General features: G+C 42.7%; 3 protein-coding genes and 1 long non-coding RNA gene across 7 annotated transcripts; 3 read left to right on the top strand and 1 right to left on the bottom strand.

Moving 5' to 3' along the window:
• The first annotated feature begins 21,898 nt into the window (after window positions 1-21,898).
• On the top strand, window positions 21,899-41,481 carry LOC307038556 (uncharacterized protein). Its single transcript, XM_079680049.1, has 5 exons — window positions 21,899-22,156; window positions 22,873-22,975; window positions 23,237-23,362; window positions 23,761-23,860; window positions 41,425-41,481. Exons 1-5 carry the CDS (start codon window positions 22,070-22,072, stop codon window positions 41,459-41,461), a joined length of 453 nt encoding a protein of 150 aa, XP_079536175.1. The 5' UTR covers window positions 21,899-22,069; the 3' UTR covers window positions 41,462-41,481.
• Window positions 41,482-53,458: 11,977 nt separating this feature from the next.
• ldlrad2 (low density lipoprotein receptor class A domain containing 2) lies at window positions 53,459-124,268 on the bottom strand. 4 transcript variants are annotated; one of them, XM_079680045.1, is made up of 5 exons: window positions 124,107-124,268; window positions 120,498-120,983; window positions 88,697-88,846; window positions 88,367-88,507; window positions 53,459-54,721 (listed from the first exon to the last, which is right to left on the bottom strand). In XM_079680045.1, exons 1-5 carry the CDS (start codon window positions 124,210-124,212, stop codon window positions 54,423-54,425), a joined length of 1,182 nt encoding a protein of 393 aa, XP_079536171.1. In that variant the 5' UTR covers window positions 124,213-124,268; the 3' UTR covers window positions 53,459-54,422. The 4 variants fall into 4 exon arrangements, with proteins under 4 accessions (XP_079536171.1, XP_079536172.1, XP_079536173.1 ...); XM_079680046.1 differs by having other exon boundaries at window positions 122,146-124,229; XM_079680047.1 differs by having other exon boundaries at window positions 120,498-122,383; window positions 124,107-124,199.
• Window positions 92,999-94,702, top strand: LOC307038555. Its single transcript, XR_013808027.1, has 3 exons — window positions 92,999-93,896; window positions 94,304-94,381; window positions 94,600-94,702. It is a non-coding gene; the product is annotated as an uncharacterized lncRNA (long non-coding RNA).
• A 4,380-nt stretch (window positions 124,269-128,648) lies between the features above and the next one.
• LOC307041744 (uncharacterized protein) lies at window positions 128,649-133,391 on the top strand. Its single transcript, XM_079685253.1, has 5 exons — window positions 128,649-129,815; window positions 130,549-131,130; window positions 131,239-131,382; window positions 132,010-132,265; window positions 132,392-133,391. Exons 1-5 carry the CDS (start codon window positions 129,066-129,068, stop codon window positions 133,051-133,053), a joined length of 2,394 nt encoding a protein of 797 aa, XP_079541379.1. The 5' UTR covers window positions 128,649-129,065; the 3' UTR covers window positions 133,054-133,391.
• The last annotated feature ends 10,788 nt before the right edge of the window (window positions 133,392-144,179 follow it).

Below are 144,179 nucleotides of genomic sequence, written 5' to 3'. Positions count from 1 at the left end.
AGACTGTCTCCCCCCTTCCTGAGGAAGAAAAAACATTATATCTAAAGCTAGATAACACAAGCTATGTATTGACAGTATGAATACAACAAAAACAGTATGCATGTTGATGCAAACGACGATGTTCAGTAAACGATCAATCAAAATAGAAGGATCCAATGTATTTTTAAATGGAGTAGAAATATAACTAGTCTCCCAGTTCAAGTATCTTGAACAGAGAGTGTCATATTGGACTCGAACTTAACTTTTTAAGAACCATATCAAGAAAGTATCCAATACCATTAAATTCAACTTGCAACATTTTAAACAAATTAGACCTTTTCTTAACTGTCAATGCTGCAAAGTCATACCTCCACTGTATGATTCTATCCCACATTGAATACTGTTTTACAAACTGGTCGTTTGCTTGTGCCACACACCTGAAACCCATAGAACAGCTGTTCAAGAGAGCTATCCAGGTGTTTGACAGAAAGCCACAGTCATACCACCACTGTACCATCCTTGAAAATCACAATTTCTTGAGTTTTGAGAATTTTAAGTCTTTTAAAAGTATGTGTTTTTTTAAAATAATATTTACATGGGCTGGCCCCCCTCCCCTTGGGGGAATTCATCCACAGAAAACACACTGGACGCAGCACTAGGTCAGAAACCAGAGGAGACTGTGAAGTCCACCACAGACGGACCACCTTTGGACAAAATGTCCTCTCCATTAAAGGCAGCTCATTGTGGAATAGCCCCCCATCTGAGATACGGGATTGTCCCACTCTCAATAGTTTTAAAGGTCAATTTAAAGAATGGTTGAGCAACAAACAGACGTGTAATCACCGCTAAATAAATACACTTTAACACAGGGGTATCTCGTCTTGCACTTTTATGTAGCGCTTTTATCTTATCTTGCACTTTATATATCATAGCTGCTACATTGTACTGCCATGTGGTAAATGCTTGTATGCTGCTCATGCTCTTTCTGCATATCATGTATTTATTTTTGTTGTATATATAAATGTCATGTTCTTATATCCTTTATGTGACGGGACTACAGATGGAAATTAGCTCAAAGCTAAAATCCGGCTCATTTACACTTGTAAGCATTATTTTTGTTTTAAAGTGTTCATCAATGTGCACTACGGTGGCCCTGAAGAAAATTAAACATTAAAATATGTTATCGATGTCCCCATTCCCAGTTTTGTTTGGGAATAATTTCGATGTTTACTATGTTTTGGTAGCTCTTAACAAAACTGAACTTTTGTGTATGACAACTTTACAACTGTTATAAAGTTAAGTACTTTTTCTGAACAGATTTTCTTTAAGACTGTGACTCTTAACACACTATCCCCCCGAGAGCCAGACATACTAATCCCCTTTTCAACGCCCCCCTGCAGCAGCTCAGGTGTGAAACCCCCATACAGAATGTCAATCACTGTGTAAAACTTTTATTTTCTTAAAAGACTGTGACTCTAAAAGGCAAGTTTGTGATTTTAACACTGTTTCGATTAAACAATGCAGTCTTTATAACTTGACTTGAATAACATTACTTTTTTAAATATATGTTTTTTAGATGCTTTACTTTGATTTTTTTCGTGTTATTTTAACACAACATTACTTTTTTCATATTTTTCAACATACTGTGATATTTTGTTTTTGTCTTTCTCTCCTTTTTCCATATATATTTTTCATCGCGCTCTGACTATTTCCCGTAAAATCGTGACACACTATTACTTATTCTTAAATTTGACCTCTTGCTGCTTGGTTGAAAATGACAGATGAAAAATCACTTTTAAAAAAAGAGTCAAACAGCAAGGGACATTATACTGGTGAAAAAACTCTCGATATTTTTGTTTTTGTCTTTCTCTCCTTTTTCCATTATATTTTTGAAAAACTACATAGTGGTTTTTAGCAAAATACAACATGCAACTAATACATTATACAATATTAAGACTTTTTGCGATATTTTCAACACAATATACTTGTACCTTTTTTTTTTGTGGTTGTAGGGCTTCAAGATATTTTGCATGTCATGCATAAACACGGTGTCATCTTTTCTTGAAACTGACGTGCTGTCCATTTTACAAAACAAGTTATTTTTCTGCTTCTTCATCCTGTGAATTTTCCTCCCCCGTCCCTCTTCCTTCAGCCAGCACAACAAGAATCAAGGTGGATCTGTGAAATGAAACACCTCTTCCCAAAGCGTGACTTCCCTATTGAGAGCATAGGGCAGTAGGGTCTAAACCGATTGGCCAGATATACTAACATACAGAACGTACAGTATGTTTGAAAAAGACTAACCATTTATCCAGTTCAAGCTGTCTTTAAGATGTGACATTGCGCTCTGAATATTTCCCGTAAAATGGTGACAAACTATTACTTATTCTTAAATTTGACCTCTTGCTGCTTGGTTGAAAATGATAGATGAAAAACAACTTTTTAAAAATAGACTCAAACAGCGAGGGACTGGTGAAAAAACTCTCAATTCTACAGATGACTCCCCCCATTCAACCCAATAAGTCCTTCCCTCCACTCAGCAAAGTATCTAAAACTAAGGACCCCCACTAAGAAGACAGTTTGAAAACTAGCCATGGATCTGAGAAAAACCAAGTCTCCCCCCGCGAGTTGTAGCAAGGAACAAACTCTTGGACTACCATCATCACCACCATTCTGGACACCCGAATCTTGCAGTACTACTGCTGCTTATTTTTCTCCTTGGGCCAAGACGTCTCTGTTTATGGACACAGTGAAATCAGTGTTGGTTGATATTGTGGAGGGGTGATACATTGGTACAGAGAAGAAATATGCAACGGATGCCGAGTCAGTCACCCAGAGGCAACACGATTGTCTAAATGACATGCCCGATTTTTTCTTCAGAAACAATTACAACGCGTTAATGAAAAGACTCTGGCTCACCGACTTCATGACTGAGATCGACCAGACTCTTATTGATAAAGAAATGTTCACGGATGATTGGAGGATCCAAGGCGCTTCGGAGGCTTTTCTGCACAATCTCAAAAATTGCAGACGCCTCAAGGAGAGACTTGAAAAGATCCATGCCGAGTTGGATGGAGAAAAAAACAGAGTGAATAGTGACCCCCGTGTAAACAGAATGGCTGAAGTTTGTAAACTACAAAACATTTTGGATATCGTTCGTTCTGGCAGTACTATTCCTGGTCATTGGGAAACGATTGTAAACGAAACATTTAAAGTGGTCCTGGAATCTTCATTTTCCGAAACATTCTGTAACATTACCGAAGAAATGAAACAAACATCAAAAGTGTATCATGTGCTCTCATTGTATGCTCTGTTTGTAGATGTAATGCATCTTTGTGTCAAAAACAGCATGAATATTTTGACTGAAGTGAAAAAACTCCATCATGATATTTCCAGTAATCTGGGGAATTCTAAGCTTGAGACGGTCCTGGGGATGCTACAATCAGTATAACTATTGATTTTGTGTGTGAAAAAATTAAAATGTAAATAGGAAATTTTAAAAAAATAAATAAAACAAGTTTTTTTACATTTTAAAAACTGTTGTCTTCATTATAGCAAGGGGAGCGTGTCTGATACATGCGCATTACAGTCCTTCACATGCACTGTTGTCTTCATTATAACAAGGGGAGGGTAACAGGGAAGATGTATGATACATGTGTATTGAAACGTGCGTATTATACCCCCACAGAAACACAGAAACACGGAAACACAGAAACACAGAAACACAGAAAACACTGAAACACTGAAAAACACAGAAACACTGAAACACCGACACACAGAAACACGGAAACACAGAGACACAGAACCACAGAAACACGGAAACACAGAAACACAAAAACACAGAAAAACACAGAAACACAAAAACACAAAAAGACTGAAACACTGAAACACAGAAACACAGAAAACACAGAAACACAGAAAGACAAAAACACAAAAACACTGAAACACTGAAACACAGAAACACAAAAACACAGAAACACAGAAACACAAAAACACAAAAACACAGAAACACAAAAACACAGATACACAGAAAACACAGAAACACAAAAACACAAAAACACAGAAACACTGAAACACTGACACACAGAAACACCAAAAACTATGAAAACACAACAAAAAAAAACAGGCTTGTGTGCTAGTATGGTTTTTGAATAAACACATCAGTATTTTAAAAAGTCGATGGGAGGCTGATACAATTTGACTTTTTAAAATGAAACAAAGATACAGGGGGGCAAAGTACAAACACTGTTTTTCTGACTTAATTAATCCTGGCAGGTTTATGTAAAGTATAAGTGTCTTGTTCAGATAAATCTTTAACTGCAGACACTTATACTTTACATAAACCTGCCAGGATTAATTGAGTCATTCTGTCATAGTATTGTTAACTGACTACAAGGGGAGTTCTCATATACGTTACGGCATGTTTACGACAGTTACAGTAAGTGGGAGTGGCGCGAGAGGTAGTCTAGGTTGGGATTGATGAACCACCGGAGGAGGCAATAAAGCGTGCTGTTAAATAACCAACTGTTCCGTTGTCTATTAATATCCAAGATATTACATGGTGTCAGAAGTGGTCGGGATGGCAAAGTTTCAACCACCAGAGAGTTTTTGTTTCGAGAAACCCGCCGAATGGTCAGACTGGAAGAAACGGTTTACACGGTACAGGACAGCTACTAAGTTGGACAAAGAAGAAGGTCCAGTTCAAGTAAGCACGCTGGTGTATGCGCTCGGGAAGGAAGCAGAGAACATTCTCAGCTCTTTTACCTACGGGGAAGAGGAAAATGAGTCGCAGTATGATGTTGTACTGGCGAAATTTGACGCATATTTCATCCCGAGACGCAACGTTATACATGAACGGGCATGTTTCAACCAGAGAATGCAGCGCGCGGGAGAGCGCGCAGAGACATTCATCTGCGCACTATATGAGCTGTCGGAACATTGCAACTTCGGAACGGCTCGTGAGGAAAATATAAGAGACAGAATCGTGGTGGGAATTCTAGACAAGGATCTGTCTCAGAGGCTACAGCTGATCCCTAACCTCACTCTGGAGATGACGGTACAAAAGGCGCGTCAATAAGAGGAGGTAAAAGCTCAAGTTAACCAGCAAGGGGAGCGGGCTTACGCCGTGCAGGAAGTAGCACAACGGCATAGCAGAGGTGCAACACAGAAGTGGCGGCACCCACAGAGAGAGAGGCACCAGGAGAGAGAGAGTGAGAATGACCACAGGAAGTGCTGGCGGTGCGGCAAAATGCCACACAGCCAGCAGGCTGACTGCCCAGCCAGGAGGTCTACTTGCAATAATTGTGGGAAAAGTGGACACTGGGAAAGGGTGTGCAAGAGCAAGCAGGTGAGAGAAGTGACTGAGGGTGAGGGATCAGAAGATGGACAGTATTATTATCTGGGCTCAGTTAATAGCATGTCTCACAATGATAATGAATGGACAGTCACATTAGAGATTGGCAGCTCACCTGTAGAATTTAAAATAGATACTGGAGCCGATTGTAATATCATAAGCGAAACTGTGTACAAAACACTGGAGCCAAAAAGGGCTCTACAGAGGCCAAGGAAGGTGCTGAGTGGTCCCGGGGGTGGATTGAACTGTTTAGGGCAGTTTATAACTCAGACCAGCTACAAGGGAAAGACATACACATGCAAGCTCTATGTCATTAGAGGGCAGAGTGTGAATAACCTACTCAGCTCAGCTATGGGGTTAGTAAAGCGAGTGGGCGAGGTCAACACCAGTGAACAGGAGTTAGGCCTACTGAAAACCCAGCCTGTGAAGATAGCTCTAAAGGACAATACCCAGCCCTATGCAGTATGCACAGCACGCCGGGTCCCCATACCGCCCCTGGGTGCAGTGAAAGAGGAGTTGGAGAGGATGGAAGCCAACGAAATCATTGAAGCCGTGACTGACCCAACAGAGTGGTGCGCACCCATGGTGCCAGTCCAGAAAAAGTCTGGAAAAGCACGCATCTGTGTGGACTTAAAGAAGCTTAATAAGGCTGTCAAAAGGGAGAGATTCATCTTGCCGACATCAGAGGGGATGATAGCTCAGCTCAGCGGCTCCACAGTCTTCTCATCACTTGACGCAGCGTCAGGGTTCTGGCAGATCCCACTGGACAAAGACAGCCAGAGGTTGACCACCTTCATCACGCCGTACGGAAGGTACGGTTTTAAACGTCTTCCCTTTGGGATAAGCAGCGCACCTGAGATATTTCAGAGGAAGATGATGGAGACGCTGGAAGGGCTGGATGGCGTTGCCATCTACATGGACGACATCATCATCCATGGCAGCAACACCAGCGAACATGATGAGCGGCTGCAGAAGGTTCTGGATCGGCTGGAGTCTGCAGGCCTGAAGCTGAACAATGAGAAGTCTGTGCTGAGAAAGGAGGAGCTGCACTTCCTGGGTCAGGTGATCAACAAAGATGGTGTACGACCCGACCCAGCCAAAGTGTCTGCAGTCAGCAAACTTGAACCACCAGAAAACGTGCAGGAACTAAAGAGAGCACTCGGCATGATCAACTACCTGGGGAAATATATTCCAGACCTCGCCACAGTGGGCCAGCCACTATATGCACTGTTAAAAGCAGACTCAGTGTGGATGTGGGGTCCGGCGCAACAAGCAGCCTTTGAGCGAGTTAAAGAGCTCCTCACAACGTCACCTACCCTGGTGTACTATGATGTTAACAGGAGCACAGTGGTCTCAGCAGACGCAAGCAGTTATGGGATAGGCGGTGTCCTGCTGCAGCTCCATGGCGAGGACTGGAGACCGGTAGCATACTGCTCAAGGCGACTGAGCGACGCTGAAACCAGGTACGCTCAGATAGAGAAAAGGTGCCTGGCGAGCGTGTGGGCGTGTGAGAGGTTTCAGATGTATCTCTACGGCCTACCAGCATTCAAACTGATTACAGATCACAAACCCCTCATCCCACTGATGAACTCCAGGGATCTCGACAATGTGCCACTCCGCTGCCAGCGACTCCTCATGCGGTTGATGAGGTTCAACCCAGAGGCTGAGTATGCGCCGGGGAAAACCCTGGTGGTGGCAGACACACTGTCCAGGAGCCCACAGGAAGACAAGGGGCTCAGTAGAGACACAGACGTGGAGTGTTACGTAGCAACTGTGATGAGCAGCATTCCAGCATCGCCGAAAAAGATAGACAGCATCCGCGCGGAGACGGCAGCGGACGAGCAGCTCCAAGAAGTGATCAGGTACATACAAGAGGGGTGGCCTGAACACCTAGCACACATAAACACCTGTGTTAGGGAGTACTTTCCCGTTAGGAACGAACTGTCTATGCATGATGGGGTAGTGACCAGAGGGAGTAGAATAGTGATACCAGGGAGATTGAGGTCAGAGATACTAGAACGCATACATGAGGGCCATCAAGGTCTTAACAAGTGCAGAGACAGGGCCAACACTTCGGTTTGGTGGCCTGGCATAGCCACAAAGATCACACACAAAGTCGAGAACTGCATGTACTGTCGTGAGCAGAGGAGAGCACAGAACAGAGAGCCTCTCCTGTCAACACCTCTCCCAGACAGGCCGTGGAAGAGAATTGGCATAGATGTATGTGAACATGAGAGAGAGAATTACCTAGTCATAGCTGACTACTACTCTAGATACCTGGAGATACTCCACATGCCTACCACGACTAGTGCACATGTGATCTTGAAGCTGAGAGCCACGTTTGCCCAGCACGGAATACCGGAGGAGGTTGTCAGTGACAACGGACCGCAGTTCAGCAGCGATGTCTTCAGAGGCTTTGCCTGTGACATGGACTTTAAGCACACAACCTCTAGTCCCCACAACCTACAAGGAAACGGTTAGGCTGAACGTGCAGTTCAAACGGCAAAGGGGATTCTGAGACAAAAGGACCCCCTACTTGCTTTAATGGTTTACCGTTCTTCTCCACACAGCAGTACGGGTGTCAGTCCGGCAGAGCTCCTAATGGGCAGGAAAATCAGGACAACGCTGCCCACTCTGGCCAAGAACCTGCAACCAAGGTGGCCGAGCAGACATCACATCAGAGCTCGAGATGCTGCGGACAAGAGCAAACGGGCCTTCTACTATAACAAGCGCCATGGCGTGAGAGAGCTCACACCACTGCAGCGAGGAGACCATGTTCTCACCAGACTGGACAATCAAAAGACCTGGTCCACACCTGCAGTAGTGGCAGGTGAGAGTGTTACACAGAGGTCTTATCTCATCGAGACGGAGCAGGGTGCTCTGTACAGACGTAACCGTCGACATCTCCAAGCGGTGCCCGTAGCGGGGCCTCCAGCGAACGACGACACAAATCCCAGGAATAACACACCAGACATTCAGATGAGCCCAGAACATGGCTCGCCTGGTCCAACAAGGAACACTGATGGACTGATCCAAACCAGGTCTGGTAGACCTGTTAAACCTGTCCAGTGACTTGACCTATAAGGGGACAGTTCAATAATTAAAAAAAAGGGTGTTGATATTGACAAAAAAAGAGGGAAAAAGGGGATATGTCATAGTTATTGATGTGTTGATATTGTTAAAGAAAAGATATCTAAGTTATTGATATGTGTTGAATTGTTAAAGAAAAGATATCTAAGTTATTGATATGTGTTGATATTGTTAAAAGGAAAAAGGGAGATGTCATAGTATTGTTAACTGACTACAAGGGGAGTTGTCATATACGTTACGGCATGTTTACGACAGTTACAGTAAGTGGGAGTGGCGCGAGAGGTAGTCTAGGTTGGGATTGATGAACCACCGGAGGAGGCAATAAAGCGTGCTGTTAAACAACCAACTGTTCCGTTGTCTGTTAATATCCAAGATATTACAGCATGTGTCACACGTACCAATCAGTCTCTCGATGTCTTTATTTATTCCCGGCCAGAAAACACTGTCTCTCGTCTTTTGCATTTTTCAACACCCAGATGACCTTCATGTATTCTTTGTAGTACTTCCTGTCTCAATGCGCGTGGAATGACAATCCTGTGTTGTTTCAGTAATAATCCATCAACGACACTCAGTTCACCTCTGATGTGGTAGAAGAGCGGACAGGAACCTACAGGCCATCCATTTAGCATATTTGCAATGACACACTGCAGCTCTGTGTCTTTTGCTGTTTCTTCAGCTATCTGTCTGGACTTTGTGTCTGATACAGGAAGAGCAGCAGACACCATGTTCACATGACTTTTCACATCCTCTTCAGTTGTACTCACATAATCCACTGTAGGTGCTCGTGAGAGAGCGTCAGCAAGTATCAGGTGCTTTCCAGGTGTGTAGATCAGCTCAAAGTCATATCTCTGCATCTTCATCATGAGACGCTGTATCCTTGGTGTCATTTCACTTAAATTCTTTTTAATGATGGATACAAGTGGACGATGATCTGTCTCTACTGTGAATGAAGGTAGGCCATAAACGTAGCTGTGGAACTTCTCCAAGCCATAAACCAGTCCCAGACATTCTTTTTCTATTTGAGCATATCTGCACTCAGTCTGTGTCATTGACCTGGAAGCATAGGCCACGGGTTTCCAATGCTCACCTTCAACTTGTAGGAGCACTGCGCCTATTCCATCCTTTGAAGCATCTGTTGAAACTTTAATCTTCTTTGTTGGGTCAAAGAATGTCAATACAGGTGCAGTTGTGAGCGTCTGTCTGAGTGTTTTCCACTCTTGCTCATGTTTGACTGTCCATTTAAACTAATTTTCTTTGTGCAGGAGCTCACGGATGCAAGATGTCTTTGCAGATAGGTTTGGAATAAATTTACCTATGAAGTTGACCACCCCCATAATGCGAAGTACACCTGTCTTGTCTGTGGGCCTTAGCATATCCTGTATGGCTCTGATCTTTTCTTGGTCAGCTTGTACACCTTGTGCAGAGAGCTTGTCTCCGAGAAAGACAACTTCTTGAACTCCAAACTCGCATTTGCTCTTGTTAAGCTTGAGTCCATACTTGTGTATGCGCTCCAGCACCTTTTTCAGCCTCTCATTGTGTTCTTGTAGTGTAGAGCCCCACACAATGATGTTGTCAACATATGCTCGAACACCATCCAGTCCCTCAATGATGTGCTCCATCGCTCTATGAAATATTTCGGATGCTGAGATGATCCCAAAGGGCAGTCTGAGGAAGCAATATCTGCCGAATGGTGTATTAAAGGTGCAATATTTGGTGCTGCTTTCATCCAGTTTCAGCTGCCAAAAGCCTTGAGACGCATCAAGCTTTGTGAAGAAGCTGGCACCTGCCATTTCACTTGTGATTTCCTCACGCTTGGATATCTGATAATGTTCACGCTTGATGTTTTCATTAAGATCTTTTGGGTCCATGCACACTCTTAAATCACCACTTTTCTTCTTTACACAGACCATCGAGTTAACCCAGTCTGTTGGCTCCTCAATTTTTTTTATCACTCCGAGCATTGTCATTCTGTCGAGCTCTTTCTTTAAGCGATCTCTGAGTGGCGCTGGAACTCTTCTTGCAGCATGCACAACTGGCTGTGCATTTTCTTTGAGCTGGATTTTGTATGTGAAGGGCAACACACCAAAACCCTTAAACACATCTGCATAACTCTGTACTATACAATCAATAGAGTCATTTGGTGTACTCACAGTTGTGTTGATGCAATACACTCTCTTGACAAGTTCCAAATCTTCACATGCTTTATCACTCAGCAGTGAATCAAGTCCATCAGCGACAACAGAGAAAAGTAGGTGGTGGTTACCTTTTGAGGTTACCTTTAATATGCACACTCCCAAACTGTTGATTTTCTGTCCATTATAATCTTTTAGTGCCTGTGTTCTTTTTCTAATTTGTGGCTTATCTTTCATTGCCTTGATGTCAGACAGGCTCATCAGGTTTGCTTTTGCACCAGTATTCAGTTTCATAGTTATTATTGTCCCGTTAATCATCAGTGGAGCTATCCATTTGTCTTTTCTGATTGAATTAACCTCTTTTTGCTCAGTTTCACAGTTCACCATGCCAACAAAAAATGTCTCACTCAAATAATCGTCTTCCACTATGTTTACAGACTTTCCTTTCTACCTCTCATTTCCTTTTGAGAAGCACTGCTTTGCAAAATGGTTATGGCCCTGGCAATTAGAGCATTGCTTACCAAATGCCGGACACTTTCGTGGTTTGTGCTTCGAGCCGCAGCGCTTACAGCTGAATGTCCCTTCTTCCAACCGCTGTGTAGGCCGAGTCTGTGTGCGCCATTTGCCTTGGCTGGGGACCGCACCAACTGCTGCGCCATCACTCACGTTAGCCGCTCCCGCCATCTAGCTGAAAGTCCTGACGTGCATTTGGGACAGCTCGCTTGCATGGCAGATTTTTTTAGCTGCTTCACATGTCAGCTCCGTTTCCCTTAGCAGCCTTTCTCTGACCTTTTTATCCTCCACGCCAAAAACGATCTGGTCCCGTATCATGGAGTCCCTCAGCGTAGCAAAGTTGCATGACTGTGCTTTTAACTTCAGGTCAGTCAGAAAGCTATCAAAAGGCTCATGTTTCTGCATACATGAACGAATACATCTCTATCGTATGTTTCGTTCTTTCTGGGAGAGCAGTGGGCATCAGATTTCTCGAGCATTTTATCCAGTTTGTCTTTATCAGCCTGCTCTTCATACACAAATGTATTGTACACTTCTATCGCCTGTGGGCCTGCTATAGTTAGCAGTAGCACTACCTTCCTAGCATCCGGCTTAGTTTCCAGTCCTATGGCCGTGATGTAAAGCTGGAACTGCTGCTTGAAGGTCCGCCAGTTGCTGTCGACATTTCCCGAAAGTTTTAGCGTCTCCGGTGGCTTTAATGAATCCATGTCGCTTGTCACAACTCCTCACTTAATGTGTTTTTATTTTACTTCATAATTTACTCCTGGTACCATGTTTTGTTTGTTGGTCTATTAATGAACTGACTCGTGCTCCATGCTTAAGTGTTAGCCACGTTTTTAATGAAGCTCTTGTTCGGGTCCCTTAACGTACATCTGTATTCAAACATAGGTCACAACTATGTGGCGACACCTTGTGGTAGGAGTGTGTATCTATCTAATCAACACAAGAACATGACATTTATATATACAGCAAAAATAAATACATGATATGCAGAAAGAGCATGAGCAGCATACAAGCATTTACCACATGGCAGTACAATGTAGCAGCTATGATATATAAAGTGCAAGATAAGATAAAAGCGCTAGATAAAGGTGCAAGAGGAGATACCCCTGTCTTAAAGTGTATTTATTTAGTGATAATTACACGTCTGTTTGTTGCTCAACCATTCTTTAAGTTGACTTTTAAAACTATTGAGAGTGGGACAATCCCGTATCTCAGTTGGGGGGCTATTCCACAATGAGCTGCCTTTAATGAAGAGGACATTTTGTCCAAAGGTGGTCCGTCTGTGGTGGACTTCACAGTCTCCTCTGGTTTCTGACCTAGCACCTAAACATCACCAGTGTGTTTTCTGTGGATGAATTCCCCTAAGGGGAGGGGGGCCAGCTCATGTAAATATTATTTAAAAAAAACACATACTTTTAAAAGACTTAAAATTCTCAAAACTCAAGAAATTGTGATTTTCAAGGATGGTACAGTGGTGGTATGACTGTGGCTTTCTGTCAAACACCTGGATAGCTCTCTTGAACAGCTGTTCTATGGGTTTCAGGTGTGTGGCACAAGCAAACGACCAGTTTGTAAAACAGTATTCAATGTGGGATAGAATCATACAGTGGAGGTATGACTTTGCAGAATTGACAGTTAAGAAAAGGTCTAATTTGTTTAAAATGTTGCAAGTTTAATTTAATGGTATTGGATACTTTCTTGATATGGTTCTTAAAAAGTTAAGTTCGAGTCCAATATGATACTCCCTGTTCAAGATACTTGAAATGGGAGACTAGTTCTATATCTGCTCCATTTAAAAATACATTGGATCCTTCTACTTTGATTGATCGTTTACTGAACATCGTCGTTTGCATCAACATGCATACTGTTTTTGTTGTATTCATACTGTCAATACGTAGATTGTGTTATCTAGCTTTAGATAGAATGTTTTTTCTTCCTCTTTGCATAATTTGCATCCACAATCCTTTGCCAGTCGGTGTTTCCACAGTCCTTGCGGTTTTCCAATTGTTCAACTACTTGGGAGCTACTGTAAGCTATTTGTATTTGCATTTTAGCACATTACTTCCTGCAGTGATTCAGAAAGTATTGTGTTTGGGCTTTTACTGTGAAAGGGAGAACACTACTAAGAGCCAGAAATAATTTCATAGAGAAAGCGAGTCTTATAGGGAGCCAATTTAAATGCTTATGTCGTCTTTATTCTAGATCCATTACAAATTTGTGCAATCAACTACTTCATTATGATAAGTTGTCTACAGCCACTTTAAATGCAATCAAATGTATATTTCTAAGTGCTTAAGACTTATAAAATCATTACGTACAAATGACTGTATATTGAATATATTTCTGTACCCAGTGTTGAACAGGACCCAAACTTTTGAGAGATGAAAAAGGACAAATCTGCTTTAATTAACTGCCAAGTAGTCAAGTCTGCATTTGTGTCTGTTCATTTGTAAAACGTGGACAGTTTTTTGGCTGCTCTGACTGAACTTTTTCAATGCTGTGATTTGAGTCTGGAGATAGACTTGGGGGCGATGTTGAAAAAATATGAAAAAAGTAACGTTGTGTTAAAATAACATGAAAGAAATCAAAGTAAAGCATCTAAAAACCATATATTTAAAAAAGTAATGTTAGTCAAGTCAAGTTATCAAGACTGCATTGTTTCATCGAAACAGTGTAATATGAAGTACTTTGTAAGGAATTCGGTTTCTCTTTAATGGCCTAGGCGGATTTTGGCTTTTTTCTCTTGCCAAGATACTTTTAGACACACTTTGAGGTATGAAACACCTTACAACTAGAAGCCTGATGGCTGGCTTACGCTGCAAACTTCATCACCTTTTAACAAGAGAGTAAGTATATAAAACGTTATTTTGTATATTTTACACATCAGCAGAAACAGAGAGATGGCAGGAAGGGGGGAGACAGTCTCCCCCACTGAAGAGTTTATCGCCGGCCACTAGAGGGCAGTGTCACTGCTGTCGCTGCCCGGTTATGCCGTGCTCTGACCCGGAAGTGCCGAGCGGCCATTTTAGTTCAAACATTGTTCATGCACTCCGCCTCGAGTTGAGACGTTCGTCCACTCATTCATGTAAGACTGTTTCCACTATTATATTATACCATATATTATACTATATATATATTATACTATTATACTACTATACTCTGTTTCGTGGTATATATTTGTGTTGATTGAATTGCATGGATGTAATACTTTGTCAGCTTATCTTGCTGCATTATTCTGTTTTAGGGTGTCGTCATCCTTGTCAATAAATCACCGAAACTGACATTGAGGAGTGTGTTTCTTCATGACGACACCATGGTCGTTGTTGGATGCCCTGTCCCCGGCTGCGAGTTCAAATCCGATGACTTGTCTGAAGCACTCGTCATTGCTATATTGACGATTCATGGATGTAGCCACCAGCACGCAGCGCCTGTCATGGCCGCGCCAGCCCAGGCCCCAGCCCCTCACGGCCCGAGACTCGATCGGCCCAAAGTTGATGTGGGCGTGTCGATAGAGGAATGGAACGTGTTCATCCGCCGTTGGAATGTATTCCGCGCCGGCTCAGGCATAGGGGACGCACAGGCCCCCTTCCAGCTGTTTCAGTGCGCTGGGCCTGTACTTGGAGACAGCCTGTTGAAAGCCGTCCCCGACGCCGCTTCCGGACCCTTGCCAGACCTGATCACCGTCATGCGTTCCCTAGCTGTCATCCCAGTTGCTACATGCGTCCTGCGCACCGAACTACTTCAGTTACGCCAGGAACGCGACGAGACATTCCGCGCATTCGCTGCCAGAGTGCGGGGTAAAGCAGAGACATGCGCATATAATGCGGTATGCGAGTGTGGTAAGGACGTGGACTATACCGACCACATTATCCGCGATGTGCTGCTCAATGGCATCTATGACTCGGACATACGCCGCGAGACGCTAGGGACAACTGACGTCCTGGTCAAGCCAGTTAATGACGTGATTGCACTCGTCGGGAACAAAGAGATGGCCCGTAACGCTCTCCCGTCGTCCTCCCTATCAGCCATGTCGTCATTCCGGCGCTTGAAGACGACTCCACAGGCGAGCCCCGCCCCGAGCCCCGCGGACGGGGCTAAACGTGCCTCGTGTCCGGAATGTAAGAACGTCTTTAACGTCTTCACGGAGGGGCCTCGCGGGAGGAATCCTAAGCCTCACCAGGTGTGCATCGGCTGCTACAGGGCCCGCCGACAACAGAGGCGTCAACAGCCGTCATCCGACAGTCAACAGGCCGCCATGGGGTCGGAGCTGGTATCCCAGGTCTCGTCGGTGCAAGCTGGAGCCCGCCCTGGCCGACGTCGCGGGAGCCTTCGCCGACGCCGCGCCCCTACGTCGCACGGCTGTGTCGACAGGCCTTCACCTATCATACTCGAGCACCACATCTTCTCCAAGGGCGAATGGAGGCGAGCCAGGCTGAAAGACCACCCCCGGGCGTTAATCACCATCTCGATGGACATGCCAGTCGGGCCGAGGGATGGCACCAGCAACCGGGGCTCGGCCGACGGAGCTCGAATATCCGCCGTCGCAGACACTGGCGCGCAGTCGGACCTTTGGTCTCTGGAGGAGTTCCTGGCCTGCGGTTTCGCGCGGGACGACCTGCGACCCGTCAGCCTCAGCCTGTTGGCCGCCAACCGCTCCCCTATAGCCATCGAGGGAGCGTTCTTCGCTAGGCTCTCGACGACCTGCAGCGGGGGCCGTACTACATCCTGCCGTTCCATGGTATATGTGAGCAGCTCAGTCCGGGCCATGTACCTCTCCTACGAGTCGTTGCTCAACCTCGGCCTCTTGCCCATTAACTTCCCGTCGGACGACGTTGCAAGGGGGCCCAAGGACAGGTGTAGCCCTGACACGGCTGACACGCCAGTCCAGCCCCTGTCCATCAATGCGACGAGGTCAACCAACGGCGGCTGCGTGGGGCCAAGTGACCCCGGGGACGCCCAATGCTCATGTCCTCAGCGCACGGTCCCCCCGGCGCGCCCCGCAGCACTGCCGTTCCCTTGTACGCCAGAGAACAATAACCGGATGAAAGGTTGGCTACTCGGGAGATATGCCTCGTCGACATTCAATACTTGCCCCCATCGGGCACTACCATGCATGGAGGGGCCGCCTATCGAGATGCACGTGGACCCCGCAGCTACGCCTAAGGCATGCCACACCGCGGCTACGGTGCCTCTACACTGGCAGCGGAGGGTTCACGATGACCTCCTGCGGGACGAAGCCCTTGGGGTCATTGAACGCGTGCCGTACGGCGAGCCGGTGACGTGGTGCCATCGTATGGTAGTCACTCGGAAGCACGACGGTTCCCCCCGCAGGACCGTGGACCTCTCCCCCCTCAACAAGTTCTGCCAACGTGAGACCTTCGCCACTGAGTCCCCGTTCCACCTCGCACGCCGCGTCCCGAAGGGCACCTGGAAGACCGTCACGGACGCCTGGAACGGCTACCACAGTGTTCCCCTGCGTGAGTCGGATCGCCACCTCACTACCTTCATCACGCCCTTCGGCCGTTGGCGCTACACCAGGGCACCACAGGGTTTCCTGTCGTCAGGGGATGGCTACAACCGTCGGTTTGACGCCGTCCTCTCGGACTATGAACGCAAGGAACGTTGTGTGGATGACACCATCCACTATGACACCGACCTGGAGCAACACTGGTGGAGGACCATCGACTTCCTGACGCGTGTCGGCCGATCGGGGATCGTGCTGAATCCGGACAAGCTTCAGTTCGCGGAGAGGTGCGTCGACTTCGCTGGCTTCAGGGTGTCGGAATCTACCATCGAACCGCTCCCAAAATACTTGGACGCCATCCGGGACTTCCCCACCCCAGGCTCCACGACGGACATCAGGAGTTGGTTCGGCCTTGTCAACCAGGTGGCTAACTACGCCCAGTTGCGTGACACGATGGCTCCATTTAAGCCGTTCCTCAGCCCACGCTGTGCGTTCCTATGGTCCCCCGTTCTGGAGGAGGCCTTCCAGACGTCCAAGCAAGCCATAATGGAGGCCATCCGCGAGGGCGTGGAGATCTACGACATGCAGAAGCGTACCTGCCTCCGCCCTGACTGGTCCATGCGTGGCATTGGCTACTTCCTGCTCCAGCAACATTGTCACTGTGCCTCGGGCATACCGGACTGCTGTCCAGGAGGGTGGAGGGTCACCCTCGCGGGCTCGCGTTTCCTGTCCCCTGCGGAGCAGCGCTATGCAGCCGTCGAGGGAGAGGCCCTAGCTGTGGCATGGGGCCTGGAACAGACGCGGTACTTCACGCAGGGGTCCGACAACCTCGTCGTGGTCACCGACCATAAGCCGTTGGTGAAAATCTTTGGCGACCGTACGCTGGATGAGATCACAAACTCGCGTCTGTTTAGACTGAAGCAGCGCACCCTCCCATGGCGCTTCGACATTGTGCATCTGCCTGGCAAGAGCAACTATGCCGCTGATGCCACGTCGAGGCATCCTTCCCCCTCGGGTTCAGCGAACGGCCTCTCATTGGGGCTGCCGAGCGGGCCTGACGCCATGGAGTCAGCACTCATGGCCTCCATCCGCGACGACGCACGGGAGCTCGGAGCCGTCTCTTGGCCCCTCCTCGCACGGGAAACAGCGGCTGATGGATGCCTCGGCCACCTCCTCCAACTCATCGAGCAAGAGGGTGGGATTGACGTTAACGACCCTGCCCTGGCGAGTCTGTCATCGGTCTGTGAGTCCGTCTACGCCCAGGACGGCGTCCTGCTCTATCGGGACCGCGTCGTGGTTCCCCCATCCCTCCGTGGGAGGGTCCTTCGGCATCTCCATGCCGCTCACCAGGGGACCTCAGCCATGGGGCAGCATGCCCGAGCCATAGTTTACTGGCCCGGGATGTCCGGGGACATTCAGGCCACCAGGGACGGGTGTGCAGACTGCAACCGCAATGCTCCGTCACAGGCGGCTACACCCCCCCGGCCGTCCCCACCCCCGTCCACGCCATTCGAGGCGGTGTTTGCTGACTTCTTCGACTATGGGGGCCGTCACTACCTAGTTGTCGGGGATCGGCTCTCGGGCTGGGTAGAGGTCCTGAGCTCTACGGCGGGTACTGCCCTGGCGGGCTCAGCTGGCCTGGTCCAACACCTCCGGTCGTTCTTCGCCACCTTCGGCGTACCGGAGGAGCTCTCGAGCGACGGTGGTCCGGAATTCAAGGCGAGCCACACCGAGGACTTCCTCCGCTTATGGCACGTCGAACACCGTGTGTCTTCCGTTAGCTTTCCGCAGTCGAATGGGAGGGCGGAGGTTGCGGTTAAGACTGCTAAGCGCCTCTTGATGTCCAACACCGGCCCGTCGGGCAGCCTTGATCAGGACCGCTTCCTGCGCGCTATGCTGCAGTTGCGTAACACGCCTGACCCCGACTGCGACCTCTCGCCAGCACAGATCATCTTCGGCCGCCCACTTCGTGGCTCGCTCTCCTTCGTGAACCGCCTCGAGAAGTTCTCGAACCCGCATATCCGCCTGCTATGGCGCGAGGCATGGGCGGCGAAGGAGGACGCCCTTCGGACCCGTATGTCCCGTACCACCGAGTCTCTGGGGACTCACTCGAGACCGCTCCGCCCATTGGCACTCGGCGAAAGGGTATTCCTCCAGAACCAGCAAGGCCCGAGCCCCCACAAATGGGACAGGTCGGGGATCGTGGTGGAGTCGCCGGGCCACGACCAGTATCGGGTCAGGGTTGACGGTTCGGGACGTCTGACACTGCGCAACCGGCGGTTCCTCCGTGCCTACACGCCGGCCACACCCTGCGCCCGCGAGCGGTCGGCTGCGCCGTCGCCGCCGCCCGCTGCCCTGGGTCATCAGCCCCCACCTATCCACCCGGGCTGGGCGACGCCCCAGGGGATTGCTCAGCGGCCGGCTGTCGGGCCCCGCGACTCGGCTATTGGCGCTTCCCCACCGACGCCTGCTGATGGGGCGTCCTCTGACCTCGCTGTTCCTACGGGTGCCTTCCTGGGTGCACCGCTCCCGGTGCCGCAGTCGCCGCCGACGCTGCCCCAGCCGACTCGGCCGGGCCGCTTGAGGAGGCCGCCTGCACGTTACGAGCCCGAGTCTGGCAGCTGGATACGGGATGTAGACCGTTAACCTATTCCGGCCCATAGCTTTCCGGTCTGGGGGGGATGAAGAGTTTATCGCCGGCCACTAGAGGGCAGTGTCACTGCTGTCGCTGCCCGGTTATGCCGTGCTCTGACCCGGAAGTGCCGAGCGGCCATTTTAGTTCAAACATTGTTCATGCACTCCGCCTCGAGTTGAGACGTTCGTCCACTCATTCATGTAAGACTGTTTCCACTATTATATTATACCATATATTATACTATATATATATTATACTATTATACTACTATACTCTGTTTCGTGGTATATATTTGTGTTGATTGAATTGCATGGATGTAATACTTTGTCAGCTTATCTTGCTGCATTATTCTGTTTTAGGGTGTCGTCATCCTTGTCAATAAATCACCGAAACTGACATTGAGGAGTGTGTTTCTTCACCCACCTTTACAGACACTGTGTTTTAGAGAGAACAAATACAAGTGTAAGGTAACTGTTTTTAAATTCCATCTCCCCTCTGTCTAGTGATAAGATGGCAGGAAGGGGGGAGGAGGGGGCAGGGCCAGGCTCACACAGTCACCCACACACACACACACACACACACACACACACACACACACACACACACACACACACACACACACACACACACACACCCCTTCACAGACACTGTGTGAGACTCCATCCCATCCACTAAAGTACTTCATCATTAGTTAACAGTCTCCCCACAACTTAAAAACTCTTATGAATCATAGTGCTAATACACAATAAATACAATAAATACACAGAGGTTGTTTAACACACAACATACAACATTTAATAATTATATGAAGTACTTACCAGAGTTTTTCAGTATCAGATCCAGGTCAGGAAAACGCAGAGAAGAAATGCCAGGGTGGTTCATCATCACCTTTCTCTTGCTGTAGAAACTAGATATCCTTGTAAACCCTTAGCCAGGTCAATGGCTCAAAAACATTACAACCATCAGTCTAATCCTTGCAATGTAGACAGAGACTCCCTCATAGCTAGTAAACTAATTAACACAAATCATATTAAAACCTTAATCTAATTTAGATAGGACAATAAAGTTTGTATGGTGATTTTAGTATAGTAGAGAGGGGCAGCATTTGCCTGCATCACCGCAGAAGGAAGGAGGCTTTGAGACGAGAGTAGATGTTAGCTTAGATTCCCGTTAGAAAGGGGCTGTCTGATGAAGAAGGAAAGTGGTAACATACATCAATACTATTTTTAATTATTATGTTTATGGTGGGCTTTTCTTTAGGGGCTAAAATAAGATTTGATGTAGCCCCGGTCCACAGCAGGGGTTAGGGGAGACCGTCACACACACACACACACACACACAAACACACACACACACACACACACACACACACACACACACACACACACACGCACACGCACACGCACACTTGGGGGCGGGCCCACCTGTCACTTTTTATGCATTCTAATGTGATTGAAACAGCATTTATTTTTATTTTTTATTATACACCATAAGGCGCAAAAGTGGGGGCTTTTCACACCTCTGAATACACATCACCCCCTCCTATCGACGGATCTCACACCTACTTGAGATATCACAACTACTTGGAATATCACACCTCGAACAAAGGGAGGCGGGACTTAGCTCATTTGAATAATTGGGGGAGGTGTGACCTGTCACTTTTTTATGCATACTAATGAGACGAATGTGGCATGAATATAACTACTCACCTCATTTGTGATTTGTCATCGCTGACTTTCTCAATGGGAGAAGTGACATTTTTTGTTTTGAACAAGGGCAGTGATTTGTGGCTCATAGGATGTCAATCCTAAAACATTGGTGAAGAGTGCTGTCAGTCAGGGAGCAGCGAGTAATACTTTTTATTGAGTTCATGTGTGAAAAGCTTGATTCACATTTGTATGCTGATCCAAACATACTAAGCACACAGATTGCTACTTTCTGAACGTTAGGGAACTGCTGTTTTATTTTATTTGTATCACTCCAAAACTTCGCTGGCCCGTTAGTGCGCTGCTCTTGTGCCATTACGGATGAATGCATGTTCCCCTCGTTGATGCAGGGGACCACTTCCTTTGCTCTGGTTGATACGTCCCCCTCTATTGCAACAGTGAAGAGGTCTCTGGCACAGTGGCGAAACTACCAGGGTGGCATGGGGTGGCAGCCGGGGTCTGCCACCCCACCTGCCACCCCAGTCAAAAAATACCAACTGATGATTTATTGGATAATTATTATTAATATCGTTTTAAGATCAAAACAAATTCAAAACAATCCAAAATCGGTGTCAAACTGCAGAATGTCAAATTTGAAAAAGAAACTTGTTGGTGCACACCCCTGTCAGATGGAGTCTGTTCACAGGTGGGTAACGTCAAAGTGTAATGTGATTTCGAAACGTTTATAATTCCTCATAGATGGAAGGCGCTGTACAAAATAAACTATTATTATTATTATTAGAGATATGGTACTAGTAACTGGTAGTTTCTGGATGAATATGCTGTGTTGTTATCGATTTCAGAATTAACTACCGAGTGATGAGGCTAGATAGCTATTATGTGGCTAACCCCTAGCTACGTTTTACCTCATGTCACGGTTAGCCACAAGATAGCTTTTGAAGCCAGTTCGGTAACTAGCTAGCTGGCGCTAGCTAACTGAATAACGTTGATAACTAGCCAGCTACTGGCAAGCCTTTGACATTTTGAACTGAAACCAAGTGATGTTGGTGGCATTTCATATCATTGTAGTTCTATGAAACGTTCTTAACAAGTTTGCTATTTGGCGTTAGCTAGTATGCTAGTGGTGGCTAAGGCTAGCAGAATTTCTGTGTGTAGCATCAGAAAGGCGAACCTTAACGTTACATGTAAACTTTAATGTATGTTTAACATAAAAACTTTAATTTATGTTTGAATATGACTTGTTTCAATTATAGGAAGGCCATGTCGTCAACCACAAAGAGGAAGGGTGACATCAGGAGCTTCATCCTCACAAAGAAGCAGGTTAGTGATGTGAGGGAGCATGAGGGTCCAAGTGCAGACAGCCTCTGCCACTCGAAGCTTGAGGCTAGAGCGGGAAGGTTAGTTAGCTAGTTCAGCTGGTCCTCGTGGTATTGTAGCCCAGTGCTATATTTTCCTTTTATTTTCTTTATGTTACAAAAAAGCTGGCTAACTATTAAGGTGGCATAGCAGAGGTTGCTTATTTAAAGGAGTAAAGCATTTTGGTAATGCAAAATATGCATTAGGTAGGTAATTTCATTGATGCAGAGAGAAACCTTTTATTTGAAATATTTTATTTGACTGTAATTTCATTTAATATTTACATAGTAAACACTTTCTACTTTTATATAAAAGGGGGATATTTGTGATTTCATTGCATTTACTATAAGAGTAATGAAAGGTATTTTAAATTTGCTTAATTTAGGTTAAAATAAGGGATACACTACTACACTACAAAACTTAACATAAAATCGTATAGATTACCACATAGTTTGTGTGGTCAGTTAAAAGAACTTAGGAAGTGTCCCAGTTAACAATTTAGTTAATTACATTGCTACAGTATTTCTATTTTCAGGATTTCCACTTTTTGTCACAGCCCAGTAAATGTGATCTTATATTTCAATATACCACCACAAGTAGTGATATTTTAAACGAAGCTACAGTGCAGTAACATTAGGGCTAATGTATTATGTTAATGGCCTACTTTTTGTGTAAAATAGGCTACAGATCAGAAAAGAGCAGGAGAGAGCGAGCCCGAGGCAGAATCTGCCAATGCAGAGAGCCAGTTCATTGAGATGGAGGTGGAAAAGATCTGCGTAGCTGGTCAGTATGTTTTTGTTGTTGTGTTATGGTCCAGTTGTGTTCACTCCTTACGTTTGAGAAACTCCACTGCCGTTGGTGTGTGAATGGGTAAATGAGAAGCCATTGTAAAGTGATTTGGGTACTGTTAAATGCAAATAAAGTGCTATAAGTGTGACATTGACCATCAGGGTTATTATTATTATTATTATTATTATTATTGCTACCTATAGTATCTTATTTTATTTTATTTTTCTCCTACACAACAAAAAAATACCCCAACAGAGACCTTGGAGTGCCTTGATCCAGAGCCAGAGCCTGAGCCAGAGCCAGAAAGTGTCAATGATGACTGTGCAGAGAGACAGTCTGAGACAGAAGTGGAAGATTGTGCAGCTACAGCTGGTCCTCATGGTATGTTTTTTGGTGGGTGGGGGGTTCCATTCAAGTGTTAGCTCCTTACGTTTGAAAAAAAGCTACCACAATTGGTGTGAATGTGTGTGAGAATGGCTTAATGAGAGGCCATTGTAAAGTGTGTTGGGTACCGTTAGTTGCAAATGAAGTCCCATATGTGCAGTCCATTTACCATTTGGATCAAATACATATATCAGCACAGAATTAGTGACATTTTATCAAAGCCACAGTACAGTAAATGCCATGTATGATTTGAATCAATGTAGATCAATCAATGTATCAATGAATCAATGTAGTTAATCAATGTATCAATGAATCAATGTAGTTAAATACATCTTGGGGCTTATCAGGGTAGTTATTATAGAGTAACTTTCCCTCCTTATTTTATCTTTTTCCAGACATTTCCAAACACAGAGGGGATGGGCCGACACAACCATCGCTGGAGAGCTTTCCCAAGACGATGCAAGGTTGTGCAAGGAGAAGTTTCCATGCTGACTGGTACAAAATGCATAACTGGGTGGAATACTCACAGTCAAAAGACGCAGCATATTGCTTTGCTTGTAGACACTTTTCTTTACCTAATGCCTCTAGGACTGTGTTTACCTCTATGAATGGTTATTCTAACTGGAAGAAAGCTACATTTAAGGACAGTGGATTTTGTTCACATGCTAAATCAGAGAGCCATGTTAATGCTATGTTTGCATGGACAGAGAATAAGAAAATGCTAGACAGAAACTCATCAATGTTAGGAATGATGGAAGAGGAGTCAAGTAAAAAAGTAATCGAAAACCAGAAATATATACGCACACTTGGTGAAGTCCTGTTGTTAACTGCCACTCAAAACATTTCCCAGCGTGGTCACCGGGAATCATCCGAGGCGGACAATAGAGGAAATTTCCTAGAATTGTTGGATCTCCTGAGCAAGCATGATCCGTTTTAAAAAAAACGAATGGAAAATCAAGCAAAAAATGCAAAATACACAAGTAGCCTGATACAAAATGAAATACTGCAGTGTTTAGCAGATATGGTTAAAGAGGAGATTATCAAAGAGGTTAAAGAGAGTGCACAATTTTCTGTTCTTGTTGATGAAACAAAAGATGTAAAGAAAATGGAGCAGATGTCTTTTGTTCTTCGGTACTATTATAATGGTGTAGTTCAGGAGAGTTTTCTAGAGTTTCAAGAGGCAGATAAACTGGATGCTGCCAGTTTAACAGAGAAGATCATTGGCTGTTTAGAGAAGTATGGGCTGGAATATAAAAAAAACCTAGTTGGGCAAGGCTATGATGGTGCTTCAACTATGAGTGGGAAGCATGCTGGTGTCCAAGCCAGAATAAGAGAAGTAGCCAAGCATGCATTCTACGTTCATTGCAGTGCCCACTGCTTAAACCTAGTGATGGTAGACAGTGTGAAATCTGTTCCTGATGCAAGAAATTTCTTTTCATTGTTAGAGCGACTGTATATTTTTATGTCAGGATCTTATGTCCATCCTAAATGGTTGGATGTGCAGAGAGAGATGTATGATGGTCAAGTAAGGGAACTCTCACGTCTCAGCGAGACTCGATGGGCCAGCAGACATACAGCTTGTCGCAATGTCATGGATAGGTTGCCTGCTGTAATGCAAGTACTGGAAGATATTTCAGAGGAGGACAATCCGGACAGAGCGGTTGAAGCAAGAGGTCTACTAGTTCAGATCGATCTAAATTTTATTGGATGTCTTGTACTATTTAGAAAGGTACTAAAGGACACACACTTTTTGTCAGAGATGCTTCAGTCAACACAGATTGACCTTACTAAAGCTGTAGAGTTAATTGCGACCCTCAGACAGACTCTGGAAGACTATCGCAGTGAGACATACTTTGATGAGCTGTGGAATGAGGTACTAGCCACCTGTGAAAAGTCTGACATTTCAACGACTCACACCTTTAAAAGGGCAAGGCAAATAACACAAAGACTTCAAGGTAGTGTTATCATGTCAACATTAGGACAACACACAGAATCGGACAGTAAGAGGTCTTTTATCACCAAGGTATTTTATCCCATCATTGATTGTATGGTTGGTGAAATGAGAAGACGATTCTCTAGCGTAAACTGTGACATCATGCAGGGTGTCCAGGCCCTAAATCCATCCAGCAGCAGCTTTTTAAATGAGGAGGCAGTTTTTCTATTAGCAAATGCATATGGGTCAAATGTAGAGGATCTGAAACATGAACTGCACCAGACTAGAAGGTTGTTAGATCGACAAGCAACACATGGAAAAAGTCCGTCCAGTTTAATAGAATTTTTTTAATTTTTTGGAACCATACAAGGAGGTATTCTTTGAGATGTTCAGGTTATGTAAAATAGCTGTGGTATTGCCTGTTACCAGTGCAGCATGTGAGAGGAGTTTTTCAGCTCTTAAACTGATCAAGAATCACCTGCGTTCTACCATGACTGAGAACAGACTAGCAAGTATAGCAATTCTCAGTATTGAGTCTAAACGTGCGAAAGATTTAAATTTGGATGAGTTTGTGAAGAGATTTGCTGCACAGCATAGCAATCGTCGCATACAGCTTCTGTAGCAATCAGATGATATATGTAACGGAGTCAAAAAACATTCTAATCTGCTTTGTATTTTTTTGGTTGCATTTACAATGTGAAATTTCATCAATAACTGATAATGTAAATACTTGTATATATTTTGTGACTTTAACACACACAGAAATTGTTCTCACAAACCTGTCTAACCTATTCTGTACACATGCACTCACAAAACACTTTGGCAGGCAGGCCTTTGAGGGAGGGCTTTGCTTCTAGGATAATGCTGGAATTTTGTAAAGTGCTGGGAAGTCCTCAAATTTCTAAATCATTCCTATGGCTTGATTTTGCTTTCAAAGTGCCTCAGATTGATTAGATTGAATTAACAATGTTCAACATTTTTGACCCGGGGGATATGCCCCGGATACCCCCCCAGAAGGCTTGCTTGGGATGAGCAACATTTCTGCTGCTACAATAATCCCAAGGGAAACACTGTTTTAATGTACTAAAAAGTGGAATGCTCATGTATGTAGACCAAATATTGAATTTATCACACTTGGGTGTTGAAAAAACTGTTGTATATGGGTGCATATAAAGTACAAAGTAAGGTGGGCTTCCTAAAAAAATTGCCACCCTACAATATATGCCTGCCACCCCTCTGCCACCCCATGTATAAATCTCTAGAATCGCCACTACTCTGGCAAAGCCCATCACCTCTGTGGGCAGAGCAAGTCCATCCAATCGACCGGCAAAGTTCTCTTTCAACCTCGCAATGAAATCTGTCATCACATCCGTGATTTGTGCCTGGGATGTGATGTGTTTGAGGAGCTTCGGAAAATGCAGCATCCGACCCGTATTCAAGTCGGTCGCGAAAAGATCCAGCTTGACTTGGAATGCGCGCATCTGCTCCACAAGATCAATGACCGTTTTGTCTCTGTTTACGCTTCAGAGTTGAGAGAGACATGTTTTAGAGTTGCTATCATAGGACCACCGTTACTAGCACCACTAGATGCACTTTAAAAAAACGTGCTGTGTTGTGGTTTGGTGGTTTCTATGCAACGCGGAGTGTTGTATTCATGGTCTGTACTAGTGTAGGAATTTTGCCACACGGGAGGCTGGGCCACTCGGGAGCTGGTTCTGGGCCGCATCTGGCCCGCGGGCCGCCATTTGAATAGGCCTGCTCTAGATGATAGGAAAGGAGGTTTCAAACTTCATTTTAACCAGTGTTGGGCAAGTTACTTTTAAAAAGTAACTAGTAATAGTTATAGTTACTGCTCTCAAAAAACTAGTTACTTTATTAGTTAGTAAATTATGAAAGTAACTAGTAACAAGTTACTTTACTTTAAAAATAATAACAATAAAAATACAACTTTTTGTAGTGGAACAATAAAACACAAAATGTATGTTTACATATTTTGACAGGCATCTTCATTGTAGCCTCAAAAAATCAAGTGGACTATGCTTTTTGTCCTGCACACAGTTTACATTTGACCGTAATATGTTTTGCGTCCTTTATCCTCACAAATTGAAAATAGTGGTTATATCTCCAAGTTGTAAACAGACCCGGCGGCAGACATACGTCTCTGGGCGGGCATTTGATTTACCAGGGCGGGCCCACCCCGAAACTTACATTTCCCTGGAAATCTGAATTGTCAACGGGGGGGGTAGCTTGTTGGTAACGTAACTGATGTATTCTAATCTGGGGCTGAGTTGCCATATTCCTTTCATGAACCACTTCCTGATATCCATTGTTGCAGATAAATATAAATGATAATAGCCAAACTAACTTAGAAAGAGTAAACTGACAGGCTGCTGTGCCGCATCTCACTCAAAAACCCACACGACTCAACCCAGCGAAAAACCAGTCTCGCGCGCAGCCTTTCATTCAGAATTTCATTCAAAATTTCATAGCAAAATAAAAAAATTATATTAAACTAATCTTTCAACATAGTGTAACGTCCACCCGGACGTGTCGGAATGACGAGTGAAGCGTTCTCAAGTTAAACAGGTTTATTAACAACCAACGGCTCTCATCCGTCCTTTCTCACTCTCTCTCCTCTCGCGCCAACCTCTCACTCACCTCCACGCGCCCACACAGACACACACACACCAAACCCTCTGCTCCCCAACCCCGCCCCTACCTGCTCTCCTCACAGAAGCCTGACACAAACAGTTAACAGAACACTTGAACAATAAATGCAGATCGCTACATTGCCCCCCCCTTACTAAGTCCCTCGCCCCGAGGGAATGCATAAAAAGTCTCTGAGGTGGCCCGGGGCTCTTCTTGGTCTCTGAGGCCGCCTTGGAGTGAACACAGGCGGCTGCGCTTGCCGGCTTGGAACATCCTGTCCCGGAACAGGGGGTGAGTTTGGGGGTGGGGGTGAATGTGGGGGGTCAGCAGGGGACACAGTCAGTGAATCGGGGGAAGTGACTGTCTGGTTTCTCCTAGACGATGCTGGGGGTCTAGGCCGCGGATGTGCATCGCCTCTGTATGGGGCCAGCCGGTCCCTGTGGAGGGCCACCCGTCTCCCTCTAGGCGGCAGCTGGACCCTATAGACCACCTCTCCCAGCTTTTCCAGCACCTCACAAGGGCCCACCCAGTGACAGTCCAACTTAGGGCACCGGCCCTTCTTTCTTCTTGGACTATACACCCACACCAGGTCCCCGGCCTTGAAGTCCCCCCCTCTAGCCCTCGTGTCATAGTTTATTTTCTGTCTCATGCCCGCCTTCTGCAGCTGATCGCGGGCAAAGGCATGTGCTGACTCCATTCTATCCTGGAGCCTCCTGGCATATTCCGGTCCCGGAGGAACCGCTGGTGTGTCGGGGGGTCGGCCAAAAGCCATTTCTGCTGGTGTCCGCAGCTCTCGCCCCAGCATGAGCAGGGCCGGTGTGCATGAGGTGGACTCCTGCACAGCCGATCTGTAGGCCCAAAGAACAAGAGGGAGGTGCATGTCCCAATCACGCTGATGCTCCGCGGTGAGGATAGCGAGTTGTTTTCCCAGAGTCCTATTGAACCGTTCGACCAGTCCGTCACTCTGCGGGTGCAGAGGAGTAGTCCGCGTCTTTTGCATGCCCAGCCGGTCACACATAGCGGCGAACACCCTCGACTCAAAGTTTCTTCCTTGGTCGCTGTGAATGACCTCGGCCGCTCCAAATCTGGCAAACATGCCCTCCACCAGGGCACCTTCAACGGTCACCGCCTCCTGGTCTGGTATAGCATACGCCTCTGGCCATTTTGTAAAATAGTCCATGGCGGCCAGGACGTAACGGTTCCCCTTCTCTGTGCACGGGAATGGGCCCATTATGTCCACCGCCACCCTCTCCATCGGGGCCCCCACCGCTAGCTGCTGAAGCTGGGCACGTGACTGATCAGTGGGACCTTTGTACGCCGTACAAAGGTCGCAGCGGCGGCAGAAGTCCTCAACATCTCTCCTGAGCTGGCCCCAGTAACAGCTTTGGCGGAGTCGACGCAAGGTTTTGGAGACCCCAAAGTGTCCTGCCCCAGTAGTTCCATGGGAGGCCTTAAGCACTTCTTCCCTCAGCGCCCTGGGGACCACCACCTGCCACCTCTCCTCCCCCGTTGCAGGCTCTTTCCAGGCTCTCTGCAGCACTCCATCCTTCGTCCGGAGAGCCTCAAACTTTGCAACCAGTCCTTTGGTGGCAAGCGAGCACCCAGCAACTTCATTCCACAGTGGCTTTTGTCCTGACTCCACCCACCTCAGCACTGGCTGTAGGTCAGCATCCTCTTCCTGCCGCGCTCTCCATTCGGGTGAGTCGATGATCCGTGCACCTCTGCAGACCGGCTCGGCTGGTTTATGCCTGTGGTCTCGCTCCTCCTCTGCACAGAGCTCCTTTTCTTGGTCCTCTCTCTTTTCACAGTACCGACAGCCGCTGGGAGCACAGGGGCGCCGGGACAGGGCGTCAGCGTTGGTATGGCGAACCCCCGCCCTGTGCTCCACTGTGAAGACGTACGGCGCCAGTCCTTCTAGCCAGCGTGCAATCTGTCCCTCGGGCTCCTTGAAGGACATCAGCCACTGGAGGGCTGCGTGGTCAGTCCTCACTGTGAAGGACAGGCCACACAGGTAGTACCTGAAATGGCTGATTGCTCTCACAATTGCCAGCAACTCTCTGCGTGTCACACAATAGCGCCGTTCAGCTTTGTTGAAGGTTTTGCTGAAATACGCCACCACTTTTTCCCCCCCAGGCCCCACCTGGCTCAACACCGCCCCCATCCCGACGTCACTGGCGTCCGTATCCAGGACGAACGGTAGGCTGAGGTCTGGGGGAGTGAGGATGGGAGACTCCGTCAAGGCCTTCTTTAAAGAGCTGAAGGCCAGCTCACACTCTGGAGTCCAAGCAAAATCACAGTCTTTCTGTTGCAGGCGGAACAGGGGTGCAGCTATGCAAGAGAAGCCACGCACGAACCGCCTGTAGTACGACGCTAACCCAATGAAGCTCTTCAGCTCCCGCAGATTGATGGGGGCTGGCCAGTCCTTTACTGCCCGCACCTTCTCCTCCAGCGTGCTGATGCCCTCTCCTCCGACTCGGTGCCCCAGGAACTCCAACTCTCTCCTCAAGAAACAGCACTTGTCGGGGTGGAGCTTCAACCCCGCTGCTGCTATCCTCTGTAGAACCCGCCGCAGGGCTCCTAAAGCCGCCTGGAAGGAGCTACCATGGACCAGGATATCGTCCAGGTAGACCAGGCACTCCTGTCGGGGAATGTCAGCGAGCACCCTTTCCATCAGCCGCTCAAACGTGGCCGGAGCGTTGCACAGGCCGAAGGAGAGGACTCGAAACTGCCACAGCCCCCTCCCAGTGCAAAAAGCTGTCTTTGGTCTGGCTTCTGGGCTGAGGGGAACTTGCCAATACCCGCTGCGCAGGTCTAAAGAGGAGAACCAGGATGAGCCAGACACCAAGTCCAAACACTCATCTATGCGGGGCAGCGGGTATGAGTCTTTCTTGGTCACACTGTTCAGCGGTCTGTAGTCCACACAAAACCTCATCTTTGAACTCTTCTTCTTATTGACCATCACAACCCCCGAGGCCCAGGGGCTGTCAGAGGGCTCAATAATGCCAGCTGACAGCATCTCATCAATAGCGCTGTCTGCTGCTGTCTGATGGGCCAGGGGAAGGCGGCGGGGGCGTGTCTTGACGGGCCGTGCGTCGCCCGTGTCGATATCGTGCTGCACCAGGTGTGTCAGGCCCACTTCCTCTTCTGTCAGAGCAAAAATGTCCTTAAACTCCCACAGCACTTGCCACAGTTCCTCCCGCTGCTCGGGTTTTAAGTCATCACAGCTGCGTTTCCACACCTCCTTCACTGCCGCCCGTCTGTCCCCCTTTAGAGCTGCAGGTTGTTGTTCCGGGGCCGGGGGCCGTACATCAACTGGAGTACGGGGTGTGGGGTTGGGGCTGGGGTTAGCATTGATGACAGGGGGCATGGCTGCAGGGGGGGGGGTTTGGGGTGGGGGAAGTGTTTCAGTCACTCTTGATGTAGGTGGGTGTGGTGTCGTGGCAAGTGTGGGGTGCACCATTTCAACTGTGGGACCCCCTGGAAAGGCCAGCGTGTTCCTCCCCAGGTCTAGCACACAGCGTGCAACCCGCAGAAAGTCAAGTCCTAATATGCAGGAGTCCTGTACTGCCGCAACCCACACCTTAACAGACACTGACAGCCCCCCCACCTGTATAACCACCACCCCTCTCCCAAGCATAGGGGCTAGCTCACCGGTTACTGTTCGCAGTTTCACCAGAGTGGGTGTCAACCGTGTCCCCGCTGGGACCACGTCCGGTCTCATCAGTGTCGCTGTGGAGCCGGTGTCAACAAGGGCCGTCCATGGGGCCCCTGCCAGGGTGACGGGGACATGGCAGAAATCCCCCGCGTGAGTCCAGCCCACCACCCTCACAGACTCTGCGATGTCGTTTGCTTCTGGGGGAAGCGGAGCCCCGCTCCCCCCTCCGTGCAGCTGGGCTCTGTCCACTGGAGACCAGGCAGGATGGGACCCAACGGCGGGGGTCTGTGACGTCCCATTTACACAGACCCGGGGGCGTTTCCCTGAATATCAGCATTCATGGGGCACCTTGTGCTAATATGGCCGACCTGGCCGCACCCCCAACACACCAGAGGACCCCGACGAGGACGGTTGCTGCCCTGCGGCGATTGCAGTGCCATAGCACGGATTAGCTCAGTCAACTCAGCCGACCATGCTGGTTTCTCTTGTCCTGGCTCCTCCTGTCTCACCGTTCTCACAACCGGGCCGCCTCCCGTGTGCGTGCTCTCTGCCGCCCCTCCTACAACCTCTCTCTCCAACGCCACCTCCAGTGCTTCCTGCAGAGAGCGGGGATGTGCCAGTTGTGTCTGGACGCGCAGCTCCCTGGGGGTTATGGCCCGGATAAACTGGTCCCTAGCCAGCTCGCTCTGCACCTCAGGGGACATGTGGCTGTATGCCCTTCTCGCCAGGGTTTCAATGTCATTAGCCAATATGCGGAGCGGCTCACCCGGCTGTCTCTGTCTGCTTGACAGCTCCGAACGCAGCACCCCAGGCTGGCTGCATTGTCCAAACCGCCGCTTCAGAGCCCCAACCAAGGCCCCATAGTCAGTTCTTTCAGCCGGGCTGAGCAGTAGCAAACAGGATAAAGCTTCATCTGTAATACACAGGGCCAGCTGGAGCGCCTTATTGTCCTCAGACCAGCCCACAGCCCGTGATAACAGTTCAAATTGGGCATGGAAGGCTTCCCAGTCGGCTTTACCGTTGTATTTCGGTGTTTTAACTTGGAGCCGGGCGCCGCCGTCATTGTTTACAACCGGCGCCGCGCCACTCCCGGGGGAGGTCCCTGCGCCGACGTGCCGCTTCCCGCCGGCCGAGTCGAAACCGGCAACAGCATTTAATTCACGCCATAAATTGTCTTCTGAGTCACGCCATAAGCCATCCATCTCCTCCTTGACTTTCGGACGAGCTCCGGTCCGGTTCATCTGTGCTTCCATTATTTACCGGCCGATGAAGCAGAGCTAACGTTAGCCGAGTCAGTGCTAGCTGCGGCTACCGGCGATTAGCGGATAAAACTCTGTTTTTTTGTTGTTGTTTTTTTTACTTCTGACACCAATGTAACGTCCACCCGGACGTGTCGGAATGACGAGTGAAGCGTTCTCAAGTTAAACAGGTTTATTAACAACCAACGGCTCTCATCCGTCCTTTCTCACTCTCTCTCCTCTCGCGCCAACCTCTCACTCACCTCCACGCGCCCACACAGACACACACACACCAAACCCTCTGCTCCCCAACCCCGCCCCTACCTGCTCTCCTCACAGAAGCCTGACACAAACAGTTAACAGAACACTTGAACAATAAATGCAGATCGCTACAATAGTTTAAAACAAAAATAAATATTAGGACAAAGCCCGACAAATAACAACAATAAACATAATAATAAAACAATTAAAATGTTTTATTCAGCTCTGATTAAAACAACGGGCCCAAATCGTGGATGGCCCCATGGGGCCCGCCCACGACTCCGGGTCTGGTTGTAAATGCGCTGCTGCTCTCGCTGATACTTGCATCTGCCATTGTGTGTGTCTGTGCTGGTGGTGGGCGTTGCCGTGTATGTGTGTGTGTTAGCAAGTGTTTGTGTGTCTGTGTATTTTCCCCATAAGGCAAGACCCGCCCAACTCTGTCTCTGATTGGCTTAGCCTGAAATGTTACCCCGCGTTAACCAATCATCACTCCTCTCTGGTCACTTTCACTTTTCCATGGTACTGTGAGAGGACATCACTGTATTCGCCTGTAAGTTACATCCGCAGGGAGATTCAGTTCAGTTGGATCACATAATGTAACGCAGTAACGCACCCATTTAAATCACAGTAACTATAACGGCGTTACTGAATGGGAATAGGTAACTAGTAACGTTATTAGTTACCGCAAAAGGTAGTTAGTTTGTAACGCGTTAGTCCCAACACTGTTTATAACCTCCTTTAGCTTAGGAACCACTGGACCTCCCTCACCGAAAGGAGAGGAGAAAATGCTGCCCCACAATGCCTTGCAGCCGCAGCATTTGACGTCACACAACAGTCGGCCATTCACGGAAACAACCGATTATGACCGAGAAATGATATCATGAAAGTTACGGTGCTTATTAACTGAGGCAATATGGTTGAGACCATTCGGGCTTATGCTAGAAGAGGGGTGCAAGGAATAGTCTAAGAAAGTAGTGGGGGAGTTTTATACACTAAAGAAATGGAAATTCTCTAGCGTTATAATACCAGCGTGGCCGCGGTCAGATCAAAATGCCTCCGAATGCAATTTAAATAGAGTCAGACCTTATATATACAGTCTATGAGTCAGACCTACAGTAGGCTTGGGCGGTATGACGGTATTACGGTATACCAGGGTATTTCGAAATCCCGTCGGTATGATTTTCAATACCGTGACGTCACAGACTGTGTGCCAAATCACAGATGCGTTTCATTCTATAGAGCTCCTGCGGATGATGTCACATATGCTGGTCACGTGACGAGAAACGAAGGGGGCAGCCATTTTGGCAGTAATCGCGTCAGTAAATTCATTGGCAGGCACTGGCAGACTGTCGAGGATGGTGGATAACTGCTGTGCACCAGGTTGCACAAATAGGCGTGGGAAGAAGAAAGGTGTATCTTATTATCGCATTCCAAAAGACGCGGAGAGGAGGGAAAAGTGGATCGCAGCGATTAAAAGAGCCAGGAGCCGTCTGAACAAGACTGAAAGATGGGACCCCCCGGCCGTTTGCTTTCGCTTATGCAGTGATCACTTCATATCAGGTGGGTGAAGGAATACAGTACAATGCTACAAAAAGTTTTCAAAAAGCAAAAATACAAACTAGTTTCAGACGCACTGCAGTAGCTATCCAAGCTAATAAACAAACATGCTAACGTGACACTGCCGTAGCTAGACAAGCTAATAAACAAACAATGCTAACGTGACACTGCCTATCAAACTGGAATAATTTAATACTTACCCTTGCAGTGATGATGCCGAAGTTTTTGGATGTAAGACTCCACAGTTGAATGTTTTTTACGAAGCCGGACTGACACCATTTGTAAGCCTCCAAGCTTTTGTAAGCTCTGAGGGAGTCTCCTGAGTACACTGATGGAAAGCTTACAAGATAGCTGTGGATGTCCGCGTAGCGCAAGTCGGGTACATCATCTTCAGAGCAGGAGGTTATGCTCTTGAAAAGCACACCGGGTGCATTATATGGGTCGCTTATATTTAATCTTTCTAATTTTGTACTATAAAGCCGAATTTCACTTGAATTAAAATGAGATGTATACTCGCACGGTAGGAAAACGCTGGCGCCGGTCGTCATGTTTACTGCCAAAATGGTGGCTGATAACCAAAAGTCACGTGACCGCAGGAGCTCTATTACACTGAAACAGAGTTTTGACAGGGACGACATTGGTTGTAATGCACAGCACGCGCCAGCAGAGGGCAGGGGAGGGCAGTCCGTCTTTCCCGCTCTCAGAGCTCAGCACACGCAGAGCTCAGCACACGCAGAGCTGGTTGTCTACACAAAGGAGGACGCAATCGATACGGGGGAAAACCCGCTTCAGTGGTGGAAAGTAAATGAGACACGCTTAGCGTTGCTGTCCATGGTGGCCCGCAAATACCTCTGCATATGTGCGTCAAGTGCAGCGTCTGAGCGTATTTTCAGCACCGCAAGGAACACGGTGACACCACAACGCGCACAAATAAAGCCAGACAAAGTAAATATGCTTGTCTTTTTAGCAAATAACCTAGATTGAGGTCCGCGGGATAGATGCGCCAAATGTGAAATTGATTTGCCTTTTCATATTCGGCTACAAACCATATGCCTGCTTGTAGGTTTACATTTGTTGTTGAAGTTATTCAGCCTTTTTATCAGGCGGCGGCCGACGGGCCAAGTTAAGCTGTCCTTATAGCCTAAATTATTTCCAGTTGTAGCCTAGTTTATTCCCCTTATTTTTCATTCTCTGTTGAGAACATTTATGTCATTGATTTATTGTTTTCATATTAGGCTACAAACCGCCCTATTTATAGGCTAAGGGGATTTCATTTTTAATTAGGGCCTAAGTTTAAGTTACTCTGCCTTTTTATTTGTATAATTAGGCGGGCCCTATTTTTCTATCTTGCTTGTTCAGCCAAAAGTGCCATTTGTACTATTTTGCCCTTATTAATAGGCAAGTAATTTTCATTCTCCGTTGAGAACATTTGAACATGTGTGTGCATGTGTGTAAATAAAGTTATCTGAAACATATAGAAGTTGCAACTGTGTTTTATTGATCGAAAAATTGTACGAATTTATTACAACGGGGAAAAAATTCAAATGAAACAAATTTATTACAACAGGGATGATTTAAGACCTATATTATGTACACTGTGCATTAGCCTACCATATACGATATGGCATATCCAATATCTTTTTTTGTTATTCTTTATGTATGATGATATATTGTTAACTTAGCTCACAATGGAAACAACGTCGGACATCTACAAACGCGTCCTGTATCCGATCTCAAAATGGGCCATTTGCACAATGTGTCATGTATGCAGCCCTTGTTTCGCACTTGCGTGCACGTCGCGGCACTTTGCGAGCGTCTACCGGCTCGGGCTGCATTTTATACCGAACATATAATATACTGTTCGAAACATCTATTTGCCGCCGTTCGAACGCCACCTCACTCAAGTCGACCCAAGTCATACCATCATATACCGTATACCACAGTATGATGTCAGCAAGGTATGACGGTATGAAAAAAATGATACCGCCCAAGCCTAACCTACAGCCAATCAGAGCAACGAAACGTTGGGTCTGTGTCATGCATTACTGATCAGATCAGTCGGAACCGACATTCAGTATCCCCATTGGATCTTCAACGTGTACTATCATACGTTCACAGTGATCCCTTTTTATTTACTATAAGACAAATGTGCAGTTTTATTTCATACAGTTCCATTCTGATTGAGACCTCACCAGGGGGCTCCTGTTACAAATACCTAGGAAGGGGCGGCGCCAGGGGGTAGCTTGCAGTTGCTATAGCAACTCCAACAATTGGCCTAGCAACGGCTTAGCAACCCCATTGTTTTGTTATGAAAATATATCTTTATACATATTCTTGCGAGATCTATCAGGGGTCGTTGTAATGCTGCGTTCACACCGGACGCGATGCGAATCGCTCGAGTTTCACCGCGGCTGCCAGCTGTGTTTACTCGCATCATTCAAACAAGACGCGCTGGCTCGGGAGCTACAACTACAACAAAATGAACATATTTCACCGTGATTAAATTGTAATACACGTTTCTAAATGATGCCGAAGTAACAACATACTGATACCGATTAGTAAAAACCAACAATTAATGCTTGACAAGTCTGCAGACAAGACGGCAGGCGAAAAACCTAAAATGCTTGTTTTCTGAATGGAGATTGGGTCGACCAGGCTAAGCTAACGTTGTATATATGCTCATTCCACACTCATAACAACGGCCTACAGACACAAATAAACCAGCGACTGAAGTTCGCCATGACACAGACAGTCTGTGGGTTGTACTTGTTTAACTTTTGTCCAGTTTCTGAACAGATATGAGGAGCTGTGATCTCTGTTTGCTAACTGCTAACAGCTAACGGCTGATGTTTTCTGGTTGAACAACAGTGACGGTGTCGGTACCAGATGTGTTCGGGGTACCATATGTGTTCGGGGTCTGTCTCTTACCAGTGACGTCACGACGTACGACGTCACGACGTAATGACGTCACGCATTGTGGTTGGCTGTACGGTAATTTACCCACACTGTCTAGAGCAGGGGTCGGCAACCCCTGGCACGCGTGCCAGCATTGGCACGAGGCACCGTAACCAGTGGCACACTAGGAATAAGTGGAATAAGTGTGCAAAATATTTAAATTGTATTTTCGGATCCTGAACGAGACCGCCGCAAGAGCGCGTCTCCCGTTACCTGCAGAAGGAAGCCATGCACGCAACGCAGCCCCGCTCTCTTTACTCCAGGTGACTTTCTGCCGCTTTCCTCCGTGGTGCAGTGCTGATCGTTTCAACACGGAGGAAAGCACTTCACAAATTGCAGTACCCATAAGGAGCTGTACAAATGCCGCAGTTTTTGCGTGGCTGTGCATTTAGTTGAAAGCCCAGTGGCGATCTGCTCATCTCTCATCGAAATAATATGCTACAAAGGGGGCGGACTGGCCATATGTGTGTTGAACTTTCCTGTTGTCTCCCAGAGCGTAGTCGAGGAGGGCAGAAGCAACAAGCTTCAGGTTCAATAACCCACTTTAGCTTAAATGACTGGAGAGAGGTGAGCTCTTCTTGGGAGGCCGTTGCATTTATTTAGCTGTTCTTCTGTTTCACAAAATACATCACAGACCTCTGTTTTTTGCTTTCCCGTTTCACTTCCAGAAACATGCTCGCTCACTGTCGCTCTACCATCCACAAACACATGCACAAGCCACACCCCTCTCTCTCTATCTTTCTCTCTTAAAGGGACAGCGATCTCATCTCACTCTGCATGACCCGACGCGACCCTAATATCATAACATGTGTGCTCTGGAGAATCACAGAACGGACGATCGTCCTTATTATTATGCCGTTTAAACCAATTACTTAAAGTTGTTTGTTAAATTCGGCATCGTGTATGTTGCGACACTGCTTCCCCGCAGCAAGGCTCCCCCGCCCTCCTGCGGATAGTTGACGAGCGTTAAGCTCCTCAACCCCCTCCCCCCCCCTGTTGATAATTCTCGATAGTTGGCACGCTGATAACAATTTTTTTTTTAAATGGCACTTCATATCAAAAAGGTTGCCGACCCCTGCTATAGACACATGCATTTCCTAACACTCGGTCTACCTATGTTGTAAAATCTATTATCTCTTCGATGTACACACGGCATCTATTGCACGTCTGTCTGTCCTGGGAGATGGATCCCTCCTCTGTTGCTCTCTCCGAGGTTTCTCCCATTTTTCCCTTTAAACTGTGGGTTTTCTCTGGAAGTTTTTCCTTTTCCTTTCCTACGATGTGAGGGTCTAAGGACAGAGGGTGTCGTTTTCTTCTCATACTGATATTCTGAACAAACTGCTGCTGTATTAGCTGTAAAATGTCTTTACTGTCGGGTATTTTTATTATTTGTACAGCACTTTGGCTCCACCAAAAATCGTTTATAAATGTGCTATACAAATAAAACTTGATTTGATTGATTTGATTTGAAAGGGTGTGCGCCAAGGTTCCATATTAGGACCAATAATCTCACCATATACTGTATGTAAATAATCTCTAATAATTTTTCAAATGCTGCTTTCCATTTTTAGGCAGATGATACTGTTATTTATTGTTCATCCTCTTCTATAGAGCAAAGTCTTGATTTCCTCCAGTCTGCCTTTGATGTTATTCCATCCCATTTATCTCAACTCAAGTTAGTATTAAATGCAGACAACTCCAAACTCATGATATTCTCAAATGGCAAAAAGTTAACTTCTTTTCTCCCCAACATTTGTACTGTTCAAGGGACTGACATTGACATTGAAAGGGTCACTACATACACATATCTAGGTTTTATTATTGATCAGAACTTATCTTTCAAGTCACACACTGAAAATGTTGTTTTAAAATTAGGTTTCTCCTTTCAGACAAGGAAACATTTGATCTCTGCAACGTTTTTACCAGTATTGGATTCTGGTGATCTGCTTTACATGAATGCCTCTGACCAGTGCCTAAAGAGTTTGGATACTGTGGACCATTGTGTATTATGTTTTATTACATATATATATATATATATATATATTGTGAGTTTGGAATAAATATGCACTTTATGAAAATTATTAGTTGGTTACTGTTAGTAAAAAACAGTAAGGTTAATACTGGATGTTTGTTACACTTAGATATGTTTTCTGTAACACTTGTAAAATAATTATTCTCCAGTTTATGCATTTGAGTGACTTGCAGTTAATGCTCGACATTCAATTCAAAACCTTTATTTATCCAGGTAAAATCCCATTGAGATCAATGATCTATTTTTCAAGGGAGACCTGCAGCAGTAGGTTCCACATGAAGACATAAAAACATAAACAACAGAACAACAAAAGGACATCATACAGCAAAAATTACAGGGATTACAATTCACATATCTATTGAAGGATTATTTGAATTATTTGAAGGATTAAAGTAACGTGTTATGGCAGGAAAGTTCAATCTGGTATATTCATTTTAATGTCACCTTATATAGAATGTGTGTTAAACTTGTGATTTCTGCATTGAGTGACTTCTGCCTAGCAGATACCAAGAAGAGGCCCCTAGGGTCTCTCTGTTAATTATCAATAGTCCTTGCAATTAACAGGGGAATTCCCGGATACATTTTCAGATATAAGGCAGTTAAAGTCTTGTAGAATTAATGTTTATCTCCTACACATCCTGCAGGCCTTGAGACTTGGGTCGCCCAGCAGTAAACAAGATAAACGTCCTTTTGAGCTTATCAATACAATTTATTCATTCCTAGTAAGTTGACTTTGGGGTGAAGGGAAGTTCAGGGAAGCCATTAAGCCACAAGAACAATTAAACTTCTGTTAATCAACCAAAACTCATGACTTTCAGGGGACAAGACATTCGGACCTATAACAAGGGTCACTTCATAGAGAATATGTGTGTGTATTCCTTACTGTGATCATATGTCCTGTATAATCATTTATCAACTATTCCTGTATTGGTGTTTTATTTGATTCCTCTGTTTTTATTCTTTCATATGTGGGTACTGGAGGGCTACAAACATTGTGGAGAAATTAACTTAAACATGTTTTATTACTCTATAGGAAATGGAAGCAGCTTTTATGACAGGGACGAGAGAGCTGGGGGAGGGGACATTCTTCTTGAGATTTTCAGCATGTCAAATGATCAGAGAAATCTACTTGTTTTAAATAGATGTGTGTGGTTGATTACTTTGTATTAATAATAACAGTATTTTTAAAGGAAGCTGGAAATATGCAATGTGAAACCTTTTATTTGAAATAAAGATTCTGCAGGGAATATTCTTAAAGAACAATAGCTCAAGTGTCTGGAAGAGCTGCAGGCTAAATGAGTGTGCGGTACTTTTTAAGTGCTTGAGATCAGAGCTGATGTTTTCCTCTTGTTATTATTGTTTGAGGTTAAGGTAACTCACATGTGTTATTTGTATAATCCAACTATAAAAAACTATATCTTAAAACTATCTTTATAAAATGCCAAAAGTATGTGAAACTTGCAAGGAGGGGTTTGTTATCTCGAATGTAAGGGCTCTTGCTCGCGCTGATTGGCTGTCTTTTCTAAGTGGAGGACCCCTCGGGGGGGGGGGGGGGGGGGGGCAGCCGCATAGCTCCTCCTGGGGTTTTGGATATAAGCCTATGTTTTCTTTAGACCAGTCTCTTCTTTTCTTCAAACTGACCAGATCCGTGAGATTGGAGGAAGAGCAGGAAGTACTTCCTTTGTATTTGTATTGTTACTTTTTATCATTAAAACAAGATTATTGTTTAACTTGCATTCTGGTGTTTCTTAATCCCTTCCTTTTTACGAATTTACCCAGTTTACCAAACGACACGCGGAGACGAGGTTGGTTTTAAACATCCTCCAAATCTCCAACACTATCCACATGTACAGGTACCAACAGCATCTGACTGTGGAGCATCCAACCAAGCTTTAAAAACATGTAGTGGTACTAGCTTGGCAATTTTACATTCTTTTTGCAGACTGTTCCAAGTTAGTGGAGCTGCACATCTAAAAGCTTTCTTCCCTAAGACAGTCCTAGCACTTGGCACATTTAATAGAACCACAGCATGAGATCTCAGGCAATAAGTACTTTCAATTGGCCGAGAGATCAGGGAGCAGATATAAGTTGATAATTTATCCAACATGGCTTTGTAAATGAAAATGTACCAGTGACTGAGCCTCAGTACAGTAAGTGATGGAAAAACCGCCTTGGTTTACAGTGTACAGTGATGCGTAAGTGCTTTACAGTTTTTCACAAATCTCAGTGCACTGTGATAGTAAAACCTTATTGTGGTGTAATTATATATCCAAAGCAGTCAGAAGTCAGAAAATCATTAGTGATGTTTAACCACTCAGAAGACAGCCCATCAAAATGAACACATTGAGACCTTTCAGAGAGGTAGTTCATCTTCTACATATAATAACGGACAAAGTAAAGAATGAAGTGTAGGCTATGTTTAAATGTTCGGAATTTGACCGTGTATGATGGTCCTCTTGAGTTGCCGTACAGCCAATGGCGTACAGCCATTGCTCCGTTTTCATGTTTTTTTAACATGTTTTTCACAAACATTTTCACACGCTAGGAGCATAGGAATAATTCAATTCCGTTCTTCATAATCTGTAGATTGGATTTGCCCCCGAGCACCCCTGGGTAAATTACCGTACAGCCAACCACAATGCGTACAATGCGTGACGTCATTGGTAAGAGACGGCCCCCGAACACATATGGTACCCCGAACACATCTGGTACCGACAACGGCCAGAGATGGGGTCGTTACTAAAAATATATATATATATATTACACTACTTCGTTACTCTCTACATAAAGTAACTTGTTACTTTACTCGTTACTTTACTCGCCGAGCACGTACGAACTGCGCATGCGTGAGTGGCAATAACTCTCCTTACCACTAGGCAGCGGTAGTGTGTATTCGTCATTCAAAACAGGCAACAACCGGAAGACAGAGAAGAAGAACAGACTACGTAATATAAACAAACAACAAATAGCGTGTGCGTTAGCTTCACCTTAGCATGTGTTCTTTGCAGGTGTTTGTTGAGGTTTGACGAGGTGTTTACAGCAGTGGATAACAGCTTCTGGCCTGGACACAGTTTGCACCTCACCGTCACATTCCTGTCTATTCTTCGGACGAACTCAAAATAATGGGCATACCTCCACCCCTCGAAAGTTATCGCTGACTCAGCCATGTTTATGCAGCAGTGCACATGGAGATGTGGACGTGCAAGTCGCGCAGATTACGTACATATAAACCTGAGGCGGAAACCCCTCTTGTCTGTCAGTGTGATTGACTGATTGTTAGTAAGTAACGAAGTAAGGCGTGTCGGGGCAATGTTAGTAACTGTAGTGTGATTACTGAATTATAAAAGTAGCGCGTTACACTACTCCGTTACCGACAAAAGTAATATTATTACAGTAACGCGTTACTTTGTAACGCGTTACACCCAACTCTGGTGACGCCAGGCTGAGATACTCACCACTGCTTTTTGTTTGTGTGTGTGTGTGTGTGTGTGTGTGTGTGTGTGTGTGTGTGTGTGTGTGTGTGTGTGTGTGTGTGTGTGTGTGTGTGTGTGTGTGTGTGTGTGTGTGTGTGTGTGTGTGTGTGTGTGTGTGTGTGTGTGTGTGTGTGTGTGTGTGTGTGTGTGTGTGCGTGTGTCTGTTTGCGGTGTGGTGATGAGGTTAAATGCCACAGCATGCCAGTTGAAACAGTGAACGATCGCTATTGTGCACTTGTACGCTCAGGGTGTAATGGTATTATACAAAAATATTGTAGGAGTGTTCAAATTCTGCTTTTACAAACTTATTTTGGTTGTGCTTACCTTGCAAAGTATTGTTATAAGGTTCAAAGGAATGTTCTTAATGTAAATATTAAGGATAATATTGTAGCGTGTCCAAGTTAATAGTTATGTCAGTTATCAGATGTGCACAGTTTAGTACATTTGTAAAGTTATTTAGGCAATGTTGTTGGTGGGAGTTAGGGAGCGACCGCGCCTTCCATGTGTGTGTGGGCGTTTTCCGGTGTGTGTTGAGGGAGTACGAGACGGTAGGAGTTGTTTTCGAGTGTGGGGAAAAGTCATAATGAGTGTTATACTATTGATTGGTTCTGTAAGGCGTGGCTGTGGCCGTCAATACCAGAAAATAAAACGAACGTTTTCGACATTGAAGGCTCGAGTGATCTGTGATCTTGAATAGCCAACCCAGTCTCATGGCATTTCGTGTTCACCAACACGATTTTTTATCTATTGATTCGTGTTCACCAACACGATGTTCCCCTTTTTATCGTGTTGCACAGCACGATTTTAAAAGCAAGGTATTTCCATTGGTAGTCTCACGGCATTACGTGTTATAGGAAGACCGGAAGCTGTGTGGTTCATAAAAACATGTACTTACTCAATATCAAGCCACAATTATTGCTTTTATTTTAAGTTGTATAATTTCTGACTTTTGTTGCCGTCCGTGAGGAAAATAAATGGGGCTGAGAGCCTCAGGATACTGAAATCTGTATTTTTATTTTTTTTTTCCTTCTTATTTGTTATTCTTTTCAAAATAACACAATGTTATTTACTCAACAATAACACATAATTATCCTTGTTTTTATTTATTTGTTTATTTCCATAATCTCGGGCTTTTTTGACGTCCGTCAGGAACTGAATTTCAAAATAAAAATAACCGGAAACAGACGTAGGCCTCTAGGAGTTTAGGATGGCCGAAGACACTCAACTACCCATAATCCCCAGCTATCGTTTAGGACTACAGTCCCCGTGATTAATCTTCAAGCTCTGGGATTGGATGTTGGAGTGGCAGTGCGCCAAGGTTACGCCTAGCGTCAAACAGCTGTTTGAAATGGAACGAAACCACGCCAGACTATCCAAAACTGGAATCGAACGCCCCCCCAGAACTACACATGCTGGCTATTGTGTTTCGCAAAATGTTCTATGGGACGTCTCTACTGAAGGTTTTCCTTTTTCCCACAATTAGAAGTTGCCATGACATTGGTGTTACCAAATGTAAAACATATAATTAATACATGGGTGACAATCGCTTGTGTCCATAATGCGCATCATTAATATATGCCCACATGACAGCTCATTGTTACTTTGTAATTCTACTCCACAACAATACAGAGGTTAACCTGGTATTTTTACTCCACTACAATTATTTGAGTTACTTTGCAGATTCTGATTAATGATGTGAAATATAAACAATCCTTAAATCAGACTTTAGATACACCTGAGTAAAATTCAGGGAAGGTGATTGTCAAGTGCCAACAATCAGGAGAGATATTTGATAGTTGGTGCTTGAGAAGACTAAACATTTATCTGCAATTGACATGAATGGAAACGAGTAATAAAGTATATTCATTACTCGTTATTCTCTACTAATAGTTAATTAAAGACTGTATATTATGGCTATTTTGCACATCCCTTTCAAGATTTTCAAAGGTTTGACATATCATATAGACAACTACGGTGTATGCAATGAATGAAAATCTTGGGTCACAGGTTCCTCAACAGCGCATTACAAGACATCTATCAATATGTGTGTATACCTCCACCATTAAACTGTCATATTCTGCACATCTCTAATTTCTTAATTCGTTTTTCTGTTTTGCACCTCCTCCTATTAATATCTTTGTACATCCTGTACTAAAGTGTTTTATTGTAGAGATCACTTATAGTATCTTCTTGATTTTTTATATTCTATACTTCTATCATTGACCTTCTACTTTCCCCCTATGAAAGTATGTACTCTTAATATTTTTGTAATCAAATATAACACATAAAAACAATAATGCAATAACGTGCTTTAACCACTAGGCGGTGCACACAAGGTACAAACAGCCATAATAACTTTGTATTATTAGTGTAGGACACTTATGTATGTACAACATCTGAAGATGTGTAGTTTTATTCATGCTTTCACATAATTTTACAGCATATTGCTATACTATTTCAGACTCAGTATTTACATCCTTATATTCAAAGAAAATCAGTAATATCTTTAAAAACTACAAGTCCTTTTATATCAGCTGTGCACTGTTATGGTGTAAATATAACCTATCTATGAATTAGATCAAATTTACAAGTCAGCCGAATTAGTGTTGATACTGAAAGGAGACGTATTGTGTGAAGAGAAATTGAAGATGTTGTTTAATTGTTGATATATTTATGATCCACGTCAAGTATTCAGTTTCGGCGGCATTTCTTCCAGTTTTTCCAAAAATCTTCTCATCAGGGCTCTATAAATAGAGAACTACGGCAGATCTGTAATATGTAATGCAGCCGAACCGTGTATTACAATGCCGTTATGTGATGACTTTCAAAGAGAAAAGCAAGAACACTCGGAATTAAGTATCATTTTATTCTTTTGAAATGTTTTTCCGATTTCATATGATATAAACACCAAATCCCAACATGCATTGCGGCTAAAACATCCAATCGGTGAGCTTAAACCATAGCTGAGGATTTGGGTAACCGCTCGAAATGCCTACGTCTGTTTCCGGTTATTTTTATTTTGAAATTCAGTTCCTGACGGACGTCAAAAAAGCCCAAGATTATGGAATTAAACAAATAAATAAAAACAAGGATAATTGTGTGTTATTGGTGAGTAAATAACAGTGTGTTATTTTGAAAAGAATAACAAATTAGAAGGAAAAAAAGATTTTAAAAATACAGATTTCAGTATTCTGAGGCTCTGAGCCCCATTTATTTTCCTCACAGACGGCAGCAAAAGTCAGAAATTATACGATTTAAAATAAAAGCAATAATTGTGGCTTGATATTGAGTAAGAACATGTTTTTATGAACCACACATCTTCCGGTCTTCCTATAACACGTAATGCCGTGAGACTACCAATAGAAATACAATGCTTTTAAAATCGTGCTGTGCAACATGAAAAAAAGGGGAAAATCGTGTTGGTGAACACGAATCAATAGATAAAAAATCGTGTTTGTGAACACGAAATGCCATGAGACTGGGTTGGAACGCCACAATATGAACAGGCTCGTGCTTGGCCCACTGGTATTGTTTGTTTATTTATTTTTAAAATGAACTAGCAACGCTGTGCTGTCATATAGCAACTGCTAAGCTACTGCAGCGAAAAAATCCTCGCGCTGCCCATGGACCTCATGCGTGGCGTTTCACTGTCAAGGGGGGCGATATAGCGTGTATGTAATTACATTGCAAATATTGACTTGAGCCCCACCACTGTATGGGTTAGCCCTACCATAGATTACCCGACAAAAATACTCTGGCGCCACCACTGTACATCCATGTTGTAGTCCGCTGTATAGAAAAACTGTAGTTTCCATAGTTCCCCCACAGCAGCAGACGCACATTTATGACGTCCGCTGGCGCATCATAAATACGTTGGATAGTGAAAGTGCAGTCTGATTCTCTAAAGTACCGCACTCTCTTCTCCTAAATCCTTTTGAATTATCCTATACACTATCCCTTAACCCCGTGACGTTTCACTCAGAGGTCAAGGAATAGACTAGGCTTCGACGTTAGGAGCTGATTTTTGGACTATTCGACTGCAACCTTAGCTTCGGGTGAGTTGTTGCTCTGTTCTCTCAGTTGTAAATATAATAATAATTATGATCAACATGTAGCCTACCGTTTTGTGTTTAATCTATCTGCATTTATTGTGTGTATTTTATGTTAGGCTAAATGTCTTTAGATTCCGTAGTGTATCACTTTTTAAAATAATTGTACATAAACTGAGAGTGAGCCGTCTTCCAGCTAACTAGTTAGCCGCTAACGGTGTGGAGGAGTGCATGTGGCATTTACATCACTGATGTGAAACTTTCCTTTGCAGACAGAGCAACATCTTATTATAGTTTGGCTAAACTGTGGATCTGTGTGTCAATCCCATATGTTGCAGAATAAAACCCGACTGATATTTCAACCTGGCTCCTGTGGATTGTTATAAAGCAACAGCAAAGCAGGACACAGATCGTCACACTGGGACCCATGCTCCATCAGAAATAAGCGCACCTTGTACCGCAGTTGATACAGGCGGCTGAGAACATTTCCCCTTGAAAGCCACCTGACTTCTGTGTGGAACAGCAGGCCCTAATTCTCCGATCTCAGTTTGTTGCAGAGACTGGCGAACAGCCTGATATGGAGTGGACGTGATTTTATCAAATCAAGCCACAGCATTGCTCCAGCACCATCTGTACACAAACTGATGCTCTCATCCCAAGACAGTCCCTCTTCTTTTATTTTGTTGTCAAGTTTTGTGAAAATGTCCTCGTCTGTGCACTTTAGCTCCAGCGGGGTGCAAAACAGCATGTCCTCATTAAGTTGAGGTGCCTTTGTGACGTGCCTTTGTGACTTGCCTTTGTGACGTGCAACAACATTAACATTAACCTTTCTGTTGGTCGCTTGTTAGCAGACCCTTCACGCGATGGCATAGCGAACAGGTACAGGCAGGGCCCATAGTGATAGCCCTATAGTTTAAATCTACTACCCACAGATAAACATATGGACATGGGTTACTATTTAACAAAAATGGTAAATGTATTTAGGAGCCTATCCATGTGATTTTAAGTGGGGGTGGACCTCAAATCCTCTAGGGTGTCGGGGGGAAGCTCCCCTGGTCAGTTTTTTTTTTTTTTGGAGTGAAATGCATCAATCTGTTGCACTTTGAGGGGAAAATAAAGAGACTAGATCTATGGAAACACCTATATGAAACAGAACTGTATACATTTCAATAATCATAAAATCATAGCAATAACTAATAACATACCATTTCCAATATGAAAAATACACTGAAACTTGTTTATTTATTTATTTTTGGTTCATTTATAGTTGTGAGTGTGTGCTCCTGAATCAGCATCTCCTGTCTCCTTCCTCTCCCCCCTGCTCCTCTTTGAGGAAGCAGCAAAGACTAGTTTTAGCACTCAACAAGTTTTAAAAGTGTATCTTACCTTTTTTCACCTAGTTAACTTTTTATTTTTTATTCATGCATATTTGACTAATCACCACCCCCTCAAATGGAAATATGTGTTTACATAAATGGTGACCAAACCGTTTGAGACCCACTGAGAAGAAGTTAACTATCTAAACAATCAGAGAGTCCCTTACCTCACCTGAGCTGAGGTTATCCCGAGCTTGAATGACACACAGAGACCAATCAAGGACTTTGATTTATGATCTGTATGACAGTGGCCATGTCGGCAGGCCACATCATGTAGACAGTGTTAAATATGTTCTTTATTCTCGCGTCCAGGAGAGAAGCTTTAAAATTAGACTAAATGGAGTCTCTGAGAAGATTCAAATGGGATACTTTATTTTAAAAAAGGTGTTACAGACAGAATATTGTTCAGGCAGAAAACAGCTGTGATCTGGCTCTCACGAGCAAGAGAAGAGGGCCAATCCCTCGTCCGGTGCTGCTATATATATCCTCTGCTGGCTCCTCCCCGCCAGTTGGCTCGCCTCGTCTCTAATGTCCGTTGTTGCATTTAAACAGAGGATTGGTACTTTTCACATTCAATATATGCTTAACCCGCCTTTTCTCCTCATATTCTCTTTCATCACTTTTCATGTAACACATTCTAAACGCTGTAATCAATACTCCAAAATATACAGAAAATACTTCACGGCTGGTTTGGTTTCCGGATGTTGTCACATGCTACTCTCGTCTGTAAACAATAATGTATTCAAATAAACTGTACTTTCATTTAATATTCAGCATGGTAGTATCTCGACATCTATAGTTGTAGTGTTAAATCAGTAGGTTTCGGTTTGCACCACTCCATGTCATTTCGCTACTCAATTCACCTCTTTAGGAAATCGTATATTAGCCACATGCTAAATGCTAACCGTAGATGAAGGATTTTCAGAATAAAAGCTTAACTGCTTGTGCACAAGAATTTCTGGTTTTTCAGTATAAAAGAGCGTTTAAACTGACGGTATGTTTAAGCTACATTATACCATCAAAACATTGATTTTAATTTCTAACAGTCAACCTGTGTGAGGCAGACCCACATTTGCGCAGCATTGCGTTCACAATACATACAAACAAATAAAAAAATCCTCAGGCCAGGCCATCGGGAAACCCCCTGGTCCTCCCGATGGCCAGTCCGGGACTGGGTAAAGGAGGCGTAGAGCGAGGGATCATTGTCTACAAGTTAATCGATCGCAGATGGCGTCGTGGTCACGGACGGATAAACTTTTTTTTTTTAAAAACCTAAATGGATCGCGAAATATCCTTGGGCGGCCGTTAATATACGGCGGCCTGCCCAAGTAAAATCTATGTGGGAACTCCCTGGAAGAAATATACTAGTGCGTAGTTGATGTGTGTTTTACGTCTGTGATATTTACTGTGGTGCTGTAAAGTGACCTTTGAGCTGCAAATGATACTGTCGTAAATCTGTCAGAATCAAAATTCCTTTATTTGTCTCCCTTAACTATTAAACAGACTTACATAATAAAAAAATTATATGCACACATTATTATTAATAATAATAATACAAATAATAATAATAAACAATTTTCTTTTAAATAAAAAAAAACACCTCAGGTCACATCAAGAGGATTCTGAAATCATCTTGCGACCCACTTTGGGAACCCCTGGTCTAGCTGAATCCCCTCTCGCAACTGTGTGTCTGTGTATTCAGCAGGATGTCTGCAGGAGGCACTTAGAGTAAAGTTGTTATATATAATGCATATAATGGCACTGTTCTAGCGGTAAAAACTTATGAAAGAACATGTCAACATTACAATACGTAACCTATCGTTTTATGGGCTCCGAGCCGTCCCAGCGGCATGGCTCACTGAGATGGCACAGCAACAATGGTACAATGGTGCCGGACACATGCACACACATGAATGGGAGGCCAATTGAACCCTGGGTCATCATGATTGTTCTGAGAATAGTTTGAATGACGGTCAGGGCTGAAGTGACATTGTGTGTGAATCTGCAACGTCTAAGCACTGATAGGCTGTAATGTAAAAGGTGAATAATGTGAAGCCATGAACTTCAACTGATAAAATGTTTTAATTATTTTAATTAAAACTTTTAATTCTCTTTAACCCTTAAATGGGCAATCACATATAAATATTTAGGACATTTAATTGATTGCTATTTTCTACATTACACACATATAACACTTTTATTACACCCATAAGACACCGTAATTATACTGTTATTGCACCCATAAGACACGGTAATTACACTGTTATTGCACCCATAAGACACCGCAATTACACTGTTATTGCACCCATAAGACACCGCAATTATACTTTTATTGCACCCATAAGACACCGCAATTACACTGTTATTGCAACCATAAGACACCGTAATTACACTGTTATTACATCCATTTTACAGATGGACACAGCCTTTCAAATGGCTGTATCCCCCCCAGATAAAGAAACATTTATGGGTTAAATGTAATGCTTTTATCCTTCAGGCTAAGGCAGATTGGCAGCATATCAGCTCTTACAGAGGGGCTCATGGTGGTCTGAGTTCAGGGTTCTCTTTACTGCTGTATACCTGTGGTTTGTCACATAGACTAATGAGACTATGAAGGTTAAACTTTTTTTAAGTCGTTTTGGCAAAGGACCAGCAAGGCACACAGTTTATATGCAGAGTTTGATCAAAAATCCTTGTTTGGACATTAATGGCTTTGCAGAAAGGTTGCCTTGTGTCACAATATGAACCCGGCGGCTGCATCACTTTAACCCAGGGTTAAAAGGTCAATTACAGAAAGTGAAATCAAAGTGAGAGAAGGATTGTTTTTTTCTGTCTTTACTGGAAACAGAGAGGGGACTTGAAAAGTTGCCAGAGGATATCCAAGCACAGTGTGAAGACAATCACTCTTTGCCAAGCAACCCCCCCCCCCCCCCCCCCCCAATTGGTGTGTACCCTGCCGCCTGTGAGGACCAACAGACCATGGTCCTACAGATGAGGGGGAAGTGTGGGGGGGGGGGGGGGGCTGCAAGTGGGACCAACATCATGACACATTAATGTGTGGACAACATTTGTCCAAACTCACAAAACGTTATTATCATTTATTCTCACTGACGGAACAGGAGAAACTGTGTGTGATACTCACATCGTGTTTATTTTGAAGCATTTATTAAAACCTTAGTTTGTACACAACAAGGACTGACACTGAGTAAAATGCACTGTTAATCCATCAGTAAGCACTGACTGGTCAAAAAGAAAAAATCTTTATTTCACATTTATTCGAAAATACAATGAACACCTTTTAAAGGTGCGTTATAAAACCCTACAAAACAGAATGCTGACATATTATCAATGTGTTAAGTTGTAATGTGAACTTGTTAGTAACATTCGTCTATTCACACATCCAGGTATCCCGGTAACAGAGCTTTTCACTGAACCCAGTCTCTGGAAAACCAAAAGAGCTGAAATACGTTTAAACCTGAAGAGAGGACTTACAAGGTTGGTTGGTGATTCATTTTGCGTTCATCACGCCGACTGATCATTTTCACTTTACAGGCTTTTCAGCCAGTACCCGTGGGGTTTATCAATCAAATGATTTGAGGGAATTGTAAAATCCTTTAAAAAATATTACAGTAAAATATGAGAAAATACTTGTTGGCAAAAGCTGCAGGGTGCAGATCAAAGTGTGTGTGAGTAGAGTGGATTAATACTTTGTGTGTGTGTGCTGTTTGCTGATGTGTGTATTCCTGTAAACTCTCAGCAGAAAGTGAGTCAGAAAAAGAAGTCTGCATACTTCAATGTGCTGCAGCCTGGCAACCTGGAGGTCAGAAGCCCATTGTTTGATTAAGCAGATTATGCCTCACCAGGAACTCAGGTCAAACCCCCCCAAAAAGACGTGTATAATGTAGTACAAAACACACAGGGGGGCCGAGGGACCAAAGGTTAGGGAGCTACTCCATCTGGATGCCACAAAGAAGTTAGCCTGGTGGACACGGAGGCACAGGTAGCCCCTCACATCTCCCATTACTCTGGAACGTTTAATATCGGTCTGATGTGTTTGCATATTGTTGTGTGTCGGGTAGAACTTGACCATGGTAAATGATAAAACAGGGTCTTGAGAGTATAATAGAACACTTTCTCCTAAATCCTAACTAGTTTATTAGTGATGAGAAATACTTTTATGTTAGCATGCTACTGTTTGACGTAAACACAAAGCACAACTGAGGCTGATGGGAATGTCATTAGTAATACAGGAATTTGTGCATGTTGTTTCTTTTTCCTGGATTTGCTAGAGTCACTGTCCCAGTTTGGGGGTGACTGCCCCCAGTACTCCCATCACCACTGAACCACTGCTTCTGCAGCACATCTCTGAGCCCCCGTCACTTCCCAAGCATCTGGTGGTCCTTCTTCCTAGTGATGCTGTTGCTCTGGATTGCTGTCTGTCAGCCTTCTTCTGCTGTTTGTCCAGCACAACAATGTCAGGTTGCTCAGCCATCACCCTTCTGTCAGTCTCGATCCGGAGTCCCATAGAATCTTACCTTTGTCGTTCTCAGCCACCTTTGGACCATTTTGTGCTTGTCCAGCCCATACTCTGCACAGATGTTCCAGATGTGCCAGCCTCTTGGTTATGGCACTCCATGTTTGCTGTACACCCTGCTGTTATGAGCTGGACTGTCTCAGGGGCCTCTTTACCAATCCTGGGCCTGGGTCCTGCTGGTAGACCCCGGTCTTTGTGGATCTGTTTCTCAGGGCCTGTTCTTGCTGCCATGGTTACTGTGTCTGTGCTGTCGATCAGATCAGCGGTTTACAGCTACCAGTACGTACGTATGTTTATTTCAGCTTTCCCCCAAAAAACCACAACTACTAATCTATGTACTTAATTATTTTTGACACATTGATTTAGGTAGGCTGACTAGCATTGTTGTGCGTTGCTATAAGTTTATTTTGTACACACAATACCTTGTTAGAAGTTCACACTTAAATACCACAAAGGGTTTTTTTCCGACACATTTCTGACTGCTTTACACTGGTTGACTTTGGGCTTGTTGGCTTATACTGTCTGAAGGAATTCCTCCCAGGGAGAACAGCTGTTATCTGCAGGTGGGAAACTGGAGGTCTGCGCCTCCTCAGCATGTGTCCATGGTGTCCTTTTGGTCAAAGCTGTGGACTCGAAGTGTACTTTCACTGCATGGCTAAACTATTACCTCTAATGCAGAGCAGAACAACCCATGTATATACAAAGAAACATATGACTAATAACACTAATAATAACATAACACTCTTCTTTGCCTCCTCTGAAAACTGGACAACCATTAAGGCTGCATTTCTCTTCACTGAAAAAACAAAAACGTTGACTTTAATTAAATGTAGTATGTCAAAAGATTTCACATAACTATTAGGTTAGTTGAAAGCAATAATATTAAGTTTAAATAACAAATATTAAATTCAGCTAACCTAATTTGGCTATTTGAAATCGCTTTACATAATACATTTAATTAAAGTAAATGTTTCAGTTTTTTCAGTGTAACTTCTTAAGCATTCTCTTAAACAGAATGTGCTTTCATCATAATATGTAAGAAAAAGCAAAACGGACTGTAAGTCATTCTAAGAACCCTTAATTCTATCGATCCAGATCTACAGGATCCACAGTCACACTGTACCCTGCTTTACCTTCTCACAGAAACATAACAGCAGTCATCATCACATTCAAAGCACACAAAGCACAGTTCAGCTCTGCTCAGCACTGTTAGTCCGACCCCCCCCCTACAGACGGTTGGTCATGCTGCACCGCCTGATGCAGTAACTGTTCGTGTTCACTGATCTCAGCTCAGATTCAGCATGCTGTCCCCATGTCTCAGTGAACGCACCCTGATCCTCCTGCTCTAAACAGCTGCTGTAACATTCTCCTCAGCACTGTTGGTGGGGGCCGTGCCCGTCGGGGTCCCGTTGGCGGGTGTGTGTGGGGTGACCTTGGCCAGACGGTGCTCCTTGCTGTGGGTGCAGCTGCGGGCGCAGAGCTGGCAGGAGGCGCAGGCGGAATTGCAGCAGGGCAGGAAGCGGCAGATGCTGAGGCGCCACAGGAACCAGCCGGGGGACCAGCAGCACCAGCAGAGCACCACACCCCCCCCCACCACCCCCAGCACAATGTAAAGAACCAACAGGGGCAGGGAGGCGGGGGAGTCTAGGGACAAGAGCAAAAAAACTAATTATCTTTATTATAACGGCCGACATATTTTATTTGAGTTCAATGCAGGGTTGGGAGAGTTACTTTAAAAATGTATTTTGTTACAATCACTACTAATTTACGAAAATCAGTAATGTAATCTGAGTATCATAATAATTTAACCTGATTTCAGTTACTTTCGGATAACCCTAAATATTAAATGCAATGCAAATAAATAAAGAGAAAATAAATATCAATAAGGTGTTTTTTGTGTATTATGTATGCCAGCAGAACAATGTGACCTTAGAAAAGAAGAAACCAAGATATTTAGGATCAAAAATGTAAACTGTATTTTACGCTCAGCTTACAGAATAGCATATTACAAATTCTGTTTTAGTTTAACACATTCATTAAAAGCAAATACAGTATTTTTGTTTAATAAATCAGGCTTCCACCAACTCTACCTCGTCTACCAATAATATATGTATCTTTATTATAATACTCATTATAACATTGTGATCCTGCTAGTAATCCCCATTTAAGACAAATGTACCAGTAATCTAATGATTGATTACGTAATCCTGTTAATGCAGGTGGGAAAACAATAATATAACTTCTTACTTTTTACCAAACGACTGATAATGTTAGGGTACTGAGGGAGGACTCAACATTCGACACTGAAAAGGGCCACTATAATATGAAGTCTCCCCCTCCCACCGGCCTCCAACAGTTTTTTACTATTGGTTTGATGCCCAAAATAAGTTCTGAGGTTCACACAGCTTGCAAGACTTTCACGTTTTGTTATACGACATTAAATAGGTCTGTAAAGGCCGCTAGTAAATGTCTATAAAACACGGATGCCTATAAGTCACTAAATACACTGAACAAAAATATAAATGCAACACTTTTGTTTTTGCTCCCATTTTTCATGAGATGAACTCAAAGATCTAAAACATTTTCTATATACACAAAATAACCATTTCTCTCAAATATTGTTCACAAATCTGAAAAAATCTGTGATAGTGAGCACTTCTCCTTTGCCGAGATAATCCATCCCACCTCACAGGTGTGGCATATCACGATGCTGACATGTTAGGGTTAGGGTTAAACCCTAAAACATTTTTTAATGTGTCAGTGGGTGACATGTTAGGGTTAGACCAGACCCCCCCAATAAAGCAAAACTGCACGTTTCAGAGTGGCCTTTATTGTGGCCAGCCTAAGGCACACCTGTGCAATAATCATGCTGTCTAATCAGCATCTTGATATGCCACACCTGTGAGGTGGGATGGATTATCTCGGCAAAGGAGAATTGCTTACTATCACAGATTTTTTCAGATTTGTGAACAATATTTGAGAGAAATGGTTATTTTGTGTATATAGAAAATGTTTTAGATCTTTGAGTTCATCTCATGAAAAATGGGAGCAAAAACAAAAGTGTTGCATTTATATTTTTGTTCAATGTAAGTACGACGTCATCACGCTGAACATTAGCCCCCCTTAGCTCATCGGTGGTGATGTGAAGTAATGCAACTGTCATAGTTGTTTAGTTTGCTCCGCAGGTTTTTCTGTCACAATACAAGTGACGATACTCACAATGACGATAATGTTATGATAATACATATTTAAACAGAGGGAATTCAACCCATAATATAATGAACATATTATACTCAATATTGGGTAACACAAATTAACCATCAACTAGTTGTTAATTAACATGCATATTAGCAGTATATTGGCTCTTCATTAGTCATTATAAAACACTTATTAATTAGTCCGGGAGCCGTGGGGTTGAACCTCGTTTCGTCTGATAAAGTTTTTTTTTTTGCTGTTTCTTTTAGCTTGTGGGTACCTCTTCAAAATCCAAGAGGGTGCCTGCTGATATCCCTTGAGCATTTTTGGATATTAACTCCTTCATGCCCACAATTCCCAAATCACTGAAAAATAAGGATTTATGAGATTTCATGCAAAATTCTCAATAGAAATGCACAAAATTAGCTTTCTCCAATGTTTATTCATAAAGGAGGTCATGTGTCCTAAATGAATGAATATTAACCCTTTTATGCCAAGCCAGCAAAACAGGTCGCTGGATGAACCTTCCTACACCCATTGACCTTTTGAGATCCAGAACAATGGATTTAAAGAAAACATTTTTAATATGCTTTTCATGTCTAACATGTTGTAACCATCAAATAAAGTCTAATATACCCTGTGATTATGTAATTAAACCATAATTGCAAGATTGTTGTATTCTGCCTCCAGATTGTATTTGGTATAATTGGCGGTTGGTGCAGTTCCTGTATTATTCCTAGCTATTTGAGTTTGCTAGTCAAGACAAAAACACACTTGGGACTCTTTGGATCATCCGTCCACTTATTTTATGCCCTTGATGAAGCATAATCTGTAAGTATTTTATTTCTGAGATTATTGTGGACACTATTATATCTTATATTGACTATTATTTCACATTATACATTTGTGACCCACTCGATCAGTCGGAAGTCGCAACGGCTCATTTCAAAATAAACGTTGATTTGTGTAAAAGAATATTTTTTCAGGGTTCGGGTGTTTGATTTTAAATAAACAAAGTGTTGGCTTTCAGAATATGAAACTTTTATTTCCAAAATCTCACGACAAATACATGTTTGAAGCTTGTAAAGGGAATATGACAGCTCTCATTGTCCACTCTGCTGTTCAGCAGCGCCGTTTCCCCTCTCTCCGCTGAAATTATGAATGTAAGGCGTATTATATAGTAATCAAGGATAACATGGCAGGGTCCGTTACAGTTTGTTTTCATCTCATTTCAAATAAACAATGTCTTGGTTTTCCGAATATTAAACTTGTTTCGGCAAATTCAGATGAAAAATACAACTTTGAAGCTTCTAACGGCTTAATTACAAGCGGAGAACGGAGTAATTTAACGTCACAGCTAGGGTGCCCAGATGTCCCGCTCTGTCGGGACTGCACAGCATTTTTATCATTTCTCCCCCGTCCCACAGAAAGGCCTGCTCGGTTCACCGACGGCCTGCACCGTCCTTTACTATTATATTTGTTAAACGGCATCATAATGCGCTGACAGGCGAAAGAGGTGCACCCCCCCTCCCCCCCATTGACAGTTCAGTTCACCAGCGTACACTTCCCCAAGGAAAACAAACACAATACACACAAATGCAAAAATACACACACACACACACTATATATACTGCATATTAAAGCAAACGATTGTAAAGGTAAAAGTATGAGCATAACAAATAAAGAAGTGTAATGTAAACATTTACATTATTATTATTTAATATATAAAGACTATATATTATTGAATGACAAGATTAGATATACTTTAGTTGATCTAAAATATTGATGTGTTCAAATGCTCTTCAAAACACAACTGAAAGTCCATGAAACTTGTCTTTCTGTATTTGTGAATGAAGCGCCATCTCCTGGTTAAAACCTGAAATTGAAAATCTGGCAACGCCCTCTTGGAAAATAGTGGGAGGGCTTAACATTCCTCGATACTGGTCTTAGGCAGGTCGTAGGCAGGAAGCTGTAAACTGGAGTCTGAAATGAGGTGCTACATCTGTATGTGTCTACATATGGTATCTCTGCTTTAAAGAGTCCTTTGTCCAGGTGATTAACGATGCTTATTTTGTCCCCCCCTTGCATTGATCTTCAGTAGACAAACGCCTTGTATGTTTGTAAATGAATAAACACACACACACACACACACACACACACACGCTTCCCCCAGACGAGTAATACAAACGAAAATATGTTTCCTCCTACTTTGGTCATTTATTAGCCGCTAATTATCAATCAGATCGATGGATTCCAGAGAAGAGGACACTTTGAAGGCCTTTTTCTCAAAATGATGACTCGTGACAGTCATTAGCCTATATAATGTGACATATTTTGCTTAATATTTGGAGTACAACAACAATCTGATATCATTAGAAAATGAGGAATCTCCTCTTTCCAACAGTGTATATAACTCAAAATGTGTCTTCGGGTCAATGTGACTGATTTCTATAGAGCAAGTCACATTTGTTTTTCCTTTCTCATGATGCTAGCTATTGATGTAGTCTACTGTTAGCGTGGCTATCATTCAATGTAAATCAGTCAAGAATAACACTGGAAATGGGTAGGCTATTAGAATAAAATATTAGCATAGATGGACATGTAAGTGTATTAACCTTTTTTTATTATCTATTTTCTTTACAGGGTTTACATTGGTTATGGATCCAGTGCCTGATGAGTGCCACTTCAGTTGGAGGTTTAACTGCCAAGCAAAGAAGGAACCGTTGATCTCTGCGGGAGCAGTCAGATTAGCAAACATTATCCAGTGTAGCAAGATATATGGTGATGAAAAACACTGAGCTTCAAGAAACATTGGACAATAACAACAAATTCACTTTTAAATGCCATAAAAGTTGTGTTTCATGTTACACCTCAAAGATTCACTGTGAACGGCACAAACGTCAGAGGGCTGGAGAAACATATTCAAAAGTTCCTTGCAAGGTGACCAGGCGCTCACAGTCAGGGGACTCAGATGAACCTTTACATTTTCAAAAGCATTGTGTTTTCTGTGTTGAGTTTTGCAATCTTAACATTGACAAGAAGACCCCGTCCAGATGGAGGGCTGCATTCTTATTCCGAGAATTGGAGACCAAGAAGTCTCTATTAGGAAAACGAAAGGATGCCGTTTCGAAAAGCGTCCAATATCGTCTTCAGCGGACAATTAGTGATCTGCATGCTGCAGATTCCCGGTACCATGTTGACTGTCGACAAAGATTTGTCCAATTTAGGTCACTCCCAGGGCAGGCGGTTAGAAGTTCAAAGGACACTGACGAAGACCCTCCCTTTACGTCAGTTGTAGAGAAGATGAAAGCTGACCGGTCAAAAATGTGGAATTCTGTTGAACTGTTTGCACTCTATACAGACCTTCATGGGGATAAGCTTTCTAGGACGACCCTCATCCGGCAACTCCAGCAGACATTTGGCAGTGATCTTCTGGTAATATCCTCACCTGGGATAGCTGACATCATTGCTTTTCGTAGTTGTGCCTCGCAGACTCTTCGACTTGTGAATGATGACGAGGATGACATGGAGAGCATCACAGTGAAAGCTAGCAAGCAAATCATTCAGGATGTGAAAAACATAGATATGGACAAGGGACACTAACATCAGCATTAATAAGGACATGATCAAAGAGTCAGTGAGTGACTTTCTGTTGATGTTGTTAGCAAAGGTTTCTCCCAAGCTAGATAATACCCTTCCTGCACTGCTCATAGGTTCAATTGTCACTAGTACTCTCAAGGCTCAGGCAACTTGTTTGCCAGTAGACCTAGCAGGAAAAATGGTAGAGTCCAAGAAGCTTATCAATAGCATGTATTCCTATGGTGTATGTTGTTCTTACACAGAGTATCGCAGGTTCAAGAAATCAGCATCTCAGGCAGCAGTAGCAGATTTGAAGTTGTCTGGCGTATTTAATGCTCACGATGGTCTAGTTCAGGCTATTGTGGATAATTTTGATGCTGATATAGCCTCTCAGAATGGTAAGCAGTCCACACATTCACTAGCTGTCCTTCTCACACAGTACTCGCAGAGCTCTGAAGAGGGTGAGGAGCAAACCAATCCAAAGATCAACATGATCCCTAAAGATTCACCAGACATTCCATACAATATAGACATTCACAGATACCAGGGGCCTAAACAGCCTCCAATGCGACCAGATGAAGCAACAAAGGCTGTCTGCTGCCTGAAGTCACTTGCTCACCAAGTAGTTGTGGTTACGAGAGCTTCAGAGGCGGACCTTAGTTTTCTACAGGAAGTTCTTACTCAGGACAACTGCCCAGAATACCATGGATACAACATGAAACATAGCAGGGAGCAGGGCACTCTCCCCCAGGCCAAGACAAAAGCGCTCTACTTACCCCTGATCGACATGAAGCCATCTGATCCCGATACAATGATGACAGCCATGGCCAGAGTACAAGAGCTCACATCTGAAACTGGTCAGAATTTCAGTGTGCTGACATGTGACCAGCAGCTCTACCGGATTGCAGTGCAAGTGTTATGGGCCCATCCAGATAAGTTCAAAGACATGCACTTACGTCTTGGGGGTATGCATGCATTGATGAGTTTTGTTGGGGCTATAGGTTCACTGATGGCGGAAAGTGGGCTCTCTACTGTCCTGTCAGAAGTATTTGGTGGGGTTGCCAAGATGTTGAATGGGAAGAGGTTCCCTCAGAATGTACGTGCCCTGCACATGATGGCGGAGGAGGTGCTGCGGAGTGTGATTATGGATGGCCATTTCCAGAAAGCAGACGATCTGATGAGAGCCTTGAATCAGATTGCTAGTCAAAGTAGGACAGCCAAACTTTGGTTTGAGGTCTTGGTGAAACCAGTGTTGCTGATGATGTCGCACATCCGGGCTGAACGTGAGGGTGACTGGCTTCTCCATCTGACCACATTCCGGAAGATGCTTCCCTACTACTTTGCAGCTGGCCATGTCAACTATGCCAGGTATGGCCTCTACTACCTCCGTTCCATGGAGAAGCTTCCTCCACATGTCCAAGGCTATTTCCTCCAAGGGCAACATGTGACACGACACATCCGTGGAATATGGAACAGCCTGTGGAGTGACCAGTTCATAGAGTCCACCTTCATGAGGTACGGCCACAGTGCAGGAGGGATCATTGGGATAACCTTAAAGCCAGATCTGGGCCCTGAGCCGCCACATCTGCTGCAAGATTGAATCAGACATGAAGGACATGGAAGAGGAGGAGACAAATACAACAAAAGTACATCTCTATCACAAGAAGGAGGCTGAAGCCAGGGTTAGAGCAGACACCAAGGACAGGGATGGACTTCATCAGAAACTAAAAACCTGCCTCCATCCATTGGATCCCAACATACATCCAGGAGAGAGCATTGTGAACATCACCAGTGGCAAGATAGCCCCTCCAACTGCCAGTGTAGACAGTGCTGTAAAGATTGGAGAGGCAATGTTAGAACAATTTGAAAAGACCTGGCCAGAGGGATTTTACAACACCATCTCAAGCAAAGTGAAGACCATGGCAACAACAACCAAATCCATCACAATTGGCGACTCCAAAATGTATGACCTAAATGTGATCTATTCGAGGACCATTGCACTTTTCTCTAGTGACCGCGATGTTGACGTGAAGGATGTCCTTGCCTATGAGCTGGCACCAGTCCCAACTGCCATGTTCACAGAGGATGGAATGCGAATTTGTAAAGCCAAGTCCACACTGAAGAAGTCACTCCAGGTGGAAGTCTCCAGGAGGAATGCCGGTGATGCAGATGTCACTGCCATTGATGGATCAGCACTTCTTTGGACCATACACTGGCCAGCTGATGGTACTGTCGCTGATTTTATTGATAATGTTAAAACACGGCTGATTTCATACCTGTCAGAGAGTGACGTCTACCTCATCTTTGACAGATACTATGATTACAGTATCAAGTCTGTCACCAGAGATGTCAGGGAGACAGTGGTCAGTAGGAAACATCATCTCCTACTATCAACTAAGCTACCAGCCCAGAAGGTTGTCTTGTCATCCATTGAAAACAAGAAACAGCTCAACCGATTAATATTTAAGGAACTGACTGAAGACAGGCTTTTCCATCTACGGGGCACAAACAAACACAAGTTGGTGGTGACAGGGGAAGACTCATGCCCCATCGAGATCAGGATGGAAGAAAGAAGGAGCCGATATGAGCTAGAAAATCAGCAGGAAGAAGCTGACACCATCATTGTCCAACAAGTCCTGGGGTGTGCTGGAGAAGCCCATCAAATCTCTGTGGTTTCTGATGACACAGATGTGTTCGTCCTACTCCTTCACCATTACCATCAGGCAGGACTGGATGTATCACTCATCATGGAATCCCCCCGCACGGAAAGAGCCATAGTGGACATCAAGGCGACACTGTCCAAGCATTCAGAAATTGTCGAGAACCTTTTACCAGCGCATTCCATATCGGGATGTGACACTGTAGCGTCTTACTATGGGTTGGGAAAAGGCTCTGTCATCAAAGTCCTGAAAGCTGGGTACGAACTATCAGCCATTGGATGCAACATGGATGCACCATTCCAGCAAGTCCTCGACCAAGCCACTGCCTTCATCTCAGCCTGTTATGGCATAAAGGAGAGCACAGATATGTCACACACAAGGCTACTTGTCTGGGGGGAAAAGAATGGAAAAGGACATATGTCTGCTCCAAACCTTGCTGCTCTACCACCAACAAATGAAGCCTTCATTGAGAATGTTAAGAGGGCCCACTTTCAGGCAATGTTGTGGCGAAATCTCAATGTAAACCTGCTGCCAGCACTGAACCCAGAGGAATTTGGATGGAAAAAAGATACGTGTAACAGGTCACTGATCCCAACCCATCTACCAGAAGATGCCAAACGTGTCCCAGATTATATTTTGGAGATGATCAGGTGTGGCGGCAAGAGTGAGAACCCTTGCAACTCCAAGAAGTGCAGTTGTAAAGTGCATGGTTTGCCATGCACAATGTTCTGTGCATGTTTCAGGGTGGGATGCTCAAGATCCTAACAGTAATGTGTCATTTATATATGCTAATGAGCAACGTTTTGTATATAGCATCTGCTTGCCTTTCCTTTTTGTTGTTGGCAATAAACGCCACAAAATTGCGTGAGCAAAAGAGAGAAGTTGTTGCATTGTCTTTGCAGAATTCACTGCACTTCAAAAGTATGTTTTGCTGGGTCAGCTTAAAAGGGTTAATAGTAAATAATGTATAATACAATGCACTGTATGAATATAAACATCAAGGAAGGCAAATGTAATGCATTTGATTTGAATATATTTCAATTAGGGCCGGGACTTTAACGCGTTAATTAAGATTAATTACAAAAAAATTAACGCATTTTAATCGCACTTATTTTTGCACCGCGGAACATTTCTCACTGGATGAGTTTCAGGGGTACCGATTATACTGGAACACCAACTAACGTTCATGACTTCAGACAACAACAAACCACAGTGAACAATAGTCAAACGTGAACGAAGAAGCTGATGAGACAGCTTTGGTTGGCCCCGTGGATGGAAGCGTCGATAAGAGCACGGTTGTTTGCAAATTATGCAAAAAGGAATTCGCATATCACCGCAGCACATCAAGCCTCAAGTATCACCTCAATGCAAAACATACAGCAGCTAGCGTGGAAGCTAGCGTGGACGTTAGCCCGACTCGGAGTACAAGGACCCACACCCATTTTTAAATCAACTGTTGGTAAATCAACAAAGTCTATTATGGCCTCTGAAGCAACAGAGAGATGTTTTCTAATAGTCAGGGTTTCCAATGTTCTGAATGTACTTGAAAGTATTGTGTTTTACTTAAAAAACAAAGTGTTATAGTTTACAGAAGGTCTACCTACCTATAGGCTACCTGAATATCTGCAATGTACTATATTCCTAAATATGCTATTGCTACACTTTATGGCAAAAATTGCACTTTTCTGTAGGTCTTGGTTAAGTACCACCTTGAAAAAATTAAACAATGTTTTGTTGCTTAAGCTTATGTATTCAGTCATTATTCAATGGTATACTAAAATCCATGTGAAAAAAATTGCTTCTCACTGTTCTCAGGTCAAATATTTATATGTGATTAGAAATGTGATTAATTTTGATTAATTAATTACAAAGCCTCTAATTAATTAGATTAATTTTTTTTTTTTAAATCGAGTCCCGGCCCTAATTTCAATATTATTGCAATTTCATAAATCCTTATTTTTCTGGGATTTAGGCGTGTTGGGCATGAAGGGGTTAATATCTGAAAATGCTAAAAGGTTATCAGTGGGCACCCTCCTGTACTCTTATTGAATAAACATTGGAGAAATTAAATTGGGTGCATTTGATTTGAGTATTTTGCATGAAATCTCATAAATCCTTATTTTTCTGGGATTTGGGCGTTTTGGCCATGAAGGGGTTAATATCCAAAAATGCTCAAGGGATATCACCGGGCACCCTCTTGGATTTTGAAGAGGTACCCCCAAGCAACAAGAAACAGCAGAAAAAAAAACTTTATCAGACGAAACAAGGTTCATCCAAAAATCAGGCTTTGGCTCCCGGACTAAATGCCTTACTCTACATGACCATATTCTACAAGTAATAGGCATTAGTTGAGAGTTTTTCCTCAATAACCCTCTAATTAGTGCTTATTTGTTGCAAGTAAGGAATTTGTTTTACATGAGTTTTGGTCTTAATATGCTCTGCTCAATATGGGCCTAATAAGGCAGTAGTACCACAAGAATAGTAATTCTCCCATAATAACAAATATGATCGATTCTTATGTAACAAGACATGAAACTATAAGTGTTAATTGTGTCTAAATAACTCAGCATTTGGTATTTATATCTAAGAACATATTCCCTATTTTAAAGTGAAGTCTTGTTCATAACCAATAAGCTATTTGTTTGACTCTAATTGACCTGAACAGGTTCCCTATTCTAAAGTTGCCTCCTCTTCACACTTTGTAAATACATTATAGCACATAACTACTGAAATTAACCTCAACAGTACATGAACAAAGTAGGCACACATTGAAATATCTGTTTTATTAATGAACCACTGAAGAGAGGTTTAGACATATCCCAAAACACGTCAAGTTTCTCCAAGGCTGAGAACCCATATGCAGCCTGAACATTTTTAATAAAAACAGATTTTTAACAGATGTTATGTATTTGTGATCATACTGTGTGACATGCGTGTATGTACTTACACACTAGGTGTACTGTTCTCTCTGTACTGTCTCAGTGTGAACCTATGTTATTAAACAGCCAGCCAAACTCTTTTGAGAGCCAAGGAATGAGCAGCCATGCTCTTTTATTGACTTATTTGCAGTTTACTGACATTCAATCGGAGTGAAACTATAAAAAAAGAAGTTAAAGGAGACATGTCATGCTTTTCTGGTTATTACCTGTCCCCTTGTGTGTTATGAAGGTTTTTATGCATGTTAACGGTCTGCAGAGTCAAAAACCCTCAAAGTACACCCTGTAGGGAGTAAAACTCTAAAACGCCTCGTTGGAGATTTCTCATCTTTCATTGTTTACTTGGGTCGCTACGTAGGGATACCCAGTAGCCACGCCCAGAGCTATGACCAGGCTGATTGGTCCAAATTAACCAATCCACGGACTTCCTCACACACACACACAGTGCAGGCAGCTCTGCTGATTTCTCCTCCCTGGCTGCAGGCAGTTGGGATCGGTCGAAATTCTCTCTGCAGACCCATTCTCACAGCGTTATAAAACTTTTTCTTACTCAATATCAAGCCACACTTATTTTTTTTACTTCGGCTGTGAGTTTGTGTGTGCTCAGGGTGAGTTTGGCTCTGTTTCGCTGTGCATCGCTAAACAAGGAAACCACACCTCCACGGAGCTCAGCGCGATTCACAACGTCCCGACCAATCAGAGCACACTGTGCTCACAGGGAGGGTGGGGGCTGGAGCTATTGGAGCTACAACGAGCCGTTAAAGGCAGAGAGTGAAATTCAGTGAATACACGTAGTTTAGTGAGATACAATGCTGAAGTTGGCTTCCAATTCAGAGCATCCGATTCGGCAGTTAAGGGGAAAGTTAAAGGTGACCTATCATGCAAAATGCACTTTTGTACGTCTTTTATACATGAATATGTGTCCCCGGTGTTCCAGGGAACTCACCAAGTGTCAGAAAACACAACCCTCTCTATTTTCCTCCATAGCCAAATCTCTTAAAAAGGGGCTGCAACGGATCTAATACAGACTGATCCAGATTTGAACACTTCTATGACGTCACAGAAGTGGCGCTACGGCTATTGGGCCAACTCCACCTATCAGGAGGAGACAGCCACGGACATTGCCGTTCGAAAGCGCTGGAGTACATATGCCAGGCCTGTAGATGGTGCTGTTCTCACATAATCAGCCCATGCAAAGACAGTGGTAAATTGAACGAAATGAGGAATGGCTAAAATGCATGATCTGTTTGATATTTTGAAAAATAAAAAGTATAAATATTCCTTGAATAGGTATGGTCCTACACTATTATTCAAATATAGCATGATAGGTCCACTTTAAGGGACATTAATGGCGCATTCACACTACAGCGCGGAGCTCGCTTTAAGCGTGCCGAGCGGGGCCTGTTTTTGGTTGCGCTTACACTTGGCCTAGTTCCGGCCCGGGGCTACTTTTTCACCTTTTTTCTGGCCCGACTAAATCGTGGTTCTATCGAGGCTAACAAACAGGGCTGAGTAGGGCTGAGTTTGCTAAACTAGAGAGAGAATCGCTGGCAAGGGGGCTACAACTACAACAAGATGAACATATTTGATCATCATTTAATTGTAATACACGTTTCAAAATGAGGCCGAAGAAACAACATACTGATACCGGTTAGTAAAAACCATGAATTAATGCTTTGACAAGTCTGCAGACAGACAACAGGCGAAAAACCTTTTAAAATGCGTGTTTTCTAGATGGAGCTTGGCTAAGCTAATGTTATATATGCTCCGACCGTCCACACTCACAAAAACGGCCTATACAGACATAAATAAACCAGCGACTGTATTCGCCAGGACACAGGCAGTCTTTGGTTTGTACTTGTTTAACTTTTGTCTAGTTTCTGAACAGATATGAAGAGCTGTGAGCTCTGAGCGCTAAGAGCTAACGGCTGTGTTGTTTTTCTGGGGCGCTCATTGAAGATGACGTCACGGCTCCGCCTACACTGCGTTACTATAGATACTACCCCAGTTCCTAAACTGTAATGTGAGCGCAGCATTAAAGTGAGCCGGGCCTAATAAGACCTAACCAAACTGAGCGAGGCCTGCAGTGTAAATGCGCCATTAATTTACATCGCTGAGCGAACAATCCTCCGTGTTTGAGCCTCTTAAATCGCTGCATAGCCGATTTATTTGCACTGGATTATCCCAGAGAGTCTAAAGATTCTTTATAATACAGTTTTAGATTTGTGAAATCTTTATTCTACTTGTGAAAATACAAAAAAGGAAGATTTCGTTGCTTTTTTCACATCTAGACCACATTCAGGGTGTCCGCGGGGTCTTAAAAAGTATTCAAAGTTTATAAATCAATTTAGTGAAAATTAAGGCAATTAAAAAGTATTAAAAAGTATTAAACGGCATTTTCGAAGGTATTAAGAAGGTCCATAGCAACGACAACATGAAACACCCTTTAATTTACTGAAATGACATGTCGGGAAACCCCCCAAGGCGGCCCCATGCATAGCGCGCCGTAAAATGCTGCTTCTTATTTTAAGTTTCGTTGCCTTGCTCCGCTCTGTGGTGGGCACTAAACGACTACGGTAACGATAACGGGTCCCAAGGTGGGTAGACCGGCATACGCAATGCTCTGATAACGATGAAATAGCCCCGCCTCCCTCTCCCCACGTCTCCTGCTGCTGCTGGGCTGTCAGAAGAGGGGGAGGAAAAGAGAGGCAGGCACCGTTTATTAAATATTATTATATTATTATACAGACAACAGAGTCGTTATCAATTTGTTTTAAAGCTCAATAAATAACAAAGAAGACCTCTGATCGGCACTTTTCAAATTTTGTAAGGAAGATTTAAACTTTAACGGACATGTTGACCGGCGGAACATTTTTTTAACGGAAACTCTGCCGCACGGTCCCCTCGTTCCTTGGAAGAGGTCGGAGAGGTGGGTGTTTTTCATCTGCTGGTGGAGAGATATACAGCAGGAGAACACGCTGTCCACCGCGGAGAATAAACAGAAGGGCAACCATGGCAACCATGCTCCGGGGAGTTCTTCGCTGCTTTTGGTGTATTTTGTGGCGGCAGCAGCGCCACTTACAGGCCTGGCACATGCACTACAGCGTTTCCAGCATTTCCAGCGGTCTAGTGTGAACGGACACATTAATGAATCGAATGCGTGTGAACGGAAGACTTTTTTGCGTTTGCGTATGCGTTTTACCGTATGCGTCCTCATGGGGCCGGGGTCTAAGCCAAACTATATCCGGTCACAGAGATCTGCTATTTTAAAGTAAAGCTAACACATATCGACCCTAAATATAGTCTAGATTAAGAACGAGAAAAGACTTAACATATACAGTATATCGTTTTTTGGAAAACATATGACAAATGTGTGAGAGGGATGACATCAGAGCATCGTCCTATGTGCCAGGGCTTAGCCCCGGACAGCCCCAGCCCAATTGAACCCCTGGGTATTTGTGAGGGAGCTCCTATATGGCATTACCCCGCTGAAGCTCACCAAAGTTGAATATATTTCATAGTTCAAAGTTTTGTCAATTGTTTTGTTTATTGGTCAAATACTGGTAATTCTAATGGTTTCTGAGGAGTTTTACTGGAATGAAAGAGCACAGAGTCTACAGAAGCAACATAGCAGCATACTGCATTAAACCTGACCTTCACAGATGCCCCTTTCACACCAACGCGTTTGCAGCTCTGGCTCGGAGCTGGAGCCTGAAAAGTACCGTTTTTTCCTGTTCACACCGCAGGGGGCCGCCTCTTAGCTCCGGAATCCGGTTCACTTCCAGCTCCAAAAAATTGTCGGTCTAGAGGCAAGAGCTTCGGAGCTAAGAGGCAGCGTCGCTTACGTCTCTCTTACGTCGAGGCGTGCAGGAAACTAAACCCACCTCCCCTGAACATGGGTCGACTGAAGAGTCTCGTCATGCCTGCCTACTAGGGATGTGCATCTCCATCACTGAGGCCGATGCGATGCGCATCTCGATACGTTGCCACAATACGATACAGTAACGATACCTTTGAAACACCAGGCGATACGATACGATACGATTCACCCCTGTTGCGATACAGTTCGATACGATTTGATTCAACATTATGCGATTCGGGGCGATACGATGCGATTCAAAACGATGCAAAAATAATGATACTTCAATATGGTACGACAGAGGATTTTTGTTTTATTCCTGATATGCAGCAAATCATACATTAACAAAAAAGTGCTTTACATATTTGGTACTGCACATCCCATCATGCCGTTTATTTTTTTTTACCTTTAAAAGCTCTCCAGAGTACAATTGTATAACACCTCACAGTTAAACAATGTAAGGATGCATTGCTCATGATTAACAATGTGCAAATAACAACTACCATAGAGCAATGCCCATACAGCTGCCAGCCTGATGTGCTTAACACTCAGAGGCTAACTCACCAGTGAGCAGAAAGCAGTGGTTTCTATCTGAACAATAAAGAAAACAAATAACCTTTCACAAACAGGTATTTCATAACTGCTTACAGTAAGGAAGACATTTAAATTATTATTGGCCGTCACAGGCTGCTGTAAGCTAAACACCTCTCTCTGACAGAACACCTCACTGAGTGATTTAACTCATATGTCTCACTTTCAGGTTTCTCTTTTCAGCCGCAGACCCCATGTCGCCTCTTTATGTGCGTCGCTAAGTTCCTCGTACTACTTGTGTACTTTAAAGCGGCTCGGCATCGTTAACAATTTGCGAGTGATTTTTCAAGTTGACCGTCTGTAGTAATAGTGCCGCGCACATATACCATCAGGACGTTACTGATGGGGTGCGGCTGCGGAGTGATACTGTGTGTATGCAAGTCCGCATCTAGGACGGATCTATGTATCATGGCTGTAGACCTGTTAAGTAATAAAGATACCTCATACAAAGGTCTACGGATACCTTATTACTCTCCATGACCTGCGGTCAACTATATAGCATAAATGACTATTACACCGTCTTTCTTGAACAATCCGAAGTGTTGCCAAACGTTTGATTTGTAGGTATTTTTCGGTGCGCTGTGTTTCTCTTTCTCCTCAACTTCCGTGTGTGTTGATAATGGAGACTCTCGTTCTCCGTAGTGGCGAAGCAAATATCAAAGATCGTCTCTGCTGAACGTTGACAAGATAAGGGGATTTTATATGAATGAATCGGTTTTTTACCGATGCAAAGACGCTACGCAATCGATGCATCGCGAGTTCAACCCAAACTGTAGCCGATGTGCACTCTTTCAACCGGTGCACTCGCATCTTGAACGTTTATGCCGGTGCACCGATGCGAATCGGTGAATCTTAACATCTCTACTGCCTACAAGCACTAGTGCTTATAAACACACTTTATAAAGTCAAGCCACACTAACCAGGCTTCGTGTGATTCTATTTATTTGTGCCTTACTTTGACCATCCGTTCACTGTTATGGATCATTGTGGAGAGCAGGCAGATCTTTTGTTTTGTATTATAGCAGCTATCGGATGGAATCGACATGGGCTGCACAGGTTGTCGTGTCCGACTATCACAAGTAGAATCATAATAAAAATACGCCGGTAATATGTGCCTGTAGAAAACGGTTTATGCCACAATAGGATAGCAATAGCAAGTAGTCAGTTTAGCTTCGGTTGCTATGCTAACATCACCCATTTTATACCAGAGAAACTTTCATAACAGCGTTGTGATGCCAAACAGCGTCAATTCAGACTGACACACATTCACTTAAGGGGAACTGGGGATATGTATCAGCTGCATGTGTGACAGTCGGACAGTGAATACTTTAGAGCGGCCGCTGCAGTGTGAGCTAACCGGGAGCTAACGGAAGAATAAACTCCCTTGGAAGAGCAGCCAGCACTGCAGTGGTCGGTAAATGCCGCTGAAACACATTAATAAACAATGAACCACGGCACTCTGGAGAAAAGCATAAGGTTGGAGAAGTCGTTATTTAATTTAATCTGGCTTCGTGTGATTAAAAGCAACACGATCATCGACCCGACGCAGTCCCCCATTGTTGTTGTTGTTGTGAGCGCCGTAACACCGTTGGGGAGGCAGGGGAACAAATCAGCGATGTAAATGGTGATGTCATAACGCAGCAGCGGCAGCACCAGTCGGGCACTGAGCGGTGTGAACAAAGCGGGAGCAGAAAAGGGAAACCGGAGCTGAACCAGAAAAGCCCTAGCTCGGAGCTAGAAAGGGAAAAGCGCTGTCGTGAAAAGCCGCAAGAGAGGTTGAAGTTCATGTGGAAAGGAGGCTTCAGTAGTCTGTCTGCACTCTGTTTAGTTGTGCTATCTTACAATCAATATAATAAATGTGAGGTAAAGTGTGTCGCCAATGTAACCGGTTAGAACTCGAAGTTGCGATGAGGTCTTAAGGCGAGACACGGCAGGCAAAAACATCGTTTTTCATGTACTGGTCAATTTTGAGATTTTGTGCTATTTTGATTCCATTGCTATTTTGATACAAATGTAAGTGTTTATTTTACCATAGTTTGTCTATTTGCGTCTGTAGATTTCTCCTAAATTCACCAAAAGTTAGCATTCTATCGTAACATAAAGTACCGCGACCGCTGTTTGCACCATGTCATCAGAGATTTCGTTGGAAAGCTCCGTCTCTCCTGCACAATCTCATCGGATCCAAATATGGTCATTTCCTTTGTATCAGCAACCAATCGTGAAAGTACAAAAGGGTCTTAAACCAAGAAACGAAATCTCATTGGCTGGTGTCAACTTCTGACAACGTGATTCGTTCAGATGCGTCACGTGGTTTGCTAAAACACTTTCTGTTTAGCTTTCCGCTAGAAATTTAAATCTCAAAATGGCAAAAGAATGGCGAAAAAACTTTCATAGAGAAGAGGACAACAATTGTCACTTGCACGAAGCAAGATTATACAAAAAACAAATGACCCCGAACATGAAATACCTTCACGGAGTGCGTCGAGGCGCAAGTTATCATCCAAAGAACAGGAGGGTTTAGCTAGTGCCTTTTTTCTCCTACTCTGAGTTAGAAATGTCCACTTCAGTAGCACGTACATACACCAAACCTTCCAGTTATATTCCTATCAATATTATGAAGGCTTTTACAGAAGCGTTTGTTCATATATCATTCATAGCCTGAATTATATAACATTTTATACCTAGAAACATGGCGAAAATTGATATTTTAGGGCTGTTAACAGTATTTTCTGATTTATGGAGTGATAAAAAGAGATATCCAAAATCCCTTCTGTAAAAGCCTTAGATACTAACATGACTAAAAAATGAAACAATAATTTTGAACGTGGCTTTATCCAAAGTTAAGATTTCGGTTCCTGAAATGTCTTAAAATATGTGCATATTTCATGAGATAATGGATCATTTGCATATTTAAACATGATATTTCAGAAAACTTGTAATACAAAAAACAATTGCCTTATTGTATGTAATTAACTGGAGAAATCTCTAGCTGATATCTTTATGTTAAAGACATTACCCTATTCACCTGGGGTGTCTCGCCTTAAAATGTATGGAAAGGTGTAGTGTCCCGTCAATTATGTTAAGTTGTGTCATGTTTGTGATTGTCATGTTCATGTTAGTTTAGTTTATGTTCCACTTCCTGCTTTATTTTGTACTCTCCTTGTCTCATTCCAGGTCCCTTTACTTCCTGCTTTGGTTCCTTTTCCCGCCATCGTCAGTGTCTGCCCCGCAGCTGATGGTTTCCACCTGTGCCAACTTACCTCATGTATATATTGTCCTGTCTCCCCTTGTTAGTTGTCGGTTCGTCTTGTTCGTTGTCCCAAGAAGCCAGATCCAAGCCATTGCTTAAGAGATTCAGTGTTTTGCCTTTTTCCCCTCCATGTGAGCGCTTCACTTTTGTCATTTTGTTATTTCCTCTAAAAGAGTGATTTTGTTTTTGCAAGTAAAGATTATTTTTCTTCAAACCTTTTTTGTCTCGGGGTTTTGCATTTGAGTCCTCGAAACTATTGAGTCAAGGTTCCTAACAAAAGGGTCTTAAAAAAAGGTATTCAATTTGACTTCAGGATTCCTGCATATACCCTGAATTAGACCAGGTTCTGATCTAAAACCACTATACCTAGACTCATCAAATCGTGATTAGATTATCCCAGAGGGTCTAAAGATTATTTATAACACAGTTTGAGATGTGTGAAACCTTAATTCTATTTGTGAAAATACAAAAAAGGAAGATTTTGCTGCTTTTTTTTACATCTAGACCAAATAAGACCAGGGGCCTCATGTATAACGCCGTGCGTAGGATTGACGTGGGAAGGTTGCTTACGTAGTAGAAATCCGAAAAATAGGTCCATAAATTTTCCGCCACTTTCCGATTCACCAAACATTGCGTACCGGCGAGGAAAGTGCGTATGGCACTTCCTATGCCTGTTTCCCTTTATAAATCACAACCGACTCGAAATGCGGTGCAGCTTTTGTGGGCTTCACGTAACGCCCCTGTTTGCCTATAAATAGTCAAAGAAACGCCCTTTCATTCATTCATTTTGACTGACTGCATGGAGAAGATCGCAGGAAATGACGACAGGACAGCTAAAAAAGACATCTCACACCGTGTCAGATTTTGGTTATTTTGGGGAGGTCGAGATTAATCATATTGTTTGGTGAATGCAGTTTGAACCACAGTAGCAGCATGGAGGTCGGATCGTCACCAAAATAAATAAATAAGTGGTCCAAAAAAGGTTAATGACAAAAACAATACACATAGCCTTCCTCAGGCAGTGTGTTTGTACCGGGGACAGGAGACCCCCCCTTGATGAGAAACTGTAAGAAATGATCGGGGGATCCCTCCGGAGTGGAGTCATGACGGCTGGATCTGAATTATGTTTTTGTATTTGGCGGTTTGTGTCCCAGCTGTCGATCAGCTGTGCGCAGCGTCTCCACTGCAGCCTGTGCATCTCAACCCTTTATTATATTTGTGTTGCAAAGGTCATGCCACAGCCTGACAAGCATAACTTGTTTAAGAATTCAAAATGCAGCCCCCACTTCAATCAATAAAGCATTCCAAATATATATCATGTGCAGTGCTCATTAGTAGCCGTTTAAATATACTGGGACCACAGCAAGGCAGCGTTACACCGGTGAGTACATGTGAAAGGATTTCAGGAGCCTTTTGCTTCATTTACATTATTTTAGTGGTTTGAGTAAGAGTACTTTTTAGAAATTCTAACAATGTATTTTTGAAAATGTATGAAACAAAAAAAAGTCTCCATACCTAACTTTCTACGAATACATTCAAGATTTTTTTTAAGATAGACTATATACATGTTCTGAAGCCACTGTGGCCTCAGGATGCTACCTACAGGTGGGTCAGGTGAGGCTGCAGCAGCTCTGTGCCCTGATGTGAGCTACATCATCTGTCTTTTGGAGTATGTGGTGTTCTAAGGCTGGGAGGAGACACATGTTGGCACATTCATGCATTACAATCATAAAGCAGAACAACAAAAACAGTTAGCCAAAAGCAAAGCAGCATGAGCAGAGCACTGAGAACACGCTGTGGTGTCTCATAGCAACGCGGTGCAAATTATTTATGACTGGATCATTTATGAATTGCTGTTAAAGCATAAACAGTTAGAATGCTTTAGTAAGTTTTGCTTTAACTTTAATAAAATGATCCTGTGAGGATAATACATTAATTTGAAGCAGACTGAGTGTCAGGGTTTGGGAAAAATAGGACCCAAATGCAGTAAAAGGACAAAAAGCGACCTTTTTAAAAAGCACTGAAATCTGCCTTTTTTGTATTTTCACAAATAGAATTAAGGTTTCAAAAATCTCAAACTGTGTTATAAAGAATCTTTAGAGTCTCTGGGATAATCTAGTCGACATTTCATGAGTCTAAGTATAGTAGTTTTAGATCAGGACCTGGTCTTATGTTGTCAAGATGCGAAAAAAGCACTAAAATCTCCCTTTTTTGTATTTTCACAAATAGAATTAAGGTTTCACAAATCTCAAACTGTGTTATAAAGAATCTTTAGACTCTCTGGGATAATCCAGTCCAGATTTGATGAGTCTAGGTCTAGTTGTTTTAGATCAGGACCTGGTCTAATGTGGTCAAGATGCGAAAAAAGCACTAAAATCTCCCTTTTTTGTATTTTCACAAATAGAATTAAGGTTTCACAAATCTCAAACTGTGTTATAAAGAATCTTAAGACTCTCTGGGATAATCCAGTCCAAATAAATCGTCTATGCAGCGGTTTAAGAGGTTCAAACATGGAGGATTGTACGCTCAGCGCTGTAAATTAAATGTCCCTTAACTTTCCCCTTAACTGCCGAATCGGATGCTCTGAATCGGAAGTCAACTTCAGCGTCGTTACAGAGATGCTGAATGAGAAACCAATGTGAGTTTGGAAAATTGCACAATATAAATCTATTCTAGTATACCTCAACAATGGAATTATGATCAGTGGAAATGGCCATGACATGTCTCCTTTAAAGTGGACCTATCATGCTATATTTGAATAATATAGTGTAGGACCATGCCTATATAAAGGCATATTTATACTTTTTATTTTTCAAAATACCAAACAGATCATGCATTTTAGCCATTCCTCATTTAGCTCAATTTAACACTGTCTTTTCATGGGCTGATTCTGTGAGAAAAGCAACATCTACAGGCCTGGCATATGTACTACAGCGTCTCCAGCGCTTTCGAACGGCAATGTCCTTGGCTGTCTCCTCCTGATTGGTGGAGTTGGCCCAATAGAGAACCGCAGTGACGCGTCGTAAAACCAGCAAGTAAGTTAGCATTTTTAGCACTTCCGGTTCCTTCCTCAAAAAGCAATGCATTTTTTCCATAGGGTTTTGGAAAATAGCTCGAAATAAGGTCTGTGGTTGACACAAATTTAAGAGATAAGTCACGTTTTGTTCTACGACATTAAATACGTCAGCAGTGACCCCACTGGGGATTTTTGAAGAGTTTACGTGTCTGAAAAACGATGGTTGTTACCGAGTGGCTGAATAGAACTACAGAAATTGTCGAGGCCGTTGTACGTCATTACGCAGAACACGTAAACACTCCCGCTAAGTTTGTTTTCCCCTGTGTTTTGCTTGAAAGCAAGTACCTGCCTATCTTTAGTATCTATATATCTATATCTGACCATTAGAGTCTGTATTTTTGAAATTGTCGTTTTTAACACCGTAGTTTTACAAATGATAGAATAATTAATTACCAGTGTTTTCCAATTTTACTCGGCAGTTCGTTTCGTTAGCTAACGTTAGCTAAAGCTAGCGCTACTAGTTAGCTACGCAATGGTTTGTTGCTTTGCTCCGGGTTGCAGCCACAGGTCTTCGCATGAAACGTGCTTGTTCTATCGTTTCCCGGCCAATGTTTTCCAAAGGAGAGTCTGGATTCGTGCCATGAGGTAAGCTGACGTTACATTTTTGTCCATGTCACGGTGAAATGTAAATGATGGGTAGTGACTGTATCGCCGTTTTAGAGATGGCGCTGCTGTAAAGACCGCAACATAAGTAAAGATAATGAATACATCCTATTAAAACCTGTGTGGCTTATATGATAAGTCTAATTAGTACAAGCAGCATAACGTTTCACCATGTAACTAAAGATTGTAGTCAGGGAAATCAGTTTGACATATTGAACTAATAACAAATCACCTCTGGCTGGCAGAGAACTCTCGGCTCCATAGCTTCTCTTGGACGTAAAATCACATGTACATTTTACATTTATATTCAATTTAATATTCCATCCCTCACATACTTTTGTATATATAATAACTTATATTTTGTTTTTCTTGTTATGCTGCTGCAACACAAACATTTCCCAAATTGGGATCAATACAGTAATATCTTATCTCAATTAATTAAGAAATATAACTATTATAATTAGTGTAGCAGCTGACACCTATTTTCAATATGGATTATTCTACCATTTATTTCTTTAGTTCAATTTTGATCTATAAAAATGTCAAAATAGTGAAAATGTTCACGAGACTTATCAAAGTGCAAGGTTATATCTTTAGATGTTTTGTTTTAGCCTATGTACTGTATGTCTTAATGCTCTTACAGTATATGTGACGGTGTGACTTCCATGAAACTAATATTTTATATCTTCCCAACAGACGAGCTGACAGGAAACCTAACACTCTAACAACCACAACATTGCAAAGGCGAGTAAATGTAAATTAAAAACAATTCACAATGTTTTTATTTCTTCTTCCTTGCAGTGAGGTGAAGCTGACCTTGCACTTGGTGCCAGTAAGGATGTTCCTCACGCAGGCTGAATGTTTCTCCTTCCTTACTGACACAGAAGCCCTTGATTTGCGATGCTTCACTAATTGTCATTTCCCTGGCTCCGTAGGGACACGTTACCTCCAGCACAGCGGAAGACCCTACCAGACCATCTGGAGATGCCCCCAACAATCCTGATAGGGAGAGCCACAAATCAGACTCAAGGACCTGCATCTGAGCTGCAGTGGTGAATGCCCCGACGCCCTCACATTCATTCATTCATAGTCCCCCACTGTACAGACAAAACACCATCAAGGGCCTGTTGTTGCCCTAGCACCCTGGCAATAAAGGAAGCAGTAACACGCTTTGACCTCAGGACAGCTCCAAAGTTGCTGACAGTCAACCTTCCTTTCCTGAACAAATGCCAGTTTTGGTTGGTTCGCTGACCAGTGGTAGCCACCTGAATTGCCCTCTGTTGCTCTTCAGACAATGCCATGCTTGCCACAATTGCCTCAGGTCCCTGATGCCCAACAGATTTGATAATTTCAGGAACAGTAAGTGTTTCCAAGCTGTAGTGTTCCTCTTCTGGCTCGGGGGAGAGAAGCCAAGAAATTCCTGAGAACCTGCCCCCGAGTCTGTCCCTCAGCCAGTCACGATCTTCGGAGGTGGGCTCTCTTGTCAGCGGGTTAAATTAATTATTGGTTTCAACAGTCACATTAAAGCAGTTACTAAATCAGCTTACTATCACCTAAAGAACATATCTAGGATTAAAAGACTAATGTCACAGCAGGATTTGGAAAAACGTGTCCATGCTTTTATCTTCAGTAGACTGGACTACTGCAATGGTGTCTTCACAGGTCTCACTAAAAAATATATTAGAAAGCTGCAGCTGATTCAGAACACCGCTGCTCGAGTCCTTACCAACACTAAGAAAGTGGATCACATCGCTCCAGTTCTGAAGTCTTCACACTTGCTTCCTGTGTGTCAAAGAATAGATTTCAAAATACTGCTGCTGTTTATAAAGCACTGAATGGTTTAGGACCAAAATGCATTTCTGACCTCCTGCTAAATGATGAACCATCCAGATCTCTCAGATCTTCAGGGACTGGTCAGCTTTCTGTCCCCAGAGTCAGAACTAAACATGGTAAGGCAGCGTACAGTTATTATGCTCCAAATATCTGGAACAAACTCCCAGAAACCTGCAGGTCCGCTGCAACTCTTACTACTTTTAAATCCAGGCTGAAGACTTTTCTTTTTGTCGCTGCTTTTAATTGAACTATTCATATCTTAGACTGCACTGTAACTTTTATCCATGCATTTTGTTTATTTTATTAGCTTTTCTTTTTAATTACTGATTTTAAATGCCATTTTCTTAATGTCTTTCATTTTTTGTAAAGCACTTTGAATTGCCTTGTGTTGAAAAGTGCTATATAAATAAACTTGCCTTGCCTTGCCTAATAAAGATTTCATGTGACACATAAAATGAATTTGTTGATGGGAATTAATGTGAATAAATTAACTCTAGGTTAACGGTACTCTTGCTATCACTACTCAACGACACTATAAACCTTGTCCCTCATGCTAGCCCTGACAACACCGGTAAGCACACCTTCATCTAGGCTGCACTGTAACGTGTCCTGACTTGTAGTGGTTCTCTCCTCGATCTACACTCTTCTTGTCATCTTTGTAAAACGATATCAGACTGGTAATTGACACAGCCATGACTTCTAGTTAAATTCAGTGTGGCTAAAATGAAAAGCTTTGTTAAAATATGCAAGCACGCGAAAGTCAAATTCAGCTTTATGGTCAAAAATTCTACATGTGTTATACATTCAGAAATATCGAAATATCGTTTCCCACAGTGTGACATGTATACATAAAACAAAAAGGGCCTAGATAAACCTGGTATACATTAAACAAAACGGGCCGAGATAACCGGGGTATACAGTTTAAAATGTTAATATATTTAAAGTGTTCAAAGTGCAGTTTCAGTGCAAGTCAGTTGAAACGATCTTAAGTTGGCGTGACGTTGAAGTCGTGCGACCCTGCTACTGTACTGTGCTTGTACTTGGCTCGTTTATAGCATAACGTTAGCATTTCGCTTTTGGCGACTAGATTTAAGATTCAAAAATTATAAAAGTAGGGTTGACATCTGGAGATTATCCGGCTGAACAAAACGTGATCCCTCTCTTAAATGTGTGTCAACCACAGACCTTATTTCGAGCTATTTTCCAAAATCCTATGGAGAATTTGCATTGGTTTTTCGCGAAGGAACCGGAAGAAGTTTACTTCCGGGTTTTATGACACGTCACTGCGGTTCTCTATAGCCGTAGCGCCACTTCTGTGACGTCATAGAAGTGTTCAAATCTGGATCAGTCTGTATGTATACAGAAATCCTTAGGTCAAATTTAATACCTTTTAAGACCTTTTTTAAGACCCTTTCCATACATTTTAAGACCTCATCGCAACTTTGAGTTCTAACCGGTTACGTTGGCGACACACTTTACCTCACATTGACTATATTGATTGTAAGATAGCACAACTAAACAGAGTGCAGACAGACTACTGAAGCCTCCTCTCCACATGAACTTCAACCTCTCTGTGAAGGTCAGGTTTAATGCAGTATGCTGCTTTGTTGCTTCTGTATACTCTGTGCTCTTTCATTCCAGTAAAACTCCTCAGAAACCATTAGAATTACCAGTATTTGACCAATAAACAAAACAATTGACAAAACTTTGAACTATGAAATATATTAAACTTTGGTGAGCTTCAGCCGGGTCATGCCATATAGGAGCTCCCTCAAAAATACCCAGGGATTAAATTGGGTTGGGGCTGTCCGGGGCTAAGCCCTGGCACATAGGACGATGCTCTGACGTCATCACCCTCACACATTTTTCATATGTTTACAAAAAACGATATATATTAAGACTTTTCTCGTTCTTAATATAGACTATATTAGGGTCGATATGTGTTGACTTTACTTTAAAATAGCAGATCTCTGTGACCGGATATAGTTTGGCTTAGACTCCGGCCCCACGAGGACACATACGGTAAAATGCATACGCAAACGCAAAAAAGTCTTCCGTTCACACACATTCGATTCATTAATGGGTCCGTTCACACTAGACCGCTGGAAATGCTGAAAACGCTGGAAACGCTGTAGTACATATGCCAGGCCTGTAAGTGGCGCTGCTGCCGCATCAAAATACACCAAAAGCAGCGAAGAAGACCCCGGAGCATGGTTGCCATGGTTGCCCTTCTGTTTATTCTCCGCGGTGGACGGCGTGTTCTCCTGCTGTATATCTCTCAGGTAGTCCACCAGCAGAGGAAAAACACCAACCACTCCGCCTCTTCCAAGGGACGAGGTAACCGTGCTTCAGAGTTTCCGTTAAAAAAAATGTTCCGCCGGTCAACATGTCCCTTAAAGTTTAAATCTTCCGTACAAAATTAGAAAAGTGCCGATCAGAGGTCTTCTTTGTTCATGATTGAGCTTTAAAACAAATTGATAACGACTCTGTTCTCTGTATAATAATATTTAATAAACGGTGCCTGCCTCTCTTTTCCTCCCCCTCTTCCGATAGCCCACCAGCAGAAGGAGACGTGGGGAGAGGGAGCCGGGCTATTTCATCGTTATCAGAAAATGATCATATAGGGCTTACACACGGAGCCGTTGGACCCCCAGAGCGTTGCGTATGTCGGTCTACCCACCTTGGGACCCCCCCCCCCCCCACCACAGAGCGGAGCAAGACAACGAAACTTAAAATAAGAAGCAGCATTTTTTCGGCGCGCTATGCATGGGGCCGCCTTGAGGGGGTTTCCCGACATGTCGTTTCAGTAAATTAAAGGGTGTTTCATGTTGTCGTTGCTGTGGGACTTCTTAATACCTTAGAAAATGCCGTTTAATACTTTTTAATAGCCTTAATTTTCGCTAAATTGATTTATCAACTTTTAATACTTTTTAAGACCCCGCGGACACCCTGGTATCAGATCCGTTGCAGCCCCTTTTTAAGAGATTTGGGTATGGAGAAAAAAAAAGAGGGTTGTGTTTTCTGACACTTGGTGAGTTCCCTGGAACACCGGAGACACATATTCATGTATAAAAGACGTACAAAAGTGCATTTTGCATGATAGGTCACCTTTAAGGCACTTAATGATCTCATACATGCAAGTGTAACATACACAGATTAACACACATAGGACCGCTTAGTGTAAACAAGGTAAATATAGCTAATGCTAGCTGTGCAATAAGCATGTATACAGGCTAGTATGGCTAATGCTAGCATGTATGCTAACGCTACCATGTATGCTAACGCTGGCGCGAATGCTAACGCATTTTCTCATTGGGTTTAAACATCTCCAAATGTCATCACATAAACACAATACATGTTACTAATCCGATTCCTTACACTGTAAGTGTAAGGCTTACACTTACAGTCATTGCTTTCTGACGGACTTGACCCTTTTACTCTTCAGGTTGGATAGGGAAAATTAGTAGCAGTCTACTGCCATGCTATTCAGTTCACTTTATCCTACTTCCTGTAGCCAAACCGGTTTCCCGTCTAACCTTCAGTATACATTTTACAAAAATATAAATGTGCAAATATGAAACATAGGCTACAGGTCAATATCACCTTGCTGTTGGTAGCTGAACTGTCAATACCCCAAAATATATTCTTAGATACCACATTTTGAGTTATTTAGACACAATTAACACTTATAGTTTCATGTCTTGTTACATAAGAATAGATCATATTTGTTAAGTGTTATTATGGGAGAATTACTATTCTTGTGGTACTACTGCCTTATTAGGCCCATATTGAGCAGAGCATATTAAGACCAAAACTCATGTCCAACAACTTCCTTACTTGCAATAAATAAGCACTAATTAGAGGGTTATTCAGGAAAAACTCTCAACTAATGGCCTATTATAGCGATTTTCAGTGTGAGGCGCACCTCCCTGGGGGGGCCAGAGAGCTTCAGGGGAGGCGCAAACAACTAGTTGAGGCTTAATTTGTGTACCTTAATATAAAGTGTTACCCAGAATAATATATATCATATGTTTTATAATGATTGATCATCAAAGTGTTCTCAAAGCTGGTAAAGGTGCAGCTAGTTTGAATGACTTTGTATACTGCAGGGTAGCTTGTGAATTTACTCCAGGTGGAACTAAAGTCTGACTTAACACTTGATTAGATTTCACATCATTCATCCACATCTGTAAAGGAACTAAAGGTATTAAATACATGTAGTGGATTAAAAGTACAATATTTATAGTGGGGTAGAAGTACAAGTACCTCAAAATGGTACTGTAAATAACTTGAGTAAATCTACTTAGTTACTTTACACCACTGCCTACAGACTGACATGCATCTCAGCTAATAAACAGCTGACAGTTTACAAAGCAGGCAAATGTGAATCCCTTTCTCCAAAACTCAACTGCACAATCAGAACGAAATAAAAGCGGTTTTCTTAGGCCAGACTTGGCCGGGCCCTAAAGTAATCAGAAGCTGGCGGGCTGGCCCGGGTTGTTTGCACCTCTGCTGCTGGAACAGAGACGGAGCACTGCTCTCTGCTCAGAGAATCCATCACTGTTTATTGGTTTACAAGGCTTCACAGGAAATTAACAACTCAATGGTCACCTCCATTAGTTTTTATCCCCAGCCATCAGGACACTTTGCATCCTAATGGACACTTAGTTCATTTGTTTACCAACCCACAAACTGCCGGACATGAGCATAGTGCATCACATACAGTGGTGTAAAGTAACTAAGTACATTTACTAAAGTACTGTACTTAAGTACAATTTTGAGGTACTTGTAATTTGCTTGAGTATTTCCATGCTATGCTACTTAGTACTTCTACTCCATTACAATTCAGAAGTAAATATTGTAATTTTACTCCACTACATTTATTTAATACCTTTAGTTACTTTACAGATCTGGATGAATGATTTGAAATATAATCAACTCTTAAATCAGACTTTAGTTCCACCTGGAGTAAACTCACAAGCTACCCTGCAGTATACAAAGTCATTCAAACTAGCTGCACCTTTACCAGCTTTGAGAACACTTTCATGATCAATCATTATAAAACCAACCCAGTCTCATGGCATTTCGTGTTCACCAACACGATTTTTAATCTATTGATTCGTGTTCACCAACACGATTTTCCCCTTTTTTTTGTGTTGCACAGCACGATTTTAAAAGCAATGTATTTCTACTGGTAATGTGTTTCGCGCCTGCAGCACGTCTTTTTCTCCAGTCGGGTCGTGGAAGACCGGAAGCTGTGTGGTTCATAAAAACATGTTCTTACCCAATATCAAGCCACAATTATTGCTTTTATTTTAAATCGTATAATTTCGGACTTTTGTTTCCGTCTGTGAGGAAAATAAATGGGGCTCAGAGCCTCAGAACACTGAAATCTGTATTTTTTAAATCTTTTTTTCTTCTAATTTGTTATTCTTTTCAAAATAACACACTGTTATTTACTCACCAATAACACACAATTATCCTTGCTTTTATTTATTGGTTTAATTCCATAATCTCTGGCTTTTTTGGCGTCCTTCAGGAACTGAATTTCAAAATAAAAATAACCGGAAACAGACGTAGGCATTTCGAGCGATTACCCAAGATCCTCAGCTGTTGTTTAAGCTCGCTGATTTGATGGTTTAGCCGCAATGCATGCTGTGATTTGGTGTTTATATGATATGAAATCCGGAAAACATTTTAAAAGAATAAAATACTTAATTCCGTGTGTTCTTGCTTTTCTCTTTGAAAGTCATCACATAACGGCATTGTAATACACGGTTCGGCTGCATTACATATTACAGATCTGCCGTAGTTCTTTATTTATAGAGCCCTGATGAGAAGACCTTTGGAAAAACTGGAAGAAATGCCGCCGAAACTGAATACTTAACGTGGATCATAAATATATCAACAATTAAACAACATCTTCAATTTCTCTTCACACAATACGTCTCCTTGCAGTATCAACCTTAATTCGGCTGACTTTTATATTTCATCTAATTCGTAGATAGGTTATATTTACACCATAACGGTGCACAGCTGATATAAAAGGACTTTGATTTTCTTTGAATATAAGAATGTAAATACTGAGTCTGAAATATTATAGCAATATGCTATAAAATTGTGAAAACATGAATAAAACTACACATCTTCAGATGTTGTACATACATAAGTGTCCTACACTAATAATACAAAGTTATTATAGCTGTGTGTACCTTGTGTGCACCGCCTAGTGGTTAAAGCACGTTATTTAATTATTGTTTTTATGTGTTATATTTGATTAGAAAAATATTAAGAGTACATACTTTCATAGGGGGAAAGTAGAAGGTCTTTGATAGAAATATAGAATATAAAAAATCAAGAAGATACTGATAGTGATCTCTACAATAAAACAGTTTAGAGCAGGATGTACAAAAATATTAATAGGAGGAGGTGCAAAACAGAAAAACGAATTAACCTTTATTTAAACATAAAATAATACTTTAGATTAAGGTCCTCTTTTAAATAAGAAAAAAACTTTGGGGGTATCTACAGATAAATATTAAGCCTGACAAAGTACTTAACGTCTAATATATTACTTTCCTGCAATGTTAACTATGTTGAAGCACTTATTTTATCTGATATTATACATATGAATTATACTCTTATGTATGTAGATAGTATAAGAAATGTGCAGAATATGACAGTTTAATGGTGGAGGTACAAACACATATTGATAGATGTCTTGTAATGTGCTGTTGAGGAACCTGTGACCCAAGATTTTCATTCATTGCATACACCGTAGTTGTGTATATGATAAGTCAATAACCTTTGAAAATCTTGAAATCTTGAAAGGGATGTGCAAAATAGCCATTATACAGTCTTTAATTAACTATTAGTAGAAAATAACGAGTAATGAATATACTTTATTACTCGTTTCCATTCATGTCAATTGCAGATAAATGTTTAGTCTTCTCAAGCACCAACTATCAAATATCTCTCCTGACTGTTGGCACTTTTCAATCAGGTTAAAGAACATCTTGCAGGTTTTTATTTATTCTACATTTATGCTTAAACTTGCTTGAAAATTACAATTAAAAAAGTTAATGCAGGATTTGATATGTTTTACGAGACATAAGGGCAGGAATTCAGAGGGAAAGGAGCAATTTTGAGCTCTGCTCTTAAAAACGGCTTATTTTTTTTAAGGTCATACGTGAAACGCGTCATATTAAATCACGCAGGGGACACATCTCCGCCCTCTGACCGCGGGTATAGTAGAGTTGCGTTGAGTAGAGCGGTTGTGTTTTAAGGAGCTGGTATTTTTCGGTAGTTTTACATTGTATTTCACCATTTGTAATCATGGTGCAGTATTGTGTTTGTGCAGGTTGCACAAATACCAGCCTGTCAGGACATTGAGTCCACAGTAAAAAAGGACCGGAGCTAGCGTTCGTTCCTGGGTGCGTTGTGCATCCACCTCCCTGCAGCACATACTCTCCACAGCTTTATCAGGAAACCGTATTACTTCTCCTCCCCCCCCCGCTGCTCTCTCTCTCTCTCCCCTCCGGTACACGGCACCGTAAGACATTGCATTAGGTAACGCTGTGGTGGCTGTACTGCTCCAGCCGTCTCCTTTGTGCTTGTTTGTTTCCCCCTGTCTGTGTTGTTTGTGTGTGCGTGGTGGCTGTCACTCCTGGCTCCCGGCTCAACCTCCACTCACCTGCTGCAATCAGCTGTGCACCCTCCCCGACTACACACCTGCTTTCCATCAAGCAATTTACAACGACATATCAACGGAGGCTCCACAACCTTTCTCCGCCAGATCGTCAAGTATCAGCCGTATCTCGCGTCTCTCCTCCGGTACACAGCACCGTAGTGTGGAGTTGCATTAGGTAACGCGAGATACGGCTGATACTTGCGCATTAGTTTCTGTTATGAATCAGAATCAACAGTCCAGCCAATAACGTTACTATATTATCGATGCTACTTTAGTTATAGCCTGATATATGATAGCTAACTTTACAATGTTGTGATGTGACGTTGGCTAACATTCTGTAGCTAACGCCGGTCACTCACCAAGATAGCTGCCCAGTTCTCCACTGGTTCTCCTCACACCACAGCTCAATTTCTCTCCGATGGCCGTTATTTCTTCTAATCCTTGGCTGCTCCAAGTCTCTTGGACGCCTATAAGGCTCATAATTATAAGGTTGTGGTCCGTCATATGCATTCGAATATTCATGTTCAACTTCTTCTGTGTCTAAACTAGCATTGGGATCCATGTTTATTAATACGTTACACCGGCCACTCTCCCCCTTGTGTCCCCCGTGTTACGTCACACGCGGGAGGTCACGTGCCGAGGCTTTTTTATGCGGAAGTGAACATTTCTTACAAAAACGACGCCAGATGTCACTGTAGTGTATATTTCTGTATATTTTGGGGAAAATCTAGTGTATTCATCATTTTCCTACACATTTATTCACAGGTGTCTTTAACCTGGAAGTTGCTCTTTAACCTCTGTATTGTGGAGTAGAATTACAAAGTAACAATGAGCTGTCACGTGGGTATATATTAATGCTGCGCATTATGGACACAAACAATTTTCACCCATTTATTAATTATATGTTTTACATTTGATAACACCAATGTGTTTAATACTGGCAACTTCTAATTGTGGGAAAAACGAAAACGTTCAGTAGAGACGTCCCATGGAACATTTTGCGAAACACAATAGCCAGCATGTGTAGTTCTGGGGGGGGGGGGGGCGTTCGATTCCAGTTTTGGATAGTCTGGCGTGGTTTTGTTCCATTTCAAACAGCTGTTTGACGCTCTGTGTAACCTTGGCGCACTGCCACTCCAACATCCAATCCCAGCGCTTGAAGATTAATCACGGGGACTGTAGTCCTAAACGATAGCTGGTGATTATGGGTAGTGTAGTGTCTTCGGCCATCCTAAACTCCTAGAGGCCTACGTCTGTTTCCGGTTATTTTATTTTGAAATTCAGTTCCTGACGGACGCCAAAAACGCCAGAGATTATGGAATTAAACCAATAAATAAAAGCAAGGATAATTGAGTGTTATTGGTGAGTAAATAACAGTGTGTTATTTTGAAAAGAATAACAAATTAGAAGGAAAGATTTAAAAATACAGATTTCAGTATTCTGAGGCTCTGAGCCCCATTTATTTTCCTCACAGACGGCAACAAAAGTCCGAAATTATACGATTTAAAATAAAAGCAATAATTGTGGCTTGATATTGAGTAAGAACATGTTTTTATGAACCACACAGCTTCCGGTCTTCCACGACCCGACCGGAGAAAAAGACGTGCTGCAGGCACGAAACACATTACCAGTAGAAATACATTGCTTTTAAAATCGTGCTGTGCAACACGAAAAAAAGGAGAAAATCGTGTTGGTGAACACGTATCAATAGATTAAAAATCGTGTTGGTGAACACGAAATGCCATGAGACTGGGTTGTATAAAACATATCATATATATTATTCTGAAATGGACCAATCTACACAATACTTTTGGTACTTTAAATATATTCTGATGCCAATACTTTTTTCTTTTACTTGAGTAACATTTTCATTGCAGGACATTTACTGTAACACAGTATTCCTACACTCTGGTACTTGTACTTTTACTTTAGTACAAGATCTGAGTACTCCTCCCACCTCTGATCACACAGGGGTTCTACTAGTGGAATGAATAATAATATGACAATAGTTACTCACCGGTTACAGACTCATGGCTGGGAGCACTGTCAGGCACTCCACAGTTGATGCGTGTAGGAACCGGCGCTGTGGGGGGTTTCACAAACGGTGGGGGGGGGGTGGCTATTGGCGGTGGAGGTTCAGGAGGTAAAAGCTGACCTGCTGATGACGGACAGATTTGGGTAAACATTTAAATGTTGTGCAACTGTACCAACACCCCTAAAACTAGTTTTCAAACCTTAGTTCTGAAGTATTCATAATATTTTCAGCATGGAAATATAAGAAAATCAAGGAGTGTTTTTTTATTCATAAATATCAGCATCACAAATGTCATATCATCATTCCACTGACCTTTGCAGCCCGTAGTCAGGTTCTCCTCCAGGTCACTTCCATCCCCACAGTTGTCAATGCCTTTTTCATCACACACCAGACTGAGAGGGATACACTTCCCATTTCTGCAGGTGAAATAGGGCTCATTGCTGCACTCTGATTGGTTAAAACCTGGACAAAAGAGGAAGGATCCGTGTTAGAAAAAAAAAACGTTAGTCTTGCAATCAAAGTTTAAAGAGTCTCTTAGATTTCAATTTAAAGGAAAATGAATTATGGCTGCTTATAGGTAAACAAAAACTGTTGTTCTTGAGGGCTAACAAATAAATAAATGCTTTACCACCAGCATTTGTTTACATCCACGGTAGCTATTTACCAATAGTCTATACATATTTAAGATCTTCAAGCACTAGAAGGTTTGTCACTAGTCACTAGTCCAGTGCAGATGTGTTTTGTATACTACTGTAAATGCTACTGTGAACATACAGCTGTAGGCCTACTATCAGGCAGTATTAATGTAAGATGCTCTGGGGGAAGGTTCGTCCAGATAAAGAACCTCCAAGTATGCTTTCGTGGCGTACTGAGTTTCAGTGGTGTATCAGACTTAAGTTCCTCCAGAGGCCTGTACGACGAAGCCAGTTCAACATAACCTGGATATGTTTGAGTTACCCGGCTTACCTAGTCCAAAACAAACGCATACATTAACAGGTTTATGATATCACTGCCCCGTCTAAGACACGAGTGGATCTGTCTTTAAATTACATTTGACTCAAGTGTTTCGTCAACTTAATATGTTGCTTGTTGTTATGTTTGCTTCTTCATGCAGTTACTTGTGGTGGGTATTTATGCACTGGAGACCGCTGGCCCAGCAAAGCGACTAGCAGGCTAGCAACACTACTGAGACTACGGCCATGCTCCCAAGCCGAAGCTTCAACAACTTTCTCCGCAACACTACACACCCCGCTCAACAATCCCAAGGGAACCACCGCTGAACCTGCCAGGGAAAACTCCGCACCGCTCCGCACTGCTCCACATACAACGCACCCGTGTCAACGAGAGAGAAAGGAAAAACAAAGCAAACAGCTGATCACGGCTAAGAACAACTGGCAAACCCTGTCCTGAAATATAATGCAAAACAAATCAAAGCCTCACAAAGTGATCTAATCAATCCCCAAACAACGATCTGAAATCTAATGTCCTTCCCACAATGAGCCGAAACAAAGAAACCGGCCGCCCTGCACACGCGCTCCCAACAAACTTTATACACGCGCACCAACTCCCAACACAAATCTTACCTATCCGTTGCTGTATCACAGATAAAAGAAGTGGACGAGCCCCCATCTGTCATGGCCTGGCTCTTGGCCATAACAAAAAGCGTGGGAAGGACAAGAATATGTATATAAAAAGGTATTTATTTGGCAAAACGTAATGTGGCCAAAAAACAAACATAAGGCAAGGCAAAATAAGAATAAGCGCCGCTGCTCTCCGAGGTCCAGTCCTCTGGCGGGGAGAGACCTCGAGGCTCCGGCTCAGGCCTTTTAATCCTCCGGTGCGAGCTGTCAGGTGTCCTCAATCAGTGCGTCAGGTGTCCTCAATCAGTGCGTCAGGTGTCCTCAATCAGTGTGGGCACAAGCAGAGGAGGATCATTAAAGGGCCCTACGCACCACAGGAGACCTCCAAGCAGGGGTCGTCACAACAGTATGTGACACTGTGAGTGTTGCACGGCCAGATACGGCTCAAGAAGCTGACTCAGATAAGGAGATATATGATACATTATGAGGTGATATGATGTGATATGAATGATAATGGGACACATCGACGTCTGCACTCACAGTGCCGCGGACTGTACGTAATGTTACTTTGATCCGGTTACTTATTTTAACTTGCGGCAGATATTTAAGTAACCTTTCTTAACGCTAAAGTTATAATAGTCAGATTGCTCTGAAGATGGGAGGTGATATTCTCTTCATTTTTACGTTCACACAGTCAGTTGATTTTTGCCGGCCGTCTTTCCTGCAACGGCAGTTTTCTGTATTTCCTTTATCCTGTAATATGACTTGATAGCTTTAAACTCTGCACACTGGGCTCTTATTGGTCAACAGGCAGTGCTTTCACTGAGTTGATCTCTTATCCTGGAACCTAACCTGCTCCGGACCAGGGGCCTATACTACGAATCAGGATTTTCGTTTAACAAGCTAACTTCAGGGATTTCCGGTCCTACGAAGCTGGTTCACTTTTTAGCGGGCTAGATAACTTATGCTGAGCGGCTAGCCTGGAGCAGGTTAGGTTCCAGGATAAGAGATCAACTCAGTGAAAGCACCGCCTGCTGACCAATCAGAGCTCAGTGTGCGGAGGAAATAGAGTTTAAACTGCCGTTGCAGGAAAGACGGCCGGCCAAAATCACTGACTGTTTGAACGTGAAAGTGAATAGAATATCACCTCCCATCTTCAGAGCAATCTGACTATTATAACTATTATACTATTATGTTAAGAAAGCTTAATTAAATATCTGCCACAACATAAGTAACCGGATCAAAGTAACATTACAGAGCCTACAGTCCACGGCACTGTGAGTGCAGACGTCGATGTGTCCCATTATCATTCATATCACATCATATCACATTATAATGTATCATATATTTCCTTATCTGAGTCAGCTTCTTGAGCCGTATCTGGCCGTGCAACACTCACAGTGTCACATACTGTATGCAGAAGTATTATTTGAAGCAACTCATTATTATTATAGTTGACTTTTCATTCAGGAAGTATGACGCGCTGTGCTGTCAGTACGCTTCTCCATGTTTGTGATTGGTCGAATGCTCCAGATACCACCCATTTTATGTGAACGCGCACCTAACTAGATAGGACACGGCTGGCTCGAGCGATCAAGTTGATAGCCAGCGTCTTAGGATAGTTTAGCGAGAGCGGCTTTGTTTTGGATTAAGTCAACCGGATAACTCAAAACATATCCAGGATATGTTGAACTAGATTCGTAGTATAGGCCCCAGGCTAGCCGTTCAGCATAAGTTACCATGGAGATCTACCCCGGTAAGAAGAGACAGCGTCGTAGGACCGGAAACCCAGAGTTTCCCCTGAAGTTACCGCTAAGCGAAAATCATAGCTACACCTTTACCAGCTTTGATAACACTTTAATTATCAATCATTATAAAACCAACCCAGTATCACGGCAAAACGTGAACATGTGACGATTTACCATGCTGGGAGACGTGAAAATGTCACGATTTCGTCCCTTCAAACGTGACAGTTACACTGTAGTAGTAATAAGGATACTGTTTCCATCACATTAGTATGCATACAAAGTGACAGGTGGGTCAACCCCCAATTATGCTAATGAGCTAAGTCCCGCCTCCCCTTTTGTTCGAGGTGTGATATCACAAGTAGGTGTGAGATCCTTCGATAGGAGGGGTGATGTGTATTCATGCCCCCACTATAGTAGCGCCTTATGGTGTCTAATCAAAAAGGGTGTGTGTGTGTGTGTGTGTGTGTGTGTGTGTGTGTGTGTGTGTGTGTGTGTGTGTGTGTGTGTGTGTGTGTGTGTGTGTGTTAAATTATTCATTTACAAACATACAAGGCGTTTGTCTACTGAAGATCAATGCAAGGGGGGGACAAAATAAGGATCGTTAATCACCTGGACAAAGGACTCTTTAAAGCAGAGATACCATACAGATGTAGCACCTCATTTCAGACTCCAGTTTACAGCTTCCTGCCTACGACCTGCCTAAGACCAGTATCGAGGAATACTAAGCCCTCCCACTATTTTCCAAGAGGGCGTTGCCAGATTTTCAATTTCAGGTTTTAACCAGGAGATGGCGCTTCATTCACAAATACAGAAAGACAAGTTTCATGGACTTTCAGTTGTGTTTTGAAGAGCATTTGAACACATCAATATTTTAGATCAACTAAAGTATATCTAATCTTGTAATTCAATAATATATAGTCTTTATATATTAAATAATAATAATGTAAATGTTTACATTACACTTTTTATTTGTTATGCTCGTACTTTTACCTTTACATTCGTTTGCTTTAATATGCAGTATATTTTTGTATATTTTTGTGTTTGCTTCCTCCTACTCCCTTTCGGACACATACTGTATGATTTATTATTATTATTAATATGAAGATATTATTAAGATAAGATAAGATAAGATGTTACTTTATTGATTGAACCTTTTAGTTTAGAATATGCTGTCCCACGGTAATTCAGAAGGCTCACAGGTCACATTCCGACCATTATTTAAAACAATAGGTGCTTTCACAACGTCTACAGTTTGATTTGTATGGAGGGAGCTCTGGGGCTGAATGGCCAGCGATTAGGTGTGGCGCATTTATCATAGGTGATCAGAGCTAACTGCCTGCCGTCAGATTTAATTTAAAAAACAGATCTGATTTTAAGACTATTTCTGCGCTCATAAAGAATGATAAGAATAAAAATAATTCATATTGAACTGATTTAATTAATTAGTGAGTTTATTTAACACTAGAACCGCCAATCGGGTCAATTTGTGTGATGTGTGTTGTGTGTGTGCAATGTAACTTTTTTTCAATAAAATATTAAAGTCTCCCAGTCCGTGACCTTTCCTGAAAGTGTCTTATGTAGCACCCTATGTTGTTAAAAATTGCATTCTAAAAGCGGGATTTGACGGTTTTAGGTAGGCCTATACAAAAACCTCTGGCGGTTCTAGTGTTAAGGTAATTAGGTACAGTAGAAGCCCTTTTTTATCAGTAACGAATTTAGCAGTTGAACATAAAAGTCAACTAACTGAGGGTCACTTGCAGGGCCGACCCGCCGCACTGGCGTCATACATTTTCGCCTAGGGCGCTGAACTGTAGAGGGAGCGCAGGGGTGCAGTCCAGTTTTGTACTTTTTTTTTTTTTTTAATAGGCCTATGTATATATTTTTTTTTTTGGAGGCGCCCCCCAGATTCCTTTTTTTTAGGCGCCGCTCAAATCAGGATTCATTAGTTTTTTTGAGAATATGAAAAATAAAACGTAGGGGCGCCCCAACACTGCACCACCCCTCTCTATGTTTTCTTTGGTTCTGTCCACTTGTGTTTCGCGTGTCGCACGCGCTCGCGTTTTGAACGAGAATTAGAACTTCACTGTCACAACATGAAGCGGGGCAACCCCAACAAAAAGCCGTCTGGGGCGCATTGGAAAAGGCGAAGAAAGGGAGAGGAGGAAAAAGTCCAGGAAAACAGAGGTATGTCTGATGACTGTTTGTGTTTATTGGCATTTTTCAAGCAACGGTATAAAGCTAGCTAGCTAACGTTAGCTAATGATAGCAGCTGATATATAGTGATATAAGCTAGCAGATGAGTTGCTTTACCATCTAGCTTGATAGCTCTTTTTACACCAACTGCACTGTGTGATTTTTCTTGTATTCTTTATATATATTTATTATTATTAAAGCTATCTATTTTTGTTCCATCTGTAGCTTACAAATGGTAATGGACACAAAATAAGTCGGCTAAATCATTAACTAGCTAGGTTATCACTTAAAAAATATATTTTGCATATTTGGACACAGGAAATTATGTCAGCTAGTCTGAACTGCTCAGTATTATTGCAGATAGATACCTACTACATTATTCTCTGTGTAATTTCCAGGTGCATTGTTAAAATATCTGGGTAATCCCACTCCCACCACTGCACAACCTGAGTCTACTGCATCACTGCCTGTAGCAGGTGAGTTCAGTCAAGTTTTTTGTGATATTGCCTGTTGAGTTTATTAGGGTTGTGGGTAGTTCATACACATGTTCACACCTGGAAGCTTCCCAGCACAGTACCACAGTTTTCTAGTTTATTATTGCACATTACAATAGCACCTATATTACTTATAATGTACATGTTAATGTAAAACAGTGGGTGTCTGACTGTATCCATGCACGTTTGACTGTCTGCAGGTGAAAACGTATCACTACTACCTGTCCCAAGTGAACCTGCTGCTACACAATCTGCAGGAGAGACATTGGTCCCGAGTACCACAACACAGTCTGCAGCACGTGAGTCTAGTTTATTATTGCACATTACAATAGCACTTCTCTTACTAATAATGTACATGTTAATGTAATACACACAAACACACACACACATACACACACACACACACACACACACACACACACACACACACACACACACACACACACACACACACACACACACACACACACACACACACACACTCTGACTGTATCCATGCATGTTTGACTGTCTGCAGGTGAAAACGCATCATAGTACAGCGGTTAAGCCCTCAAATCAAGGGAAATTGTGCACTTTTTGAAAGAAACATGAAACTTCTACCATAGTTAGTTTATATCATGAGGTTTATTTTTAGATGTGGAGGGAAGTCAGATTTGACCTCTGAGGCCCGGGAGAGGTCAAATCGGGGATGGCCACCAATAATATTCAAAACTGACTCACTTTGGAACCGAATACTGTAGAAAAACACTTAAGGTGTCATTTCCCACAAATGTTAGGGTGCCCATTCTGTTGGTGATACATTTGAGACCAATATAATTCAAGAAAATGCATTTATGTTAAAGTCAAGGTAAAAATATATCAAAATATTTATTTTTTATGTACCCAAGAACATTCTTCAATTGATTTCTTTGTAGTCTCAGTATTATTTAGTTATAAGTTATTATTTCATGGGGTGTGTGGATATTTGTATGCATTCTCAGCACAGATTTATCAGCAGTTGACCCCCCTAGACCATTTCCACAGACTACCTGCAATACCACCGCGGACCACTGGTTGAAAACCCCCTGCTCTAAAGCTTCAGTAGCCTACTTATTCGAGGGGTTGTTGCTAGACAACATGGTGAGAAGTATTCAGAAATGCCACTTCTGACACTTCGGACATTTCTAACAGGTAAAAAGATTGACTATGAACAAACAATATTATTAAAAACAATATTAATATTAATATATGCCTTTGAATGCGAATGTATTGAATTTGACTGTAGCCAGGAAGGAGTTTTCCTTGCTAGCTAGCAAGGAAAACTCCTAGCTAGCTAGCTAGCTAGCTAGTGTGATCAAAATAATTATCCTAGCTTAAGTAGAAGACAGTCTGGAACATTTCTGTTTGAGCTGAGTAGTTTAATGATTGAACAGAGTATTTTCTAGAGATGTCAACTTGGTTATTATGTCAAATTTGGGCAATATTTTACCTGTCATAACAGTAACAAAACACAGTCACGGACATGTCACGAACATGTCATAAACATTATGTCAATGTCATATATATATGACACATATATGTCATATCATTGTCATTAAGTGTCATTTGGTTTAACCTAACCCTACAAAAACCGAATGACACAATGACAACAGTGTTTAATACAATGTTAAATTGTTATCTTTTCAGATTCCCACGTCTTGCTGGAATTTTAACCCTCACCATGTCAAAGCGTCACAGCTTGATGGTCCCTACCCAGCCCTCGTTATCCAAGCAATCCAAGCCACCCCCCAGCACTAACTGGGACATTTGTGTCCTCTGTCAAGTCAAAACAGATGAACCTTTACAGTGTCCTCTCAGAAACAAATATAAACAGTCTGTTGGTAGTGGCTATGTATCCCTCACAGAAGACCTTCTCCGGTTCCATACCCTTCAGCATATGCCAATGGACCTCAACCTGGAGCGATTAGATGATGGAGATGGCATAGAATCCACTTTGAAGAGACACAAGGCAGAGTGGCACAAGAGATGTCGGCTAAAATTCAACAAAAAAGCATATGATGAGCTAAGTCGGGGGAAATTAACTACAGCACAACAACAAAGTACCTCATCTGTACACACGCGATCTGCCCACAGCCATTCACAGTCCATAGAACCTACTTGCTTCTTTTGCAATGAGCCTGCTGCAGGTTCCTCAGGTTTGCATAATGCATCAACCTACAACATTGACAGAAATGTGAGGAAGTGTGCCCTTGAGCTTGAGGACACTGCTCTGTTGGCCAAGCTCGCAGAGGGTGACATGATTGCCATTGAGGCCAAGTACCATCATCGCTGTCTGTCTTCATTGTACAACAAAGCCAGGCAGGCTGCATCTAAACACAATGATGGAGATGATACTTGCCTACATGGCATAGCCTTTGCACAGTTAGTGGCATATCTGGAAGACAAGAACAGTGATGAGAACACTTCCCCTGTCTTGAAATTGACTGACATCGCTCAGTTGTACAAGACCAGGCTGGAACAACTTGGTCTGACTAGATAAACGGATTCACACCACCAGACTGAAAGAACGACTGCTTTCTGAGCTTCCACATCTGAGGGCACATTCACAAGGAAGAGACACACTTCTGAGTTTTGAGAATGACATTGGACCAGCTCTCATGATAGCCTGTCAAACTGACAGTGATGCCATGCACTTAATGCGAGCAGCACAAGTAGTGCGCAAAGAAATCTTTGGTTCGTCTTTCTCTTTTGACGGATCATTCCAAGAAAACTGCCAGCAGAGGGCTGTGCCACCATCTCTCTTGGCTCTCGTCAACATGGTACTTGATGGTACAAACATTAAGCATCAGACCACCACAAAACCTGCCCTAACAATCTCCCAATTGATGGTCTTTAACAGTAAGAAGCAGGCACGGAACATGGATTCACCAAGCTCAGCACGTACAAGGCACACCCGAGAAACTCCACTCCCTCTATATCTGTCCCTCAAGATCCATGCAGTTACACGAAGTAGGGGGTTAGTTGACACACTGTTCAACCTGGGATTGTGTGTTTCCTATGACAGGCTGCTGCAAGTCACATCAAACATTGCCAATGGTGTCTGCCAGCAATTTAGGATGGAAGATGTTGTGTGCCCACCAAAGTTGCGTAATGGACTGTTCACAACAGGAGCTGTGGACAATATAGACCATAACCCAAGTTCTGCAACAGCCAAAGATTCCTTCCACGGCACTGGAATCTCACTAATGCAGCATCCATCACACACACAAAGCGGAACTGATCGTGGTGTACTAGTGATTAGTCAAGATGGCTCTTCCACCAAGTCAGTGAAACCTCTGCCAACATCATACACAGTCGTGCCACCAGCTTCCCTCCACAAAAAGGAATTTAGTGTGCCACCTGTACAAGGTCCTGTGAGACCCTCCACCCTCCTAGTTTCTACAGCCGCCACAGAGGATGAATATGCATGGCTCAGAAAAGTCAAGACAGCTGTTGAAACGTCAGCCATTGATGGCATGATATCGTGGTCTGCCTACCATGCCTGTGTTCACCATGCCGTCATCCCTCCTGCAGCAATCAATGCATTATTACCTCTCTTTCTTGACAATGCACATTCAGTAGCAATGATTCGGCACTCTATGGAAATCGTAAAAAGAGCAATTCAACATGTGAACCCTGGTCAGATTCCTGTCATTGCTGCTGACCAACCACTGTATGCTCTCGCTAAACAAGTACAGTGGACCTGGCCAGACACTTATGGAGAAGATCACTTTGTGATCATGTTTGGTGGTCTACACATCGAAATGGCTATGTTGAAGTTGCTGGGAGACTGGCTAGAAGACAGTGGCTGGACCAATGCTCTGGTCCAGGCTGATATTGCAAGTTCTGGAACAGCAAATTCCTTCATACATGCCAAACATGTCACCAAGACCCGCCATGCACACCAGGTCACAGCTGCAAGCCTCTATACACTACTGCAATGAGCATACAATGAAAATTGCATATCTGATGATACAGATGCCATGCCACCTGACAGTCTATCTTTTGAGGAGTGGTGCATACAACAAGCAAAGGCTAATGTTCACTTGACTACTGGCATAAGACCCTGTCATTGCAGCTTCTCGTTTTGCGGTACATGAGGTCCATTCGTGAAGGCAACTTCCAGCTGTACGTGGAATCCCTAACACAGATCATGCCCTGGATGTTCGCCCTGGATCACACACACTACAGCAGATGGCTTCCCGTACACATCCGTGATATGATGACTCTTGCGGACAGACACCCAGATGTCCTGGCAGAATTCAAGTCTGGACATTTCGTGGTGCACAAAACCAGCAACCAGTTCTCTGCCATGGCACTTGACCAGTGCCATGAACAGAACAATGCCATGGTCAAAGGTTCTGGTGGGGCTATCGGACTGACTGGCAATCCAGAAGCACTCAGACGCTGGATGGTAGCAGGACCAGAAATCGCCAGGATCACTAAAGAGTTTGAAGAACAGGCAACACACCAACAGCATGGACCCAGTGACTCTAGACACCATGACCAGCAACCTGGAGTGTAAGCCACATTCCTGAAGGAGGTTAAGGCACTTGTCACGGTGCTGGAAGAGATGGGGAATCCATTTCTAGAACACAGCCAAGATCTTTTAGTCATTGACACAAGAGACATCGTTGATACCCAAGTTGCTGATACTGTAAGAAGGATTTATACCATTGGTGAGGAGCAGTACACCGAGTTTGTGACCCAAAGGCTGGAAAGGTGTACAACACCTATCACACACCCTCTTCCAAAAAAAAAGTTGCCACTATTCAGCAGACCACCTGTGAAGGTCAAATCAAAAGAGAAAGCACAACTCGCTGCACTGAAGAGTGACTGTGGTCTTTTTTCAAGGCTGTACATCTCATGTCAAACACGAGATGGAGACATCAACCACTTCTTTTCCCACGAAAACCAGGCAGCACCTCCAGCTCTGTCAAGTGGAGGAAAACTTCGGTTCGGGGTTAAAGCAGATCTGCTTCGCTGCCTGGAGTCAAATCTGCTTGAAATCAAGAGTGTTCCTACTAAGACTGATGCAGTAATTCTAGATGGTGCAGCTGTGGTTCAAATGCTGAATCCAAAGTTATCAAGAACATTTCAAGAGTATGGAGAAACAGTGTTCATACCATACATCTCTGCTCAACTAGAGGTAAGCATCCGTGTTGACCTTGTCTGGGATGTATACCTATCTGCCAGCCTGAAAGCTTCAACAAGACAGAAGAGGGGAAATGGCAAGAGGAAAAGGGTGGCTCCCCTTACTGTGATGCCCAAGAACTGGAAAGACTTCCTTCGATGTGATGAAAACAAAACAGAGTTATTTTCCTTCCTGGCCCGAGAAGCCGTAAGTCTGCCAGTAGCACAGGGCAAGGAACTGTATGCAACAGATGGAACTGGAGTCCTCTGCTCTCCTGCCGATTCATGTGTGACCTGCCTTGCCCCATGTTCACAAGAAGAGGCAGACACCCGGCTACTTCTGCATGTGGCAGACGCTGTGCATAAAGGTTGTAAGAAGGTGACCATACGTACCGTTGATACAGATGTGGTGGTGTTGGCAGTGGCTTGTTTTAGCAAAATAGCTCCCGATGAACTGTGGGTTTCCTTTGGTGTTGGGTCGAGTTTCCGGTTTATCGCTATTCATGAAATGGTTGCCACAATGACTCCTATCCAATGCCTGACTCTCCCTGTCTTTCACGCTTTCACTGGATGTGACACCGTGTCTGCATTTGCTGGCCGTGGAAAGAAGATTGCCTGGGAGAGATGGAAGTCTTTCCCAGAGGTCAGTGATGCTTTCCAGGAACTCCTGTGCATGCCAAGTGAGGTCAGTGAAGATTCCATGTTACTGCTGGAAAGATTTGTGGTGCTCATGTATGACCGAACGAGTGAGTGCATGGAAGTGAATGATGCCAGGAAACAGCTTTTCTCCCAGAAGTCCAGGAGTTTAGAAAACATCCCTCCAACCCAGGCTGCCCTCAAACAGCACATCAAGCGTACTTGCTTTCAGGCTAACGTTTGGAACCAGTCACTGGTCCTGGACCCAGAGATGCCAGAGCCATCTGATTGGGGCTGGACAAAAGAAACCACTGGGTGGCAGCCACTCTGGACAACTCTCCCTGAAGCAGCAAAGTCTTGCCATGAGCTGATCCGCTGTAACTGTCAGAAAGGGTGCACTGGACGGTGCTCATGTGTCAAAGCTGCACTTAAGTGTACAGATCTCTGCTTTTGTTCTGGGGACTGTTAAGATTTTTGATCACTACCAATATGTGATCCTGACATGAAAGGACTGTGGTGTTGTTAACCACTTCTCCGTCCCTTGATGATGATTAAAAAGTTAAATAATAAATCAGTTAAAAAATTACTTATTATTTCAATGACTGTTGTTATTGGCATTGTTATTATTGTTATTGACATCATTATTAACCTTATCATTACTGTTATTATTTTGAAAATAAACTACCTTTTTGCATCGTTCACCACCCTATGTTTGCATTATTTGACCTCCACATTGATCTAAATGCATTTTCTTGAATTCTATTGGTCTCAAAGGTATCACCAACAGAATGGGCACCCTAAAATGTGTCGGAAATGACACCTTAAGTGTTTTTCTACAGTGTTTGGTTCCAAAGTGAGGCATTTTTGAGTATTATTGGCGGCCATCTTGGATTTGACCTCTCCCGGGCCTCAGAGGTCAAATCTGACTTCCCTCCACATCTGAAAATAAACCTCATGGTATAAACTAACTATGGTAGAAGTTTCATGTTTCTTTCAAAAAGTGCACAATTTCATGGTTATCCGCTCTACTACACTACCTGTCCCAAGTGAACCTGCTGCTACACAATCTGCAGGGGAAACATTGATCCCGAGTACCACAACACAGTCTGCAGCACGTGACGCCACAAAGGCAGCAGCTGTTGACCCTGCCGACTGGCCATCCATGTCTGATAAGGTAAGAACAGAGTTTGTGAGCAGAAGACCCTATCAGGCAAAACCACACTTAATTTTTCCAAAAAGACAGGATGGGAGAAGCTGCCACCACCAATACTTTTATAGAAAACTGTTAAATGAGGAAAGAATCAAGAGAAGCTGGCTATTGTACTCACAGAAAAACGACAGCCTTTACTGTTTTTGCTGCAAGCTGTTCTCCCAGAAGGAATACAAATTAATCAGTGCAGGACTAAATGACTGGAAAAATTGCCACCAATTACTGAAAACACACGAGAACACTCCAGAACATACTAAACACATGGAATCATGGAAAGAGTTAGATTTTCGATTACAAAAGGGGCAAACTATTGATAGGACTGAGATGGCGCGTACAGACATAGAAAGGAAGAGATTGCGTGAGGTGGTAACAAGGTTGGTCATTCAATCATTAGCTGAGAGAAACATGGGCCTCAGGGGAACATGTGACACACTCAACAAACCCAACAATGGCAACTTCCTTAAAGAAGTGGAGCTGATGGCAATGTTTGACCCTGTAATGAAAGAACACGTTGCTAAAGTCAAAAGGGGTGCATGCCATACCACATATCTCGGAAAAAATATTCAAAATGAACTCATTGAATGTATCGGTGAGAGAATAAGTGTCCACATGATTGAAGAAATTAAGAAGGCTAAATATTATTCCATCATTCTGGACTGCACACCTGACATTAGCCACACAGAGCAGTTATCAGTCATCTTAAGGATTTTTACAATGGAGGAGATGCCACAAGTTAAGGAACACTTCATGGGGTTCCTTGTCGCTGAGGAATCAACTAGCGAGAGTTTGTCATCCCTCATCCTGGACAGGCTCCAATAACTGAACATCCCCTTTGAGGACTGTAGGGGACAGTCTTATGACAATGGTGCCAATATGCAAGGGAAAAACAAAGGAGTTCAGGCCAGGTTACTTGAACTAAACCCGAGGGCACTATTCGTGCCATGTGGCGCACACACTCTCAATCTGGTGTTAGCTGATGCAGCGAAAAGCTCCCTAGATGCCACTGGATACTTTGGCTACCTCCAAAAGCTTTTTTAATTGTTTTCAGCATCCACAAAGCGTTGGGACATTTTGAAGAGCCATGTCACCACTACCTTGAAATCATGGTTTGAAACCAGGTGGGAGAGCCGGGTCAACAGTGTGGAAGCTGTGCGATATCAGGCTCAACATGTTCGAGATGCACTTTTGGAGGTGAGGGACAAGGCCACTGACATAATGATCAAAATAGAGGCACAGTCTTTGGCTGACGAAGTGGAGTCCTACCGCTTCTCCATTTGCACTGTGGTGTGGTACGACATCCTCAGTAAAGTCAAACAGGTCAGTAAGGTCATGCAGTCTGTGTCAATGCAACTTGACATTGCAGTTGACCTCCTGAGAAAGACAAAGGCCACCCTGGAAGACTACAGAGCCAGTGGATTTGCCTCTGCTCAGATCAGTGCTAAAGACATGTGTTAGGACATGGATGTGGATGCTGTCCTCAATGAGAAGAGGCTGAGGTCAACCAAGAGGCAGTTCTCTTATGAATCACCTGATGAGCCAATGGCCAATGCCCTAAAAAAGATGGAAGTTACATTTTTCAACAGGGTGGTTGATGTTTGCATCACTTCCCTCAATGAGCATTTTGAACACCTGGAAGATGTTCAGACAAAGTTTGGGGTGCTTGTCAACGTCCCCGAACTGCCCAGAAACGAGCTGACAAAGCAGTGTCAAACACTGAGCAACACCCTGAGCTCTGGCGGACAGTCAGACATAGATGGAAAAGAGTTGGCACTGGAGCTGATGAACTTTCCAACTCTCCTCTCACCCACAATGACCACCCTGGAACTGTTGGTGTTCTTGGAAAGGAAGAACCTGAGGGAGGTTTATCCTAATATGTGGGTGGCCCTCAGGATTGCAGTCACTATGCCAGTGACAGTGGCTTCAGCAGAAAGAAGCTTCTCAAAGCTGAAGTTAATTAAAACCTACCTGAGGTCTACAATGGTCCAAGAACGCCTCAGTGGACTTGCCATCATCAGCATTAACAGTGATGTTTCTCGTCAGCTGTCATATGAGGATGTTATCGATGACTTTGCAGCAAAGAAGTCAAGACGAGTGCAATTCTGAGTGTTTAAGTCAAACAAGTCAGTAAGGTATTTATTTATTATTACAATATGTGTGTTCAAAAACAGAAATGTAATTGTTCTTTTTTTGTATAAATCGTTTTTATGTATTTGTTAATATTTTTTCATTTATTTTATTTTATTTATTTATTATTACAATACGTGTGTTCTTAAGTGTTCTTTAAAATATTTCTATAACTCCTTCTGTGGAAGCTACTTGTTTATTAAAAGATGTTTGTTGAATTATAACTAAAGCAAGTGTGGTTTTTGTATTTGTGTGTAGGGTGGGGGGGTTGGTGTTTGCAATGTATACTATAGGACAGTAAACAAAAAATATCATTTAAAAACTGGAGAGATACAAATATGAATACATAAATGAATGTTAATTAGGTCAAATAAGTGCCCCCGGACCCCCCTAGAGGATGTGACGTCCATCCCCCAATTCAAACATGTTCATACAATACTGAATACATTTGAAGCCTTTTTGCCTATGTCAATAAGTTTCTGTTTTTGTAGTGTATTCGTCTTTTGTAGAGATTTTTAATTTATTCTTTATATATTCTATGGGGGGGGGGGGGGGGCGCCAGCTAAAATCTCGCCTAGGGCTGCAAATTGTCTAGAGCCGGTCCTGGTCACTTGCAATGACAGTGTTGTGTCTAACTGTAAGCTTGTCACTCAGAGTAACCGACAGTTAATTTAGCTGCTGTAGAAGAAAGATCAGGGGGGGGGGGAGAGAGCTGTGGTTGATGGGCCATTAGTTGTGTAAATACACAGCTGAGAGCTGCCGTTTCATTCAGACTGTTTAAAAAATGGTAACAACGGACTATTTTTCTTAGCGGAGCGGTCAATTTAAATCAACACATAAAACTATTTTTTAAATCAATAAAAACATTTTCTAAATCCATAAAAGCATTTCAATTAATATTGGGAGTCATGTCGTTACTTTGTTGAGAATGTGGCCATGTAATAAGCGGGATAATTTAAAGCAACTTGTTCCTTATGGGGAAAATAACACCCTTCATGCTGATCAAGATCCCTCCGCTACGCGTTGGGATCCTGATCTGCTGAGGAGGCTCCATTAAAATATAAATATTTTTAGTGAATTACTGAGTTTAGGCACGTTAATAACGTTTTAATGAAGTTGAACACAGTATATTCATATTTGTAAGTGATTTAATGTCAATCGTGTTTGTGTGTGTGTGAAGAGGTGTGTGTGGTTAAAACACTTTCATGAAGTGAAGGAGGTTTTCCTTCTATAAAACAGCTGTGGGCAGCAGTGAGTGTCCCGGACATGAATTCATAGATCAAGGCAGACTGGTGCACACACTCTCCTGTCCTGCCAACACTGGCAGGACAGTAGGCGACACGCCCGTTCTAAGCCGTGTCTCTCACTCCTCACATCCCAAGCTGCATCCCCAAAAAGTGTATTATGTTGTTACATCGTTTCAGATGTTATGTTTCAGTTGTGCTCTGTCTATGTTAAAAAGCCTCAGTCACCTTAATTCATGTAATAAAAACATCTCAGGTCAGTAACACTCAAAGCTAAATGTGCAATACCATTTTCAGCTATGTTACTATTTATAATGTTATTGTTGTTACATCAGAAGATGTACATATTGGAATGATTTCTTAACTTACAGTAGGCTTTTTTTACAATGTGTGCTGGAAGGATTTATTAAATTACTATGAATATTGTCTTTGTTGAAGGCTTGTAGAGAAGGGTGAATTATAAGCCTGAATTATATAACATTTTATACCTAAAAACATAAAAGCCACAATAAATAAATCACAATTATTCTAGTTCTTTTTACCTCCCGTATTGCTTTCAACCCACCAGCTTTTATGGTGTTGTTACGTCACTAACTGTAAGCTTGTCACTCAGAGTAACCTACAGTTAATTTAGCTGCTGGAGAAGAAATATCAGGGGGGGAGGGGGGGAGAGAGCTGTGTAAATACAGAGCTGAGAGCTGCCGTTTCATTCAGACTGTTTAAAAAACGGTAACAACGGACTATTTTTCTTAGCGGATGCATGTCAATTTAAATCAATACAACTATTTTTTAAATCAATAAAAACATTTTCTAAATCCATAAAAGCATTTCAATAAATATTGGGAGTCATGTCGTTACTTTGTTGAGAATGTGGCCATGTAATAAGCGGGATAATTTGCAGCGACTTGTTCCTTATGGGGAAAATAACACCCTTCATGCCGATCAAGATCCCTCCGCTACGCCTCGGGATCCTGATCTGCCGACGAGGCTCCATTAAAATATAAATATTTTTAGTGAATTACTGAGTTTAGGCAAGTGAATAACGTTTTAATGAAGTTGAATACAGTATATTCATATGTGTCGGTGATTTCATGTCAATTCGGCGAACATAAACATAAATGATCGTGGTGAAGATGATTTAAATTAGGATTAAAAATCGAGAGCCGGGCTGCATTTCCTCCCGTTCGTTTGTTTCGACTAAATAACATTATTTGGTTAAATAACAACATGGTGATGTTTTGTAAATGATTACATGTCTCTTATTTAGCACAGAGTATGATATCCGTGACATATGGATCTTAACAAAGTTCCGCTGTACATCCAGCGTACTGTATCTAACTTTATTTCACATGGGCTCCAGTGTGGAACCCCACTGCACCCCCTGGTGTATCAATGATCCATTGCAGCTGGCTTCATTATAATTAAATGTATCTATCACGGGGGAGGTCTCAAGTCAAGCTGGAGGTTTTCCCTTGAGCGAGGGCAGATCACGTACCAATCACGGCCCTCGCGTTTCAAACTGTCTGAAATGAAGCGCTACATCTGTACAGTACCTGAATATCAGCAGGAGAGGACTCTTTTAAGTAAATACGTTATAAGGTTAAAATAAGATATATATATCTGGTGGAATTAGTTTAAAACAGTCACTTTACACTTCAGTTGTCCTCTCTAAATTAGATTTAAGGTTTTCAAAATGATTAGTGTTAATTAAGGGCTATTGTTATTTTGGTTTATAAGGGGATAGGAGTTCAACTTTAAAAATGCACAGGATCATTCTAAGAAGAGGGAGAGGGCTAATGATTGAGCACAATACTTCCTCTATGCGTTTTCTTGACCTGTATCTGATCTTGAAAAACTCTGGTAAGTACTTTTTATTTTATTTTATAATATCATGTCATTAGTTAATGTTGCTTGGTGTGTGTTAACACTAGAACCGCCAGAGGTTGCTGTATACCTAAAACCGCCAACGGGTCAAATGTACCCGCTATTGATTTTCAAGGTACAATGTTCTTTTATCATACAGAACAGTGAGTTTTGATCGCACAGGGATGAAACTTATACCAATAGAATCTGTGGACTCTCAGCTTTTCATATGATATAGTTTGTGCAGATAACATGAAGTATAAAATATCGCTAAGAGTGCTGATTTAAACGCTTGGTGTTAGACTTGTGTTTTGTTTAGGTACAAATCTCTCTATCTATCTGTCTATAACTATCTATTGATCTATCTGTAATGTTCTGTTCTATTGACATATAATTGTTTACATAAACAGACGACGCAGACTATTTCTCTCATTCCGAGTGTCCATCTTTATTCAACTGGCACGTAACCTGCACACATGCATTATGTCCTCAACGTGAGCTCAGTCATCCAAGATCTTGTATTCTCCAAGATGTTACACTATTTATAACTATCTATCTGTCTATCTCTCTCTCTATCCATCTATCAATATATCTATCTATCTATCTATCTATCTCTCTCAATCTATCTCTCTATCTATAAGGAACCGCAATAGACAAAAGGCGTTGCTATAGCAACACGTCATGTTTACGCTGCATTTTCTATGAGGTAAATATTACCCGCTGGCATCTGTTGTATTTATTTGGAAACAGCACTATGGCTCGTAATGATTTAGAAGCATTGAGAAAAGTACCCCTCTATGTACAAATAATGTGGTGTAGATTTTTAATCAAATCCTTTTTGTGTGTGTCTCAGTTCAGGAAAGTCTGAACCAAATACGAATTGGTATATTAGAGAGGATTAACTCTTTTGGTGGAACCCCATATGACTCATTCCCTGTGGAAAGTGAGTATATTTGTATTTAAAACTGTATGTGTTTGTATCTAGCTTATTTTTTAAATCAAATATGTTTTTTGCTGATGTGTAAAATATCCAAAATAACGTTTTTATATGCTTACTCTCTTGTTAAAAGGTGATGAAGTTTGCAGCGTAAGCCAGCCATCAGTGTACCATCACGACGACATATCTATACAGCGTGAAAACCTCCCCTCTCTGGAGTTTACACACAGCCTACCTTCTGCGACAAGTGCTGATCTAAGTTTGATCTTCAGTGATCCTCTCACACACTATCCCTCAGAGAGCCAGACGGACTCGTCGCCCTGTAACGCCCCCTTCAACAGGTCTGATGCTAACCCCCAACACAACTAAGGAATTTGTTTTCTTTTTAATGGCCTTGGCAGATTTGGGCTTTTTTCTATTGCCAATATACTTTTAGACACACTTTGAGTTATGCAAAACCTTAAAACTAGAAATGAAGTACATTGTTTGATTAGATTTTTTGTTAAAGACTGTTTCTCTAAAAGGTAAGTTTGTGATTTTAACACTTTTTTACTGACACTCTGCAGATTTGTGTGTAATTCTCTCACAAAGGAACTGTAAGATACACTTTTTATGTATGCAAAACCTTAAACATTTTTTAAAACAAGATACTTTTGTGATACACTTTTATGTAGGAACATTGTACAACTGGTAGAATGTCAATCACTTTGTAACATTTTATTTTCTTAAAGACTGTCACTCTAAAAGGCAAGTTTGTGATTTTAACACTTATTTACTGACACTAGGCAGATTTTGGCTTTTTTCTCTTTTTCTTGTGTTACTAAGATACTTTTAGATACACGTTGATGTATGCAACACTTAACAACTGGTAGAATATGAAGTACTTTATAAGGAATTCGGTTTCTATTAATGGCCAACCAGATTTTGGCTTTTTTCTCTTGCCAAGATACTTTTAGACACACTTTGAGGTATGCAAAACCTTAAAACTAGAAAATGAAGTACATTGTCTGATTAGACTAATTTCTTAAAGATTGTTTCTCTAAAAGGTAAGTTTTGTGATTTTAACACTTTTTTACTGACACCCGGCAGATTTCTGTGTAATTCTCTCACAAAGGAACTGTAAGATACACTTTTTTACGTATGCAAAACCTTAAACATTTTTGAAACCAAGATACTTTTTTGATACACTTTTATGTAGGAACATTATACAACTGGTAGAATGTCAATCACTTTGTAACATTTTATTTTCTTAAAGACTGTGTCACTGAAAGGAAAGTTTGTGATTTTAACACTTATTTACTGACACTAGGCAGATTTTGGCTTTTTTCTCTTTTCTTGTGTTACTAAGATACTTTTAGACACACTTTGATGTATGCAATACTTAACAAATGGGTAAAATATTCATTGATTTGGCGTCTGCAATTTTTGAGAGTGTACAGAAAAGCCTCTGAAGCGCCTTGGATCCTCCATTCACCCGTGAAAATGTCTTTATCAATAAGAGTCTGGTCAATCTCAGTAATGAAGTCGGTGAGCCAAAGTCTTTTCATTAATGCGTTGTAATTGTTTCTGAAGAAAAATCGGGCATGTCATTCAGACAATCAAGGAGCAAAATCAGCAGCAGTAGTACTGCAAGATTCGGGTGTCCAAAATGGTGGTGATGATGGTAGTCCAGGAGTTTGTTGCTGGCTGCAACTCGCGGGGGGAGACTTGGTTTTTCTCAGATCCATGGCTAGTTTTCAACGGTCGTCTTAGTGGGGTCCTTCGTTTTAGATCAGTGTTTCTCAAACCTTTTCATACCAAGGACCACTTAACCAATAAAAAAAAACTTGCGGACCACCTAACCCCACAAATATCAAAAAACACATCGTTATTCTAGAACAGATTACAAATTGCCTGAATATGGTACAAACAAGTGGAAAAAACATGTGTGATGAAGGTGTTGCGCTGGGCTATATGATGTAATTAAAAGTGAAACTTAACTTCGCTCCATTGCGGAGATATTCCCGTGAGAGTGCGGAAAACTGACCTTTATTTATTTAAAATGTGACATGTTACCAATATACTCACGGAACACTAGGGGGCGCTCACGGACCACCAGTGGTCCTCGGACCACAATTTGAGAAGCACTGTTTTAGATGATTTGCTGGGTGGAGGGTGGGACTTATTGCGTTGAATGGGGGGAGCCATCTGTAGAATTGAGAGTTTTAAAAAAAGTTCTTTAAGCTTTGTAGCTTTTTCATCTATCATTTCCAGCAAGAGGTCAAATTTAAGAATAAGTAATAGTTTGTCATGATTTTACGGAAAAAAGTCAAAAGTATAGTTTGTCAGAAAAAAAGTATATGGAAAACTCATTGTGTACAAATAGTATGTTGAAAATCAAAAGAAAGAAACTCAATTCATTACAAACTAATGAATATTTTACCCAGTTGTTAAGTGTTGCATACATCAAAGTGTGTCTAAAAGTATCTTAGTAACACAGGAAAAGAGAAAAAAGCATGGATGTTAACAAAACTGGATTGTTCCATTGAAATAGCGTTAAAATCAAAAGTGCCTTTAAAGAAAATGTATTCAGACAAAAGTATCTTATTTTCAAAAATGTTTAAGGTTTTGCATACATAAAAAGTGTATCTTATTGCTCCTTTGTGAGAGAATTACACACAAATCTGCAAAGTGTCAGTAAAAAAAGTGTTAAAATCACAAACTTGCCTTTTAGAGAAACAGTCTTTAAGAAAAAATCTAATCAGACAATGTACTTAATTTTCTAGTTTTAAGGTTTTGCATACCTCAAAGTGTGTCTAAAAGTATCTTGGCCAGAGATTAAAAAAAAGCCAAAATCTGCCTAGGCCATTAAAAGAAACCGAATTCCTTATAAAGTACTTCATATTCTACCAGTTGTTAAGTGTTGCATACATCAAAGTGTATCTAAAAGTATCTTAGTAACACAAGAAAAGAGAAAAAAGCCAAAATCTCCTAGTGTCAGTAAATAAGTGTTAAAATCACAAACTTGTCTTTTAGAGCGACAGTCTTTAAGAAAATAAAATGTTACAAAGTGATTGACATTCTACCAATTGTACAATGTTCATACATAAAAGTGTATCACAAAAGTATCTTGGTTTCAAATATGTTTAAGGTTTTGCATACATAAAAAGTGTATCTTACAGTTCCTTTGTGAGAGAATTACACACAAATCTGCTGAGTGTCAGTAAAAAAGTGTTAAAATCACAAACTTACCTTTTAGAGAAACAGTCTTTAAGAAAAAATCTAATCAGAAAATGTACTTAATTTCTAGTTTTAAGGTTTTGCATACTTCAAAAGTGTGTCTAAAAGTATCTTGGCAATAGAAAAAAAAAAAAATCTGCCAAGGCCATTAAAAAGAAAACAAATTCCTTAGTTGTGTTGGGGGTTAACATCAGACCTGTTGAAGGGGGGCGTTACAGGGGGACGAGTCCGTCTGGCTCTCTGAGGGATGGTGTGTGAGAGGATCACTGAAGATCAAACTTAGATCAGCACTTGTCGCAGAAGGTAGGCTGTGTGTAAACTCCAGAGAGGGGAGGTTTTCACGCTGTATAGATATGTCGTCGTGATGGTACACTGATGGCTGGCTTACGCTGCAAACTTCATCACCTTTTAACAAGAGAGTAAGCATATAAAAACGTTATTTTGGATATTTTACACATCAGCAAAAAACATATTTAATTTAAAGAATAAGCTAGATACAAACACATACAGTTTTAAATACATATATACTCACTTTCCACAGGGAATGAGTCATATGGGGTTCCACCAAAAGAGTTAATCCTCTCTAATATTCCAATTCTTATTTGGTTCAGACTTTCCTGAACTGAGACACACACAAAAAAGATTTGATTAAAAATCTACACCACATTATTTGTACATAGAGGGGTACTTTTCCCAATGCTTCTAAATCATTACGAGCCATAGTGCTGTTACAAAATAAATACAACAGATGCACAGAGGTTGTTTAACACACACCAAGCAACATTAACTAATTACATGATATTATAAAATAAAATAAAAAGTACTTACCAGAGTTTTTCAAGATCAGATACAGGTCAAGAAAACACATAGAGGAAGTATGGTGCTGGCTCATTAGCCCTCTCACTCTTCTTAGAATGATCCTGTGCATTTTTAAAGTTGAATTTCTATCCCCTTATAAACCAAAATAACAATAGCCCTTAATTAACACTAATCATTTTAAAAATCTTAAATCTAATTTAGAGAGGACAACTAAGGTGTAAGGTGACTGTTTTAAACTAATTCCACCACATATATATCTTATTTTAACCTTATAACGTATTTACTTAAAAGAGTCCTCTCCTGCTGATATTCAGGTACTGTATGTGTCTGAATATGTTATCTCTGCTTTAAAAAGTCCTTTTTCCAGGTGATTAACAATGCTTCTTTTGTCCCCCCACAGAGTGAAACTCTGCCCTTGCATTGATTTTCAGTAGACAAACGCCTTGTATGTTTGAAAATGAATAATTTAATACACACACACAGACACACACACACACACACACACACACACACATACACACACACACACACACACACACACACACACATACACACACACACACACACACACACACACACACACACACACACTACCTTTTTGATTAGACAGCAAAAGGCCTGACAGCCAAAGGAAGGGGAAAGTGTGACAGGAAGGGGGTGTGTCCAGACTGCCTTAATCAACACTTTTGGTTAAGCAGCAAAAGGCGCTTAAGATCCTGACAGGAACCTGTAGCTCCATGTGAGGACAGCAATGAAGGTCCACACACACACACACACACACACACACACACACACACACACACACACACACACACACACACACACACACACACACACACACACACACACACACACACAAACACACACACACACACACACACGCACACACACACACACACACACACACACACACACAACCTTTTTGATTAGACACCATAAGGCGCTACTACAGTGGGGGCATTTCACACCTACGTGTGAATACACATCACCCCTCCTATCGAAGGATCTCACACCTACTTGTGATATCACACCTACTTGTTATATCACACCTCGAACAAAAAGGTAGACGGGACTTAGCTCATTAGCATAATTGGGGGCGGGCCCACCTGTCACTTTTTATGCATACTAATGTGATGAAAACAGTATCCTTATTACTACTCACGGTATTGTTAACATGGCCCAACCAGTGGAGAAATACCTGGAAAGGCCAAGCAAATGCTACCCCGACGGTCGGTTGTTATTGTCAATATTAATTAGGGCCGGGACTTTAACGCGTTAATTAAGATTAACTAATTACACAAAAATTAACGCGTTAAAAAAATTTACGCATTTTAATCGCACTTATTTTTGCACCGCGGAACGTTTCTCACTGGATGAGTTTCAGGGGTACCGATTATACTGGAGCACCAACTAACGCTCATGACTTCAAACAACAACAAACCACAGTGAACAATAGTCAAACATGAACGAACAAGCTGATGAGACCGCTTTGGTTGACCCCGTGGATGGGACATTTTGTTTTAAAAAACGGACACATCAAGCCTCAAGTATCACCTCAATGCAAAACCTATAGCAGCTAGCGTGGAAGCTAGCGTGGACGTTAGCCCGACTCGGAGTACAATGACCCACACCCAATTCGCGTTGATCAAACAGTGGCCTATGCAACAGAGAGATTTTATTTTTCATCAGGATATTGGAAGAATAGGAGGGATTGAGGTCAATCACTGGCACTTTTTTATTTTATTTTAAATGGTACACTACACTTTATGTTGAACTATTTATTATGTTGTTGGTGCAACTGGCACTTTATGTTGAACGGTTTATTGTTTTGGTCAAGGTTATTGAGAGAGTTGGACTGAAATTGATTAAATTTTTTAAATCAACTGTTGGTAAATCAACAAAGTCTGTTATGGCCTCTGAAGCAACAGAGAGATGTTTTCTAATAGTCAGGGTTTCCAATGTTCTGAATGTACTTGAAAGTATTGTGTTATACTTAAAAAACAAAGTGTTATAGTTTACAGAAGGTCTACATACCTATAGGCTACCTGAATCTCTGAAATGTACTATATTCCTAAATATGCTATTGCTACACTTTATGGCAAAAATTGCACTTTTCTGTTGGTCTTGGTTAAGTACATCCTTGAAAAAAATAAACAATGTTGTGTTGCTTAAGCTTATGTATTCTGTCATTATTAAATGGTATACTAAAATCCATGTGAAAAAAATTGCTTCTCACTGTTCTCAGGTCAAATATTTATATGTGATAAAAAAATGCGATTAATTGCGATTAATTAATTACAAAGCCTGTAATTAATTAGATTAATTTTTTTAATCGAGTCCCGGCCCTAATATTAATATAATAATGATTTATTTTTTAATATTCACACTCGATTTCGCCGGTTTTCTTGTTGCCCCAGCTGGTCGACACCTCTTTCAGCAGAAACAAAGGCTACATTAATGTATTAAATCGATGTTAATCCATGTGTGTGGATGTGGAATTAACGGACGTGACGTTGTGCGATAGCAACAGCTTTGGTTCATGTTAATTTACAAACTCTTCAACTAGAACCGTAGTTATATTTAAAAACATTTTAGAAGGCCTCACAAAATACTTTAATGTAAATTAAAATGTAAATGTGAAGGAATGTGTGTATAACAAAATACTTCCGTCATAAAAAATACCGGAAACAGACGTAGGCAAGGTCCTCAGCTCGGTGATTCCATGGTTTAACACGTTGGGAAATGGTGTTTATGCGATGTGAAATCCGATTTTCTTTAAAAAATAATACTTTATTCCGAGTGTGCTTGCTTTTGTCTTTGAAAGTCATCATATAACGGCATTGTAATACACAGTTCGGCTGCATTAAATATTACATATCTGCCGTAGTTCTCTATTTATAGAGCCCTGGTGAGAAGACTTCGAGACAAACAGGAAGAACTGCCGCCAAAACTGAAAACGTGACGTGGATCATAAATCCATATATCAGCAATTAAACAACATCTTACATTTCTTTTCACACAATACGTCTCCTCGCAGTATCAACTCTAATTCGGCTGACTTTCATATTTGATCCAATTGGTAGATAGGCTGTATTTACACCATAACGGTGCACAACTGATAGAAAGGGACACCTTGTGGTTAAAGCACGTTCCATCCATCCATCTTCTCCCGCTTATCCGTGGACGGGTCGCGGAGGTAGCAGTTCCAGCAGAGAGCCCCAAACTTTCTTTTCCCTGGCCACATCAACCAGCTCTGACTGGGGGATCCCAAGGCGCTCCCAGGCCAGCGAAGAGATATAATCCCTCCACCTGGTCCTAGATCTACCCCTTGGTCTCTTCCCAGCTGGACGTGCCTGGAACACCTCCCTAGGGAGGCGCCCAGGTGGCATCTTAACTAGGTGCCCGAACCACCTCAACTGGCTCCTTTCGACGCGAAGGAGGAGCGGTTCAACTCCGAGTCCCTCCCGGATGACTGAACTTCTAACCTTATCCCTAAGGGAGACACCAGCCACCCTGCGGAGAAAACCCACCTCGGCCGCTTGTATCTGCGATCTCGTTCTTTCGGTCATGACCCATCCTTCATGACCATAGGTGAGGGTAGGAACGAAAATGGCCCGGTAGACAGAGAGCTTTGCCTTCTGGCTCAGCTCTCTTTTCGTCACAACGTTGCGGTAAAGCGACTGCAGTAACGCTCCCGCTGCTCCGATTCTCCGGCCCATCTCACGCTCCATTGTTCCCTCACTCAAGAACAAGACCCCGAGATACTTGAACTCCTTCACCTGGGGTAAGGACTCATTCCCTACTTGGAGTGGACAGTCCATCGGTTTCCTGCTGAGAACCATGGCCTCAGATTTGGAGGTGCTGATCCTCATCCCAGCCGCTTCACACTCGGTTGCGAACCGATCCAGTGAGTGCTGAAGGTCGCAGACCGATGAAGCCATTAGAACCAAATCATCTGCAAAAAGCAGTGGTGCAATCGTTAGTCCACCGAACTGCAGACTCCCTCCCCCAAGACTACGCCTCGAAAACCGATCCATGTATATTACAAACAGGATTGGTGACAAAGCACAGCCCTGGCGGAGGCCAACCCTCACCTGAAATAGGTCTGACTTACTGCCGAGGACCCGGACACAGCTCTCGCTTTGGGAGTACAGAGATTGGATGGCCCTGAGTAGAGACCCCCTCACCCCATACTCCCGCAGCACCTCCCACAGTAACTCCCTGGGAACTCGGTCATATGCCTTCTCCAAGTCTACAAAACACATGTAGACTGGATAAGCGTACTCCCAGGCCCCCTCCAGGATCCTTGCGAGAGTAAAAAGCTGATCCGTCGTTCCACGACCAGGACGGAATCCGCATTGTTCCTCCTCAATCTGAGGTTCGACAATCGGCCTGACCCTCCTTTCGAGTACCTTAGAGTAAACTTTCCCGGGGAGGCTGAGTAGTGTGATGCCTCTGTAATTGGCACACACCCTCTGATCCCCCTTTTTGAAAAGGGGAACCACCACCCCGGTCTGCCACTCCTTCGGTACTGTTTCTGACTTCCACGCAACGTTGATGAGACGTGTCAACCATGACAGTCCATCAACACCCAGAGCCTTCAGCATTTCTGGGCGGACCTCATCCACCCCCGGGGCTTTGCCACTGTGGAGTTGTTTGATGACCTCAGTGACCTCCCCCCGGGAGACTGGTGTTGATCGCCCGTCATACTCCAGCTCTGCTTTTAACATAGAGGGCGGAGTTGTCGGGTTCAGGAGTTCCTCAAAGTGTTCCTTCCAACGCCCTAACACTCCATCAGTTGAGGCCAACAACGTCCCATCCTTACTGTACACAGCTTGGATGGTTCCCTGCTTCCCCTTCCTGAGGTGTCGGACAGTTTTCCAAAACAACTTTGGTGCCGCCCGAAAGTCCTTTTCCATGTCTTTTCCGAACTTCTCCCACACCCGCTGCTTTGCCTCGGCCACGGCTGAGGCTGCTGCCCTTCGGGCCCGTCGGTACCTTACAACTGCCTCGGGAGTCCCCCGGGATAACAAATCCCTGAAGGCCTCCTTCTTCAGTCGGACGGCTTCCCTGACCACCGGTGTCCACCAGGAGGTTCGAGGGTTACCGCCCCTTGAGGCACCTAAGACCTTGAGACCACAGCTCCCCGCCGCGGCTTCGGCAATAGAGGCTTTGAACACCGACCACTCTGGTTCAATGTCCCCAACCTCCACCGGAATGCCCGAAAAGCTCCGCCGGAGGTGTGAGTTGAAGGCCTTCTGAACTTGGGTCTCCTCCAGACTTTCCCAGTTCACCCGAACTACACGTTTGGGCTTACCAGGTCTACACAGAGGCTTCCCCCGCCAATCGACCCAACTCACCACCAGATGGTGATCAGTTGACAACTCCGCCCCTCTCTTTACCCGAGTGTCCAAAACATACGGCCTCAGGTCCGATGATACGATAATGAAATTGATCATGGACCTTCTGCCTAGGGTGCTCTGGTACCACGTACACTTATGAGCATCCTTATGTTCGAACATGGTGTTTGTTATGGCCAATCCATGACTAGCACAGAAGTCCAGTAACAAACCACCACTCCGGTTAAGACCAGGGGGGCCGTTCCTCCCAATCACGCCCCTCCAAGTGTCTCCATCATTGCCCACATGTGCGTTGAAATCTCCCAGCAAGATTAAAGAGTCCCCTTCAGGAGCCCCATACAGGACTCTTTCCAGGGTCTCCAAGAAGGTTGTATACTCTGAACTGCTGTTTGGTGCATAAGCACACACAACAGTCAGAGTTTTTCCCCCCATAACCCACTCTCGTCCACTGGGGTAAACTCTGACAACGAAGCACCCAACCGGGGACTTGTGAGTATCCCCACACCCGCCCGGCGCCTCACACCTTGAGCAACTCCGGAGAAGAATAGAGTCCAACCCCTATCCAGAAGTAAGGTTCCAGAGCCGACGCTGTGCGTAGAGGTGAGCCCAACCAGATCCAACTGGTAACGCTCCACCTCCCGCACAAGCTCCGGCTCCTTCCCCCCCAGAGAGGTGACGTTCCACGTCCCCAAAGCCAGCTTCTGTCGCCCGGGTCTGATCCGTCGAGACCCTCTGCTTTCACTGCCACCCTTCTGGCAGCGCACCCGACCCCATCGCTGTTTCCCGTAGGTGGTGGGCCCGCGGGACGGAGAAGCGGAGGTGTTGCCCACGTTGCCTTTTCGGGCTGTGCCCCGCCGGGCTCCGTGGCAAGCCCGGGCAACAGACGCTCACCGACGAGTCCTCCTTCTGGGCCTGGCTCCAGAAGGGGACCCCGGGCTTCCTCCGGGCCGGGTATCCTCACTTCGTGTATCGTCTTTCATGAGGTCTTTTGAACCAATCTTAGTCTGGCCCCTTGCCTGAGACCAATTTGCCATGGGAGACCCTACCAGGAACACAAGGTTGCAGACAACACAGCCCCCAGGTTCACCAGGGCACACAAACTTCTCTACCACGGTAAGGTGCTGGTTCTTCAGAGAGGGTGCTGGTTCTTCAGAGAGGTAAGAACCAGCACATTATTGAATTTTATTTTTATTATTAGATATTAATAGGATCCCTAAAGTATATTCATTACTCGTTATTCTCTAGTAATAGTTCATTAAAGACTGTATATAATGACTATTTTGCACATCCCTTTCAAGATTTTCAAAGGTTTATTGACATATCATATACACACATGAATGAAAAACTTGGGTCACAGGTTCCTCAACAGTGCATTACAAGACATCTATCAATATGTATGTATACCTTCAACATTAAACTGTCATTATGCACATTTCTTATACTATCTACATACATAAGAGTATAATTAATGTATATAATATCAGTTAAAATAAGTGCTTCAACATAGTTAACATTGCAGGAAAGCAATATATTAGACGTTAAGTATACTTTGTCAGGCTTAATATTTATGTGTAGGGTACCCCCAAAGCTTTTTTCTTATTTAAAAGAAGACCTTAACCTAAAGTATTCTTTAATCTGTTAATAAATGTTAATTAGTTTGTCTGTTTTGCACATCCTCATATTAATATATTTGTACATCATGCACTAAACTGTATTGTAGAGATCACTTACAGTATCTTCTTGATTTTTTATATTCTTTATTTTTATCATTGACCTTCTACTTTCCCCCTATGAAAGTATTTTTTTCATCAAATAACATTATTCAACAAAATAACATTATTCAACAAAAATAATTCAATTACGTGCTTTAACCACTAGGCAGTGCACACAAGGTACACACAGCATACTAATAATAACTTTGCATTATTAGTGTAGGACACTTATGTATGTATAACATCTGAAGATGTGTAGTTTTATTCATGTTTTTACATAATTTTACATGATATTGCTATACTATTTCTCATGTTTTACTTATACATATTAATATCTGATTTATAAAACATCACTGACAGAAAGGTATATCCGTCATTTAATGGTAAGCTATTGAAATTGTGATTCCATAGATGTGTCTCCCATCACCCAAATCCCCTGACTATTTACATTGTTATATTCAAAGAAAATCGGTAATATCTTTAAAAACTACAAGTCCTTTTATATCAGCTGTGCAATGTTATGGTGTAAATACAGCCTATCTACCAATTGGATCAAATATAAAAGTCAGCCGAATTAATGTTGATACTGCGAGGAGACGTATTGTGTGAAAATAAATGTAAGATGTTGTTTAATTGCTGATATATTTATGATCTTATTATGATTTATGAGTTTTGGCGGCAGTTCTTCCTGTTTGTCTAGAAGTCTTCTCAGCAGGGCTCTATAAATAGAGAACTACGGCAGATATGTAATATTTAATGCAGCCGAACCGTGTATTACAATGCCGTTATGTGATGACTTTAAAAGAGAAAAGCAAGCACACTCGGAATAAAGCATTATTTTATTTTAAAAAAATGTTTTCGGATTTCACATCACATAAACACCATTTCTCAACGTGCATTGCAGTTAAACCGTCAAATCACCGAGCTGAGGACCTTGCCTACGTCTGTTTCTGGTATTTTTTATGACGGATGTATTTTGTTATACACACATTCCTTCACATTTACATTTTAATTTACATTAAAGTATTTCGTGAGGCCTTCTAAAATGTTTTTAAATATAACTACGGTTCTAGTTGAAGAGTTTGTAAATCAACATGAACCGAAGCCTGGCAACGCAATCGCACAACAGCACGTCCATTAATTCCACATTCACACACATGGATTAATATCGATTTAATACGTTAATGTAGCCTTTGTTTCTGCTAAAAGAGGTGTGGACCAGCTGGGGCAACAAGAAAATCGTCGAAATCGAGTGTGACTATTAAAAAATAAATCATTATTATATTAATATTGACAATAACAACCGACCGTCGGGGTAGCATTTGCTTGGCATTTCCGGGTATTTCTCCACTGGTTGAGCCATGTTAACAATACCGTGTAACTGTCACGTTTGAAGGGACGAAATCGTGACATCTTCATGTCTCCCAGCATTTTAAATCTTCACATGTTCACGTCTTGCCGTGATACCGGGTTGTATAAAACATATCATATATATTATTCTGAAATGGAACAATCTGCACAAAGACTACTTATACTTTTGCTACTTTAACTATATTTCGATGCTAATACTTTTCTACTTTTACTTGAGTCAAATGTTTTTACTCAAGTACAAGGTCTGAGTACTTCTTCTATCTCTGCTGAACTCAAGTCAAACTGTTTTTTAGGAAGACAGACATTAGTTGTTTCCATTTTCAAACAAACAAGAAGGATCTTAGTGTGACGAGACTCAGTAGGGGACATGTGTGCAGGAAAACACATCAACAATACTGATGCTAAGTAAAGACAGCGTCTGTAGAATACATGGACACATGTGTCTCTGTTACCCAGTCTGAAGGAGGTGAAGTCCCCCACGAAGTCCACTCTGGGCTGAGTCCCGCGGGTCACCAGCCTCAGGGTCAGGTAGTTTCCTGTGGAGAGCACCGGCCGGGGGGGGCTCTTTCCACAGAGAGGGGGCCCGAGAGGAGGCGACCTCCTATCACGTCCATCGTAGAACTGAACGTATGAGCCCGCGTGACACGGGTCCCCCAGACTCTCCCCGGAGGTGGGCTCCAGTCTGGGGTTGACAGGGGCGGAGCCACGAGGGGACTCTGGAAAGAGAGGGGCCGGGCTCAGGGGGGCCACTCGTAGCAAACTGTAGACCAGGAAGAAGCGGAAGTGGAACTGGACCTTGTCTTTGGGCGAGCTGGCCTGCATGGTGAGGTGGCAGTCCGTCCCCATGGTAACAAAGTAGTACTTCTTGGACTCCTGGTGCGAGTTGACGATCATGCCGTCACCGCGGATGTTCTGACCACAGAAGTCCACCACGTTCACTGACGAGAGAAAAACCCATGAGACACAGTCCGGAGACACAAGCTCTTACATGGAGCACCCTGTAAGAAAATAATCTGACTCTCTTTAAAAGTTATCAACAAAACATCTTCTGATCACAAAGGGTACTGTCTTTTGAATTCTAATTATTGGCAATGTTAAAAAAACTGTTTTCCTGTAATAAGACCATTTTGAAATGACAACAAAAACAGTGTTTGATGTTTCAAGATGACACTGAAATATATAGTACTAGCTCTAACTACTAGCCCTAACCATAGAATGTGTCTCTTATTATTCTAATTCTCATATTAGACTAATATGATATGATCAGTCTATGGATGATACATGTTAAAGTTTTTTTCAAGTCTGCGTCAAATGACTGGTATGACTAAAAGAACATTAAAACAGGTTTGGCCTCCAGTAATCAATCCCTCTGATTTTACTGCCCGTAAGGTAGCTGAGTAGATCTTCTCAGGTGCTATACTCAACTACATTTTAGAGGGACTTGTACTTGACTTCAGCATTTAAATGTTGTGCTACTTTGTACTTAAAGAGGTTAATGGTGTACTTTCACTCCATTACATGTATTTAATACCTTTAGTTACTTTACAGATGTGGATGAATGATGTGAAATATAATGAACTCTTAAATCAGACTTTAGTTCCACCTGGAGTAAATCCACTACCAGCTACCCTGCAGTATACAAAGTCATTCAAACTAGCTGCACCTTTATCAGCTTTGAGAACACTTTAATGATCAATCATTATAAAACATATCATATATATTATTCTGAAATGGACCAATCTGCACAATCATTACTTTTACTGTAGCTACTTTCACTATATTTTGATGCTGCTTTTCTACTTTTACTAAGTAACATTTTGAATGCAGGACTTTTACTGTAACAGAGTATTCCCACACTCTGGTACTTCTACCTTTACTCAAGTACAAGATATGAGAACTCCTCCCACCTCTGCAGGCCATTCACAGATCCCTTCTTTTTGGTGTCAGTGATTTCTAAAGTTTATCTGAAGACATTAGGGTTCATCAGGAAATGTGTTCCAAAGTGATGTCTCTTTATAATGATCTTATATTGTTACCATTGTAGCTCAACAGGGAAACACTGTGCAGGTCTTCCACACACTGATTGATGTACAGACTCACACACTTCAGTGTAGACCTGCTGATGGTTTTTGAAGCAGCTCACTGCTCATCCACAGGCAGGACCAGGACAGATGGGGGGGCAGGTCCAGCAGCTCCCCTCCGCCCCTTGCATCTGGGCCGCAGGCCAAATAATGGGAACATTTACGACCACCCCTGCAGTTTATTGGCTCCGTTTCCCTGGGAGACAGCTAGATCCTCCTGCACTGACCTCCAGGAATGTCCCGGAGCCCTGGAGCCCCTGTTGGTGGGAAACAGCTAATCCCCTCTGCACCGCACAAGTAAATACAACCTCTGAAGCAACAGTGTGCACGGCGGAGGACATCAAGTCCCCAGTAAAGATTTTTGCAGGCTGAAAATTCAACCTGTTTGAAATAATTGTAAACAGAGTCCATTCCAGGGAGCGGATCAGAGGCGGGTTAGGGTCAGGGTCTGGGCGACACGCCGCAGTGAGAAATGTGTCTGAGCCTGCATTGTGAGGAGAAGGGCAGCAGCTCACTGTCCATCCATGTGCTATTCTAACTCAACTCAACATAGATTCCACTTTGTCCCTTTACAATGAAACTCATTTAGTCCTTTTGTACTCCAAGCTTAGTTTATAGACTGTACAGTGACAACAAGATAAACTGGTCTGAAAACAAATCTGTTATCATATCATATGCAATTTTATATCAATATTGTCAGGGGAAAAGACAGTAATATTTGTGCTATGATCTCTGTGGCGTTCTCTGTTAATCTGTGACACCTGGCACCTATTCTTAATGACGCTTCGGCTAAGAAAGGGCTTTGCCGATTTGTCTTTGGCTAATTTAGAACATAAGAGACTTCATCACAGTGATGCAACATGTTGAAAATCCCATCTGAACATAACACTGCTCACTGATTTGCAATATTGTCTGTGTGTGAACTACCTCTATAAACACAACTGGAATTCTGTGATGGATAACAAATGTCTTTCATCTCTATTGGTGTACAACTTACTCATAAATCATATCACTTATAACTTCAACATCCTTTCGTCCTAGCCAGAGTAACATAATATAATGACATAATATATATAATATAATGAGGATTGATTTTTTTAAATCAAACAAATGAATAAAAACATGGTTAGTATAGGGACCTTAGTGGTCCTGCATGTTTCAGCTTCTGTACCACTAATCAGAAACGTTTCAGGAGTCTATTGTTGTTGGAGTTCTGTTGCTGGGAAAACTTCTAAATCTGCATTTAAACTGAACTATACCAAAACAATAATGTGACTCGGATTGCAAAGAGGTCAGAACTCACCTGTCATGAGTACATCGTCATCAGAAAAAGAAGTGTAGTCGGATGTATGGCATGAAACGGCATTAGTTTAGTTGTTATGTTGAAAACCTGCTCTTTAATGCTGCTTCTCCAGAGGTCTTTTAACTTTTTTTTAACATTGCACTTCAACATTCCTTGCAGCATTATGGTATTAACAATGTCTCTTTTTAACTAATTTCTGTCTCTTTTATGAATTGTCTTTTTGTTCAATTCATTTTATTTTTTTAATTGTTATGTGTTATTGCCTATGTAAAGCAGTTTAAATTGCCTTTGTGTCTTAAATATGCTATATAAATAAACAAACCTTAACCTTATCTGTGTACACGCATTTGATGTATAGCTTACTATGCACAGCCTACGTTTACGAGCATATACTATATGTGGGTGGGTACTATAATATTTTAGTGGGCTATAGGAATATCTACATTTTCAAATGTAACAAAATTCACTAACTTTTCCCTTTTTAAACTTTTGCTAAAGAAACAGAAGCACGCAAACTTTCACTACAGCCACTATTATTATACAAGTATAGGCTACTATAACAACAGCTCTTCTCTACGCTGAGCGCCATCAGGTCGTTACGCACGGACGTCAAGTCATCATGCCCATGAGAAGTGCGTCACTTAAACACGATCAGACGTGACGGTCTCTAGGCTTACCCGTCTCGATGGCCTCGCTGTGGAGCGCCATGCAGCAGAGCAGCAGCAGCAGCAGCAGCCAGCAGCTCTCCACCTCCACCTCCATCCTCAGGGGCTGCGCGAACATCCACTCCTCATCCGCAGTCACTGTAGGACACAGTGGAATATCTCGCTGTGAGCCATCATAAACACTCGCTGGCCTTTATTCCAGTTGAACCTCCCCTCGGCCCGTTGTCTCCATGACAACGCCGAACCAATAGGCTTTAAGCCAGCTCGTGGACAAAGGTTTCCCTCCTGATGTAAACTTCCACATGTCGTCCACTCAGCTGCAGCTCACCATATCAACATCAAGTTAACATAATAGGAACATTTTACATGAGTACAGTTACTACACATGTTCAATGATAACACTGAGGCTAGTAAAACAAGACTGCAAACTGTTTACTCAAACTCATGTTATTTTACATAAAAAAACGAAGTTGTGTTTATCCATTTAATGTTGCTCCCACTAAGCAAGGGTTTTAACGATGTGTCTTTGGCATATTTAGAATATAAGGTACTTCATCACAATGATGCAACATGTTTTAAAATCCCATCCGAACATAACACTGATTTGTATTACCTTCATATTACACTATGGGCCAGGGGGGTGGTGTTGCTACATTTCATGGTCATTTTTATAAAGGTCTGTTTCCATGCTGTCACTGCTTTTCCATCCCATCATTTCACATTTCATGTTTTCAGAGAATATTGTAGTCATATACAATAGTATAGCCAATAATGATTACAATACCAGTCACATGTCCGGCTGTTGCTCAGTCAGTAGGGGCTTGGATTGTGAGCCGTAGGGTCGCTGGTTCAAGTCCCCGACCATATGGAGTGTCGTGGACTGCTACCTGGAGGGGTCCCAGTTCACCTCCTGCAAGGCACCGAACAACAATTTCTCTAGCTAACATGTTTTGATGATTGTTTTACATTTAGTGTCAGTAGATGTCACATTGCATGGTCACATGACTGACTTGAAAGGTCAGCGGCCATGTTTTTCCAGCAAAACAGCTTGAGCTAGAGTGCCACATGTTATTGTACCACCTCAAACATCCGGCTCCATCTGCTCATGTGGACCTTAGAGAGGCATTGTTTGTAAGTTTGATGATTCATCTATATTTATGGATATAATTTATGTTTGTATTTTATAGCATGTTATTGTATTGATTGCAATGCTTTGTGCTTTTTACTTTCAGTTTCACAAGATTACAACAATAAACTGTTTAACTATCTGGCGATGTGTACATCATTGCTACGTGCCCAGGGGCCAAAATAGCGAAAAAACAGCATCACAGCAGGTTCTACACAGCAGACACCTTCGTAAACAAGAGAGGTTTCTTCAAAGCAACTTCAACTCTGCCAGACTGATATTCCCTTAAAGCTACATGATGGATGCTACACCTCACGCAGAAGAGCAACAGGCGGGTCCATCATCAGACAGGAGCTTTCTTATCAGGTAGAAAGCTGGTAGCTCTAGCTGAAGTTCCCAAAACTCTTCAGCTAGCTTAGCTGCAGCTAAAGCACGAGCTAAAATTCTAGCTGCACGAGCCTGTGCAGCTTTCATTCAGAAAGAAAATGAGATTTTAATGGAAAAGGCTCGGATTGAAGCAGCCCTACGCTAAAGCTAGACAAAGAGATTGCAGCAGCAGAAGCAGAGGCTGATGCCCTCGAGTCTGCAGCAGAACAAATAGACGGAGGGTCCAGGGCCTCAAACCTTGGATCTCTTCCACATCAATCTCCTCACCAAAGAACTAGCGAGTACGTTCAGTGTCATTCTAAAGCTGCCTCGCAGCATGCACTCGTAGATCTTGCACATCATCAGCCTCAGCTAGACAATCCTACTGCTCTCAATGACGTTGCTTTTGATCATTCTGAGAGCGCCCTTAACGGGAAAAGAACACATATGTTACCATCCCAGCTAATAAAGCCGGATGCTAACCCTGATGGATCCTACCCCATGGGCTCACATCAGCCACTCTCGTCCACTCTCCACAATCCAGCTCCACAAACTCTCTCTGTTGACCGCTCAGGGTTAGGTGATGTATCTAGATTCCTCGCTCGACGAGAACTGCTTACCTCCAGTCTCACCATCTTTGACGACCGACGTGAAAGCTACTGGTCATAGAAGTCAAGCTTCCTGAACTGCACTAAAGGTACAGATCTTACATGCATTGAAGAGCTTGATCTACTAATAAAATGGCTTGGCTCCCAGTCTGCAGCACAGAAGAGGATTCGAGCTGTCCATGTCAACGACTCAGCTCGAGTTTAATTATGGCATGGTCTCGTCTTCAGGACTGTTACGGGTCACCAGAAATGATCGAGAAGGCTCTCTTCGACAGAGTGGAGGAGTTCCCTAAGATCAACAAGAGAGATCCTGTGAAGCTCAGAGAGCTTGGCGATCTGCTACAGGAGCTAGTATTAGCACAGCAAGAAGGCGACCTCCCTGGGCTATCTTGCTTAGACACCTCAAGAGGCCTGAACCCTATTGTGGAGAAGTTGCCATTCAACCTTCAGGATAAATGGATGTCTCATGGGAGTATGTACAAAGAACAGAACAGTGTGCATTTTCCCCCATTCACCTAATCTGCTGACTTCGTCTGCAGAGAGGCCTACATCCGTAACGACCCAAGTTCCTTTCTGTCTTCTTCAACTGTTGCAATAGTGAAGCAGGATAACACAGTTAAGAAGATGGACAGCTCTAATAACTTCTTCTCTTCACACATGACGGAGGTCTCTTCTATGTCTGACTTTGACAATACAAAGACTTCCAGTGCCAAGCCCGATGTCGAAAAGCAATGTCCTATCCACAAAAAGCCTCACCCTCTTAAATATTGCACAGGCTTTAGGACCAAGACACTAGAAGTGCGCAAGGCATTTCTTAGGCAGGGTGGCATATGTTTTAGATGTTGTTCTTCTAGCAAACATCCTGCAAAATACTGTAAGATTGCAGTTCAATGTAAAGAGTGCAACAGCAACAAGCATATACCAGCTCTTCATCCTGGGCCAGCTCCATGGCATAACCAGAAACCTGAGTCAGAGAACGGCAGGGAGGATGACACTGAGTCATCGCCGACAGTGAGCTCTAAGTGTACGGAGGTCTGTGGAGAAAACAACGGGCCACGCTCCTGCTCAAAGATCTGTCTCATCACAGTGCATCCTAAGGGACGACCTGACAGGTCAGTGAGACTCTACGCTATCCTTGATGACCAGAGCAATCGATCACTCGCCAGTTCAGAGTTCTTTGACCTCTTTGGCGTTGAAGGCACAGATACTCCCTACACCAGGGCTATTCAACTACACATTCAGTTGGGCCAGATTTTATAACTACAAAATTCAGCTGGGCCAGACATTCAGCAGCCTGTAAAAGTGGGTAGTGACACATTTTAAACCAACACATATTACTGCGATGAAAAACATGCAATTTTTATTCATTGTTCATCTAACAAAGGTAGGTCAAAAAGTGCATAAAAACACAACAAATTAGCATTAATTTAACAGAATCTGAAAAAAAGTGCACAGTTGTAGCATTACATTTGTTTGCTTTAGAAGTCAAATATTCAGGTTATTTTTTTTTTAACCAGGCACATCACAAAGTGCATTTACTGAATACAATAATAGCAGTCTTAATAAATGTCCTCACATCCAAAAAAAACAGCTAAAGAGCTCCAATGCAACACAAAGAGGCAGTACTGTAGCAATACTATTTTTTCACTTTTCAAGTAATAACAAAAAAATCATACGTTTTGGTCACATTTGACCCAGACACATTACAAAGTGCATTTAAATGAATACAGAAAGGGATACGGGTAACTCTATGAATGAATACTACACTACACGTCTACTATAGTAAACTAGGTGCTTACTATCACCTAATTTGTGATTTGTCATCGCTGACTTTCTCAATGGGAGAAGGGACATTTTTTGTTTTGAACAAGAGCAGTGATTTTTGGCTCATAGGATGTCAATGCAATCCTAAGACATTGGTGAAGAGTGCTGTCAGTCAGGGAGCAGCGAATGCTACTTTTGATTGAGTTCATGTGTGAAAAGCTTGATTCACATGTGTATGTTGATCCAAACATACTGAGCACACAGATCGCTACTTTCTGAACGTTAGGGAACTGCTGTTTTTTGACATCACTCCAAAACTTCGCTGGCCCGTTAGTGCGCTGCATGTCAATAAGTTCCAGTGTATATTTCCCCTTGTCGATGCAGGGGACCACTTCCTTTGCTCTGGTTGATACGTCCCTCTCTATTGCAACAGTGAAGGGGTCTCTGGCAAAACCCATCATCACCTCTGTGGGCAGAGCAAGTCCATCTAATCGACCGGCAAAGTTATCTTTCAACCTCGCAATGAAATCTGTCATCACATCCGTGATTTGTGCCGGCGATGTGATGTGTTTGGGGAGCGTCGGAAAATTCAGTATCCGACCCGTGCTCAAGTCGGTCGCGAAAAGGTCCAGCTTGACTTGGATCTGCTCCACAAGATAAATGACCGTTTTGTCTCTGTTTACGCTTCAGACAGGGTGTCCGCGCGGTAGTAAAAGGTAGTAAAAGGTAGTAAAAAGAATCTACCCAAATTAAGGCCCTTGAAAGGTAGTAAAAGGTAACAAACGCAATTTGACTTGGTAGTAATTTTTTTAAAACTCTGCCTCAATATATAATGAGTTTCCATTGTTTGCTTATTATTTGTGTCTGCATGTTTGAATTTCATCTAGCCTACGTAGTTTAAAAATATATACGGTGCTAACAGGACCTGAGTGAGGCGTAGTTGATAGCAATGACGTAGAGGTAACCTGTGTGGACTTCATAGCCTATCAGCGACGCTTACAACATTTTCCGCCTTTTTCCAACAATTGACGTTAGCAGAGCCGCCTTTTGCCACAGTTGCAGTCTACTTTTTCTGATGTTAGCAAATTCGAGCAAATTTAGTGTGAAATGGGGAAGTGCAAGTTTTCGCAATTATGGGTTGATGACCCCTTATATAAAGACTGGCTTAAACCCGTCATAGGAAATGACCGTGAAGCATTTTGCAGTGTCTGCAAAAAAACTATAAATGTTACCTGGAACGGCATTACTGCTATCAAGTCCCACAGTGGATCGGCTATACACCAGCAGCGGCTTCGGGTGAGGGGGGGACAGCTGCCGATTTCGTTGTTTTGCGATGCTAGCAGCAGCACCACACAGATCGCGGCAGATCATGCCAACTTATCAGCAACAGTCGCACCACCTCGGCAGCAAACCAGTGCCACCAGCACCACCACGGCTGCGATAGCCAAACAGCAGACGTTACCGCCACAAACATCAGCCCTCAGGGCTGAGGTTCTCTGGTGCCTGAACACAGCAGCTAACCATCATTCATTCAATTCGAATGAGGGCATTGGGGAATTGTTCGAAAACATGTTCACTGACTCCGACATAGCCAAAAGTTTTGTTTGTGGCAAAGATAAGACATCGTATATCCTTGGATTTGGCATTGCTCCACATTTTAAGAAGCTTCTTATAAATAGCATCAATGCTTCTGGGCCATATGTTGTCATGTTTGACGAGTCTCTGAACCAGTCCGCCAAGAAGAAGCAAATGGATATTCACGTTCGGTTCTGGAGAGATGACCGCGTGACGTCTTCATATTTTGGGTCACAGTTTCTTGGACATGCAAGGGCTGAAGACTTGCTGCAAAGCATTAAAGTGAGTTGATATTTTCTTGTTTGTTCTTTCTTATTGTCGTTATATGCCCATTTGAAAATGTTTATGTCATAGTTAGCCTAAGCTTTAGCCTACACGACGGGTGTGTTTTGTGACCCTGCAAGGCGATATCAGTCGCTTTGCGCTCAATGCTATTTTGAGAAAATCCACGGTAAACAAACATCCGGGTTAAAATGTTGAATTTCATGTTTTCGCATAATTTGACAGTATACAGTCTACATATCATTTCATATCGTGGACAAATCACGGAAAAACATACGTTTTGACTGTTAAGCCCGGTGAAGATGCAACACATTAGCAGTCATACCATTTGTCAACGCCGCTTAAAAAGGTGATTTTCTCCTCTTCTAGCATTATCATGACAGGAGAACCATGCCACTTTGGATACAGTTATCTTAACGATTGTTCTAGCAATAGCCTCAATATACATATCGTTGGAAAGCTTAGTTTATGGCCGTTCATATGAGAACAATAACTTAGTTTTGTACATTTTACCAAAGCGACTGGTTTCGCCTTGCAGGGTCACATTTTGATGAAGGATTTGGTTAATATTTCTGAAAGATGCATACTGGTACTACAAAGGGGGAAACACGTTTGACTTATACTTACTGGCACTGTATTTACTGTCTATCTATTGTCTATTTTATGAATAACCAAAAACCACAGGACAGATTTAAAATTTTCAATAAACTTTGTTTTTTGTGACAATTCACAGGAATGTGTTGCACAACTCAACTTGAGACACCTGCTGTCTGTCAGTATGGATGGCCCAAATGTCAACTTCAAGCTGCTGAAGCTCCTTCAGAACGAACATTCAGAGCTTCATGGGGATGCACAACTCATCAGTGTTGGCAGTTGTGGCTTGCACACCCTCCACAATGCCATGAAGGCAGGATTCGCAACATGGCAGGTAGACAAACTGTTGCGAGCTATGCACTACATCTTCCACAATGTTCCTGCCCGTAGAGAAGATTACACCGCCACCACAGGATCTTCTACCTTTCCCCGATCTTTCTGTGGCCACAGATGGGTGGAAAATGTCCCTGTGGCTGAGAGAGCTGTCGACATTTGGCCTGTGCTTTTAACATATGTTGATGCTGTTCAGAAGAAAAAGGTGACAAACCCAAACACGGCGTCATATGATATCATTTTGGCAGCACGGGATGATAATTTGATAATTCCAAAGCTCCAGTTCTTCTTGTCAGTTGCACGAAGCTTCAACCCCTTCCTGACCAAATATCAGACCGACGAGCCTGTGCTGCCCTTTTTTGCTAAAGATCTGAAAGAACTCCTGATGGTAAGAAATGTAATTCCTGTAGAGTAACTGTCTTTATTTGAATGTGATTAAACTGTATCAGTTGACAGGTGTGACTTGATTGCTAACAGTTTTTGTTGTTCTTTTAAGGCTTTACTGCGGCGATTTGTTAAAAGGGAACTTATACAGGACCGAAGCCCACTGCAACTTATCACAATCCAGGTGTCTGAGGAGAAGAACTGGGTGGCTCTGAAAAATGTGGACATCGGCCTGGGTGCTGAATCTGCCATCAAGGTAATTACTGCAGATACTTTCAATGTCATACATGAAATGTGCTGTCGGCACAAATAAATAGTTACTTCGAACTATTAGGGTAGAAAATGAATGAGTAACATTGGGCATTATTTAACCACCTCTGTGGTAAGCAATATAGCTATCGTAATTGTGTGGTTGTTAATGGTTATCTTTCAAACTTCAGTGGTCTTCACCACCAGGCCTTTGGCATTGAGGCTTAAACTGAACCACAGCCATGAGGATATACCAAACCTCTTTCTCACTCTGGTTAAATTGTTAGGATTGTTTTAAATGTGTAACTTGTCATAGTTTAATTTCCAATCATAGCAGTGAATGTTTATGCATCCTGAACTCATCCTGAACTATACTCACATATCCCATCACTCCCCCACCCACCCACCCACACACACAAACACAAACACACACACACACACACACACACACACACACACACACACACACACACACACACACACACACACACACACACACACACACACACACACACACACACACACCCAGAGAGCAGACAACCAACATCTTTTCCCCACAGGTTTTACACAAGTATCTCTATATATGTGACAAATAAATATCCTTGTATGAACATTAATGTTCTCTATTTGTTAGGCCCTTCAGAGCAAACCAGGAGGCAAGATAGGGGAGCTCTCTCTGCTAACCTTCAGGAAAGAATGTTTGCAGTGCCTTGTTAAGGTTGTCATGAAATTGCAAGACAAATCCCCCCTAAAGGTTCCAATGGTTAGGCACATTGCATGCCTTGATCCCACACAAATCCACCAAGAACCGGAGTGGTGCATCAAGCAAATGAAGAGTGTAGTGCAGACATTCCTTCAGGGAAAGAGATTGACAGGTGGCATTCCAGCTGGTAAGAAAAAATACAGTATGTCTAGGGACAGGGAAGGTCATTCAAATGAAGGCCATGTTCTAAGGGTGTTCTACTTTGAAATGTACTTAAATGTCATTAATGATTATGTTTTTGTCAATATTGTAGGTGATGTTATCATTCAACAGTTCGAATCGTTGACCTCTGTGGAAGGACGGGATGAACGTTTCCTGGCTTTCAAGCCACTGAAGGACCGCCTTGATGTGTTCTTCTACACAACCCTCAGCAGGCCTTACCCTGACTTGCTGCAGTTTTGCCAGAGTCTCCTCCTTCTTTCCCATGGCCAAGCCACTGTGGAAAGAGGATTTTCAGTGAACAAAGAGGTGGAGACATGCAATCTCCATGACCGCACACTGGAATCACTGAGACTAGTTTGTGACAGGATCAACAGTTGTGGTGGTGTTTTGAAAGTGCCCCTCACAAAGGAGCTCCTTGCCTCTGCCTCATCAGCTAGATCCCAGTACAGACTGTACCTTGACAGTGAAAAGAAAAAGAGAGAGAGTGCTGCCCATGCTCTGAGGAGGAAGGCAGTGGAGGAGGAGCTTCTGGACCTCAGAAGACAGGAAGAGGTACTTCGCCGTGTTTGTCACTCACTGGAAAAGGACGCGGACAAGTTGGCCGAGCAGGCTGAGGGAAAGGCTGGGTCCAAAATGGCTGAACTGATAATCAAGTCCAATACCCTTCGCAGAAGGCAGAAAGAAAAAAAAGAAGAGCTCTGCAAATTGGAGAAAATAATTGAAGATAAGTCCTCACAACTGAGACTTCTGTGACTGTACACCCCTCACAGTTATTGTTTTAAATGTTTCTCTTAGATACAATGTAGATTGCAACAACTGCACACAGGCACACCCACAGACGAATGCAGGCACACGCACACACAAACACACACACACGTACACCCCTACAGTTATTGTTTTAAATGATTCACTTAGATACAATGTAGATTGCAACAACAACAACATCCATACAAAGGCGCACCCACAGACATGTGCATACATGCACTCCTCACACACGTTATTGTGTTTAAATATGGTGAATGTTATATTGAAGCAGATCTTTGAAAGCTGTAGTCCTCAGAGCATATTGTTCATTAAAGTTATTTATTTGATTGATTTTCAATTTTTTTCATTAATACGCATTATTAATACGCACCAGTGTGTGTGTGTGTGTGTGTGTGTGTGTGTGTGTGTGTGTGTGTGTGTGTGTGTGTGTGTGTGTGTGTGTGTGTGTGTGTGTGTGTGTGTGTGTGTGTGTGTGTGTGTGTGTGTGTGTGTGTGTGTGTGAATGTGAGAGAATGCGTGTTTGTGAGTAAGTGTGTGTGATGTGACACTTTATTATTAATATTTATGGTTGTTAAGTGATATGTGTTTAAGAAGTGTCAAGGTTATTACTCACTTTATTAGGGCTAAGGGTCAACTCAACACTACAAAAAAAAACACAATTGACAATGACAATACTTAATGATCACAATTAAACATTAGTGTACCTGATATGTATGACGGGTGTGACAGTGTCACACTAATACCTTATAATTAGTAGTCCAAAAAGGGCTGCTGCTTGATGTCGTGTTGGTAGTAAAAAATATTGTGGAGGTAGTAAAAAAGGTAGTAAAAGGTAGTAAATTCATCTCTATGAATCCTGCAGATACCCTGTCAGAGTTGAGAGAGACATGTTTTAGAGTTGCTATCATAGGACCACCGTTACTAGCAACACTAGATGCACTTTCAAAAAACGTGCTGCGTTGTGGTTTGGTGGTTTCTATGCAACCCGGAGTGTTGCGTTCATGGTCTGTACTAGTGTAGGAATTTGGCTACGAGAGGCTGGGCCACTCGGGAGTTGGTTATGGGCCGCATCTGGCCCGCGGGCCGCCAGTTGAATAGGCCTGCCCTACACACTACAGACATGCGCTGGTCTCACTGAGATTTCTGGAAGGAGAGCCACAAGCTTCATTGCACAACCTTTAGATGGAAGTCTCAGCATGAATCTCCCGACTCTCATAGAATGCAACTACATCCTGAAAGACAGGTCAGAGATACCTACACCAGAGGTGGCTGAATTTTCATTTCATTTCAAACCTTTATTTAATCAAATTGGTTCCTTGAGATCATAGATCTCTTTTTCAAGGGAGACCTGCAGCATATAGGTTCCACATGAAACATAAAACAATAAAGGACATCATACATTATATTTACAGGATACATTTACATAGTTAGTGTGTTAGAGTGTGTTCCGCACTCACATCCTCAAGAACGGGCATCACTCTCACTTCATGCCCTGTCTGAACCATCTTACTCCGAAAGAGAAACTCGCCGAGAATAAACATGGGGTCCGCAGTTCTTTTGACGTGGAAAGTTCACAGCTCGCTAGTGGTTCAGCTTGGCGCACCGAAGACGACTCACTGGGTAGTAAGATCTTCCAACGTACAGAGGAAACATCTTATGACCTCATAGAGCCAGACTCTGACGCAGAAGTTCGAACTCAATTCACAGAATGCAGCAACAGAAACCGAGGCTCTCAGCAATTTGAGAGGTCTTCAACTTGGCTTCATCCCTCAACTCTTCAGAGTCGCTCAAAGTGGCAAAAGAGCCATCACAACATTAAGCAAGGATACCTGGTGCTTCTTCGCGATACTCAGGTGAAAATAAACCAGTGGCCCATGGCACTGGTTGCAAAAACTTTTCCTGTAAGCGATGGTAAGGTCAGGAAGTTGGAACCTAAAGTTGACAGAGGAGGGGCCTCAAAGACCTTCATCCGTCCCATCACAGAGGTGGTGGCGCTTATGTCCCCCTAGGGGTCACACGGACTGTTACTTACCTCCCAGTAGTTTGTTCTCCAATAGTGCTATTGTGTTCAATACCAGGCGGGGAGTGTCACGTTACATGTAAGTTTCATTCTTTGTTGTTATAGCACCTCCTAAAGGCAACTAGCGTGATTGCAGCCTTTTCATGCTATTTTTGGATGTAGGTGTTTTCATTGGTCAGTAGATGTCACATTGCATGGTCACATGACTGACTTGAAAGGTCAGCGGCCATGTTTTTCCAGCAGAAAAGCTAGAGTGCCACATGTTATTGTACCACCTCAAACATCCGGCTCCATCTGCTCATGTGGACCTTGGAGAGGCATTGTTTGTAAGTTTGATGATTCATCTATGTTTGTGGATTTCATTTATGTTCGTATTTTATAGCATGTCATTGTATTGATTGGAATGCTTTGTGCTTTTTACTTTCAGTTTCACAAGATTACAACAATAAACTGTTTAACTATCTGGCGGTGTGTACATCATTGCTACGTGCCCAGGGGCCAGAATAGTAGACATGTGGATATTATCCGGCTGAACAAAAGGTGCATTTATCTAACAGGTACGTTTCCCACAGATCTTATTTTGAGCTATTTTCTAAAATCCTATGCAGAAATCTCATTGCTTTTTTGTCGAGGGAAGCCATGCGCAGCTTACTTCCGGGTTTTAGGATGCGTCACTGCACCTCTCTCCTCTCCTCTTCACACACCACACTTTTCGCGGCACACGTACTAACAACCAATCAGCTCTGAATTATGTGAGATGACGTATGGTGGGGATGGCAGCTCAGTGCCCCTATGGTAATTATTTTTTTGCCACACACATTAAATTGAAAAATACTCTGAGCATGCGCAGTGTAGAGTCCTGCACGGGTCTGATTTGCAAGACCCGCTCCCGCCCCGCACCCACAACGTGCAATACCGAACCCGCCCCGCTACCCGCACATATTGCCAATTAGTTCCGCAACCCGACCCGACCCGTCTGCACAAGATCCGCAACCCGACCCGAGCCCGCATATATAGCCTATGAGCAGTGAAAATGTGCAATTATTAACACACACAGTTGCATATTTGTCTCAAAAAGCGTGGGATGTTGGTCATTTTCTCCATCTAGGATCACACCAAAAGCCCCCCAGACGTTGGATTTCGCTCTTGAGGAAGTGTTATTGAAAAGGCTGTATTCTCCGCTAGAGAGCTTCACTTCAGTCATTTCGAATGTGACGTGCTCAGCAGCAGATTGATGCGCTGCAGAGGTTATGATTATGCGCGGTCCCGCGAGGGAGAGGTCTGATGTCTGAGGATTTAAACATTGAAATGAATTATTATTATTTTAATATATTTACTATGGAACACCCGCGACCCGATCCGCATCATCTTTGTTTTACCCAGAACCGAACCCTGAAAAAAGCGTTTGAAAAAATACCACCCGCGAATCACTTTTTTTGCGGGTCACCTTCGGGTACCCGCGGGTGCGTTTAGTCCCTCCCACCAGGGAAGCATGGAGAGACGCAAGGTAACCACGAGAAGCAGGGAAATTAGTTTTAAGAGCAATGGGACGTCCTTTCTTCCGGAGCGTGAAGCGACGTCCGTTTGTGATGACGCCGCACAGCTGTTCGTCTGACAGCAGCTACTCTGTCCCCGTTATTTTCACAAACACCCCCGCCTCAGTCAGTACACATTTACTGACATAAACATGTGTATCATCTGTTGTAGACCCAAATACATTAAATACAATAAGAACTCATTCTCAAAAAAGATAAATGCCATTCTTAAAATGTATAAACGAAAAAAGCGATAATGAAAATGTTTCCAATAAATAAATAAATAGATTTTTGACCACTTTGTTGTTCAGATATATCACATTTGTTGTAAATGACGTAACAAAGTTAGCTTAATTAAAAAAGAATAACACAATTAATGTCATAGTTCAATTAGATAAATAAATAAATACTTTATTTCATGTTATTTTAGAATCGTTAAATATGGCATGATTAAATACAGTTTGTTTTACATGTTAAACCGATATGCATATGTGTTTCTTGTGCCTAGGAACTAATGTTTGTTCATGTGCTGGTACTGCGTGTTTTGTTGTTACACTGTACAACTCAACGTGGGTTGACGTCTTTGTTTGAAGCCCTGCTGAAGTCTGTGGCCGTTTCTCAATCGCGAGGATACTGGCTTGGTAGTCGCATACTTCCAAGTCACTTCCTTCAGAAAGGAAGCAAGTATATTTCCAAGCCGCGGCTTCGGAAAATAAAGAAGAATGGAACAGGCTAACAAGTGTGCCACTCTCTCTAACGGTTTCAACATAAACTGTACCGAAAATAAATACCTCACGATGTCTATCTAATTATGAACTTGCTTTACTTTCACGGAAAACACATTTTTGGTGATAACAAATACAACAAAGTAACATCAATCAATCAATCAATCAATGTTTATTTATATAGCCCAATATCACAAATGTTACATTTGTCTCAGTGGACTTCACAGTTTGTACAGAATATCAGTATGACAATATGACACCCTCTGTCCTCAGACCCTTACATCGTACAAGGAAAAACTTCCGGAGAAAAACCCCACAGTTTAGGGACAAATAGGAGAAACCTCAGGGAGAGCAACAGAGTCCTCTCCCAGGACGGACAGACGTGCAATAGATGCCGTGTGTAAATTGAAAAGATAATACATTTGCAACATAGGTAGTCCAAATGTTTGGAAATGCCTGTGTGTATAATAGGAAGATAAATCCATGAGGATATCCATCCAGGACTTATGATCCAGGACCACAGCCACGACTCAAGATCCAGGACTCGCGATCCATGACACAGGACCGCAGGATCATCCATGACTCCGGATCCCGGCGTATATAGACACCAAAAAGAAAGACATTTGGGGAAGCTAGGTTAATCGGAACATGAGAGTACACAGGTATAGACAGAGAGAAGGAAGAAGTAAGATGTACACGGACAAACTAAGCCTATATCAGCAAAACTAGGGGCTGAATCTAATCAGCCCTAACTATAAGCTTTATCAAAAAGGAATGTCTTAAGCGCACTCTTAAAAACGGATAGGGTGTCTGCCGTCCGAACACAAACTGGAGCTTGATAAGAAACGGCTCTGGCTCCCATTGTACTTTTAGAGACTCTAGGAACAACCAACAACCCTGCATTCTTGGAACACAATAGCCTAGTAGGACAGTAGGGTATAATTAGTTATTTAAGGTAAGATGGCCATTAAGGGCTTTGTAGGCGAGAAGAAGAATTTTAAATTCTATCCTGTGTTCTATAGGGAGCCAGTGTAAGGCAGCCAGAACTGGAGTAATGTGGTCCCTTTTCCTAACTCTGGTTAGTACACGAGCTGCAGCATTTTGAATCAGCTGAAGCGACTTGACTGACTTCTTGGTATACCCTGATAATAAGGAGTTACAATAATCCAGCCTTGAAGTAACAAATGCATGGACTGGTTTCTCTGCATCGTTTTGAGGCAAGATATGCCTGATTTTTGCAATGTTACGTAGATGGAAGTAGGCTGTCCTTGAAATTGATTTTATGTGGGCGTTAAAGGATAAATCCTGATCAAATATAACACCAAGATTCCTTACAGTCTCACTGGAGGCCAAATTAATGCCATCCATAGTTAGTATATCTTTAGATAATTTGTTTCGTAGATTCTTTGGGCCGAGTACAATAACTTCAGTTTTGGTCGTGCTTAACATCAAAAAATGTAAGGTCATCCACGTTTTTAAGTCCTTGAGGCAGCCTTGAATTTTATTTAGATGATTAATTTCTTCAGGCTTGATTGATAAATATAGTTGAGTATCATCCGCATAACAATGAAAGTTTACAGAATGATTCCTTATAATATTGCCTAACGGAAGCATATATAATGTGAACAAAATAGGTCCGAGCACTGAGCCCTGTGGCACTCCATGGCTAACTTTGGTTTGCGTGGAAGATTCATCGTTGACACGTACAAACTGAGAGCGTTCAGATAGATAGGACCTAAACCAGCCTAAAGCAGGTCCCTGTATGCCAACTAAGTGCTCTAGGCTTTGCAATAGGATATCATGGTCGATAGTATCAAATGCAGCACCGAGCTCGAGCAAAACAAGAATAGAGACAAGTCCCTTGTCTGAGGCTATTAGAATGTAATTTTTGACTTTAACCAGAGCTGTCTCTGTGCTATGATATGTTCTAAAGCCAGACTGAAAATCTTCAAATAAATTATAGTTTTTTAAGTAGTCACACAGCTGTTTTGCGACTGCTTTCTCAAGAATCTTTGAGAGGAACGGAAGATTAGAAATAGGTCTATAGTTGGCTAAAACCTCTGGATCGAGGTTGTGCTTTTTAAGAAGCGGTTTTATCACTGCTACTTTGAATGATTGTGGAACATAGCTAGATGGTAAATTTCTTAGATATGTTGCTAATTTGGTTGCGGAGCCTATCTGCCATATCATCAATGTAAGTATTGAAAAGTGTATTTGCCCACAGGCATGGAAAATAGCAAAAATTATTCCACTTGCAAAAAATCCAGCTGGATCATTTTCTGGAACAAATAGTCGCCCGATAAGTTTATTACCAGCGTTAGGAAAGATAATGGAGAGAATAATGTTTAATCAAATACAGAAATACTTTGAAGGTAACAATCTTAATACTGCTTATCAACATGCCTACAGACCGGGCCATTCCACATGCACTGCTTTAACACAAATGACCGATGACTGGAAGGTGGAGGTAGATAATAGGAAGTTAGTGGGAACGGTACTACTTGATTTTAGTTCTGCCTTTGATGTCATCGATCATCCATTGTTGTTGAACAATCTAGAGCAATATGGTTTTCATCTGAATGCACTGAGGTGGATAGAAAGTTATTTGACCAATCGATGTCAAACTGTTTTTTTCAATGGAAGTCTGTCAACTATTAAGAAAGTCAGTTGTGGAGTTCCTCAGGGGAGTTGTTTGGGACCACTTTTATTTTCTATTTTCACAAATGATCTACCATTGGTCTTACAGGAATCCAAAATTGTTATGTATGCAGATGACTCGACAATATATGGAGCAGGTTCATCTACAAGGGAGCTGAGTCACTGTATAAATAAGGATCTACAAATGATTTCAGAGTGGGTAATAAATAATAAGTTGGTACTTAATGCAGGAAAAACTAAATCTTTAATAATTGGGTCAAATCATCAGTTAAAATGTGAACCTAAATTGCAGTTACATTTAAACCATATTGACATTAAACAAGTCAAGGAAACTAAGTTGTTAGGGATAACTCTAGATCAAACACTGTCTTGGTCTAAACAAATTGATAATGTTGTGTGTAAAATGGGAAGGGGTGTGTCACTCGTTAAAAGAATTGTAAAACATTTGCCAATAGATGTCAGGAGACAAGTCTTGGATGCTTTGGTGCTATCACAGCTTGATTACTGTTTTGTTGTTTGGTCTAGTGCTTCAGAAAACGATTTAAATAAACTACAAGTAGCACAGAATAAGGCAGCACGATGTGTTCTGCAGTGCTCCTACAGAACCAGAGTGACTGAAATGCTGGAGACACTGAAATGGATGAGTGTTAGACAGAGGTCCATTTATTCTCTGTTAAATTTTGTAAAGAATATTACAGTGACACACTTACCACATATATTGTCACAAAAGTTCATAGCACAGTACTCTACACATAACTATCAAACCAGACATGCAATAGAAAAAAGGTTCATTTTACCCAAATCAAGATCAAATATTAGACAGAAAACAGTACTATACAGAGCAATGGTCAGCTGGAATTCGTTACCGGTCCATATCATTCAAGACAACTCAAACATACATTTCAAACATTTGCTAAAACAATATCTGAGAACTACAAATTAAATTTGAACTGTACTTGTGGGTCAATTAGTAATTAGTAATTAGTATTATCATGTAAATTATATTGTTGGTAAAATTTTGTTTAGGTTTTGACTTGATGATGGTTAAAATGTGATGACTATTTTTTTCTGTTTTGTTTTTGCTTTCACTTCCTTACCATGCACTTTTCATGAAATGATGAGTTGTTCCGTTCTGGTTTGTATTATGTATGTTTTGTGTGGGTGAGGACCCCAGGAAGAATAGCCAATGCTCATGCTAGTGCTAATGGGGATCCTAATAAAAACTAAAACTAAAAACTATAGCCTGATAATAAAGACATATTCATAATATTTAATAAAGAAGTGCCAATTCATGGAAAAACTTCTTTTAACAGCTTAGTTGGAATCGGGTCTAAGATACATGTTGATGGTTTAGAAGAGAGAATCATTGAATTTAATTGTTCAAGGTTTATGGCTGAAAAGCATTCTAGTTTACTATCTAGTGTAATATTAGAACTTAAGTTTCCGGGAGCTGTTGATAATACTATTCTGGTCAAAGGCAAAAGGTCATTATTTTTTTCAACATAATTACCAACACATGTTCTACGCCACTACATACTTACATTTAAATGTGTGCTGCGTCGGTTCAGCCATTCTCTGCAAGGGTTTTTGAAATTGGTCCATGCGCAAAGCATTGTGGGGATTTGAAGGACGCGAAGTCTACCCAAGTGCAGCCTCGAAATTAACCCCAAACCAAGGACGTGGCCTCGGTGGAATTCCAAGTATGCTGGAGATTGGAACAGTCCTTCGGCGGCACTCGATGACGTAGTATCCTTGAAATATTGGCTTGGAAGCCAGTTTCCTCGCGATTGAGAAACGGCCTGTGACAAAGTTGAATGTGACAAAGTTAAATGTGACAAAGTTATACAGAAAAGGAACTAGATTAATCTCCTTTCACAACAAGCTGCCAACAAGGTATTTGTTTCAGGTTTTCAGTTTTCTTATTTTCATTCATATGTGTTGCACAATATGCTAATATGTTTGGCTATGTATACGTATCATTCGGTGTTGTAGTTCTCACGGCGTAATGGAAGAGGGGAGGCTACAGGATCAAAACTCCAATAAATAAACGCCCGTTTTAAAGAACCGATCTGTGTCTGTGTCGTGAAAAGAGCTACATTTGTAACTAAATGATACATTAATTGAAACAAAACACAGTATAGACTGAGGAGTGACTCTCGTGAGTTTCATGTATTTTCTTCACTCCGCTGGGAAAGAAGCATCAGATCAGTGCATACACTGCATCGTCCAATCATTGAGCGATACACAGTAAGGGGGCGGGGCGAGTATCTGTGGATTTCATTGGAGGATGGTCTGGTGGTTCCTCGATTATCGCTCCTCCATTATCGCTCCTCGCTCCTCCGGCAGAAATAAGAGCCATGGGACGGTACTCAAGATGGCGCAGACAAATCAACTTCCGGTGATACCGAGGAGCGAGGAAATGAAAATAATCGACCTGAGAAGGACCCTTAGACAGTGAGAGGGAGGGGCATGATCGGGTTTTGTCCCACATGGCTCAAAACAGCTCACACTGTAGACACTAATTAGAAGAACACAGACTAAAACAGCAATATACAGACGAATCAGATGATTACACTTGATCTTAAAATATATTTTATATATATATCTTTTTGTAATCATTATTTGTAATACTTTCTGCTGACACTAGGTGGGGATGTGCCCCACCTGCCCCTAATGACCATTCGCCACTGACAATACGTAACCCTCCTCCACCCCTTTCGCCTCCCGTCTCCTACAGGGCCAAGCTAAACCATCTCCCTTCAGACCGGTCCCACCTACTTATCACCACCACCAGTGTCTAGACCCCGGGGGTTTCATCGGAGTGGTTCTTCCCTCTCCTGAATGATTATCCTGCAAACTGGAGCCTAATCGCCAAACACCATTCCATTCACCTGTTATAATTCTGGCAATCATTATTACATTCATATTATGTGTCCCGGTAATAAATATGTATTTCATACTTCAACGTCTCTCCTGATTGAACTGAATTTTGTTACACTGATGTGTGATGACAATAAATATATTCTATTCCATTCTATTCTAAAAGGTGGCTAAAATGAGGGTCTCCAAACTGATTTTGATTAAGTAATTAAGCAATGACTACCTTAAAATCCTTACATATAATAGTGTTCATAAGCAAATTGTGGCCCAGAGTGCTTCGACATATATAATGTATGTGCACATAGGCCTACCTGATTACCCCAGCTTAAAGAGAAAACTCTCACCTCAGATAATGCAGCTTCATTTAATGATGTGGAGCTTTCCCGTTTCTGATATTTCTGCCTCCGTTCCAACATAATAGAGGAGAATGGAATTATAGTTGATGTAAATTGGGGCCTAACTATAGGCGCTTTCACACCGGAGCTCTTTTCCCCGTACTTTTCCTGTTTAGTTCCGATAGTGCCTGGAATTTTGCATTCACACCAAAAAGAGAACTTAGTTCAGAGAACTTTTACCCCCATTTTTAGTGCCTGCTAGAGAGGTGGTACTATCCTGGGGAGAAAAAAGTACCAATTTCTGATTGGCTGGGCGAATTGCAAACCACGCCCCGTAAAGCTGAAGCCGCCATTGTATTTGCTGTCATTAGCATTATTGGCATTAATATTAGCCCCGCCCACCAACAGAGAGAGAATAACTTATGGCAACACAAAATAAAACGTGGGAGCGGTGGAGTGATGAGGAGGTGTCGGCGTTCTGGTGATTTACTCGGAAGGCTTCAGTAGAAGCTGCTGGGCAACACACTCTCACTCCATAATCGTCCTTACTGTCGCTTGGTCAGGGTCCCGTGGCGTGCAGTTGTGACGCTCCTAGGCTCCTTCAGCTTCATAAAGGGACCCAAATAGCTTTCAACTGATTGCAACGTTTTCCCATCTGCGGCGGGATTTGACGCTCATGGAAGCACGGCATTCGTTTGTGTCGGCTGCCCTTAAAGGCAATGTGAGCGTCCATTCCCATTGGATAACGGAGAATTGTACACCCGGAAGTAAGTATTCCCCTTACTGTCGATTGATTTTACAGTGATATCTGCACTACTCATCGACTAAAAAACACCAGATTATCCTTGTTAATTACACAACATTGATTGATTTAAATTGTGTGCAATGCTTTTGTATGTTTCCGCTTCGATTCGGAGAAACAAATATTTTTTCGGAGTAAAGGATGGCAGAATACACTACA

Source organism: Notothenia rossii (assembly GCF_949606895.1).
Source record: "Notothenia rossii genome assembly, chromosome: 5".
Lineage (NCBI taxonomy): Eukaryota > Metazoa > Chordata > Actinopteri > Perciformes > Nototheniidae > Notothenia > Notothenia rossii.
This window is presented reverse-complemented; position numbering and strand designations above follow the sequence as displayed.

Coding starts and splice junctions, on each gene's coding strand:
- LOC307038556 (XM_079680049.1), top strand. CDS start 22,070: ATGACTTGTTTCAATTATAGGAAGGCCATGTCGTCAACCACAAAGAGG. Junction 22,157..22,872: donor TCATCCTCACAAAGAAGCAG/GTTAGTGATGTG, acceptor TGTGTAAAATAG/GCTACAGATCAGAAAAGAGC. Junction 23,861..41,424: donor AGAAGTTTCCATGCTGACTG/GTACAAAATGCA, acceptor GAATTTACCCAG/TTTACCAAACGACACGCGGA.
- LOC307041744 (XM_079685253.1), top strand. CDS start 129,066: ATGGGGAAGTGCAAGTTTTCGCAATTATGGGTTGATGACCCCTTATAT. Junction 131,131..131,238: donor ATCTGAAAGAACTCCTGATG/GTAAGAAATGTA, acceptor TGTTCTTTTAAG/GCTTTACTGCGGCGATTTGT. Junction 132,266..132,391: donor GACAGGTGGCATTCCAGCTG/GTAAGAAAAAAT, acceptor TCAATATTGTAG/GTGATGTTATCATTCAACAG.
- ldlrad2 (XM_079680045.1), bottom strand. CDS start 124,212: ATGTTCGCGCAGCCCCTGAGGATGGAGGTGGAGGTGGAGAGCTGCTGG. Junction 88,847..120,497: donor CTTCACCTCCTTCAGACTGG/GTAACAGAGACA, acceptor TCTTTTGTCCAG/GTTTTAACCAATCAGAGTGC. Junction 54,722..88,366: donor CAGCCATGAGTCTGTAACCG/GTGAGTAACTAT, acceptor TCTTGTCCCTAG/ACTCCCCCGCCTCCCTGCCC.